The 110,312-nt window shown below is 42.8% G+C and overlaps 1 protein-coding gene across 1 annotated transcript; it reads right to left on the bottom strand.

The window, feature by feature from the left end:
• Nucleotides 1–10,700: 10,700 nt before the first annotated feature.
• CDHR2 (cadherin related family member 2) lies at nucleotides 10,701–93,985 on the bottom strand. The gene is made up of 32 exons (XM_083180135.1): nucleotides 93,965–93,985; nucleotides 88,127–88,196; nucleotides 83,947–84,015; nucleotides 81,594–81,733; nucleotides 80,342–80,395; nucleotides 78,437–78,520; nucleotides 78,153–78,242; nucleotides 72,092–72,229; nucleotides 70,505–70,636; nucleotides 67,840–67,915; nucleotides 67,609–67,730; nucleotides 62,325–62,555; nucleotides 60,242–60,397; nucleotides 59,469–59,633; nucleotides 58,468–58,529; nucleotides 51,029–51,272; nucleotides 50,684–50,923; nucleotides 47,662–47,731; nucleotides 46,324–46,935; nucleotides 43,969–44,040; nucleotides 38,425–38,474; nucleotides 38,025–38,176; nucleotides 37,841–37,943; nucleotides 33,045–33,133; nucleotides 31,339–31,413; nucleotides 29,284–29,361; nucleotides 27,994–28,054; nucleotides 24,742–24,869; nucleotides 19,324–19,434; nucleotides 15,476–15,541; nucleotides 12,571–12,631; nucleotides 10,701–10,931 (listed from the first exon to the last, which is right to left on the bottom strand). The coding sequence occupies exons 1-32, from the start codon at nucleotides 93,983–93,985 to the stop codon at nucleotides 10,812–10,814; spliced, it is 3,942 nt and encodes a 1,313-aa protein (XP_083036261.1). The 3' UTR covers nucleotides 10,701–10,811.
• Nucleotides 93,986–110,312: the final 16,327 nt, after the last annotated feature.

A 110,312-nucleotide genomic window follows, 5' to 3' on the forward strand; every position in this document is an offset into this window, starting at 1 on the left:
ATATATATATAGGTTCAGGACAAAATCACGGCACTCCAGGGAAGTTTTCAAAAGTGTATATTGAAGAAAAACACACCTGTATATATATTTAGGGGTCAGTTTCCCTGGAATTGCGCTTATGATAAGACTAGTAAGCCAACTCGAAGCAAAAGCTTTGAAAGCTAGTCTGCTACCTTCTGTGTTTGTGCATGTGTAAGAAAGAGATGTAGTTTCACTCTCTGCCAGCAGATGCCATTGTTTTGGAGATTCAAGAACATTAGAAATATATAGATGATTTACATTTTTTATATACAAAAAGGGCTTTGGCTGCTAAGACTATGCTAGAGGCATCTTTGTCTTTTTTATCAAAGTAAGTGGTACAGTTAATCATAATTTTAGCATGTCCTAACAGCATATCCTAACGGGGCTAGCACTATTAGTAGCTGCCAATAGCTAGGTGGCACCTAAGACACTGATTTGGTGATGTACTGTTAAAGATCTAGTGTTTTTAGTGCCCCTGTGGGACCACCATATCTAGCACCAGCAGCTGGCAAATGAACCACGGGAGCCTCCTGGATATTCCAGGAGAGTCAGCATTAGATATAGTTGTATTTAAAAAGGCCAGAATTCTTTCTGTACTGATTGGGACTGTTTTGTTCTAACTGGGCTGTAAAGTGGCAAAGTATGCCATGTTCACTACTGATCAGAATAGGGTTCTACACCCCTTATTATTATGAATATTAATTCCAATGTGCTGGTCATAAATCCAATATACAGAGAAATAGAAATGATCATGGGTCGTGTGAGTAGTTGTGCTACCCTTACCTTTTGTTGCTCTAACACCTTGTACTCCATTTTTTTGTATTATTAATAATAATAATAATAATAATAAATATATTATTATTACCGAGTCATCTCTCTGAACATAGCTGCGCCAGGATGTCACAATTGAAAATGTTAGGAATACAGTTTAGGCTGTCCAAACTACTTAAGTTCCCTGAAGGTGGGGAACTAACAACACAAGTGCACAAAACAAAAGTCGAGTGGCGCCAAAATCTCCCTTGGAAAACAACCGGTTATGTTGATAGTCCAGTAATAATAAACAAATGTAGAAAGTCCAAATCTATTTTATTGTGGTCTTTATTCAGATGAAATTCACACAAATAGATGGAAACATAGAAAGGCAATGCGTTTCATCTTATAAACTGCTTTAACTTTTTAACTCTCATTAGTGTGTTGCATTGTTTCAACGGACTATCAACTTAGCAGTTTGTTCTCCAAGGGAGATTTTTGCTGCACTTGTTTTATATATATGTGTGTGTGACAGTGTTTTAGTTAGAATATGTCACAGGTGGGCTACTTAGGGATACGGTCCTGATGCATTTGAGTTAATAGTGATGTTCAAAGGAAATAGCATGTGTATGCTCATACACATCCCCAGATGTTTCTGCAATTACAGGTGTAATTGGATTATAGAGGGATACAAAATCCCTCTATAATACAGCAGCTAAACCAGGGGTGGGCAATTATTTCAGCTGAGGGGGGGGGGGGGGGGGGGGGCGTAATACTTCCAGCAGATATTCGAGTGCTGCACTCCAGAAATAGGTGGTGTGGTCACTGAAAAGGGTGTGTGTCTTTGAATGTATTGTAGCACACCATATACCCCTTTTACACATCATGCAACAGGGACAGACAGCAGGGCAATAAATCCATTATGGAGACAGAGCCCAGCAGAGGGGCAATAGAAGGGATGGGGCCAGGCTACATGACAGGTAATGCTGCTGGCCGCTTACCGTCTCCTTCTTGCCCGGGTTGCTCTGCTTCTCCATCTTGCTGTCTCCCCCAGTGACTGACTGCAGGGCTCCTTGTGATGACGACGATGGCGGCAGCGCTGCCCGATCCCCCTGCCCCCCCAGCCACGCAATAACAGAGCAGAGGGGCACTTTCTTAGTGACATCAGCCGCTGGGCAACGGGGGTGCAGCCAGTGCGCAAGAGTGGACCATCTTGGCTCCTCCCCCATGCCACCCAGCATCTGACATCACATAGGCCCTTATTCTGATCGGTGCGGATATTCCCGCATTCTTACGGTGCGGTCCGCACGCCACGGTGTTTTTCCGCATGCGGCCATCGTCCGTAGAAACGCCCACGTGTCCTCCGCATTCGGACGGACTCACTCTTTAAGAACAGGGCGTGTTTACGGACGACATACAAATCATGCGTGTGCGGGAGAAACACTCCGATTCGTCACGGTATTACAGAGTATTACAGAGTATGCTCGGGAATACCGCATCCGAACGGGAGCCAAGCGGTGCTACCGCACGTAAGCGGAGGATTTCCGCAAAACAACCCACTATGAAGTATCTTCTGCAATACATCACATGACCCACTTATTCAATTACCTACCCTCATAAAAAACAGCTTATTTGGAATTGGAATCAATTAGATTCCAATATATCCTTACAAGCATGCCTAACACATGCATAGCACACATTAACCCTTACAGCAATGTAAGTGCAATGGTTTCTATTAAAGCACTGACAAGCGGCCTATTAGTGAGTAATGAGTAAAGGAGTAGATTCTATTGGGTTCAGGTGTTAATGGTTGTAGTCATTAGGCGTACGTTCGCCTACCGCATGAACGAGTGGTGTCCGCAAAGCAATAGTACACTTGTGGACACCGCACATTTCTGCCCTTTTTTCATCGCGTGCATTCGGAGTGGTTTCCGAATGTACGCCCCCCAACATAAGTGTACTCCCCCGTGTCCGCCCATGTTTCCGCCCCGTTTTGCCCACTTTGAAACTACGCCCATGTGTCATTCCGCATGACGCCCATAATACGCCCCTATTTCCCGACTGATAGCGGCGAACAGTTTTGGACGGGATTTGGCCGAACTGGTACGGAGTCAATGCGTGGCACATGCGCGTAGCGTTCTCCACGCATGCGCAGACGTCATAAAGACGCGATCCGTAAGTACGCGGTAAAGTCCGCATCAATCAGAATAAGGGCCATAGTAACCCTGGCTGCCTCTGTGATGCGGCCAAGATCTTAGCGGGGCCGCGAGTTAGAATTGCATTGCTGTAGCGCCATGTCAAGCAGGTCAATTGTCAAGTGCACAGGTGAAGGGCAACGGGCCAGTCCGGATCGGGTCACGGCCACAAATCAGGCCATAGTTTGCCCACCCCTGAACTAAACCTTTCTCATTTATAAATGCACTGTGATTAACAATCAGTCAATAAAAAACAGTTATCCAGTATTGGCAGCCTCATCACTATGAGTGTAAATGCACAGGCTCTATGGACCGCATGTCATACGGCTACAAGCAGGTCGGTAGTGTCATCACATAGACTGAACTCACAATTATGGGATGAAACCTTTGCTGTCCTCAGTCTACTTATGACTGCCCCTTCCCGTCCCTGCTGTGGAAGCCAGAGTTATTCTAGCTAACATATGGTATGTCTTTTACAATGTCCTTAATAAAGTCACTAGTTTTCTTCTATAACTAGCCATGTGACTTTGATGCCATAGGTTGCAAACTTTTGGCCAGTTCCTGACTAAAGGTGCCCATATACGGTGCGATGATCTCACCCGTTATGGGCTGGATCGCAACGCATGCAATGTGATACGAGGGCAGTAGGAAAAGTTTGTGTAGCACATTTGTATTGCCCTCGGATCGCATTGCACGCAAATCGCATGCAAAACGAATGCGTTGCAATGCGATTCAGCCCATAACCGGTGCAATCATTGCACCGTGTATGGGCACCTTAACAAATGTTTGAAAATCTCCAGTCTGAATGAAAGGAAACCTTTGCTCAGTTTGAGCCGGAAGGTGTAGAGTAAACTGGATATACAGCTTAAGTGATAACTGGACTGAGCAGTACTTTAAGGCAGCAGATGTTGGTATTGCTATAACCACGTGTCAGTGTGACATGTGTAAAATTATAGTTCTACAGTCACAGCCATTTTATGTGACCTGCTAGTAAACCGGAATATACTGTAGATATTAGACTGAAGAGAAATCTGGAAAATAAAACTGTGAAGATAATACATGAGGATTATTCAGCATTCCTGTTTGTGCTGAGGGTAAGCTAATAGTGCCGGCCACTTTGTGTTATATCTCAGGAATCTGGAGAATTTAACAGTACGAGTGATGAACTCTCTGAAAAAGCTGGTACAATCCTTAGTTGTGGAAATGATGTTGTAAATATACTGTAGGTCAGACACAATAGTAGACCTTACTAAGGTGCGATTAAGCACAATATATATATATATATATATATATATATATATATATATATTCCAACCATTACTTAGTGTCCTTTGTAGTGACTTTTCTACCTATTTCCTGTGCGATTCTAATTTTACATGATGCTCGGGATGGTGAGGATCGGGCTGTTCCATCACTGAGCAGAAATTGCTTTTATACTGAGGTCAGTTGTTTCCTGTCTTAATCTTGTACCCCTTTTTTCTAAGTGATAAGACTTGGTACCAGGTACTCTGTCACTAGTGATGGGAGATATAAGAGGACATGTAAAGAGCATGTTAGTAGTAAAAGAACCCTGATATCAGTTACGTAAATAAGATACATCTCAAGATTGAAAATAACTATTATCAGGATCATTGAACCCATTGTACATAGACATGTATCATTGACAAGCTTATTAATCCCCTTTGGTCTTACTGTGACCTCTATGCTTTGCATGTATACCTCTCTGACCACAGGCTCACACTTTGTTGCTTAGGCACATAATAATTTTTTCATAAGAGATGATAGGTTTTTTTATATGGTTTAATCTGAATATTATCAGAGAAAGACAATCAAGAGTAGGGTCACCTGTTTAGGACATGTAACGGTGGTCATACTCTAATGTGCCTCTTACTTCTAACTAACCAGGTAATTCAATGCAAAGGGTGACACATTTAGCTCATAAGACGTTGCAAGTGTCCTTAGAATACAACAGGAGAAGGAACCACCTTTGCCGTCTCCTAGTAATAAGGTTCTGCACTAATGTTAAATGTTTCTTGCTTCTTGGAATCTTAGAAATGTGAAAAAGATTCGTTAGTCACAACATTTAACAACTATTGATTTGCAAAATAATGCATGGTGAGGAAGTCATATCACCTTATTTAATGGGTTATTAGCAAAGCACAACTTTAATGGTTTTGCCATAATCAGTATTGACTGTAGTTTGGTAGAATTGCTCTCTTCAACTAGAGGGCATTTAGAAATAGTGATATAGAAACAGTAAGTGAATGGAATTTGATAGTTTTACCATTAAAGCATAGGAGAAGTGGCAGTAGGACAGTGGTTTCCAACCTCAGGGATAGATTTACTAAGCTCGGTGAAGTGACAAAGTGTCTGGTCTTTATCACCGGCCAATCAGCTCCTACATGTCATTTTTCAAACCAAGCGTGTAACTTCACATTTAGGAGCTGATTGGCCGGAGATAAAAAACCAGATACTTTATCACTTTACCAAGCTTAATAAATCTGCCCCTTAGTTTCCAGAGCTGCACACAGAATCACAAGTGAAATAATTAGCTCCAACTGTGGATCTTTTAAAATGTCCCAGTGATGAGGGCACCTGCCAGGTGACTTTGAAAACGTGAACTGTTGGGTGTACTTGAGGACCGAGGTTGGGAACCACTGTAGTAGGACATGCTGCCATATAACATACTACTTTGACCACTGGTCTACTCCATATTGTAACATTAACTTGTTAGTGTTTGTATATTTCTGTACAGTTTGCCTTAGCCCAAATGACAGATTGGTACCAGCCAGGCAGCTATGTCTCTCTCTCTCTCTCTCTCTCTCTGATGTTCCTTTAGCTTCAGTAGTTGTTTTACATTCCTCTTTCTTTGCTGTTCTAGTTAGGATGTGAAGTTCTATCATGTGCCATAGACTTTTTATTTCAAGTGTGATATGGTGAAATGCTGTACTCTTGTCTTTCTTCCTTCTACTTTTACTATCCCCTTTTGTCCTGAGTAAATGTTATAGAGCTGGACATTGGTTAATAAAATTTTGAAACCACTTGTCTGATTCCTTATTTTCCTCCTGTGCTTGGTGGTGTCTACTATGGTACTTTTTAAGCCTTCTCTTCAGAAGATCCCAATGAAATAGTGGCACACACAATATGGGTATTTCCATACAGCAGCTCTCCTGTAAAGGACCGAATACAAGAGGGCCCAATGCACCTGTAGGTAATCAGTCAGTATATAATATCTTATTATGACACCTCATACGATCATAGTGTACATGCATATTGCTGTCCTGCCTTCATTTCTAAACAAAAAAAGATTACCCTGTTCTACAGTAGCTATCTTGATGTCATTCATATTAAATTAGAAGGTTAATGTGGAGTACACTATTTACTTAATCAGATTTAGCCAAGTCTATTTTTGGACAAAAAAGTATCCATTTTTTTTTTTTTCATTTATCACAGGAATTCTCCCATGGAGAAACAACTACACAGGAAGTAAGCAATTTACATGACACCTTATACAGCAACAAGAGGACAAGCAGTAAAGCCAGACGTACTTACTCCTGAAAATTTTGTTAATTGGGTTTTAATTATTAATATGAATCATAATATTATTATTCATATAGCACATTTCTCCTAATAGGAATCAAAGGTTTATACATTTGCCTTTACAACACAAAATACCAAATAAGCTTAACAAGGTACATGAATGAAATGCTTGAAAAACAGTAAATCTTGAGTCTATTTTTGAAGGATTCTAGAGTGAGGGACTCTTGCACTCTGCGGGAAAGCGAGTTCCATATGGTTGGAGCCGCAAAGCTTAAAGCTCTACTCCTAAATGTATTCAGGGAGATTCTAGATACTGCTTATCTACAGATAGCATGTAATCTAGTGGGACAGTAAAGGCCCCCACACACTAACCAGATTTGGGTCAATTTAATCAGTTCCAGAATGGAATGGGCTGAGAAATCGACCCAAATCGGATCAGTGTGATGTCCCCTCAGGTCCAATGGGGGTCCCGTGCACATCAGACCTGAGTCAGAGGTTTGACTGGCATGCAGGTCCGACCTTGGACCTCCCTAGTGGCGGCGGGTCTGGGGCAATGTTCCCTCTAATTTTACGAAGGCTGTGTGCGGCTAAAGATTTTGGCTTTGCAACTTTGGAAGGAAATTTAAATTTATGTGCGTCACTGTATATAACTGGAAAATGACGTTCAGCATTTGTGTTTACTTTACTTCAAAATGATATTAAACATTTAAACATTCAAAACACAGCACACAATGTAGTTAATGGGTGAAACACACATTAATTGAGTCCACACTGCTGCTTTGTGCGCTCTGTTGTAATGACTGCGCATGCTTGTCGAGGTTGCGCACAGCTTAGAGGGAACACTGGTCTGGGGGGGAATGGGTCGCATGCGATCTACAGTATCACAAGTTATGGACCGCGTGTGATGGATTGCAACCGATCAGATCCTGTAATTTTTCAAACACAGCCTATGACATTGCAGTTAGGAGCAGATTGGCTGGTGGTTTATCACTGTCCATTTTATCACTTTCGAGCTCTGTGCATCTGGTCAATGTCTGCTATATGTGCACCTTACATAGGATATCTGAGTAAAAAATGAGCAAACAAGGGAATATTTTACAGTATGTGTCCTGTTTTTAAAAAAAAAATATACGTATACTGTAATTTTAAATGCTGACACTAGTGGTTTTCTAAATTCTGACAGCCTTTTAAACTGGATATGACAAGCTTAGATGTGATCTGTAATGAGCCTGTAAAGAAGAATATGAAATCTTTAATCAAATCTTATTTGTTTACCTCTTAGCCACTGGCCAAGGTACTTGTGCAATAACCCTAGGGACTTGATGTCCCTGGGGGGGGGGACACTTTTTTTTTGCCCTGGCTCCACTAGCCAACCACACCTTATCATGTTGCATTCCAGCATTCTGTAGGTAACCCTTTTTTGACCATATTTATTTGTGTGGCATATCTTTTTTTCTGGTAAGCTATTTTGTTAATACATTCTTTCTATAGGTTTTATTATGGTTACCAAAAATGCAAACTGTAATAGCCAAAGATTAAATCTACGGGGTTAATTTATGAAGCTCTGATCATGCTTATGCTCATTATTAAAAAGATCAATGATTTTGCTAGCAAAGCATCTTCCTTTTAAATGTGTGGTATAAACATGATCAGAATCCAAGGGTTTTACAGTACAACACTTTATAAATAAACACATAACAGAGTTATAAAATTGAATATAATATAGCAAATTCAGCCAGAACATTACATTTACAAAAACACAAACAAATGTAACCAATCTGGAAGCATCATTTGTAGTGAGATTTGTCTGCAATCATATCATAGTACAGTATAAGTAGGGACCTGGGACAATAGAAATGAAGGAGGTAACTAAAAAGTCCCAAGGACCCCCAAGGTCCCAAGTGGACACAGATAGATACAATTCAATACAAATGTAGAGGCAGTTCTAGTACTAATAAAAGTTTATGGCCGCTTGTTTTTTGTTGTTGCAATCATTACCATAGGCATATATTTGGGTTTCATTATTTAGATAAGTGGAAATGTATTCCTAGTCACCAGATGCAGTATGTTGTTGTACCCATGGGAAGGATGTCTCAGCTTCTAGGCTTATGGAGTAGCTGCTTGTAAGAAGTGGACAGATAGCTAGACAGATACATTACTGAGGCCATCTTATGGGAGAAACCAGAGACAATACTAAGGGTCTTTAGGGTGTGTGGCAATAATAGTGAGAAGAGCAGCTATACTTTATAAGAATTTGTACATTTTGGGGGAGGTTCACCATATGTAGAATAACAATCCCACAACCTCCCCATCACAGGGACCATCACATCCTCTATAATATGGTCAACACTAAAGTTTTGGAGATTTCACGGCGACACCCTGTACCTAACTAAAATTTTATAGATGGATGAAAAATGTTATGGAAAGAGGCCATGGGCGCAAAGCACCAAAATCGTGTCAGGAGCCCGGCACCATGGTGCTTGGGTAGAGAAGAAATAAAGGGACTGAGTGTATACCTGTTTCCAAGATGTATTTTGCATGCTTTTGCACTATGTGTTCTCAAGAACTGAGTGCACCTGTGGAGGTGATGCAGAACTGTACACATTTTAATGAAACCTACACTTATGACCAAAGTCTGGCCTGTAACGTGTCATTATCCCTTATATATAATTGATCGTGAACTGGACACAACCCGGTTAATATTGAACATCTTACAATAGTGTTCATTCTAGCACCCGCCATATTTGAAAACCCATGCAGTTCCTGTTCCCTGCCTGAGGTGTCTCTGTCTGCTGTGGTGTTTCAAGCACAGGTCCGGTTTGCATATCAGTGTTGATATACAGACCACACTGTGTTAGAAGCACTACAGTAGACAGCGACACCCTAGGCAGGGAAGAGGAATTGCATGGGTTTTCAAAGATAGCGAGTGATAGAATGAACACTATTACACGTTCACGCAGTTGTCAATGGAGTTGGCAAATTAAACATTTGTTTGGTAGTTGACCATTAATAATCTGCAGAGATGGTATCTGTTACTAAATACAGGTAAATAGCCCATGTGAAGTACTTTTTTGTTCTGCCATATATGTGTGCTAAACAATCCCCCACAACCACCACCCATATCTGCACCACTCCCGGCGTACTGGAGATAGAAGTACTTTTCATTCTGATCAGATATTTGTTTAGAGGAGAGAAGGGGCATGCAGGTGTGAGGGATGTGCAATATGTTCCAGGATGCATAAAAAGTATTTTATTTACATATACATTACAAATTTTGGGTATTCACCAGACAAAGTCTATGCAAAGTGCATGTGCTCAAACCACATGGTGAAGCTGCTGAACCGGTCCAAAGCAGGTATGTCTTCTACTGGATGAAGGTTTCCACTGCAGCTTCTGGTGACTCAAACTGAACCCCATGCATCTTGTGCTTGATTTGTGGGAACAAGAAGTCGCATTGGACCAGGTCTGTATGGCAGATGACCAAGCTCTCGGGTGTGCTGATGGGCCAAAAAATACAGTTGGCAGATGCACGGTTGTAATTGAGAAGGGCACTAGTAGCACAAATTCTTGGACAGTGCCTGGAAATGGCTTCAATCACTTGCTGCAGACATTGCTTGGTGTAAGAGCCCCAGTGATGGTGCACTTCTGCAACAGTGGTACTGTAGCTACTTGACCACAAAAACAGCCACCATCTAACTGGCCATGCTTTGCTCAAGTCAGAACTTCTGTGGGGGCACCTCCAACTGAGGTACACTGGACCGGTGATGTTGGTCACAATTTAGTTGCAGCTCTCCTTATCTTCCAGGAACCGTCACCTGTGTCAAAATTCTGCAAACTGCTCAAACACAGTGGTTCAGGATGGTGCTTGCTCCCCAAAAGCAGCTTGGGGTCAGTCCTGCTGTTGCAGACCACTTTTGCAGTTTTAGAAGTTCATGGTTCTAAAATGGCCTCTGTTCAGCTCCATAATGATTTTTGTGAAAATAAACATGCCAACTTCTTTTTGTGCAGGGCTGCTTATATGTACACCTCTGTACCTTGACATTTCACAAAAATTTAGCCAGAAATGGTCAGCGTGATGCAGTCCACAATATGTTCTGCATCTTATTCTATGAAATTATATTTATGTTCGTGTTATTGCGTCATTTAATACTTTTAATAATAATTTAGTGTAAATATAATAATATTGTCATATAATTAAAGCACATTTCAAAAATATTTATTACAGTCTTTCCAACAATCATCAGTATAAATGTAAGTGCGGTGTTATTGGCTTTGTAAGGTGGGTTAGTCCACTAGTCTGAGGTGTCATAGGTCTGTGGTGTCCAGAGTGGTATTACTGAAGGACATCATTTGCCTGTCATTAAGAGCAGCTGCCAGTGGTTCTTCCCCAGTTTTGCCATCTTTAGAAGGGGATGTTGCAGTGTTCTGAATAAGAAACAGCAATGTAAGATAATCTATATATAACATATATTCAATGATATTTAGAAAACCAGATTTAAAAAAGAAATCATTTGGAACTGAACTATAAGAAATTAGGTTCTAGATGCTTTTCTTATGTTTCTCTATTGCAATCAAAAATAAAAAACATCCGATGCTATGGCAACACTGCATGTCTTCTATGCACCAGTTTCTTTAAAATTGTCCTCAATAAACCATGACCACAGGAATCAGGAAAATAAAAAAGACATTTAAGAAAACATCTCATACCACACTACAGATACTGGATGGCTGGAAGAAACCAATTAAAAAAATATCTAATAATAACAAAAATGATGATGATGAATATTCAGAATTAATATCACACCAGACAATAGCAAAGACGAGCCAAGAAAGCCTTGCCTTCATACTTTGTGCAGATCAGGGTCCTTACTCTGGTTGACTTGCAGTGCTGAAAATTTCGCACAAACTTGCAAATCCACCAAAGGCCTGTATGGTGTCTCAGACCTGCGAGCGCCCTGTGCAAGGACAAGGCGGGCAGCTGACATCCACTGCTGGCACCCACATCACCGGGCAATTTCCATGGGAACGCACATGAAATGCTGGGCATTCCCATATGCAAATTGCCTGGCTGCTGTGCGGCTGCACATGCGCATAAAAACCTATGGGCAGTTGCAAACAATTGGTGCGCGGGGGACTGATTAAATCTGAATAACCCCTCAGATCTGCTGCAATTGATGATGCAGTAGCGACCCACTTATGTGTAAACATAAATACTCTTGAATCCTATCAGAATTTGTATACATAATATAGGGCTGGTGTAAGGGTGCACTCATGGTTATGACCGCTACTGGGACTCAAAGGGGGGGGGGGGCAACTAATAATTACTGCAGCCTGGGCACGTCGAGCTGTGAAGGTAGATAAATGTCCCCCTCCACAGCATGTGCCAATGCATAGCATAGTATCTTTCAACAATAATTTTTAAGCCGCGTGCCCATCCTTTCTTGAATTTGACCATGCCCCATTTTCCCCAGGCCGACAATTTGTCTTGATGGCCCTGGATGGCTTTGAACCAAACAAGAGATATGTGCTGAACTCTGCAAATCTGCACTTTCAGTTCTATGCGTGAAATAAAGAGCAATTACAGCCGATGTGTTGAACTATGCTCCAGCCACTTTCATTTAGTTGGAACAAGTACTGCAAATTGCTTTGCTAAATCCACCCGGGAAAATGTCAGATGAATTGCTAACATGCTGTGTTTTAAATGCTTCTCTTAATCCTCAGAAGGGTGACCTATGACAAGAATAATCGCCCCTACTTGTTCTCGTACACAGTGCACTAACACAATATACAGTATATAGCAGGTTAGCCTATGATTGGATGGTGAAATCTCATCACAGAACTATCACCCACTGAGACCCTGTCCTGCTTGTGCTGTCCTCTAACCACATCATCTCATGCTTATCTTGCAGGATCATTTTATATATATATTTGTGGATGTTATTAGCAATATGTGTTGAAGTCAGAGGCCATTTTTCTCATTGGCAAGACCTAGGACGACAACATGGTAACACAGGAACGCAAAATGACCACATGGATGAAAATAAACTACCATTCATTAAATCACCTGGTCAATGGAAGTGTCAAGATCCGTCTTAACAAGTATGTTTTCATAATCAGAATTCATGCTGCAAAACAAGTTTAAAAAAAGTTTTAAAATGTCAGCATATGCCAAGGGTCTAAATATTTTATGTTGTCCGGACTGATGTTCAATGTTGTAATTTACAAGGGCTCAGACTGACACTAGCATTAATGATAATCTTGTAAACTAATTACACCCGATCTAGGAGCTGATAAACCTCTCACATTCAATAAAACAATTTGAAAGGCTGGTATCCTAATCGGTGTAATAATTTTGCAGCCATAAAAATGACCTGATATCACGAAAGAGGACCTGCAATCGGGCGATAACACATCAGACCGAAATAAGTTATCTCGACTCTTATGGTGTAAGGCACCCAAAGCGTAATCCCTGATAAGTGCCACATATAGGGGTAATTTGATAGCCCCAAGTGAATTCATTAGGTTCGGTAAATTACCACAGCTAATTGGATATCGTCCTCAGCCCAAAAAAGTCTAAGTGTTAATGACTGAACAGCATAAAGATTCGACTGAAAGACAAGAAAGCACGCCTAATGTAGTATATTCAAGTGAGTACAAGATGTACCATTGAAATTGTATATACTTTAAATAGGTGAAAAAAGCTTCTCAATTAAATTATTTGTTAGAAATGGTAAAGGAATTCTCCTATGCTCCAAACTCAGTATTTACAAAGAGTAGAAATAATACAGTGAAATAAGAGGCCCATCTGCTGCTCCATATAGTGTTGCCTGTATTGACTTTTCTGGATACATTTTTTGTAGAAATCAGTGGTCTTTCTGAGTAGAGCTGTTGCAGCCATCTTCAGATCTGGGGTATCATGAGTAATTCCCCTTTCACATCGCATCTGGGTAATTGCGGGGATGCTGACATGTTGACCCGGGTCAAGGTGCGGTATGAAAGCACCAAAGCTTATATCCCATGTCGACCAACCTGGCAGTTCAACTAGTGTTATAAGAAGGCATAAACCTGGGTCGCCCTCTGTATAATGGGTGACCCAGGTTTAATGTGAAATGGCCCGAGCTAGTTTGGACCCTGGATCGCAATGCTGGATATGAAAGGGGTATATAGGGCAGATTGATCATTGAGGGATATTCTTGTTATCACTTGTTACAAATCATAAATGGTGATGCAGCCAATCAGTTCCCCTCAGTAGAATTTTTTTCTTGGTGGTACTGATAGCCTCTACCAAAAATGGGCGTGGCCATGTGTCACGAGGGGGCGTGGTCACACAAAGCTAGAGGAGTGACTAAATGACAATAGTGGCGTGGCATCAGGAGACAGGGAATGAGAAACAGGGAATGACTGGGGGTGGGTTGGCTCTTGCTTGGGGGAGAGCCGGGCAGCTTGTGCTTACAATTGTGGAGCCTGCTCTTCATGCTGTCGGTGCCGCTGATGCCTGTCAATGTGAAAGGCTAAATCAGCAGTAGCCGGTAGTTGCATACAGCACCAATCATAACGCTGGTTGGGCGGGCTGCGGATGCATTATATTTAGACTTAAAATAAAAATAGAATTGACAGTGGGTCAGGGGGTAAGTGGTACTGCGTACCTGCAACATATTTCTTACAGGTACTCCGTACCACGCCGTACCCCCTTACTTGCAACACTGGTTCCCCTCATTTGTTTGAAAAATGCTAGGAGCTGATTGGCTGGAGCACAATTTATCAATGTTCTTGTTGATAAATATTCCTGTAAGATATGCAAAACTTTATTTAGCCTGTGCAAAGGTTATACAATCAGATTACATGCCAAACATTGTGATTATTTGGAAATGACAAGGGATTTTTTTATTTAATTTGAGGAGTTTGCCGCATACCCATCAGTTATCATGATGCTAGACACAGGGAAGGGACCCAACCAAACAGTTATTCTAGTTTAAAGAATCCTTAGGTGGAAAACACCATTTTACCTATGGTTCTTCTTTAACCCTTTCACTGCAGTGTTGAGATGAACCATTTTGTATCCATGTTTGCATTCATCATATACCAATATCTTTAATTCAAATACAATGTAACCAAAATGTGCAAAAAAGTGTTACTGTAAAAAAAAAAATTAAGAAAGGGAACTAAAAGAAAACTTATATGTCACAGTGTTATGTATGTGCATATGACAAACCCCACACGTTGTCCTCAGTGAAGAGGTTAAGGTAGAAGTAGGGTAACCAACAATAATATTAAACAGAATACTCAATAGCAAAACTTCATTCTTTTAAAAGAATCGCAATGCTAAAAACCTAAACCATATTTGTTGAATGTTATAAGTAGCACAATTAAAGATAACACAGTATGAGTGGTATAAACTCAGAAGAAAAAGTTTTGTTTTTTTAATATCAATCGAGAATGTAGGGCCATGAGGAGATGGGTTACACAGTTTAATCCTGTTGCGTTGCTGTATTTAAATAGTGTTTTGTGTGCTCATTTATGTGATATGTCTTCCATTATACTTATTAATACAGGTTGAGTATCCCGTATCCAAAATGCTCGGGACCTGGAGAATTTTGGATAGCGGATTATTCCGTATTTCGGAATATTTTAATATTTCAATGATGTATTTTGAAGTATCTTGCATTTATGCTGTATAAACACATAAAATAAACACAAATATATTTTATTACCACATAATATACACACAAATATATTTTATTACCACATGAAATGCACACAAAAAAAAATTTTTTTTTCACTTTCTGGAATGTCTGGTTTTCGGAATAATTCGGATAACGGATATTCGGATACGGGATACTCAACCTGTATCATCATAAATAATACTTATGTACTGTTATGTCTATTAGTATGTTTTGATTTTGTACCAAACTGGTATTAACACAACTTTGAAACTGTTATTATTAAAAAAAAATACTATTTATTCTTACCTGGCAGAATCACTACTAGAGCTTAACTCATCAAAGGTCAGATCAATATTCAGCATAGGGTTTGCTCTAGAGTAAAAATGATATTAAAAACGAAATACAAATGGTGATTTTAGTGAAAATAGAGAAATAAGAGCATTTATACTACAGTGTGACAAAAACAGAACAGTAAACAAAAGTAATGGTAACTAAACAAAATTGTGGCAGAAGTAAGCTTTTTTCTAGATGGGCGGGAGGAATATACGAATGATTGGGAAAGAAAAACTATTGATTCACAGAACAATAGATTAAAACCTATTATTATTATTATGTAATAAACACACATTTCTTTCAATTTCATTAGCATTTAAATTATAATGTATAATAAATATTAATGTATCGGACAATGGACCTTTTTTTGGTCCATTCGCAGCCAGCGTTTGTTCGCACAGGGACCGATGTTTGCGCAGACTGTTCACCGGGTGCATGTATTGTTTGTAAAGATATGTATGGGATCAGGAGATGACAGGGAGTCAGCACTCTCTCACATCTCACATTTCTTTTACAACAGTCTTTGTAGTCCGTTATGGATGCTTTCTGGCAGAACTAATAGTTGGACAGCACCCAATTGTGCAAGTTGACCCACTTAGAAAGATGAGAGAGGTCTGTCATTTCCATCATACAGTAGGTACAGTTCATCTGTGAGAGACGGAATGTCCGGCGACAGCCCCATAACATGGATACCTGCTACAGTGAGTGCAAACCTGGTCAAGGACTACAGGAATCATTTGACCTCTATAATTGCCAACCGAGGTTATATTACAAAGTATTGATTGTTAACTTTTTGATTGTTCAAATATTTATTTTCCGCAAGAATATACAAATAAATGGTTTAAAAATCATACAATATGATTTCCTGTGTTACTTTTCCACATTCTGTCTTTCACAGTTGAAGTATAACTATGATGGAAATTACAGACCTCTCATCTTTTTAAGTGGGTCAGCTTGCACAATCGGTTACTGTCCAAATACTTTTGTGCCCCACTGTATGTCTGCAAACACGTTATCTAAGATCGTGATCGTGCATTTTGGACCATACTCAGTGTTGTGGTTTTGCTTTGGTTGATAGTATACATTCGCATCTTTCCTAAATGCATGCGTCTGTTTGCCCTGGCAACTCATTTACATTTAACACATATGGTCCCCTGCACCATGGAGACTGGGACAAGGGTTGACGGAGTGGCTGAAATACAGTAAGGGTGTTGGCATATAATGCACCCAAAAAATGCCATTGACCCAGTAAGGTGGGAGATGACTTTTGGATGCTGGAACCCTGGTGTAAGTTGCAAGCTGATTATGACGATGGCCACTGGCTCTGTCTGATTCATGTAACATCTCACTGCCTAGATGCCAGTCTTTTGTCCCCAAGCCTGTAACACAGGCGTAAAAAACATATGCAGAATACACCAATATCTCACTGCAATAATTCTAATTCATGCACTTATTATCTTCCACATTTATTATTGCAATAGCCGCCTTACTAGTTTTGCTCTAAAAAGAATTTCCCCCTGCAATCCACTTTGAATGCAGTGGCTACACTGATCTCCCCTGCAAAGCATCTCTCTTCCACTGCTCTGCTCAGTCAGCCCCTATATTCATTGCCTGCATTTTACCAAATTCAGTATCAAATACTACTACTTCCACGTGAGGCTACCAACCCTGAAGTAGCGAGAGCAGAAAGCCCAATAGAGATTTTTTTTGCATTCCCCCACTGCCAACCTACCGGCTGCTGGTATATAATGACCATCAGGATCCCGACCATTGGCCAGTCATATCACACCCAACCAAACTACACCAACATGCGGGTGTTAAGATATAAGGTAAACAGTCATTGTCATACTGTTGAGTGTCAGAGAATGTTATACTGTCAAGAATGTCAAAGTGGTCAAAGACATTGAACAGTGTACATGGTCAAAATGTCAACCTGCTTAGCATGTTGACATTTAAAACATGGACACTGCTGAATGTCGACATTACAAAATTTCAAGAAACCTTCCATATTAGCGACAGTTGAATCTCCAGCAGGGTCTTCCGGGTTCCCAATGATCATGTGTCAAGCAGGTATGGTGTAGACCTCTGACGGTGCAGTGGTGTGGGTAAGATTTCTTCCCCTATCCAGAATCACTAACCTTTACCTTCCCCCTATTGCCTAAGTCTGCGGTAGCCAACTCCAGTCCTCGGGAGCTACCAACAGTTAATGTTTTCCAGATCGCCTCACAGTATCACAAGTGAAGTAATTAGCTCCACCTGTGGATCTTTGAAAATGTTTCCATTCGCAGCCTGTGGGGGAACATCAACATCTTTCAATGGTCGCCGACCATCGAAAGATGTGGTGCATTTATCCATATATAAAGTGACTCTCAGGTCACTTATATATGCGCGCACTTTCAGACTGAAATGGGCGGGCAGCTGACATCTGGTGATGTCAGCTGCCCGCCCACGTCACCCGGTGATTACCAAGGGAACGCCCAGCGTTTTTATGGGAACACCCATGAAACAATGGGCATTCCCATAGGCAAGTGCCCCGGCCTGCTGCCCCACACCCCCTCCCACCGCCTGCAATATGTACATGCACCTGGCATATGTCATGTGCAGAAATGCGGATGCACATACGTAAAACATTGAGCTTGCATGCAAATTCGCATACGACGTACGGTCCTGTACTTGCTCCCATTCAGAGTTACAGGATTTTTTGCAGGCTGTACCTTCTCTAAAGGGATGCTCCACAAGTCTAACATTCTATAAATTACTACCAACACATACCTTATGTAATGGTATATGCTGTCCCTATATAAGTAAATGTAAATACAGAATGCGACTGCGATATAATTGTAGGATCACAGTATACTGAAGACTAGTTTTTGCAAGGCATTGGGTGGGATGCTCTTAAAAAGAAATGCAGTAAAAACCTAGTTAGCGGGGCTTTTACTACATTTGCATATGTTCTAATGCCCCTCCGCTAAGTCAGTGCTGCGGAAGGAATTCCCTATAGAAGCATATAGAAGATCCGGAAGTCCAGCACTGGAGCCGCATTGCAATGGGCAACTCTTATCGGAAGAGTTGTCCTTTGCATTAATAATCACATATGTTAGAGCAAATGCGATTATTAAGAATGTGGTACCCGTGGGGGGGAGCGATGTAGGGCAGCGGATGTTAGAACATCCCACCCATTGTGCTGTAGTGATGCGGTCGATATGCCGGTGGTCAGAATCCTGGTGGTCGAAATACCGACGCCGGAATCCCGACCGCCACAATGCCGGCACTTTGTCCCCCTATGGGCGTCCACGGCACCCATAGAGGGAGAATAAAATAGTGTGCCGAGCATAGCGAGGCACTGGGCCCACTGCATGGCAAGTGAAGCGAACCCGCAAGGGGAGCGATCCACGCCCCCCCCCCCCTTGTCGGCATTGCGGCGGTCGGGATTCCGACGTCGGTATTTCGACCACCGAGATTCTGACCGCCGGCATACTAGCTCCAAGCTTTGTGGGTAATTATTATCTCAGTTAGTAACTATTATGTGTATGGATTGTACACTGTGGTTTTTAGTTGGATTTCTGCATGTGCTTCAGATTACCTTTCTCGTTCCCCAGCACATGCAACTTGCATATTATATATCATAGGCATGAGAATGTAAAGCAGTTACATGTCAGAAACAAGACCACAAGGTATTCCAAGGTTAATATGAAGGGAAATTTGTCATTTTGAAAATACTAATCGTGGATTATTGTTTTTATTTTTCTATTTACAGTATGTACTATAAAGAGAAAAAAAAATGTATCTCCACAAATATATTCTTTGCAGCTATGTCTTACCCAAATGCGTTAAACTTATTTGTCCCTGGTATGGCTTCCACGCCGTTTACCTCTCCAGGCAAAGATTTTGCAACCTTTGAAGCTTTGACAGCTCGTAACTTCCTTTGGTGACTGTAATAATAAATATGAATAAGATGTCAGTCTGTAAGTTACATAAAGCCTTTAGGGTACACCTACAACTATTGATCTATATTCACCGCATGTATACCTTCACAGATTACATAGAAAACACTCTGAATTATTCATTCTATCCTCTGGTATTATAAGAAAACATACATAACATAATATAAAGCAGATTGCGAAAAAGACTATTGTGTGGCAATCATAAAAATAATAAACTCTTAATGTAAGGGAAACAGAATAAGGACATGTGCACTATTTGTATAGGGTTACTAAACTACATGAGTAGCACCAAGAGCTTAAGCGACCCGGGTTATTGCCAGGTTGATAATGTATCATACCGGGCCGAGGTGTGGTGTGAAAGCACCAAAACTTATAACCCGATTAGAGAAACCTGGTGATTCGACACGGGTTATAAGAAGGGCTAAGCCCAGGTTGCAGTGGCGAAATAACAAATTTTGCACCCCCTTCCCCCCCCACCCCAGTTAAGACACCCCTGTGGAGCGGGAAGGGGGGTCCGTGTGGTGCGGTTGTACCTGCGGCGCTGTCTAGAAGCCACAGTGAGAGGGGTCCCTGTGGCACTGTGTAGTGAGTTGGCGGGTCCCTGCAGTGTCTTGGAAATAACTAGTGAAGTATATACAATTGCACTTGTTGCACCCATAGGGCATTAGTCGCTTTTAATATTGATGCCTTTGTCATGTCCCACTCCTCCTCCCCAATCGGTCCTATATCCGACTCCCATTTCTCCCTCAGTTCAGACAGCCCATCCTTAAATTTATGCCGGTTAATACACTTATATACCCGAGAGACTAATTTTGTCTTTACACTGGATTTTAATAATTCTTTTATCTGGGATTCTACAAATATTGGGGGAAAGCTGGAGAATTGGACCTCAAGAGCATGTCTCAACTGTAGTAAACGAAAAAAAAGCATGTCGGGGGGTAAATTGAACTCCTCCCTTAATTGAGAAAATGACTTCATCCCATCTAATGTGTACATCTGGCTGAGAGTAGTGAGGCGGGGCTGACATATTCAAAGAAGCCAGATTCGGGGTGTCAATACCCACCAGCCAGTAACCAGGTGCTGCTGTTATGGGGCGGGAAGCTACATATTGCGTGCACTCGTGTGGGGGGTGCCAGCGGTCATTAGAAGGTGCCTGTGCATCCTCGCCCCCCCCCCCCCCCCCGTGCGCACGCCTATGCATACTTCCATGCAAACACAACCATTATGCTCTCATCACATTACACACATATGTCTTCTCATGTATTTCCATACCAGTGTTGTGTTACTGAATATGTGCATGCAATAAACAACATACAATTTGGGTCATTGGTTAATAGGTTTGAGCATGAGTTCCGTGCGGATTCTTGCTGGGCCGTGTTATACACCAGCAGAGGGCGTTTGGTCGGCTGTCCAGCCGTCCGCACGCAGGAAGACTGTGTGAACTTTGTGAGTTCCGTCCGCACACGGTAGCGTACGTGCATTACCATGCCACTCCCCTTTGTGTGTTACTCCATCCAAATGGATGTGGTGGCCTTAGAGGTGTGCCTTCGCTCACTGTGTGGCTGCGCGGTTCGTTCGTTCGCTCGGATACGTGCGAAAGCATATCCGAAGGAATGAACCAGAATTAGGTACTTGTGTATTTTGGCGGCGCCCATCGCATCGTATACCATAACGCATGCGATGGTATGCGATGCGACGCGATGTCGTTAGTTACTGTACGATGGCATACAATTTTGAAATTGTATGCCATTGTACATGGCATACAATGCCATAAGATGCGATGCGATTAAACATTGTATAAGCACCCTAATGGGTGCTTATACTATGTTAAGCACCCTAATGGGTGCATACAATGTTAAATGCACCCCCACGCCACCCCCCCCACTATAAACGTGAACCCGAAGCGTGGCGAGCGCAGCGAGCCCGCGAGGGGTGGCGGTTCGCGTCCTACGACCTTTTCACACCCCCACTATCCACGTCGGCGTGGAGTTGAGAATAGAATAGTGTGGCGAGCGCAGCGAGCCCGTAGCGTGGTGAGCGCAGCGAGCCCCGCGAGGGGACACGGATACCTTTGAAGCCCGCGAAGGGACACATTTACCTGTGAAGGTATCCACGTCCCCTTGCGGGGCTCGCTGCGCTCGCCATGCGGACGTGGATAGTGGGGGTATGAAAAGGTCGGAGGACGCGTACCGCCGCCCCTCGCGGGCTCGCTGCGCTCGCCACGCTTCGGGTTCACGTTTATAGTGGGGGGGTGGCGTGGGGGTGCATTTAACATTGTAAGCACCCATTAGGGTGCTCAAAAGCACCCTTTAGGGTGCTTATATGATTTTTAATCGTATAGGGGGTCAAAATCGCGTCGCATCGCATGCCATCGGGTACATGGCATGCGCTGCGCTCGCCACGCGGACGTGGATAGTGGGGGTATGAAAAGGTCGGAGGACGCGTACCGCCGCCCCTCGCGGGCTCGCTGCGCTCGCCACGCTTCGGGTTCACGTTTATAGTGGGGGGGTGGCGTGGGGGTGCATTTAACATTGTAAGCACCCATTAGGGTGCTCAAAAGCACCCTTTAGGGTGCTTATACGATTTTTAATCGTATAGGGGGTCAAAATCGCGTCGCATCGCATGCCATCGGGTACATGGCATGCGATGCGATACGATACGTTCATCGTACGATGTACATCGGGGGCGCCGCTATAATACACAAGTACCTAAGGTCCTATGTCTGTAAATATAATTTGATGTTACTTTAGAGAAGACACTGTACTTTTTGCTTTGTTCTATTAAATGCTACATGGTGGGGGGGCGTGGCTTGGCTTTGCAAGTAGGAGGACGTGTGCCCAGGGAGCTCCGTTACTATCCTGCCTGAATCTCCTGTCCCTGGGGCCGGTGATCCCTCACCCCTCTACACTCACCCTCCGGGGCATCTCCTGCACACCCTGCGCCGCCAGCTGCTTCTTTGTGTGGCTCCTGCGGGCTGGTGTAGCTGGACGGGCCTTCCGTTTGCTACACTCCCGGGCGCCATCTTGAAATCCTCCCCCCAGTGGCTCCGTCTGGGGCTCTGTCTGACGGCTGCTGCGAGGGTCGCCGGACTTCCTGGGATATCTGCAGCGGCAGCTGCTGAATACCGGAGGGCAATAGCACTGGTGTCCGGCCGCCCCTGAGCACCGGGCGCCATCTTGGATCCTCCCTTCCTTCATCTGCAGCTCTGCTTGGGTCCTGGAGACAGCAGCGGCTTGGGCATTCATTAGAATCTATCTTAGGTGGGGTGAGTTTGGCTGAACAGCCTGTATCCTCTACCTTCTGAACCTGTGTTGCTGCAATTATCAAGCGGCTGGACTGTCAATGAGGTCAATCTGTAAATGAACAGGGCACCATACCCACGAACTCAGATACCAAACTCCTGCTCCAGACTATACTTTACATTGGATGGCCACGATTATTGTTATTATTATTAGCTAATAATATTGTTATTATTATTAGCATTGAGCACTCCTGTTAATAAATCTAATCTGTGACTCTGCAAACTGCAAATTGTGGGGTGTGCTAGTCACCCCTGTTTGTCTGTCTCCGCACCATTGCCCCCTCCATTCCTTGAGTGGAGGATGGAGGACCCTCTTTATCAGATCATCTATGCCATTGAGGCATCTGCAGACAGACTTATTGCTTTACTAATGGAAACCCAAGGGGACACTACCTCTTCCTCCTGTATTCAAGATACATGTGTGGAGATGTCCGCGGTTTACCCTCCTGAGTGCTGCAATGCTGTGACCCTTGCATCTCCTGTGGCTGTGGAGTTGCGGGAAGTTTGCCCTCAGAGATCTGCATGTGCACCCACAGCCCCTTTGAATACCCTCCCTCGAGGTCCTATACTCGTTGATGCTTGCCCAGGAATGCCCTGCCTATACTTAAAGGCCTTTGCTCCACCTGGGAACTGCTGCTCTGTTTTTTGTGGTCGCCATCCTGATGGAGAGGAGCCTACAGCCCCTTTGAATACCCTGCCTCAAGGCCCTATACTCGTTGATGTTTGCCCAGGATTACCCCGCCTATACTTAAAGGACTTTGCTCCACCTGGGCACTGCTGCTTTGTTTTTTGTGGACGCCATCCTGATGGAGAGGAGCCTGTAGACATACCCCCTGCGCACACTGGTCTTGAGGACTGGCCGGACTAATATTCCGCAGTTCATTACTGAAAAGAAAAGGGTTTCCCTTGCTGTCCTTTAACCCGATCATAACCCTTTTTCTTTGCATTATTTTCCATGTATGTGCTGATTTAGCCGTTGCTCTGTAGCCAAGTGTTTCATATAATTTATAGGTAGTGAACTATATCCGTATACTCTGTTGGGGGAGATAACTACCCTGGGATTGAGGCCATGCTGTGCATAGTAACCTGTTTTTCATATACCTCTATTTCTACAATTTGGTTTCAGGTTATATGTTCCTCTTGCCATTATATTGTTTTTGCCACTTCATTCTGTAACTATATCCTGTTCTGTATGCCCCTGGTAATTCTCCTTTTAATATCCTCTATTTGGGTGGGTTGGTATGGGTGGGTGGGGATAGATAGTGGGGTAGATGGGGGGGGGGGTTAGGGTGGGAGTGATAGGTTGGTTTACTGTGGGCTTAGGGTAGCTGCTTTAATCAGCTATAGGCCACCAATTTATTTTCTTCCTTAGTTAATGTTAGTGTAGGTTTAGTGGGGGTAAGGTTATGGGGATAAAGTACACCTAAGTTGGGGGGTGGGTAGTACAGGGTGGGGGGTTTTGTGGGCGGGTTGCTTTGGGCCTTTTCTGGGAGGTTTTTCTTTTCCTTGTTACATTTATGCTACTGGGGATAATAGGTTCTTTAGTCTTGGCAGTGGTGCTTTCGTCAACTGACTATTCCGGGTAACAGACTCACGGATTTTTGGTATTTTGTGGTTTTTAATACATTATGTCCACATGTCTATACCGCTCTACCTTTTTATGCGTTCGACTGCTCGGATGGCACCTCCGGGTAGCTAAATGGTTGTGTACATATCCTAATTATACAGCGGTGACAACCATTCCTGCTCATCCTGCTATTTGAGTGTGTAACATGTGTGTATACTTTTCCATATGCCTGTAAATATCCTACTCTAGCTACCACATACTGTAACCCCTGAATGTACCTACTGTTACGCTGCACCTTTACTGCCTACATAAGTATTGTTTTTGGTCTGTCTTTTTTTCTTTTGAAAATCAATAAAAATCACTTAATTAAATGCTACATGGTGACAGATAAGGTTACAGTGGTAGCACATAGAGACTGTATGAGTACCTCTTGTTCATGCAGAACAGGGAGACAATCAAAATGATGATGAACAGAAGCAGGGCGCCTGCCAAGCCGGCAATAATTCCATAGAGATCTTCATTTGGACTATTTAGCCCTGGCCCATTTGGGTTTGCCTGATGATAACAAAAAAAAAAAAAAAAAACATCTGTTAGATATTCCAGGCATATGAGCCTACTATACAACACACTAGATCAACTATTCTCACTTTAATTAGCTGTCAAAAAGATTAAAAAGTTAAAAAAGTGGGATCCAACAATCATAAATAATTTTTAACCAGGCAGGAAAGATTGTGAAATCCAGGAAATTGAGGCATAAGGTAAAACTAAAACAACTTTATTAGGCCGTATTTTATAGTTCTGTTAAACTGTTCGTTATACTGTAATATTGTTAGGCACCGCGAAGGGTCTCAGCGGACTCCGGGGGCGCCGCTGTCACAGGACAGTGCCGGAGCCGCTGGACGCAGCGGGCGGCGCCATGTTCTCCCGGCTTCTGCCGGACATCAGGGCGGAAGCGTGCGGCTGACGTCACCAGCCGGCGGGGTGCGAGTTTTTGAATAATTAGCCAGCGTCTGCTGGGAATAGATGCCGGTTATAGCTCCTTGTCCTGCCTGTCAGCCTTGGTAGTGTTCCTGGTTCCCTTCATCTCCTGCCTGTTGGTTCCTGCTGTTTGAGTTATCCAGCTTGCTCCAGCGTCACAGATAAGTCAGGGGTTCTCCCTGCAAGTTTACCCTTGTACCTAGCCATATTGTTATTCTTATATTCGACCCCTGTGCATTGTTGCACTCACACTGTGTACATATTTACCAGTGCATTTAGTTTATTCTATGTGTGTCATCTTTAGAGCATTGTTGCTCCCCTGGGGCTTCTGGGGGTTCCCCGGTCCCCGTGTGGGCTTAGGTAGCTTTCCCCTTGCCATCCCTCTGCCTTGGCGGACGCGTTGTATGACGGCGTAACCAGCTCCTTCGAACGCGGCTATTATAGGTGAAGCCTAGCACCGCACGCGTCCGCTAACTGCAGCTAGAGGCAACGGAGTCAGGATGTTGGTTCGGGGATACTCCCGGGGTCCTAACAAATATGTAAAACAGCAATCGAGCTGCAAATGACATCAGCAATAAACAATGTAAACTGGAGAAAAAAAAATTACTTATCTGAGCAAACATTTCCAGAAATAAACTTTCAGTCACCAAAACATGAATTGTAACTATCATAAAGTAGAACACTAAAGCTGGAAACACAGGGCTGCCGCTAAGAATTAGCGGGCACCCCCCCCCCCCCACCCCATTGCTCACCTGGTGGTGCGGCATCACCCTCCTGCATCCCCTCGATCCCACTCGGTGTCTCTTCGGTGCACAGTGCAGCATGCAGAGCACAGAGCCTGGGACACAGAGGGGAGTGCCCGGATGATGCTGATCGGCGCTATGCAGGCTGCCATGTATGGTGTGCATAGCTGGCTGGGGAGCCGATGAGTGGGAGGCAGTGTGCCGGTGGGGTAGTGGCGCTGTGGGCAAAATTAGCTGCCTGGGCCCTTCCAGAGGCCGGGGCCTGAGACAGCTGTACCCACGGCACCCCCCTGTAGGTACACACTAAAAAGTATGCCGTATGTTTATCCAGTTAGATTCCTCAGAGAAGGGAGGTGTGACAGAAGCCAATAAGCTTATATAGGGCAATGGCAATCTGAAGATGACATTGCCCACTGCATCTAAGCCCCGGAATCTATCGCATTGTGGGCTTGGTGCATATGTGAACCATGGCGAAACCTCTGAAAACAGCATTTTAATTTTGTGGTAGGTCTACTGAAATAATTAAATCCTAGCCAAGCAAGGTGTATGTATTAGGGCAGGGGTTCCCAATCTTTTTTGATTCAGGGCACCCTAGAGAATCAGAATTTTTTTCACGGCACCCCTAGGTCCAAAAAAAAACATTTAGGGTTTATATGCGATTCTTAGCGGCAGTTATGTGGTAAAGGGCAGGATTTGTTTCTGTTTGTACACATTCTATCATTGGCAGCCACCAGCACTGGTTTTGCTCATAAATAATTAACCATTAATAATTTGAGTTGGTCCTGCACCACCAAGCCGCGGCACCCCTGCATGTGTCCTGAGGCACACAGTTTGGGAACCACTGTATTAGGGACTGCTTGGAATTATTTTAGCAGCACGAGTCAACTTCAGAACATAACATGGAGGATTTACAGACATAAGCTAGAAGAGAGTACATCTTCATAGAAAGGAGGACTACATAGCGATAGCTTATGACAGAGTGCCACCTACTGTCTCTTCAGCAGACCTTCATAGAAACAATTAAATTGCAGCTGTTGCTATACGCCAGCAGTAAATGCAATTGTTCATGTGTACACCTTTTAATGCTAATGTTTGGGGCACAAACTATGTGAGCCCCAAATTGATCAGTTACATTAATCTATATAATGTCTTCAGTATGTACATGCACAGAAAAAAAATAATAACATAGTTGCCTCCCCTCCTGCATTCTGCAGGAGACTCCCTGAAATAGCAGTAATCACCCTCTCTCCCTCATTAGTCTAGCAATCTCCCTCATTTTCCCTAGCCCACATTACACTGTTACATTTTTGGGTAATAAAGGAATGAGAGATAGATACATTTATGATGAATCATCAGCACCATTTACCAAGTATAGTAGCTCTTACTAACTGCTTTGGGGCTCATCTACATTTGGATAAGTCATTTTAAAAGATTCCGCTCTGATGTAGCAGTACACCCCCCACGCTTCTAGTCTCTTTTCACAATCTCTCCATATATGGAACTAGACACGCCCTTTGGGAGGAGCATGACACGCCCCCTCAATGGGGTACTTTGTAAAATTCTATTACCAACTATATCCTCCCTGAAACCAGTTTTCAAAAGTAGGCAAGTATGAATAATAATTGTATTTTTTATATCATGTTGAACAAATTATTATTTTCCCTGTTCTGGATTTATTTTATTTATACTGATATACTCGGGTTTTCATCCATTATATGTCCATCCACAAGAATGTGTAATAATTAATTGTTTGGGGGAAGGGTCTTTTCCGCCCTCGTATAATCTAAGAAGGCCCCACAGTTGATCCACCTCACAAGATCATTTAAATATCTCAATCTCAAACATGAAATCTAGTTTTGCCAGAGTGAGTCTGGAGTGCTGTCCCAGTCAGTCTCTTCCACCTCCTGCTATTATCCTAATGCATTAATTGTAAAGCTTAATGTTCATTATATACTCACAATGACGTAGAGGCCAAGCCTTAGAAGATTACCCAGAACAGCTTCATTACCCTGTATAATCCTTAGGAAATATAAACATAAATGACTGTGCATTCTGCCATCACTTCTATCATATACTGATACTGTATATAAAGTAAACCTGTAACATGACTATATGAATAATTCTCGTACATGCTTTTATGGTGAGATAACACACCAGCCAATCAGTTGTGTTGGAAATATGACAGTTGGGAGTTGATTGGCGGTTTCTCGTGACCACTTGTAGAAAATCAAATGGGAGCAGAGCACAATACAGTACATTAATAAGTTCTGAGACGTATTATTCTCTTTTTGTGAGTTACACCACATTTATAGGTATTCCTTTAACAATCTTCCTAAACTGCTTTGCAATAAGTAGGCAATTATGATATGTATGCCATTGTGTCATGGGACATGATTCATGGTTGTGTGAATTTGCACAACCACAAGGTACTGTAGTAGCTGTGCATATACTTTTCATTAAAATTCTAATGTACAGTAGCAGAGGGCGTCTGTAGGAGCAAGGGCGGAACTACCATAGGTGCAAGGGGTGCAGCTGCTATGGGGCCCAAAACTGAAGGGGGCCCCTCTTTACTGTATAAGTTATATGTTTTACATACATTTATCACCGTCAGTGGCTAAAATAGGGGGCCCTTACAAACTTTTGCTATGGGGCCTATGAATATCTAGTTACGCCCCTGTGTAGGAGATAGTCACCTCATGTTGCATTAGCGAAGATCCGAGAGCTACATCTGGGGACATAGCCTCAAAATACCATTGGGAACCAAGTGTCGCAATGGTTTTAGGCACCGCCCAGCCTGTGCAAGCTGAGGTTTGTCCTCATAACTGGACACCTAAGCCCAGGAAATCTGCATCCACAGTCCACTACCCAAATGTGCAAGACACATTCTGCAATATACTGTAAAACTAGCAAAGGCTACATTCACAGAGGCCATATACACTGTAACTAACATGATCTATACCTTCCAACTGTCACGATTTTTAACGGGACAGTTCTACTGCCCCACCCATGGGCATCAGTGTCTCGTGGTGGCTGGGAGGGGGCTGTTGGGAGAACACTTGTCACTCGCTGCTCTACTAAACACACCACACTTACAGTATGTTAGGGGTATGCTTGATGTCTTTATTCAGGTAGACTTTCATGACACTAGAATGTAGTTTATATTCAGTGTACTGTATGTACAGCTGCAGAGCGCATGCATACTTTGTACTGTATGTGTATATGTAATGAACACATGAAACACTACTAACCTGTTCAGTTCTTCTGGTGTTATGGCTGTGCCATTAGTGTATGTACAGTACACAGACATGGTACTTCGCTCATTAGCTCTGGCAGGGAGTAAGAAGAGTTTAACAATTGTCTTTTTTCTGTTCAATTATAACATAATTTTGTAGAAGTGATAATTACTAAACCATAACAGACATTATCATATTATCATTTATTCGCATACTTGAAAATCTAAATACTGCACATATGTCAGACAAAAAATTAACCAATGTCTCTCTTGGAATTAAAGTTTCGGTACTTGTGTATTTGCAGGGCGCCCACTAAGCTATTTGCTTAGTGGGCTATTCTGCGTAGTGAGATCGCATCGCATGGCACGTTTTCTTGCCGTGCGATGCGATCTCACTAGTTCATCTATTCACTTCACTCTGGCCGCATGCGATTTTGCATGCGATGCGATTTAGCACAACACCCCCAATATGATTCACCTATCCACGTCACCCCGAAGCGTGGCGAGCGCAACGAGCCCCGCGAGGGGACGCAGAACGCGTCCTCCCGACCTTTTCATGCCCCCGCTATCCATATTGACGTGGAGTTGACTTTATAAAGTGTGGCGAGCCACCGAGCCCGAAGCGTGGCTGGCACAGCAAGCCCTGCGAGGGGACATGGATTACTTTACATGTATTCTGCTCGCCGCACTTCGGGCTCGGTGGATCGCTGCGCTCGCCACACTTTATAAAATCAACTCCACGCCGACGTGGATAGTGGGGGTATGAAACGGTCGGAGGACGCGTAACCGCCTGCACTCGCCAAACCTCAGGGTGAGGTGGATAGTGGGGGTGTGCAAAATAGCATGCGATAAAATCGCATGGGTGCTTTTAAAATGAAGTACCATCACACCTCATCGCATGGGTGCTTATACAATGAAAAATCGCATCGCACCGCAAATGGCATGCGATGTGATCCGCGGGCAGGGGTGCACTAAAAATGAACTAAGGACATGAATAGGCCAAATTTTTTAAGGGAAAGCCATTGGTGATGTAGATATGAGACAATTATGGGCTCTGCATGAGTTGTCTCTAGCAGGTGCCAGGGTTTATGTAATAGGGGGGTATTCAATCCCTGCCGCAATTTCCGACGGGGGAAATAGCGGCGGGTGCCTATTCAATGCTGTCTTGTCCGACAGCATTGAAGAGACAGAACGGGCCCGTCTTTAAAAGCTGTCAGGCCCATGTTGCTGATAACAGCTGTAAGTTGGCACGATCACAGCCGAATCTCGACAATCCAAGGCCGTTTACGCAGACACTCCCCCTTTTCGCAGATCGGTAGGCGGGACATTGAATCCTGCCAGGCGATATGCTGTCGAGCAAAATGAAAAGAGTTATGGCTGTCGGTATGAATCGACAGTCGTGACCCGGGATTGAATACTCCTGATAATCTGTAAAATGCACGATCCTGTGAGATTCCAGTGAGTCTACTCGTATTTTTAAACCAGCAATAATGTAAAGACAAATCAGGTTGGTGTGGCTTTTTTAAATGATTGCCATTTAAAAATACAGTGTGGGGTAGCTACATGGTAATTGTTCATGGCCTGAGTTTGGACACTGTAGAAGGAAAACCTAATTTTGCCATTTGCACGTTATGCTACAGATCAGTGGCGTAAGTTCGTCCCAGTTGCCCGGAGGCAAGATAAATATTGGTCGTCCCCCCCCCCCCCCCCCACACACACACACACACACACACACACACACACACACACACTGCACCTTACATACAGTAAAAATATATGTATGTATGAATGTTATGTATATTATGTTTAAAAATAAAGAAACTGACTTCTATGGTCCTGCTGGGAGGGGGAGTTAGCCACAGAAGTGATATCAATGGCTTTCAATTAACTGATTCAAACTTGCAGGGGAGGAGAGGTGCCCCCTTGGGAGCAGGAGCCCGGCGGCAGATGACTCCATTGCCTCACAGAGTTCTGCCTCTGCTACAGATAAAACCTTAAGACATACAGTATGTTGTCTGATATCATGCAAAAAAACATTAATAAGCATTTAATAAATATTTTATTAACTTACTTTATATTTTTGCTGGATCCCTCAGCTTCAATCCCAGCCACAAACACAGATGCGCTAGTTGCGATGACCAGTTGCCTGTTATATAACAAACAGGAAAAGTATATCCTTGACATTATTAGTAACATGATGTGTGGCGGACAAAACCAGCCTATTTATTACTGTAGTGTTACATGCTATGGTTCTAGTAACACTGCATGTGTCATTAAGTCTTTTCCACCAGCAGATTACCTGAAGTTATTGCCTTGAATATGCCTGCGTGCAGCTTTTACTTAATGCTTTATATTTCTGGTTCTGTGCTATTCAGCCATGTATATATATCTTAATGAAATCTTAGGAAAGAAACTCTGACAGAGGAGAAATATATGACTGAAAAATATTATAGGAAGAGGCCAGAAAAATGCAGCTATTACTGTACAGACAGAAATGTTGCAGAAGAATGCATAGAAAAATCCAACTATCAATGAAAGGCTACCTGCCTGCAGGCAACACGTGCTTAGCATCTATGGGTATAGTAACAAAGACAAGCATTTTAGTATTGCTCTTTGTTTTATTTTTCATCAGCCATTATCTATAATTGTACATAATTATTACTATAACATTATTATGTACCTGTTTTACCAAGTAGGGCAACTTTGCTTTAACTGCAAACAATATAACCATACAGTTAGGGTTGGACTGGCACACAGTATATCTCCCAGCTGTCCCGAATACATTTGGTACAGTCCCACTATATGGACACTGTCCCTTTGTCCAACCTGTTGGGCGCAATGTCACATGGGTGAGGGGGGGGGGGGCAGATTGAGAGAGAGCCTGTGATCACCGATGTGAATGTGCACAACATCTATCAGGGAGGTGAGAGGGGGGCTGCCCAGCGAGAGAGCAAGGCATGCCCCCAAAATGACAATGGCAGGGAGGTTGTGCTACAAGGCCACATCCCTCCACTAAAGGCACCATCCCCTTTTCAGCTGCATCTGTACCTCCAGGGGGCGACACTTAGAGAATGTTGGGAGGTATGCCACAGGGGTACAGGGGAAACCCTTTTTGGGCCCCACACACTCCACTAGGGATCAAATTCCAGATTGTGCAGTTGGAATTTACTTTATGTATGTGATATTGCGCAGGACTATGTTCTACAGTGCATTGCTGTTCTTAATCTGGCACATTATTATGCATTCACTAGCAGTATCTCTCTCTCTCTCATGTTAATGGGCCCAGATGACACTAATGGTTAGTCAAGCCTTTATGCATGGACATCTATCACTGATTTTCCATGGTGGGCTCTTCATGCCACAGTCCAGCACTGCACACAGTATGTCTATAGATCCCCATTATCTAGTGCGAGGTATCCCGCTACCTCACCCAGTAGATGCCGGGTGGCTGGACCACATACTATCCATAGTATTCAGTCCTTTTGCATACAATGTATCATATGCAATCCCATTGATGGCTGCGATATCCAAAAAATAGTCATGGCAGCCATCACGATCTGCGACTCCAAACCAAGAAGCACGGGAACGCACCTGGGATCGGAGTCGGTGGAAAATGGCATGCGATATTGCCAATTTTTTCATCCAACCCCTCAATCATAAGATCGGAATCAGATGAAACGTGGCCATAATACCATTATTGGATGGGGGATTTATGAATGTGACAGAACAGTATACCACCATTATCAGAATGCTGTATATAGAAATGCTGGTTCTTACCCAACGATTGCAGGCACCATTTCCGTCAGTTCATCAACAGACTTTGCGAAATACAGTACTACTCGGTAAGATTCATCTATTGTAAATATCTGTCAATAAGGGATAAAAGAAACACAACAGATATACAAATCATGTGACAATGACCATTATACTCTGTGTGGGTAAAAAAATTAAAATAAATGAATACTGTATAATTTGTAAGGAATTCTAGATTCCTACATTTTCCAGTTTTATCCCTACACCTCTGCCATTATCAGGGTGTAGATGTAATTGCCCTTCCATTGCAGTGTGACTGCAGTGTACAGTGGATACGTTGCCCTCTCATATTGAACCATTCAGCCTGAGCGCCAATATATGTACATGGGAAAATCTGGGAGAGGTACATGCACCCAGTTCTGTAACTAATTCTTTTTTTTTTTTTATAAAGTTGATTTTTATTGACAAAAATAATTGTGGTACAGCGTGGTCATCATATTGCATATTTTGACAATACGGTACTTATGTAATATCTGGGCTCCCGTTTTTCTTATGAGACCGCATCCGCTCGCCACGCTTCGGGCACGGTGGCTCTCTGCGCTCGCCACACTATATAAAATCAACTCCATGCGTAGTTGGATAGTAGGGGTATGAAAAAATGGGGTGCATTTAACATGGGAGCCCAGATAATACATATGTACCGACAATACTTATAATCAGATATTGTAAACGTGATAACATATCAAAACCAATAGTAGCTTGCTCAGGTATTACATCGCTAGGACAAGTAAGTACAGCAATAGAATATATAGGCCCTTATTCTGATCGGTGCGGTAATGTCCGCGTGCGTTCGGCCCGCCGATGTTTTGTGTCTGCGCATGTGCAGAGGCGTCTCTGCGCATGTGCGAGCGGGGCGTACGGCCAAATCCCGCATGATATGTTAACACTCCGAACAGGGGGTGGAGAGGGGCGTGAAGGGCTATTTGGGCTCATTACCATATGCATACGCCCCGCGTTTCATGGGCGTTCCCATGAAAACGCTGGGTGTACGTATGGTAATGCGGCCGTGACGCACGTGTAGGGGGCGGACATATGACATCGCCGGATGTCAGCTGCCCGCCCAGATCCCTGCTTTTGCACGGAAAAATGTCCGTGTGGTCTGAGGTTGCGGGAGCTGGTGGAGCACTCGGTCCTGCATTCGATGGTCTGCGACCATCAAATGATGGGGGAGGTTCCCTGAGATGGAGGAGGCGTATTCCGTGAAAAATACACGTGAGGTCCATTCGGACAGCTTCTTACCGCATACGGACGGAGTTGGCGATCCGTATGGAAGGCGGGGTTTCGCACGCACGGTCCTGGCCGTATATTCGGATCCAGCCGCGCCGATCAGAATAAGGGCCATAGTGAGCAAAGAAAAAGAAATACGTATATCTAAGAGGCATATAAACATATCGTACATGATCGATAGTGGAGTTGATCAAATCCCGTAAGGCAGAGAATTCAGGGCCGGTGGAAGCCATACAGGAGCAGGCAATAATGACCTTAGCCAGAGCACATGCATTTATAACATACAGCAAATCCACCCGGAGTAAAGCCCCTGTATCTTAATGCAAACGTATAACACCTTCAGATAAACAGAATTCAAAAATAATAATAATAATTTAGCATTTAAAAGTTGACACAATGAAACACTAGGTATCCGCATGGCTTACAGACAATGTCTAGGTATATAGACAGTAGGTTGACAACAAAATGTTGATGCACAATGTCGACATTGTCAAAAGGTCCATGTGCACTAGGTCTACACTGACAAATAGGCGACACAAGAAAAAGGTCAATTTGACATTTGCCGACACATGGAAAGAAATTGTAAGGATTTTTCCATTCTTTTGGACTTTCCTGTTTTACCATCCACGTTGACATTGGGCCGGGTGCATTATTTCATCACCCACCCTGCAGTCGCACCCATATGTGCAGCCGCCAAGTGACTCCTGGGTCACGCAGCAGCTGCTAGTGCCGACCACAGGAGGAGAAATCATTCAATGGTAAGTAACCATCAGATCATTTCTCCTCTGTACACATACACATCTATTCGCAGCCCTGCACTTGGGCTTGCATGGTGGAGAAAAACAACAAGGGTGTGGAGCGCTAATGAGCTGATTGGATCAATTGAGTATTACAATGTGATTTATTAATCTAAAAGTATATAGTAAAATATTAAGAAATGTAATATCAACAGTTGTACACCAAATTTTGGCCATAAAATCATACAATATAATTAATAAAGGACAGTTGGAAATTGTATACTTATACATTTAGCGATCCCTCTGGTCTTTATGCTTTTGTAATATTAGGATCTCCTGGTGCAGTCCGTGCTTGATTACATAAGGGAATCCATAAACCTTGCTGGATGAGCTATATTCGCTGGAGGGGGTAGTGTATCCTCAGATTATTAGAGGTATCCTCACAATTATGCGAAAGTCCAATCCAAAAATTAAGCAGGTGGTTGCCAGGTAGAAGCGAATATAGACCAGTATAGCCAGGGGGATCCAATCAGTCCAATATGCAGTTAAAAGGTGGTTAAAACAAGCTGGTGCTCCCCATGGGATACCACCACCTGCTCCCCAAGGGAGCACCAGCTAGTTTTAACCACCGTTTAACTGCATATTGGACTGATTGGACTGGATCCCCCTGGCTATACTGGTCTATATTCGCTTCTACCTGGTAACCAGTCATGACAAATTATAACATTTCAATCTGGGATACCACCACCTGCTTAATTTTTGGATTGGACTTTCACATAGTTGTGAGGATTCCTCTAATAATCTGAGGATACACTACCCCCTCCAGCGAATACAGCTCATCCAGCAAGGTTTATGCACGGACTGCACCAGGAGATCCTATTATTACAAAAGCATAAAGACCAGAGGGATCGCTAAATGTATACGTATACAATTTGCAACTGTCCTTTATGAATTATATTGTATTATTTTATGGTCAAATCTTTCTGTACAACTTTTGATATTAAATTGCTTAATATTTTACTATATACTTTTAGATTAATAAATCATATTATAATACTCAATTGATCCAATCAGCTCATTAGCGCTCCACACCCTTATTGTTTTTTTCCTACTTTAGTAATTGGGGTTTGATAGTAAGTGGGAGCAGCTTGGCTCAACACACATATAGGCACCCATTTTTTTATTTTTTTCGGACACTTCGGGTCCTAAAGAAAGCTCCTTTTTTTTTTCTTGCATGGTGGAAGGTGGGGGGTTCAGTGGTGTTAACCTGCTCGCTAAGCTGCAAAAAGCCTAGCAGTCAGGTCTGAATCTGGCCTTTTGTCTGTGAGGTAATCTTCACAGAAGAATTCTACCAGAAGCAGGGCCGCCGAGAGGGGGAGCGGGTACTAATTACCAAGGCCCGGGCTTGCTGGCCCAGGCCCTGGTCCAAACCCCTCCCCCTTTGTCCCTCCCGTGCAGAAGCAGCACCCATGTACAGCATGTGCTGTGTCTCACTGACAGCGTGAGAGCTCATTGTGAGCCTGCTGTTAGCACAGCACATGCTGTAGGTGTGTGCTGCTGCTGAAGGGGTGGGGGGAAAATAACACTCCCTCCTCGACTTTAGAGGGTTTTTTCACTCGTAATAATTTTTAGGGCGTGGTCTAATCACGGGAGCACACCTCCCGTGATTAGGCCATGCCCCCAATTTTACCGGGGCCTGGCATACCTCTCGGCAGCCCTGAGCAGAAGTATCCTGTCTGTAGAATATTGAGATTGCTATGGCAATATAATTTACTGTCATGCAGTTGGGGGAAAGAATTTGATATTCATTTACAGTAGAGGAAAGACTGATGTTTGTGCTGTGAATGTAGCTTGGCCCATGGAGATGCAATATATTGCTGTAGGTAAGTACTCCTTCCCTTATGGGTTGACCATCGGCAGTATTTTATATATAGATACATAAATAAAGGTAAACAATATACAGTATGTGGACGTGTTCGTATTTAATTCCACTTTTTTGTGGCAAACTACTTTTGCACTTATTAATAACTATTGCCTATTAGATGTATCTCTTATATCAGGAACATTGATTGCTGATATATAGCATGTAGTGGGTTCTGTTACAATGATTGTAATGCAGAGTACTATAGAAAAACATGGAAAAGTGGAGCTACGATAGACTGAGATCAGCCACTGACTAAGAAACGTAGGGCCCAATTCAGTCTTGATCGCATTGCTGTTAACTTGCGGAGCCCAGCAATAAGTTATACACCGACCCACCAGAGTGAAATCCCGCCACATGCAAGCCTGAAAATTGCTTAACACGGCTTGCAAAAATATTGCAGGCCTCCGAACAGCTGCAAATTCATCTGAAGCCACTTACCATCTAATGATTTCTCCACTGTGTGCAGTCTGTGCGGAGCCCAGGACTTACTCAGCAGCTGCAATAGAAGCAGGCAGCTCGGGCCAGAGCGGACGTCACACGCCTTTCCCTCAAAGCCTAGCCATGCCTGTGTTTTCCCTAACACTCCTAGAAAACCGCCTGGTACCACCCCCAAATGCCGGTTTCCTGTCAATCACCTTGTGAAGGCCAGTGATTACAAAAAGTATCAGGACAGCCTTGTGCATGCGTACTATGGGCCGTACTTATGCGCCGTCTATCCATTATCACCTGGCCTGCGAATTTGCAGCTGTGCGATCAGGTCTGAATTAGACCCATGGGCTTTCATACATTAATTCTAAACCTTTTAGAATCTCAGGTAAATGTTAGTGGACAGAACTAAGTCAGCACTCAGGCATAAGTAAGTGGTACCTTACCTTTACAGTTGTAGCAGCATTGAGTGATGGGATTCCTTTGTCTACGGCCATTACATAAACTTGGTAGTGTCCCTTAAATGTCCTATCCAGATTATTGGCAACTCTATAAAACCAACAGATTCCATTGTTCATCATACACAACCCAAGCCAAAATTTGACTAGCTATTACAATGAGAAAACTGACCTGATGGAACCTGTATAGATGTTATTTTCAGGGATAGTGGTAATGCTGAAAATGTTCCCTAGCTGTTGTGTTCGCCCATCGGAGAAGGTGAATTCCACTCTGTCGATTGAGAAGGTGATAATGGCATTATCTCCACTGTCTTTATCCTGGGCCTGGAAAAGAAGAACAACCCTTGTCCAGAACTTTGACAAATGACATTAGATAAACCACCAATGACAGCCCCAGAGGTGGGGTAGAGAGGCACAGGCCAAAATTCTTCCTGTGTTATCATTTGGAAACGATAGTTTATGAAAAAGAAAAATTCTGCAATCACACTTGTGAAAAGGACAATTAATTAAATACAGTAGGAAGGTACACGTTGAAAAAGGCACATATTTAAAGATAAATAACATTAAATTACCTGCACGGAGGCGACTTCAGTATTAAAAACAGCAGTTTCAGGTATAACAACTGTAAAAAGATACATGAGTGAAACATGTACATAGGACACTGTAACTTAACCAATGGTAACAATGTACACAGTAACATATAAACAGTAATTAACAAACATCTACAATAACCAGACACTAAACCAGTCTCTTCCAAAGTAACCAGTCCCCTAGAAACCTTAATAGATTATGTTTTGAGAAGTTCTTTAATAATACAAGAAGGGCTATAATATTTGGCTGGGTCAGTCATGATTCACCTACCTGTTCTCACAGACAGAAATTATTATTTTGTTTCTTACATAGAGCAGCAAATTCCATTTCTATTTACAATTGGAAACACCAGTGATAAAACAAGAATGGGAAATAACAGATGTAGAGGTAGGAAAAGGTAGGAAGTCATAGAGGTAGGAAGGCCCTGCTTGCCTTACACTCTATACCAGGCCTGTCCAACCTGCGGCCCTCCAGTCGTTGTGAAACTACACTTTTAGCCATTATCTTACCATTTTAAAACGGTAATTTGTGCAGAGTGAATTTATCGGTTGTATTGAAATGGTATTTCTAAATGGTAATAAAGCAGGGTCCTACCCGTTTTAGACCCGTTTTTTTTTCATTCTCTGTTTTCTATGGGTTAAAATGGGTTCAGTGTTGTGAAGGAACAAAAACTGCATTGAAATACCATTTAAGGACAAAAACTGCACTGAAATACCGTTTAAAGACATGCGGTGTGAAAGGGGTATTAGCTGGCAGACCCGTTTTTAGAAATGTTTTAAAATACCTGGTCAACGCCAGTTTTGCCGTCTGAAAGCAGCATTACAGTAGTAAATGATCTGGTCAAAGGCCATTACTCGCTTTTTATATTTTCCTTAGAACTCTCTGCTGCATTTTACACTGTTGATCACTCTCTTCTCATACAAACATTACAAACCAAGGTCTTCAGGTTCTTCAAGCCCTTTCCTGGTTCCAATCCCACCTAACTAATCACTCTTCCGGTGTCTGCTTCTCTAAATCCACCTTCGCTACCTCTATCAGTTGAAGGCTCAGTCGTAAGGCCCATGCACACTAAAATTGAGCTGTATGTACAGAAAGCAGAAACCCTCATTAAGAAACCCACAGAAGCGTGCATCATTCATCATTGCGCACACACTGGCCGATATTTTCAATAATATCGCTCAGAAGGGCCAAAATAAGCAATATTGTTCAAAATATTGCCCATTGTGTATGCGCCTTTAAATCTCTACATTTCTCAATCTATACAACATCTCTTGGCTAACTAATTAGCTGTTTTGGATTTTAGTATTGTTTGTACTCAGACCAAGGCCCAATAAAGAGTTTCAGTCGCTCTAGGCTAGAAACCCCCCATCCCCTTCTCCACTACCAATTATTTTGCTCATGTTCCGATAAAAACAGGTCTCGGCCCCAGCTCCATTCATATTGCCACTTGCTGGCAATCCCATCAGGCACTGCTGCTCCCACAGTTCATGGGGGAGATCTCATGAGACCTTGCTTGGCTCCAACTCCAGTGGCACCAGGAAGAACTCCCATCCCAGCACAATCTATTGTGCTGGCACTGTGTCCTCGTCCCCCCAGGACCCAGTGTTCCAGGCTGCAGCCTTATCAGCCGTCTGGTTAATCAGGCCCTGATGATACTCAAATTAACCTATGCACCTAGTCAGCCCACTCGTTAATTGAGCGGCTGGGTTGAGGAAAGGGTGCTGCTCCAGGATACATGCCTACCTTCCCAAGGATCTGAGAAAGACATATGATTTTCGTGAGTCTCCCAGCTGTACGGAAGATTAAGCAACTAGTAGATTACTACATATTCTTTGTAAACTGCTATGTAACATTTTGTATGCTACACAAATAACTGTCAATATTAAACAAATATAAAAAAAAAACTGCTGCTGTTGCTGCAGCTACCACACAGAACAGAGGTACTGTAAGTGGGAGCACTGTGTGTATGAGGGAGAAAAGGAGGCACTTAGGTGAATACAATAAAGGTAAATCATACCTCCCAACTTTATGAATGTTGGGATAGGGACACTCGCGTGGCGAGCGCCCGAAAAGGGGTGTATGTAAATGAGGGTGTGGCTTATGCAAATTAGGCCGTGCCCCCGTTTTCAGCCGTGATTAGACACTGTGCGCATGCGCACAGCGTCTATTCTGTCAGATTGGGGAGGACTCCCAACTGCCCCCCGCAGCGGGACACCGCCGACCGTGGGAGGGACGCGGGAACGTCCCCAAAAATCGGGACGTTCCCGTGTTTAGCGGGACAGTTGGGAGGTATTTTAAATACCTCAAGGCTTAAACAGCAGAAAGTGCTGGCCACAAAACAAGAAAACCAAAACTAAACACAAATCTATTTTCAAAATTACCACTAGGTGGCAGCAATAAATCAGTCTTTCATAATGAGAAAACTGTACACTAAAGGTACCAAAATTGTTGAAAAAAGGAGAGATTAACGAAAAAGTGGAATGGTATCATATATGAAGCAGACTGTCCAGTCACCAAATGATGCGTGGCAAAACAGATTTCAATGAAATAACAAATGGGAAATAAAACACAACACAGACAGACAAGGGGATAGGAAAAAAGAGAACGTGTGATGTGGATTGGAAAGAGGGGGGAGAAATGCTAGATCATTTAGAACACTCAGAAAGATTGCTCAGCACACAGAGATGTATCAGTGCTGTGTGCTGAGCAATCTCTCAGGACCAGTATTCTCCAGTGAGAACACTGTCCTTGACACCGCCAATTATACATTTATCCAAAATGCTGGATATTAATTGCCAGGAGATAGCAAAGCTCAGGGCCGCAAAATGATATCGCCCCTGCACATGGGGCGATGTACAATCAAAATGCCCTTAAAATGCCCGGTGTGTAGGCCCCATAAATTTCCAACTTGTAAATCATATATGAAATACAGAAGTCTAACAGGAATAGAGGCCTTGAGCAATGTTCCCTCTAATTTTATGAAGGCTGTGTGCGGCAAAAGATACTGGTTGTGCAACTTTGGAAAGAAATTAAAAATTTTGTGCGTCACATAACGGTATAAAGATCAGATGTGCAGGGGAGCCAATCCTGACAGATCCTGGCAACCAAGGGCGGGCTTACAGGCTGACTGACAGCCAGCCCAGCAGTGCCATATTGTTCTACACAGTCTCCGGGGCCACCAAAAATGCAAAAAATAATAAATAAAAAATTACTACACTAAAATTAATGTGCGCTCTGTTGTACTGTCTGTGCTCATGCTCGGCGAGTTGTGTGCGCGCTCACACGCGCACAGCTTAGAGGGAACACTGGCCTTGAGTCATAATGGCATAGAGAAAAAAAAAGCAACCAATCTGCTCCTAATTGGCACTTTACATGCTGTATTTGAAAAATGATAGGAGCTGATTGGTTGTTATTTTGTCTCTCCAAGCTTTGATACAGTGGCGGAACTCCCGGAGGCAATGGAGTCATCTCCCGCCTCCCATTCACACCCGATGCGCGACGACCGCGGCACAGCTCCCCCTGTCATCCGGCTGCTGGCTGCTCACTTCACTGCCGAAGTCGCCTGACATCCGCCGCCAGCCTGTGAGTGAGCAAGCCAGCAGCAGTCCCAGTACGAACAGCCGGGAGGGAGACTCACTGAAGAGACGGATCCGCTGTCGCTGGTGAGTGACAGCAGTACCTGAAGAAGAAGCTGGCTAGTAGACGCTGCAGCGGCAGCCTGGCTCTGTGAGGGTAAGAAATGGGTGAGAAAGCCTGGCCAGCACATTGCAGTAGCCAGCACACGTCCGTATAAATATACTGTTGGAAAATAGATTTTATATTTATATTATATATATTTATATATTATATGTTATCTATCTATCTATATTTCTGAACAGAAATATATATTTTATATAAGATTATATAGGGTTGTGTGTGTGTGTGGGGGGCACCAATTAATATCTTGCATCCGGGCACCTAGAACGAACTTACGCCACTGCTTTGATACATATGCCCCTATATTCCTTGTATTTGGCTGACTGGATTCAGCCAGTAAAACCAAGTTGTCATAAATTAGGGAGATGGTTAGATGTTGATAATGAGCTCTCTCCCATAACAATTCATATATCCAATACTAGGAACCAGTCCTTCATAGCTGGAGGGAAAGATGATCTCCACTTAACTGGGATAACCACTTTGGCTGTATTTTCTATATATGTCTCAAGAGCAGGAGTTAAAGTGTGGGTGTTTGTGGGGGGGGGGGGGGGGGGGGACTAGTTTGACCTCTATCACAGCCCTTCACAGTAATTGCAACAGAAAAGGAAATGCGTTCCATCACCTTTCCAGGATCACTTTACACCGTGCTCAAAATAGTTTATAGGCTAGTACACTTATTGGATGGTGTTTTGACTTTTTGGGCTTTGTTTTTGTATTTTGCACATCATTTTATAAACATAAAAAAGCTGTATAAGTAATGCTGCCCTTGGCCACATGTTATGGTGCCTTCCCAGCTGTATACTGTATTTTGCTATTGCAAAGCCAACACGCAAGCTAATTTAGAGTTGCCAAGTGTCTGTATTTTTGGGTATCCATTGAAGCTGGTATCCTGATGGCTGACAGACAATGTCTAGGTTGACATTCAGCAGGTCAACACTGTATGTTTGACATACAAGCAAAAGCTCAATATGACTTTGGTCGACGCAAGAAAAAGGTTGATATAAGTAATTTCAGATTATTTTCTTGTTTTCAACCTATTCATATTTTACCATCCACGTATACTTGGTAAAGTTAGTCCAAAGCATGGCCATACGTTAGCGATGCCAGGGTATATGGTACACTAATTGGAGGTCCCCGTTCTCAACCTTTACAGGTGTCACACTTTTTCCATTGTCTATCTTTTTTTGCATGTCAACCTTTTGGGGTTGGCCTAGAAATTTTTGACATAGACATTGTCCACCTAATATACCACACCTGCTGAAGCAAGATTTACACTGAATGCTAATGCAATATTCCATTTAGCTAATGTGAGGAACTGTGGCGTAAAATGACAGAGATGGGAGTTCTATTGAAGATGGGATGTTGCCCAGAGCAACCAATCAGATTCTACTTATTATTTATGTATCACGTTTTAGAAGATAATAGATAGCAACCAATCAGATTCTATGGGCAACATCCCATCTTCAATAGAAATCCCAACTGTAATGCTAACTGTCATCATTAGTATAAACATTTGCAACAGCCCTATGTTAGGGGCAAAATTTGTATGACCCAAGGTCATCCCAAGCTTAGATATATTGTATGCCCATTACACTCCCAAATGTCATAGTAGTTTTATGTGTTTGTATTGTGGCCACCCAGAATCTCCATGTCCACTAAAGGACAGATCTGGACAATTTCTGTCCAATCTTGGAATAGGACTGACGCATGTGAAAATGCACACATTCACTGCAGGCAAACACTCGCCAATTGCATCAAATATCCCTTTGGCTCAGAACCTACCCTCAGTCACCATTATAAATGCAAAGTTACTCACACATGGCACTTACCAAATGCATTGGTCATCTCTAAGAATTCTGGAGCATTGTCATTGATATCCATGATCACCACACGCAAGGACTCTAATCATAGAGACAAAAAGGTAATATCAATATCAAGAGATACTGTATAAGGCATGGATTTGTTTCTAATCTGTGCAATAGCTGGAATTTGGTGATGGAGAAGTTTTTCTTTTGGAGAAAAGTTCCCGCACCCATGTGTTTTCATGATTGCATGCTGGTGGCTTTATATGAATAACCCCCAGGGGATCAATACCCACCTAATTGTTGCTGTCTCCTTGATACAAACCAGTTAACAAAATCAAGTTATACATTTTTGATATTTGACTACAATATACCGATGTGCCCTCCCTTGCCTATCATTTTTGCTACAAATGGCGTGAGGTGCCTGGCATGACTTAGACACGACGCCATGGGTAATGATTTCCATGCATGAGTTATTTTACCTCAATTTTGCAGCTTACTTCACTAATAATGTACTAAGTGACTAACTGCATACTAAGTACAATACTCAGCAGTAACATAATTGGTACATGACCTCTGTCCTTTGTTTTTTACCCGAATTCCATACTTTTTCCTGAATTTTGCTTCTGAATATGCTCATAAATTACTAAGTATATTGGAATAGGCATAGCTGATTATGACACTTATTTCAACAAAAAGACAAATATTTCAGCTAAGTCGTAGAGTCCTTGATTGGTCATATAGGGTTATTTGGCTAAATTTGAGGATGGTGTATATGTAGTGCAAAATCAGACATCTTCACATTACAGTAAACATAAATGAATACAATTCTAATATACCATTTAGATGCCAACTTGAAATTTAGTAGGGGCATGTATAAAAACAAAGTATCTGGTATAAGTACTGCGATCTGTCCCTTTTATGTGGAGTCTCAATTAGTGATGGCCCTTTGAGAATGTGAAGTTTGAATGCAGAATAAGTAAGAAGACATGTCAATATGGTAATTACTTAGTTTACTTGTTAACTTACAAGTGTTTTTCATTATTTGGGATACAACCACATTACCAGTGATTGCATAAAGTGCATACAACAATGACAAAAAATAATAAATAAATCAGTGAATCAAATAAGCATTAAAAATCAGCACAAAAAAATCTCATTATGGGATCGATGTGATGATTTTAATGCTTATTTGATTTACTGATTTAATTATAATTTTTTGTCATTGTTGTATGCCCGTTATTTGAGTACAGCAGCTAGTCCAATTACAACTGTCTTAGTGCGCAGATAAATTCTCTATTACTAATTTACTATGTATAAAAACAAACACTAAAGAAAAAATTAAACATTTTTTTTTTCTTACATTTTTGATCTTGTGACCATGAAGTTGGCTTCTTTAAACCTAGTCATTTTATATACCAAATTAAAGCTGGTTAAGCTCTGAGCAAAATATTTTTTGCTCAGGTTCAAACCTCTGATTCTCCACATATTTTATGATTGGAAGCCACAAGCACTGAGTTTTTCCTATTAAGGTGCGTACAGACCCATCGATTTGCTTTTGCTTTCGATTTCGAATTCCCTCTCCACCACCTTTTCGATTTTCCATTTGTTTTCACATTCTATCTGCACTTTTGCATTCGATTCGATTTCAATATCGAATCAATTTACATTCAAGGTGCAATGTACACATTCGATTTACTGGATCGAATTTGATATTTCCTTGCCTGCACAGTCTATTTTTCTTTTCGATATAGAGAAAACAGGAGCATGCATCGAATCGAATGCCAGTTGAAAGTGTCCTTAAAACCATTGGATTTCGATTAGGTTTCGATTCTGCTTCTATAAGCAAAATTGAATCAAAAACAGGGGAAAACCGAAGCTTGTGTACACAGCTTTAGACTGACCATAAATAATTAGCATTGGTTCAGGACCACCAATCCAAGGCATCGTGCAAGTGCCTTGAGGAACTCCAGGGTGCCACTGCACACAGTTTGGAAACTACAGTCTTACAGTATAAAATATGTGTGTGGCGTAAAAGGGGTAACTTTACTTAAGTGTGAGTTTTTAGGGGTGAGAGATGTTGTCAATAGCAACAATCAGATTCTACATATCATTTATTCAGCATCTTCTAGAGGATATTAACTAGAATTGATTGGTTGCTATGGGCAACATCCCTTACTCCAAAAAACTGATACTTTAGTAAATTTACCACCACAACTAAATTTTTAATTACTTACATTATGTTGGCAAGGAATGATCAGTATACGCATGCGAATATGTTTTACTACGAGTGTAACAGTTTAAAGGTATACTAGTCTAAGAGTAACATTGTAAATGTAACAATAATTTCATGAAGGTCTACAAAAGATTATATGGTGATACCATTCTTGCTGTATCTGTCCCCAAGAACTGTCAGCTTGTCTTCTACACGTAGTAACATCACCATCAGATCACAGATCTCATAATCAACTTCTTCAGTGTTGTTCAGAAATAACTGCCCATCAGGTGCCAGCCACAGCCAATCATAGCAGATGCTGCCCGCATCCTCCCCATTCTTGAAGCACTGCATAGAGAGTTGTTGGAATTCCAGCAAGTGAACTGTATCAGGGTCAGTTGCTGTCAGTGTTGCAATCTGTTTTGGTCCACCTGTGGTATTCTCAAACACATGGATGTCTACCAGAGATGAAGGATTTATAAATGGTGGCTCATCATTGATATCTATCACTTGTATGAGGACCGTGGCATATGCAGTGTTACTAACTTCCATGACTCCATTGTCCTGAGCTTCTATGATCAGAGTATAACTTGTCAGGAATTCATAATCCAGCTCCACTTCAGGATCTAAAGACAGTTCCCCAAGGTATTGACCTAAGGCCTCTTTCCTTCCACGTATGATAAAATTTCCAGATCCACCTTGAGAAATACGGAAACTAACGCGATTGTTTATTTCAGTCTGGTCATGATCACTGACATTAAGACTCCCAACATAGGCCCCTGGAAGACAAAGTGATAAAGAGAATTTAATGAATGCAATTTTCCCTTACAACTATGGTGGTGAAACTAGAAAAATCTATTTTTTAACACTCAAAACTTGAAACCAACTTTTAAAACCTTCTTTAATCACCTAAATCTATAGGGGGGTTGCTCGTCTGTCTTTCGTATTTTATTTCAGAAAAAATAAATAAAGAACACGCTTCTGAGTGCCCCCTGGGTTTCAGGAAGATTTATGGATTAAAATATTTTTCCCACATTCTATATGAGTTTTGGTGTGATTACAGCCACCATGACCCATCCTGTCGATGTGGATAGTAGGGGTATGAAAAGGTCGGAGAACGCATTCCGCCGCCCCTTGCGGGGCTCGCTGCGCTCGCCACACTTTGGGGTGGTGAGGATAGTGGGGGGGGGGGGTGCCTAAAACCTCATTGTATGTCATACAATGATATAATTGTATAGGTAATGTAATGCCATCGTACACCCTATATATGCGTGAGATGTGATGCGATGCGATCCCCTGGGGCTAAGAGAGCAGTGACTAAATTGCATAGGAAAATCGGATCACATTGCAATGCCCCATGTGATGCGATGCGATTTTCCTACGGTGCCGTACGTAAGAAACTTGGGCGCCGTGATAATACACAAGTACCAAATAAATACATACATAATACACAGTATTACATATGGGACATAGGATTTTTAGTCTGAAATTATTAAAGGCCTTACCTTTTTCACTTTCATTAACAGAAAATGTGTACTCAAATTCAGAGAAAATTGGTTCATTATCATTTAAATCCTGAAACGCAAGAAAACAAATAGAACATATTACTAGTAAATTATTCTGTCACATCTGCTACACAGACATACTGGGCACAATGTAATAGGATGGGATATTTTAGACATGTGCGATTTTTGGGTAAAAACAGCCGAATTCGCACGTTTTTTAAAAATCGCACCTGTAATAGGGTGCGATTTGTGGCAAAAAATAAAAAAAATTCACATTTTGAAGTGGCGATTTTTAGTCACACTTCAATTCGCATCTAGTTGTTTTCACATTGGAAAGCATCTAATTTGCACATGTAATAGGGTGCGATTTTTGGGAAAGGTTACCAAAAATCGCAAAAAAATTAGACCAGGTTCTGGCTGGCGAATTTGACAGAACCATGCACAGATCATTGTGATCTGTGCATGGTTCTGTCCAAAAAAAGGGTTAAACAAAAAAAGGGGAGAAAAAAAGGGTGGGGTCCCCCCTCCTGAGCATAACCAGCCCCGGGCTGAAAGAGCCGGTCCTGGTTCTCAAAATCCGGGGGACAAAATGGTCCTGGTTTCATAAAATTACCGGGACAAACAAGTTGGGGTTCCCTGGAATTTATAAAACCAGCACCAATATCAAGCGCCGGTCCTGGTTCCCAAAATCCGGGGGACAAAATGACTAGGGATCCCCCGTATTATACAAGTCCCCCCAGCCAAAGCATTCACCCCCTGACCGGTCAGCATGGGCAGTGGACATCGAGCTGATGATTGTGTAAAAAATAGAAAAACTATTGTGTATTGCTGTGGAACTATGAGTCCCAGCAAGCCTGCACCACATGCAGGGACTTGGAGAACCACAAGTCCCAGCATGTGGGGCAATAAAGGGCCCGCTGGGACTTGTAGTCCCACAGTAGCACAAATAGTTAAATAAACACACACACACACACACACACTTGCAGTAAAACTTTATTTCACACGGAGCCCATTCATCCATACATACCTATGTTGATAGAAGATCGGTCCCCTTGTCCTGTAGAATCCACTGGGGTACCTGTGGAGAGAAAACATACTCACCAGCCGTCTTCAGCTCTTCTCCAGGAGCCCTGTAGCACTGTAATCACGGTCCTGTCTTCTGTTTACATCTGGGGCTCCACCACCAGACCGAGACTTAGGCCCACCCACCAGCCAATGATGGTCCGGCATGGGGGTTTTCCCGGACCATCATTGGCTGGTGGGCGTTTTCTTCTCCTATTGATAGACTTTAAGGGGGAAATTTACTAAGATGGGCGTTCTATTTCACATGAGCTGTTGCTATGGGCAAACAATTAGAATCTACTTATTTAGCACTTTCTAGAAGATAATAGATAGTATCTGATTGGTTGCTTATACCAACATCCCATCTGAAATAGAACTCCCATCTTAGTAAATTTCCCCCTAAGTGTGGAACATTTGGTACCTGGTGGAAGGGGTCATGTTGGAGAGTCCACTACACCTATGATTTGGGGCACCATCGAGCCCAAATAAGCACCGGCATCAGTGAGCCTGATCAGAAATATTGTCCTGGTGTGTGTATAGATCATTCTTGCCTAATCCCAAGGATTAACTGAGAGCCACCTGAACTAAAGATATTCCTTTAATACAGGCACCTATGATTTACACAGGTTCTGTCGCTGTTTAAAACCAGGGGAATGTGGAAAATTAAAGGGATATTCTGGCAAGTCTATGTATAGATAAAACATATCCTTGAAACTTGTGGCAAGCGTATAATGGGTTGCACTACATAAACAGCTGATTTGTTAGAAATGCCACAGAATGTTTATGGAGGGAAGCAGTGGTGGCTCCTGCTATTGGGCTGCAGGACTGCAGCCCCTCCAGTGAAAACTATGAGGTTTCCAGTGTAAAACAGACACGTGTGGGCGCGTGCTGTCGCGCAAGAGGAAGAAGCTGCTACTGCCCATCATACAGAGGACTGAAACTCCTCCGCCACTTGGGCTGCCAGTATATGGAGCGATGACAACAATAGCTTTCCAGCAGGAAGCCATTCTGTGCACATCACCAGAGCTAGAGTGCTTCCATGGGCTGCTGCCTGTGCAGCCCATCAGAAGCAATTCCTCTGCAGTGAGCATGCCCAGACTTCAGTGAGTCACTCAGTTAAGTTTTTTTTTATAATATTTGAGCCTCTGTGAATAATATTTATTTAAACTATTATTATTGTGTGTAGATCTTTAATAGGAGTATACTTGTCTGTACTTTGATTAATATTACAGTTATTCAAAGTGTGTATTTTGCTCTGTGGGTGGCTGACGTCACAGACTGACTTTTATTTCCAAATCACCTAACAACAAATGGTTTTCACACCTGTTCATAGCCTAAGACTTACTTGATGGCATTGGGGAGATCCTCCCAATTACCAGGCCTGTCTGTGTTTTAGTGCAGTACTCCCCAAAAAAGCAGGGGTGCTGCCCACAAAAGTCGGTGGGCTGTCAATCAGGCTGTGCGCACGCACGGTTCTCTGATAATCATCATGGCTCCTGAGTGTAGCAGTCACAGTAGTGGCCTGCTCTTTGCAATGATTGTTTCAAGGTGTCCTGGACGTGACAAATGCATACCTCCGAACATGACCCATTCCAGGAGGGACAAAATGCTCTGCTCCTGGACTTCCTTGCCAGTGGCAATTGCAGAGGTTGGACTGCACCACTGTCCAAAATTCAAATAGGGGAACCACACCTGCCAGTGATTCCCTGACTGTGGAGTTTGGAGTGGCAGTTGGTGCAGCTCCCCTATCCGAATTTTGGACTGCGTTACAGCCCAGCAGCTCTGCAACTGCCACTGGCATGCAAGTCCAGTAACAGAGCATCTTGTCCCTCCTGGATTGGGTCATGTTGGGAGGTATGCAAATGTGTTATTCACTTAACAATATATAGAAGAAAAGAGCTATAGAACCTTTAATATTATACAGTGCAAAAAGGATAATTAGATCCAGGCCTATTATTACCTCAACATTGATTGTTACAGGAACTGTAGACGATAGAGAAGGAACTCCCAGGTCATATAACTCAACAGTCAGCACAATGCGCCCATTCAATTTTATATCAATAGCTTCCCGATCCAAGGTACCCAGGCTTGTGATAACTCCTGTGGTGACATCAATACTGAAATTCCCATTGAAATCACTTGGTAGAAAAACAAACTCAATCACACTGTTATTAGTGCCTGGTTCATCATTGTCAAAAGCCTGAAAAGTAGAAAATTAAGTTATTCATGTCAGCAGATACTGTATAAAAGAAAGTACAGATGACTTTGAATGACCTGCAACCAGCCATTCACCCTAATTTCTCACCTCAATTGGAATGTAGACAAGATCAGTGTTCTCGCTGACAATGATATTATATGTCCCTGTTGCCATCGGAGGCCAATCATTAATGTCTAATAAAATGATCTCTAGAAGAGTGGTCCCGGTGGCATTCATTCCATCCTGTGCTCTCAGTGTTGCATAATACAAAGCCCGGCGCTCTCGATCAAGTATCTCCCCATTGACCACCGAGATCTCCCCGCTAGAAACATTCACTTGAAAAGAGTCTAGTCTGGAAACATCAAAAAAATCAAGTTACATTATAATGTTGGTAAAAGCAGGGAAGAATAACAGTATCGTGATAAATGACCACGTACTGTATTACATAATTACAACTTATGCAGATATGCATGGAACCCTGCTCTTATTTTATGATAAAAATAAGTAAAGTAACTTCCATTTCTTATTTCTTGTTCAAGGATTATAATTTTCACATATGATTCTTGTTTTCCTACAGAAAAAGGTAAACAATGATTGTATGCAAAGCTGGCTCCAGACATTGTCATTTTTTCTGCAGTGGCCTCATATATTGGCCAAATTGGGATTAACCAGGTTTTGATACTGGATTGAAAATGTGTTCAATTGATAACTGCATTGTTGTGAACATTTAATTTTTATACCCAAATGCATGGGCAGCTTTTCAGCCTTGCAGTCTATATATCCTGGCCCTAACTAATACGCAGGGTCAGGAAGGGGATCATGGGATATTAATCTGGCATTGTATTATGCAAGCACATGCTCAGCCCCTTGCATAAAGGTTCCCTAAAATCATCCGCTGTCTTGTATGCCATCAAGGCCTCTTTCTAATACACAGGGGTTGCTGACTGAATTCCCAATATTTAGTCAAAATGGAACAGTAACTTCTCTCCCCCAGATACAGGGTTTTAATGTCAATGTTCAACCCCAATGTCTGGGAGGAAACTGATGAGTGGAACTTCAACTGTTTACTGGATTGCAGCAGTATAACCACTACATAGTGCATACAAAGAGGATAATCTGGGCACAACTGGTGTATATAAGCAGCTTAATAAAATAAGCGTCCTCACATGAAAGAAGGACACAAAGACAAAGTGTAAAACATAAAGTGGGTCACTCTTATAGCGATAGGACTCCTGATTGTATAGGAGTGAGCGCAAAATAAATAAGAAAGGCCTTGTGCCAAATGTAATAGGGTGTGAGATTCAGAAAGTGGGAGATTATGGGAGAGTTTCCCCAATTTGTTTTAAAGCGGCAATCATTTTCACTTCAAAACCAGGTTGATTTTGCCATGTAATTGATTGCCGCTTTAAAAAAAATGGGAAAACTCTCCCAAAAACTCACACCCTAGTACATGTGGCCCCTTATCTTTAAAATAAGGGCAAATGAGACCAAGTGCTCACACCTACTGCCTAGACCACGGGTGTCAAACATAAGGCCCGCGGGTCAAATCTGGCCCGCCAGACCTCGTCATGTGCGAGGAGATAGCACGCAGGGGCAGTGTGTCCCAGCTCCTGCCTAGGCCACCTCCTCTCACCCACCCCCCACCCCGCTCGCTCGAGCTGCGGGGTTGGTTGCTGGGACTGGGACGTCACGCAGCTGGCGATCCGTGCTGGACTGCTGGTAGTAGCGGTAACCGTGTGTGTGAGGCAGCTGACTGAAATAGGTTAGTAGTGTATAGCTCGGGCTGGTCGCTGTACGTGGGGATCTCTGTCACTGAGGGTGACATTTACACACCAGGCCATGCTCTCCTCTAGTCACTGTGTGTCTATCTTGCTAGCCCACATTAAAATGTCTTTCCCAAAATGGTGTCCCCTCCTCTAGCATCCCTAAGGCAGCTCTGTACCTTCTGTCACTGTCTACCACTGAACCCTGCACCTCAATATAATTAGTACTGGATGTGGAATTAAATTTCTGCAGCATAGCTCTGTGTTTGATGGCCCACCATTTTTGTTATATCGCATTATTGTTATGTGCATGTCCTGTTTCATACTGCTTTAAAGTACACCTTGTACAAGTTTTCTGTCATTTATACTTTTTGGGGGACCGGCCCTTTGAGGGTGACCAAACTGCTGATGTGGCCCCCGATGAATTTGAGTTTGACACCCCTGGCCTAGACCAAATGTACCTGAGAAAGCTATTACATTTTGAGCCTCTAAACACCACCCTGGGGTTACTCTGGTACCCCTGGAGATCCTGGTGTTTTACAGCTGGAAAAACTAATACACTAGTAAAAATACATTTTATACACCCTGTGAGGTTAGCAGGCTGACCGTAAGACTGTAATTATGATATTTTATTATTTGTAGTGAAAAATGTACACTTTAGTCAGTCTGTACCCTGTAGTCCTATGTATGTCTGTATTTCCCAGGACTTTATTCATGTAAGCATTGTACCATTGAGACCATTTGCCCGTGGTTACGTCACTGCCTCCAGGTAATGTTCTTAGTAAACTGTGATGGTATCATGAATAAGGGATTTGTGACTATGAAGTTAATTATGGCAGTCTTCCCAAATGCGTATTACTTAAATATTGTAACTGTGTATGTGGAGACAAATGGTCCGGCTAGAAGCGACCAAATGCTTAGATTAGAATCTGTTCAGTTTGTGTATAGTTTTTGGTTCAGGGATCAAAGGACCTCTTTATAGGCTGTTTAGTAACAGAGACAACAGGTAGTGGCAGAGACATACACTTCCCCCCCAAATAACAAGAAGCTAAAGGCTGGATAACAATAGGGTCACTCTCCAGAGAAGAGATCTGTTTACATGAAGGTGTGAAATCCCTCACATACACAAGCTTCAAAGCCAGATGAAGGGAGTGAGTTAATCAGCCCCTGGACAGGTAATAGGAGACCCTGTTACATTCATGCAACTGCACCCAGCATAGGAAGGGTTAAGAATTCCTGAGGGAGGGGGAGAGGGGTGCCTTTGGGATGTAAGTTGGGGTTTTGCAGGAAGAGAGGAGAGAGAATTGATGGACTGTCCTGGACTAAGAGGTTATGCTCTGTCTAGGTATCGTGTGGACTTATATGCTATCACTGCTGTGGGGATTAAGTGATAGTTTGCCCTGTGGAACTGATCTGGGACTGTGACTATACAAGGACTGTCTGTTTGGGCCTGCTACCTGAATATCTTTCTACTCTGCAATTTACCTTTGCCACTGTTTATTGTCTATTTGTGCGTGCTGTGGAAAATAAACCATTCTTCTGGTTTCATCTGCTCGGTGTCTGAGTGATTGAGGAACTCGTACCTTCGCATTTGGCGGCAGCGACAGTGGGATCATTCAGACACCAACCATCGAGCACAGAAAGCACAGAGGACAGAGGATCAGACCATATGTAAGGAAACGGAAAATGCAATAAGGTGATGTTCAGCAAGTGAGCAGGTGTCATTCCTGTGGAAAGGGAAAATGTTTCCAAGGAAAGAAAATCGATGCCTCAAGACCCCTGGAGCGGAGGAGCTCAGGGACGGAGGTTCTTCAGTGTATCGGCAGGCTGGGAAGCCGGATCTGTTATTTATTGTCAGGAAAATGCAGTATATCTGGAAGTACTGGGAAGACGCTCAGCAGATGGTCAGCGGGTGGAGAGTATCCAGCATACAGGACAAGTTGTGTTACCTGGGGGATGCATTTCTGCACTGTAAAGGTGAGGCCACTTCTTGGAATCTGCTAGGAGAGCCAGAGTTTGTAGAATTTACAGAGGAAGTGATTGCTACAGTTACCCAGATGCTACAAAGAGGACAATATTCTGAGGCTGAAGGACAAGTCCAGAATAAATTGATGCCCCAGATAGAACCAGAGGAAAGGTCTAGAAGGGGGCTACTGCAATCTGGGCAGACAACCGAGGGGTCTGCCACAGAATTAATTGTTACAGCAAGAGAAGGGTCGTTGTCAGGGGGGCCCCTAACTGCCCTTGAAGAAATGAGTATGGAGGAGCTGATAGCAGAATGTCAGCTGCGAGGTATACCCATCCAATCCTGCACTCGCGGGGAAATCCTTCAGCAGATCCTTCGCGATCAGGGAGATCCTACAAAAGCATTTACCGATTATCGGGCATGTATCCTTTATTTCGGTGCACAGCTGAGTGTGTGGGAACAATTGGAGTGTCTGGAGGAGTGCTTTATTGTGGCAGAGGAAGAGGCGATTGATCGCGGGCTCCTGGATACCCCAGCATGGCAAGATCAGTGTCGCAAGGGGCGTGATGAAAGGCACCGCCTGCAACAGCTTCTCCCACAGCCTAGGGGAGAAGCTGCTCAGTGTTCTATACAGGGGAAGGTTATCCCCAAAATGAAGGAAGTGAGGCCTCTGCGCCAGGCACCCCGGGAGGAGCTGCACTACTGCTTCCCTTTTGCTGAGGTGGGAGGTGCAGAATTATTAACCTTCTGCCAGGGGATTTATGAGGACTGCGTCCAGGAGGAGATCACCGTGGTTAGAGGAGTATCCGACAACATCCAGGCCACCAGCACACCAGTCACAGATGACGTCGTGTTTCGGTCTGCCCAGCATACTCAGCTGGGGAAGGAGGCTATCGCGGAGAAGGAGGTGTGCGCAGAAGTAGCTGCAGGTGAGCATCTGGCTTTTAAGGGGACAGAGCTGACACAGCCTGTCCTGCAGCCACCAACGGAATTGTTTGTGATGGAGGGTCCCTCCTCAGCCCTGGACATTGAGACCAAATGCTGGACTGAAATTTGCCATGCCCCTAGTTTGGGTTTGGGGGAGGAAGGACATGACGGGGTGGTGGAAGTGCCAGGGCCAGAGCCCCTATATTGGCCTGCTGTTTGGCCCCTGTTCCGTGGGCAAGAGGGGGAGGTGGAAAGTGGTCCCCGCCCCATTGTGCCCGAGGCAAAAGTATTAGTAGGTTACAATGTTGCAGAGGGGGGGTACCCAGAATCCGAAGAAGAGGAATCGCTACATCCCTTGTTAGTTCCAATGTATGACTTAGACTGTAATCATGCCCTTGCTGGTTCGGCAAACCAGCCGCCTTTTACAAGATGGGTTTGGTATGATGTCACCCTGTGGGACTCCGGTGGTACATCCAAACCCCAGATTCTCGGCTCTGCATCCCGCTATTCCAGGTTGTTATTGGTTCCTGAGCAACTGGGCACAGTGACTAAAGATGTAGGGGGAGGAGTGTGAGGTTAGCAGGCTGACCGTAAGACTGTAATTATGATATTTTATTATTTGTAGTGAAAAATGTACACTTTAGTCAGTCTGTACCCTGTAGTCCTATGTATGTCTGTATTTCCCAGGACTTTATTCATGTAAGCATTGTACCATTGAGACCATTTGCCCGTGGTTACGTCACTGCCTCCAGGTAATGTTCTTAGTAAACTGTGATGGTATCATGAATAAGGGATTTGTGACTATGAAGTTAATTATGGCAGTCTTCCCAAATGCGTATTACTTAAATATTGTAACTGTGTATGTGGAGACAAATGGTCCGGCTAGAAGCGACCAAATGCTTAGATTAGAATCTGTTCAGTTTGTGTATAGTTTTTGGTTCAGGGATCAAAGGACCTCTTTATAGGCTGTTTAGTAACAGAGACAACAGGTAGTGGCAGAGACATACACTTCCCCCCCAAATAACAAGAAGCTAAAGGCTGGATAACAATAGGGTCACTCTCCAGAGAAGAGATCTGTTTACATGAAGGTGTGAAATCCCTCACATACACAAGCTTCAAAGCCAGATGAAGGGAGTGAGTTAATCAGCCCCTGGACAGGTAATAGGAGACCCTGTTACATTCATGCAACTGCACCCAGCATAGGAAGGGTTAAGAATTCCTGAGGGAGGGGGAGAGGGGTGCCTTTGGGATGTAAGTTGGGGTTTTGCAGGAAGAGAGGAGAGAGAATTGATGGACTGTCCTGGACTAAGAGGTTATGCTCTGTCTAGGTATCGTGTGGACTTATATGCTATCACTGCTGTGGGGATTAAGTGATAGTTTGCCCTGTGGAACTGATCTGGGACTGTGACTATACAAGGACTGTCTGTTTGGGCCTGCTACCTGAATATCTTTCTACTCTGCAATTTACCTTTGCCACTGTTTATTGTCTATTTGTGCGTGCTGTGGAAAATAAACCATTCTTCTGGTTTCATCTGCTCGGTGTCTGAGTGATTGAGGAACTCGTACCTTCACACACCCCTAGAGATTTTTTATATTAAATCTTTGCTTGGCCTTTACTTGACTTAGTTTGTAGGATAATTATATATATTTGTTTATATAGTATGTAATTACTGGCAATGACTTCTCTTTATTTGTGTAGTCCATGCAAGGATTAGATTACACACTATTCAATGTGTGTACCCAGGCAGTATTGGCGGCAGCAGGAAACCAGTGGGGTGCCGGCATTGGCAAGTGCATATACACATGCCGATGCCAGCAAGGGAGTGACGGGCAGCTGCAGCATGGCCCTGGTTAACCAGGCCCTCCCTCATCTGAACTTTTCGGATGTGGGAGATCATTAACAATGCGCAGGAGCGCGCATCGTTAATAATGTTCAGTATACACACTAGATGAGAAAGTTAAAGCTGCATCAGTCTGCATGCAGTTTATTTCCCTGCTTTTCACAACAGCCCATACCTGTGCTCACACAGGGGGTCATTTTGATTGGCTGTTAAGTGAGCCTTTTAATGCCACCCACCGGGCGTGCGAATGTCCGCCCCCCCATCACCCAGTGAATATCCCTGTCGATTTGCGAATGGATGTTTCGCAAAACAGGGTAGCGTACGGGGCTGAAATCATTTGATGGTTGGTACCCTGCTTGGCTGACTTAGAATTGCGGCATCTGGGCCTGAGAACTGGGATGGGCGGCTGACGTCTTGTGATGTCAGCTGCCCGCCCGGCAAGCAGACACAGCATTTATTCACTGGAAGACAGGGGGCATGGGCAGCAGCTCATAGAGCTCATACAGTGGTGAAAATCAGGGTGTGGCCTATGATCCAGCAGCTTCCCAAGAGGCTACACCCTAATTGTCACCACTGTATGAGCTCTATGAGTTGCTGCCCATGTTTCGGGTGCTTGCCTTTGGCATGAGCATTTGTCCCTATTCATCATTTTGAAAAGTTGGTAGGTATGTTGTTAGTAGGTGAGAATAAGGGCCCATACACATTATGCAATATTGTACACGGTTGTAACAATTTAGTTTGGTTCAGCACAATATTGTATAATGTGTGCACACGATCTCTGGTAAGATGTCACATCAGATAGTGGGCCTGATTCCGGTCCAAACGGTTCCTGGCGTATTCGCTCCGGGGACTGATGTTTTTGCTCTGTGCATGTGTATATGCTAATATATGGTAAAACATTGCGCACCCGTGCAAATTTGCATGGGTGTGACTGTGCATAGACCAGAATAAGGTCCATAATGTACAGAAAAAATAAAAGTAAAAATAAAAATAAAAAATAAAAATAATAATAATATCTTCGGTCTCCTCATGTCCACTTCATACACTTACATGGTTTGTGGCAATAAAGAATAGGTAATTCTTCCAAAATCTCCAGAGTCAGGGTCAGTAGCCTGGAATACAAAACACAAATGGAATGGTAATTTTGTCATAGTTGGTCTTGGGGCCTAATGTCTGTTTGTACGCAATGACCTTAGCAACTGTGTACACTTATGCAGCAATGGCATAATAATGAGAAACATTGTCCCCCTAAGTGCTGCCGTTTTTTAAACACATTTGCGTATATGTTCTGTCTGTGTGTTTTTATATTTCGCTATCTTAAGATTACTAATAAAAGTTAATTTTTATTTGTTTGAGTCTAAACAGGTGCACCACACCAGGACATACTTTTTTCTTCTTTGCTAGTTGTTCATATTCCTATGTCCAGTGGTAGCACACCCCTGATAAGATCCATTTAGGAATATATCAAGTATATATGTACTGGGGGTCCACCCACTATCCTCAATATTAATGAGGGTCCTGTGCGAATAGCAATCCTCTGTGTGTCTTAAAATTCAGGAAAAACACTGGGAATCAAATCTTTTGGTGGAACAGCGAGAGACATAAACTATATAAGTAAACCAAAAATTTGGGGGACGGTGAACTGGATCTAAGCGCTGTAGGTCTGCAGGTGAATAAGGAACACGTGTGGTAACCCCGTACCACAAAACAAGACTGTCAAAGGGTAATGTGTACTAGACACATAAATTGTGTTCCAGAGATCCTTTGGAACACAATTTATGTGTCTAGTACACATTACCCTTTGACTATATAAGTAAACCATCACTTCAACCTAATTATTTATAAATAAATTCATTGTAAATGAGATTGAGTTGCCTGTGCCAATGTAAAGGGTTATATTGGTGAAGTGGTAACCCAGTATGAATCTCTTTGAGATATTTAATGATATTTACATTTGCTGGACAGTGCGTGTTATTGTCTTGTATTTTAAATTCAGAGTTATTCACACATTCATATCATCATGGTTTACTTTGTCCCTTCTTTTTGCTTACTGTAATGGTTCCAAGGATGGTGCCATTAGGACAGTGCTCCTCAACCTCAAGCACATATGTTGGGTGAAGAAACTCAGGAGAGTGGTCATTTATGTCTATCAAGTTGATGGTCACAGAGGAAAAAGAGCAGCAGTCTTGCAGATAGCCAGTGTCATTGGCCACAACCTATTGATGAAGCATCAGAAAACAATGGTTGGTAGAGTACAGACTTTAGGAATGTAAATAAGAAGTTGTACTGTATAGCAGACTTCTTATGCCATGAATTTATTTGTTTTGTTAATAAAGTTAGTGGGCGGGATGCACTAAGCGAAAAATGCAGTAAAAAAAACCCACTATCTGGGTTTTTACTGCATTTTGATATGAAGGAAATCACACATGCAAGGTTTTAAGCTGTGGGGCATCTTAATGCGACCGAAAGCTGCCCCGCACTGACCCCCGCCGACCCACCCTCACCTGTGCCTGGACCAGTGACCTCCTCCTCCCTGCATTGTACATCCTCTTCCAGGTGCAGGAGCAGCAGCAGCAGCCAGGTAAGGGAGGTAGGGGGAGCCGCTGGAAAACCGCTCACCTTCCGACCGGCTGCTTTACAACGAGCTGCCCATTGCTATACTAATGGCATATGTTAGAGCATATGCGATTAGTATCGTTGCGATAGCCAGCGGAGGGGGGGGGGCGGTAACTGGCAGTGGATGATAGTGCATCCCGTCCTTTATCTTGAATCGATCCTTACATGTAAAGTCACAGCACAAAATTCATGTTAAATCATACTGTACCTCCACATGCATGACATGGACTATCTCATAGTCTATAGCCACAGGGTCCTTGACTAGGATCTGCACCTGACCAGTGTTTATGATTCGTTGTGGGGATACGGAAAAAAATTCAGCATCATTCCCCCTCAGGTACAGGATGAATGTGCCATTTTGACCCTGCATATGAAGAATGGAAAATGATGAACATGAAAAGAGCAGAGCAGCCTACACAAGTACCGATATGCAGGCATTAACTGAGAGATTTTAGTTTATTTAACTGCATAGCTCAGAAAATGCCCCTACAGTGCTGTGTGTGTAGGGGCCATAGCGATGTTGATTTGTGGCCCTGCACTGCGGCATCTCCCGCCAATTAATAATCTGCACGCTAGTTATTAGTCAGTCGGGGCCCTGATACATCACTGAGCACACAGCGCTGTGTGCTGAGCAATCAGAGCTTTCTGGGCGATCTATAATCGCTCAATACATTATCCTACACAGTACACACATCGCTACATGTGTAGACCCCATAAAATTACAAGCAAACACAAGAATATAAGCGCTGTGGGCTTGTTATGCCCCTGACACCATATTATGCCCCACACATTAATGTCCTTTACAAATGATGCCCCACATTTATGCCCCTGTCACCATATTATGTCCCATATATTAACAAATGATGGCACACACTAAGGCTACTATCGACTTTTAAACTACCTGCTGATTGCCACGGGTTAGTGCCTATGGTCAGCTTGGATTCACTACAGCATAATTCCCCCTTCTTCCAGTAAATTAGTGGTCCCAGCACTTTCGGGTACCATTTCTCTGTTACTAGAGGTCCAAGTGGACTGCTAGCATGTCTCATCTGAGGAGGCGGTCATTTTGGGAGGGACATTTTCAGCAAGACGGCCACACCACATTGAATTCTGCTGCAGAGAGTGGCCGCAGCCACCCCTGCAATTGCGCTGCATATATGGACCTAGAATTGGCACAAACAGTACCTTTTTTAATGTGCATGTACTAGTTATAGTAAAACATCTTTGAGCTGGTCCTGGTTGCTAAAATATTACTGGGATCCCTCGTATTTCCAAAACCAGCATTGGGCTCTTGGACCAGTCCTTGCTCCCAAAATATGGGGGACAAAAGGAGTAAGGGTCCTCTGTATTTTTGCAACTAGCACCGAGATCCAACAGCCAGCAGGGTAATGCCACAGCCAGGGAACACTTTTTATACAAGCCCCCCCCGGCCAAAAGCATGACTTGTCAGCCCTAGCTGGGGCTCCATTTACAGAGACATAGGGGTAGATTTATGATGCAGTGATAAGGGAGGAGAAGTGATACAGTGCCTGGTAATTTATCACCGGCCAATCAGCTCCTATTTAAACCCAGCCTGTAACTTGTCAGAAGCTGATTGGCCAGTGATAAAGTACCAGGCACTGTATCACTTCTCCTCTCTTATCACTGCTTCATAAATCTACCCCTTAGTTCCCAGCAGCAGGGATTCCCAAAGACCTGCAGCACTGCAGGAACCAATCCCCAGGTGGTAAGTATGATCAGGGGTGGTGGTGGGGCATTCGTAGCAACATGGAAGGGGTGCTGGCAGCAGTGGCGATGTTGATGATGGCGGCGCAGGTGCAGCACAGCATCAGTTCTGTGTAGACCAATCGCATGGACAGAGCTTTATCAAACTCTCTGGGTCTGATTCAGTAAGGCTTGCTAAGCAGCAGTCAATCGCGTCGCAGAGCAGCAGCCTCGACGACACGTTCGCCAACGGCCCTGCACATGCGCAAATAAACACATGTGCAGAGCCACACCATCAGTCCAATGTCCGAATATCATCCTGAATCAGGCTCTCTGTCCTTGAATGTGATAATTGATACTTTCATGCGATGTAGTCAATTATTGTATTGTGAGTTGGGCAATGTTATCACAGCACATCGACATCCTCAGATGGTCTTAAATCGGCCTCTATATCCTCCGTCTACATTTGTACATGAATCCCGCACAAATGATACTGTACCTGCATGTTTTTGGCGTTTTATGTCTATAAATGACAGATGGTGAACTATTACAAAGAACGGAGGCAGACAGCAAGGAGAGAGGAATACCTTGTCAGGATCATTCGCAGTGATGGTAAGATTTGCCACTGGCACTCGGACAGAGGAATGTTCCTCTATCTCTCCATAGAAACTTTCCACAGGGTTTGCGGTGAAATCACACTCCATCACATCGCAGTCATAAAACTGGGGTTTGTTGTCATTGACATCTAGAATACGGATTGTAACATCTGTGGTGGTTTCTGCAATCTGTCCGTATACATTTAACATAGATTCTCGGGCCTGTGGGAATGAAATAGATTTAATAGATCTAATAAAGAAATAAATATAGTTAACCTATATATTATAAAGGATCAGACACTTATACATCAAGCTCCAAAGATGCATGTACATTTTATAGGTGATAACATAACAGAAAATTAATTTGTTTATTTAAATTGATAAATTCATGTCTACATAATATCACAAAATATACAATCGATAAAATACTGGGCCTAATTCAGACCGATTAGCAAGACTGCAATTTTCGCAGATGGACAAAACCATGCTGCACTTCAGGTGGGGCAGATGTAACATGTGCAGAGAGTTAGATTTGGGTGAGTTATTTTGGTGTACTGCACATGTTACTAGGGGGTGCATCGGCCAGTTTTATTGTTTTGTAAAACGCGTTGTGGGTCTGTATATCTGGGTGTGTTTTGGGTCTGTATTTAAAAAAAACATAAAAAATCATTAAAATCGTGGGGTTTTTGTTTGCTCCTAAGCTATTATTAACCTCAATAACATTAATTTTCACACATTTCCAGTCTATTCTGAACACCTCACACCCCACACTGTTGTTTTAAAGGCCAAAAGATTGCACCAAGGTAGCTGGATAACTATGCTAAGTCATCCAGCTACCTCGGTGCAAGTGGGTGGCCCCAAAGAGCACAGAGGGGCAGATGTATTAAGCTTTAACGTATTTAGCTTTAAATGAGACACCAGGCGAGACAGTTGTAGTCTGTAGGATGGAAAAGGCCATGCCTGGGCAGAAGACCAAAAAATCCACCTGTTTGGTCTGGAATTATTTTTATCCAGATCCAGACAACAATTGTCTCGCCATATGTAGCAGGTTTATAGCATTATGGGGCAGATGTATTAAGCCTTAACAAGAGATAAAACCATGGGTGATAAGGAGAGATAAACGTCCAGCCAATCACCTTCTAACTGTCATGTTACAGGCTGTGTTTGAAAAAAGTCAGTAAGGAGCTGATTGGCTGGATGTTTATCTCTCCTTATCACACTTGAATTTATCTCTTGTTAAGGCTTAATACATCTGCCCCATAATGCTATAAACCTGGATCTGGATAAAAAAAATTCCAGACCAGAGGTGGATTTTTTGGTCTTCTGCCCAGGCATGGCCTTTTCCATCCTACAGACTACAACTGTCTCGCCTGGTGTCTCATTTAGGCAAACCACATCACCATCAGCAGCATTCTTCTCGTCATCTTCCTTCTCCGCCCCAGCTACATTATTATCCTTCTCCTGGTGTACAACATTGACACCTTCAATATTAACTGGACTGCGGGTGATCCTTCCAGCATATGCAGAGGGCAATGCTGCAAATGGTGGAAGGAGCCACCTCTTCTGGTACAGTGATGGGGAGGTCAGGCATCGCAACCACCAACGCCCTTGGACTTTCCTTGGGGATTTGTGATACCATGTCTTTAGAAGGCGCAGCTGAACTCGCTTACGTTTTCTAGCGGGGAGAGGAGGAGGGCTTAGATCGTCATGTGAAGCTGAACCACTAGTCATGAACGTAGGCCAGGGCCTTAGCCATTCCTTGCCACTCCGTGTTGCAAGTAAATGGCATATTGCCAAGCTTACGTTTCTCCTCAAATGATTTACATTTCTTTTTTTCTTCAAGTTGCTGAACTTTGCCATTTTGGATTTTACATGCCCTTTAAAATGACATTGGGCATTGGCCTTGGCAGACGACGTTGATGGAATTTTATGTTCTACAATATCTACAAATCATGACTAGTGGCAGCAGCTTCAGCACTAGGAGGTAGTGGTTTTTGTTCTTTCACTATTTTATACTCCACATTTTTGTTCTCCATTATCTTACTGGAGTTATAATAATATGCGGCACAGGAGAGTGTAACACACACACACACACACACACACACACACAGCAAAGCCTGAAAAAAATTAGAAGGATTAAAATAAGCTTTTTATTTTGGGGTTATTTATTATACAGTATGTGGGCGGCACAGGAGAGTGTACTCGGGCCACACACACACACGGTAAAGCCTGAAAAAAATTAGACGGCTTAAAATAACCCTTTTTTTTTTTTTGTGTGTGTACACTGCACTGTCACTGGACTTATATGGCTGTACCACTGGACTTAACGGCAGTACTACTGGACTAGCAGTACCACTGGACTTAACAGCACCACTGTGTGGACATATACAGCAGCACATGACACTTGCAATGGCAGCAGACAGCACAGTACCACAGGACTGGACTGCACTGGACTGCACAGAACACCACCACTGCCACCAGGTCACCACCCCACGCCAGCTTCCCATAGAGACACAACCTCCCTCAACACTCTCTAATGCTGGAGTGAAGATGGCGGACTTACAGTATATAGAGTTCAGATCTCGCTAGAATCCGATGCCAGGATGATGATGTTTTGCCTCGTTCTGCGTGCTGAGCTTGGTGGGAGTTACCGAACGGCACTCGGATCTCAGTTTAGATCCCTGCTGTTCGGTAGCGTCCGGATTTCAGAATTCCGGATGCGCTCATCTCTACATGTCACGTTTGCCTCACCTACAGTGCAGCATAGTTTTGGCCTTCTGCAAAAATTGCAGCCTTGCTAACAGGTCTGAATCAGGCCCATTGATAAAATGAATGCTGGTATAACATTGCAGAGCAAAATGACTATGTATGTGACCATGTTTGTCTCTTTCTGTATATTTTATCTTGTATATTTCACTGTTGTTTGTCTTCCCCTTTTCCTAATAACCAAATGGAAGAGGACCTTTGATAATAAAATGTATTAAAAACTAAGAAAAAGGGATGAGCGCTATTGTGGAAATGAAGGGTTAGGGTCAGGTCGGGGAAGGTGAGGATGGGTTTAGGGACTAGTGAGGGACTAACGTTAAACTGCGGGACAGGGGAAAGGTAAGGGTTAGGCTGTGGGGATGGGAGGTTAGGTTTAGGCACTTAGAAAGGTTAGGGTTAGGCTGCGGGGATGGGAGGTTAGGTTTAGGCACTTAGAAAGGTTAGGGTTAGGCTGCGGGAATGGGAGGTTAGGTTTAGGCACTTAGAAAGGTTAGGGTTAGGCTGTGTAGAACAGGGTTAGGCACTAGCAGGGGGATAGGGTCAGGGTGTGGGGGGGGCATGGTTAGGCTGCAAGAAGAGAGTGTTAGGGGGCAAAGGGATGGTAAATATACGCATCTGAAGTTGAACCCTATCAGGATTCTCTCCTTCAGTATTCTGAATCATGACTGCCGGTCATCCGTAAGTGCCCCATTTCAATGGCATCCCTACATCATGTTCACCTGGACATGCTATTTGGATATTTTTATAGTCAGGTGCACATCAGGTTAAGTTTTAACCGATTATATATTAGTAATATATTCCATTATGGGCAGTATTCAATGAAAATATTCATGGCGTGCAGCGAATCCTGTTAAGAATTTGCTGCACAGTCGCCGTGTTCCAGAGCCACGCTGTCCCCCTGCTATCCCCCTATTCAACGTCGCAGGGGCTCGCTGCCCCTGGCGGCGAGTGTGAACCCTTGAGGACGGTGGCAGGCAGGGAGATGGAAGTCTCCCTGCCTGCCACAGAACGTATGTGGGGGGTAGGTGGGCTCCCTGGGAGCCAGGCAGCACAGGCTGCCCCCCGGGAGAGCCAGCAGGGGACCAGGTATTCACTGCACCCGATCGTGCATATGTAATGATCGGGTGCAGTGAATATATGATTATCTAATGAGCGGCTCTTGGCTCTCGGCTCCCGGCCCCCTGCTGGCTGCTCCTTGTAAAAAAAAAAATATTTTTTTATTAAATATATATTCATGTGCACATGAATAAAAATAGCATGCCCCTTCTCAGAATAAAATTCCTGATTTTTTGACACCAAATGTAAAACAACAAGTTCACTTTCCACTTCACCATGAAAAGATGGCGATTTGCTACACGGCGACACACGGCGAAAATCACTTAGAAATACGGCGAGAAGTACATATTGAATAGGGTGATTCGCTTTCTGACCCCAAAAATCACCTTCCAACGCGAAAATAGCACAAATTCGCCGTGAAACAGGGCGAATTATCCTCATTTGAATACTGCCCATGTAATTTATGTTTCATGTTTGTTATTTATACACCAATTTTAGTTGTTTACCCCCCTGCATTGTTATTGTCATTATAAAAATACAGGTTGAGTATCCCGTATCCGAGTATCCGTTATCCGAATTATTCCGAAAACCATACATTCCAGAAAGTGAAAAAAAAAAAAATTTTTTTGCTAAAAACTCACTGGGGACATTTGTAACAGCACTACTGGTGACATGATATGTAACTGGCACTATATATGCGCAAGAAAATGATTGCTTGGCATTCAAATTCAATATCTGAGATAGTACACAAATTTTGTTTCATGTTTTGAAACCTTGTTTTTTGAACAAATAAAATATATTTGTGTGTATTTTATGTGGTAATAAAATATATTTGTGTGTATTTTATGTGTTTATACAGCAAACATGCAAGATACTTCAAAATACATAATTGAAATATTAAAATATTCCGAAATACGGAATAATCCGTTATCCAAAATTCTCCTGGTCCCGAGCATTTTGGATACGGGATACTCAACCTGTATTATTTTTTATATATAGCTTATTAATTTAATTGTACATGGTGTGCCTTGTATTATTGTGATCAGTGCGAGATAATATATTCAATTTACACCTGAATAACAACGCGGTGTGTACCACAAGTTTTTTCACCTGGACATGCAGACAAAAGTTGGTGTGGGTAGGGGGCATGGCCTTGCAGCCTGGCCCCCATTTTTTCATCCCTCTGGGTGTCCTGGAGATGCGCTACTGCCTCTAGGACCAGTATGTCTGCAGTGTTGGCTCCTATACCGTGACTGCTCCTGGCTTCTGCCACTGAGGAGGACCTGGTATTTTGAGCTGGGGGATGCACTGGTTCATTGAAATGATCTTTAAAAAAAATTCTAAATATGGTATATGTCTGATTTTTGAACATTGATTTAGTATGTGTTGCCTTAAACCACTTTACATTCAAAGAGAGATATAAGAGAAGTAGTACATCCAAAATGAGACTCACCACTACTTCCAGTATAACCTGCTCATCGTGATCCAAAAGAGCTTCGCGATCTATGTGTCCAGCTACACTTATTTCTCCGGTCTCACTTATGTTAAACAGAGGTAAACCAGGCACAGATGAACCTGCAGATAAACCAACATACAGTGAATATGTTGTACCCTACATTTCTCAATATGTTACAGTCCAAAGTGAATGTTTGATTTATAGACAGAATTTGTATACTTACGGTACCTTTTATTGAATATGAAATGTCATCGTTGATTCCTCTGTCTGGGTCAATAGCCACAACTTTCAAAACAAGTAAACCCTAAATGAAAGTAAAAAGGAAAGTATCACTTCATATTCAATGTAAAGTATATGAAATGGTCGTGACGAATATTTAATTTGCATTTCTTTTATATATCAGCAGCAGTGCTGGATTACCAAAAAGACAGACTACTAAAAAGACAGCCTACGGGCACCGGACCTTTTAGGGTCCCCATGACACAGAAAATATAAATCATATTTTGCCTTATACTTGACCACTGTTTTATATGGGTGTGGTATGGGGGTCCAGTGGTCATTAGACAGAGGTCAGAATCCTGACTGCTGGACTCCAGCAGCAGGCCAAGCGCAAAGAAGCCTCCTGCTCGCCACACTGCAGGTTCGGGAGTTTAGCCTATTTAAACCTCTGGATTAGAATGGAACCACATCACAGACTCGTTGGCCTAAAAGAGCGTGGGACTTTGTTCAAGATCTGGAAAAGACAAGTGACAGCCACAAAGAGAATGCCTGTATTCGGGAGTCAGCCCGGGACACTCCTCTGATCATGCTCACTCTGAACATTTTGCCAGTTCCATCACTGCTTATAACAGCAAGGGCGTAGCGAGAGCGGAAGATAACAGGAAGATTTGTGCACTGCCAGCTCGCCCGTTCCCCTGCATGCTCCTCTGCCCGCTCCCCCACCCACTCCCGGCTTCCCGCTGTGTCTGGAAGACATGCTGCTATTTAAAATTCACGTCTCCCGCTGGACCACTATCCAATAGGCGCTTGTGGTCCAGCAGCCAATCAACTGAACCGCAAGTGCCTACTGGCTAGCGGTCCAGCAAGAGATGTGAATTTTAAATAGCAGCACATCTCCCAGACACAGCAGGGAGCGGGCATGCCCGGCGACAGGGGGGGTGCGCGGATCACCCCACTGCGTTGCCTTCTGGGGGGGTTCAGACTGCACTCTGCATCTGTCAGCTCGGGCAGGGGGGGTGCAGTGCACGGTCGCACACTTCTTTGTCAGCTGGGGGGGTGCCAAAAGCACACTGACCCTGACAGCTATGGCTGGGGGGTGCGCGGCTCCCCGGCATCTGGCTAACTAAGGAGTACTCCCACCCTTCCTCCCTGCTATACACTACTACTCCCACCCTCCCTCCCTGTGCCACACTACTACTCCCACCCTCACTCCACACCACTACTCCCACCCTCCCTGCTCCACACTATCACTCCCACCCTCCCTCCCTGCTCCGCACTATCACTCCCACCCTCCCTCCCTGCTCCGCACTATCACTCCCACCCTCCCTCCCTACTCCGCACTATTACTCCCTCCCTGCTCCACACCACTTCTATGCTTGATGGGGAGGGGGCCCCACAGATATCAGTGTATGGGGCCCCATGATTTCTGTTGCCTAACTGGGATCGGGCGGGAGAGCTGCGGGCAGGGGAGCTAGCGGTGCATTGAATTGAAAATAGCGGCGGGAACTGGGAGCGGGCTGCTGCACAGTTCTGTCCCCCTTGGCAATGAGCAATTTCAGTCCCCCTTGGCATCGAGCATGAAGCCCCTTGGCATCCAGCATGAAGCTCCTGGCATCAAGCAAGTAGGTAAGTGGCACTTGTGTGTCAAATGTGTAATGGGCATTACGGTGTGTTATACAGTATGTAATGGGCATTACGGTGTGTTATATAGTGTGTAATGAGCATTACAGTGTGTTATATAGTATGTAATGGGCATTACGGTGTGCTATACAGTATGTAATGGGCATTATGGTGTATTAAATAGTATGCATTGGGCATCATGTGTGGCCTTATGTGTAATTGGCATTATGGCATGTGGCTTTATGTGTAATTTGCATTACAAAGTTTGCTAAAATGTGCAATGGGCATTACAGTGCGTGGTATAATGTTCCATTCTTGTATATGTAGCTTAGATGCAATGCTCACTTCCGAGCCAGTAACTAAAACGAGAGATACTGTATTGGTACACTATTCCTTCCTGAAACAGCAAATGAGGAGGTGTGCTTAGGATGACTAAATGGGTAAAGGCTATCCCATCTTTATGTTGTGAAATTCTTTTGTAAAGGCACCAAATTTCTAGAAATTTGCTCCTGGCAATTCAGTGTCAAGAAATATTTTTAACATATTTCATAAAGCATACATCCCCCCTCCCCCCCTTCCCCCTCCCACGTTACTTTTGGAATTGACTTCTCCTTAGGGTATTCTGGTTCCAACTTAAGAAATATATCCTGGAACATTTGTTGAATGCACCCCATTCACCAATATGTGGGTGATATTTGGAATCCTGCCGAAGGGTCAGTGAAGGGTTTTAAGAGGCTTTTGCTAATCATAAGTGCTGCAATATCATATTGATACTATGCCTAGTACAATGTATTTATTTCATGACAATCTAGTCCATGTTTTTATTATGGATTGGATTGAGGTCATGTCAGAGAAGGAAACACGCGTATCTCCATTTTTTGTGACCTGGCAGATCTACGTTAAACTTTTGATTCTTGATCGGCATAGGATTCATGAGTGTATGAAGCAAACTCAGTGGTACTGTCCCATTGAAATGTGATCATCAGTTCATTAGATTGTGTATCAGTAAATGAGGTTTGTGCCACTTTGCAGGAAAGAGCATTGGGTTACTTACCAGCGGGCTATTTTCATCAATAGAGGCCACATACGGAGCACCTAGAAATTGTGGATCCATGTCGGGCACATCAATCACATACAAAAGCACATAAGTTGTAGTGTGTTGAACCAATTCAAACTGTCCTTCATCCTATAAAATATTAAAAATAAATAAATCATCAATAGTTGCCATTAAACTGTTTAATTTGTAAAGGTTCTACAATTTTAACTATACTATGATTGTGTGAGCGGACAGAGATAAAACCAACCACCTCCTAACTGCCATGTTACAGGCTTTGTTTGAAAAAGGACATTAGCGGATTTCCTGTTACTTTATCTCTCTCTAAGGCTTAGTACACAGACCCCTATATTGTGTATTCTAACCGTAGCTAAATTATGCTATACACATCCATGTTGTGATTTTGCCAAACAATGCAAGTGCAAACTGCATGTATAAATACTATGTGACTAATTGGGGAAGATGTCTTTTGCCACCATTGCATCTACATCTTTATGATGATGTGCATCTATGCGCCTGAATGTTCAAGGATTTATGGCGGGATGTTCTTACATCCGCAGCCCAGCTCCGCCCCCCTTCGCCGCCCACTACATAATTATCGCATATGCTGTAACATATGCGATAATTGTGGCAAAGGACAGCTCTTGCGTTAAGAGCTGTCCTTTACGGTGAGTCAGCGGGTTCCATCGGGTCCGGCGGCTCCCCCCTCCCTCCCTTACCTGGCGCTGCTGCTGCGCTGGGCTCTTCTCCTCCCTGCACCGGAAGAGGATCATAGTGCAGGGAGGAGGAGGTCACAGGTCCGGGCAGCACAACTCTGTGTTGCCCGAACACAGGTGAGGGGGGGTTGGTGCAGGGCGGTGGTGGGATGGTGCGGGGTGGCGGTGGGTCGCTATAAAAGCCCATAGGCTTCTATGGGGCATTTTTCTGGCGATGCCGTCAGGGTAACTCGGTGGGGGATGCTTAGAGCATCCCAGAATGCGGTAAAAACCCAGATAACAGGGTTTTTATCGCATTTTTAGTTTAGAGAATCTCCGCCAAGGCCTGATTCAGTGATGAATGCAAATGCCGCCATGACTGTAATCGCAAATGCAGCAGATTTACACAAATAATGCTACTAATGCAGCACGTGGATTTGTACAGAGATGCCACTGGCAGTGTCTCTAATCTACCACTTATGTACCAAAGATGCAACATTGGCCATATAACGATCACATCGCACTTTTGGGAAGCACTTTGGTTGCTCAGAATGACCATCTGAACTAAGACCCCAGAGCCAGTACAACTGGAGTAGGCTCTACTATTCGACAGTTTTAGACAGCTACGCAGTTCTCCAGAATCAGTGGGGTGCCCCAGACTATCAGAAAATTAAGCATGACTCTGAGAGGTGCATCTTATTGAACTTAATGCAAACCGCACAAACGCCACCTCCACCTGAGGTTCTGGAAAGCTGGAGTTTTGCCTAGGGTGCCAAAAAACTTTGCGCTGGCCCTGGGTACAACATAGTTGCTGTGGTTGTCTTGGACACACCCAGAAAACTCTCATGACACATCCGCATTTGTCAAACCCTCCCCATGTTTATTAACTTACCGTTGCATTTAGTTTTAATTGGTAAAAGGAGCTCTTGCTGTTGTAGTTCAGAGTACCATTAAGTGTGATGTTACCGACTGTCGGAAGTCCATAGGGTGCGATGTAGAATAGGTTAGTTTCCGTAATACTTGGTATGACCTAGAAGTTCAAGGGCATAATGTGATAATGTGCTTACTGCAGAAGATAAGTGGAAAGATATCAAAAATAATATCAGCATATTGTGTGACTGAGATGGACACATCTGTGGCTGCTTTTCCCTTTGTCCTTAATTAACCTACCACCAGCAATGTCCATCTGTTCTACATCTGTTTCATGTGTAGTTTTAATAAAACCACCATAATAACACCATAAAACAGATGCGCCTATCTGGCCAATCAGACAGTTCTAATAAAGAAACATAAGCCTAATTCTTAAGATTTGGGTGGTGTGTACTTCAAACTGATATCTATATTGCAGTGTAAAAATAAAACAGCCAGTATTTACCCTGCACAGAAACAAAATAACTTACCCAGATCTAATGGTGTGTACACACGGTACAATCCAGCATGAGATTTTGACTATATAGTCAAAATCGCATAGGGATCGCATGCAGATCGCACAGGTTTTTTACCTTGTGATCCCGATGCGCGCTCCCGGGACGGCACAAATCGAATCCCAGATCAACAGGGCAGCAATACCTATATAGTGGAAATTTGGAGGGTTGCCACAAAAAACAGGAGAATCCCGGAAATCTGTGGCAACCCTAATCCCGATGATGGGATCCCGACTGCTGGTGCTCCAACAGGGGGGAGAGCGCAAAGAAGCCACCACGGGTTCTGTTCTCCCTCTATGGGGGTCGTGGGTCCCCACAAGGGAGAATAGCCCCCTTGACGAAGCTCCAGCAGTCGGGATCCCGACGTCGTGATGCTGACTGTCGGAATCCCCACCGTTGCAGTGTCAATCGGCACCCTCCATTTCCACACAGAATCCATCTACTTAATCTTTTTTATTATTTTTCCTATCTTCGGATAGTTTCCAAAAATCTGAAAAAAATTTTAAAAGATTGAATCCACATATCCACAACTTTTTCTGCGGAAATGACCGCTAAAATTTAGCGTCCGTTTCCGCAAAAGCAGATTTGGCTTTTCAAATAGCCAGATCTGCAGATGTGAATCCCGTCCATTTCCCTAACACAAACGTCCGAGATTGAATACTCAAAGCACATTATTTCTGAAAATTGGAAATAATGGAAAACATTGAATACCCCCCTTAGTAAATATACCAAAATATGCTTCTTCTTTTTTTCATTTGCTCAGATCTTGTCACTAATGGATATATTTATTAATGGCCTCACTGGTGGTTTTGCTGCTTTTGGATTTAATAAATCTCAAGCTGACTGGAAACTGCCCAGAAACCACATTTTATAATAGATATAAACAATGAATGACCATTGATGTTTTTTCTATTACAGGAATGGAAACCGCATTTTTACTAAGTGGTGGGTTTCAAATCAGCAGCAACAGCCAAAACTGCCAAATAAATGACTGTTTTGACTGAAAGTACAGGGCTCTTCTCATTTAATTTGGTGCAGTAGGTACAGGGATACTTTATAAACAATTAAATGAATAATACATCTGGCATTTGGTTTAATACTGTGTCTAATGAAAAATATAGTAGATTATATTTTCACTACCAGACTAAACCCATGCCAAACTGATGTTTAGGAAATGTAGGCCCTTCACTGGGATATAATAGCCTCTGAATTTATTAAAATGGAAGATTTCTGGTATATTCAAATGAGCAGGGCATATACTGTATATACTCTTGGAAAATGCATCTGACATTCGCCATTTTAAAACATGTGTTGAAATAAATGTGTTCCTTTACCCAATAGGCACAGGCTATTCAGAATTAGCTCTACTCCTCAATGCTAAATAGTTTATTTAATTCCAGAAATAAAACAACCGAAAACTATGCCAAGACCAGCCCACAATTAAATCCTATATTAAGTATACTAATACTATACCAGTGACTAAGGGCCAAATGTATTAAGCTTTAAAAAGTGATAAAGTGGAAAAAATTTAATACTGTAGCAGAGGGATCAAGACTTGTATTGGGAGACTTCAATATGATAAGAGACCCAAGATTAGACAAATCAGATGTTGGAAAATTGAAGTCCTCCTGAGAGATCAAGAAAAAAGCCGAAGACTTCAATGAGGCTCTGCATAAGGCCAAAATGTATGATACCTGGCGAGTTCAAAATCCGACCGCCAGAGACTATACCTTTTTCTCAAATGCCCGTAAAACGTACTCAAGAATAGATTTTGTGTTTGCAGATAGGCTTACCCTTCAGGATATAAAAAAAGCAGATATTTTGCCCGCTACCTGCTCGGACCATGCACCCCTAGCGGTTAGCTGGCAACAAAATATCTTTAATATGACCCCTAGAATCTGGCGATGTCCAAATGCACTTTTTTCTTCACTGGAAACTAAGAATTTGCTAAGGGAAGCAATAGACAAATTTTGTTCTATAATAACGCACAGCAGACCAACGCAACCAATTTATGGTGCGCACTTAAAGCAGTTATCCGGGGTAAAATCATCCAGATTAGTTCTAGATTAAAAAAACAGGAATTACAACTTGTTACAGAATTAGAAGATAGAATTAAAGTACTTGAAAAGAACAAAAAAACTTACCCCACCAATGAACAATACTAAAAGACCTACGGAAGGCTAGGGACGAACTAGAAGTAGTAAATATGAAACAAATAAACCGCCAACTTGATAGAATTAAACAAAAATACTACAGTGAAGCCAATAAAGCCACGAGCTTCATGGCCAAAAAAATTAAAGGAGCTAGAATTAAAAATGCTGTAAAAGCGCTTTATAATCATAGAGGCGAGAAAATAACTAACCCTGCCGACATGCCGAATGTCTTTTCAAATTAACTGGGGAAATTATATAACCTAGCTACAGATGAAGATACCCCCCAACCTACCCTTTGTGATATTGACCAGTTTTGGGCCAAAATAAACTTACCTAAACTAACCGAACAACAGAGAGAAATTTTAAATACCCCTTGGTCCCTACAAGAGGTCATAGAGGCAATTAAGACCTTGAAACCAAACAAGACCCCGGGCCCAGATGGTTTCATAAATAACTTTTTCATAACCTATCAGAAAGAAATTGCACCAGTCCTATCCAGACATTTCTGGAGGGAAATAAATTAGGCAGATTCCCAGAAGAGATGATTGAAGCCCGAGTTGTTATGATAGGGAAGGAAGGAAATGACCTGACAACCCCCTCAAACTATAGGCCAATCGCCTTACTTAATACGGATATTAAAATATACGCCAAATTGATTGTCAACAGACTTTCACAAACTCTAAGAGATCTAGTACATATAGACCAGGCCGGCTTTGTCAAAAATAGACAAGGCCCACACAATGTTTACAGAGCAATCCACATAATGGAATATGCGGCAAGAAGTGAGTCCAGCTAGTGGCCCTATTGCTAGATGGAGAAAAAGCATTTTATCGTTTGCAATAGATCTTTCTGGAATGGGTCCTCCAGAAATATGGACTGGAGGGCAATTTCCTCAAAGCCATCCTTATTCTGTATACTATCCCATCTGCAACTGTGTATTGCAATGGGTTTATGTCAGATACATTGATCTCAAATGGGACGAGACAAGGATGTCCATTGTCTCCCATAATATATGTATTGGCAATAGAGCCACTGGCGGAACTAATCAGACAATCCCAAGAGGTTTCTGGCCCAATAGTGGATAACTCTCAGCATAAAGCTCTACTCTATGCAGATGGTATTCTTCTCTTTATTAAAAACCTTAGGGAATCTCTCCCAGCACTACTAGATATCATAGAAGAATTTGTGAAAGTCTCATATTATAAACTAAATACAAATAAATCTGAAGCTCTTCCACTGAATGTAGACCCAACTGAACTAAATTATCTGAAAGAACGATACAAATTTAAATGGAAAAAAAATGCCCTGCAATATTTAGGGATACAACTGGTATCCAAGGAAGAGAATATAATAGAATTTAATTATGCCCCCCTCCTACAGCAATTAAACACAAAAATGAATAAATGGATGAACATAGAGGCATCCCTATTAGGCAGAGTAACGATATTAAAAATGTTTATCTTACCAAAGATCTTATACCTCTTTCGTGCTATCCCAAAATATTGCCCAAATATTGGATTATGAGATTTAACTTCCTATTTAACAAATATGTATGGAGAAATAAGCGAGCGAAAATTGCAAAGGAATATCTTATGATCCCCAAAGACAGAGGGGGATTAGCCCTCCCAAATTTGGAACTATACCAATCTGCAGCACTATTAGACCAAATTAAGAACTGGAGTTGTCCCATGAAGAACAATGGTTGGATAAACCCAGAGGTAAATAACATAATAGAAATTTCCCCTCAAAATGTAATATGGTTCCCCCCCCAAATTCATAAAGAATTGTAAAGGACTAGCAGACTCTACCAAAGTGATCCTCCACAAATGGCATAGTCTTTTGGGAAGGATGAAGCTGTTGGGCGCGCCCATAGCGTATCTTCCTCTAAACACTTTAACGAAAATAATACCAAATTTAAGTCTAGAATGTTGGGGAAACCATGCAATAAAAACGCTAGAGGATATATATGAAAACAGACAATTAATGTCTTTTAACCAGATAAAAAAAAATTTGGACTTCACAACTCCAAATTTTATAAATACCTGCAGATCAGACACTGGCTCCAATCCAACATATTTGAAACAACAGGCCTAAAAACACTCCCGAAAGAGTGGTTAAGCCAGGTTTCTGGATTAAAAAAGAAGGGAGGAATAACCTTTTGGTATAAAAGACTCCAACAAGAGAGAAAAGGACAAGAAACTAAAACAAGGTGGCAGTTGAAGTGGGAAAGGGAGCTTAACTTCTCCTGGGACGATGCACAATGGGCACAATTGTTCATGTCAGTGAACCAGATGTCTAATTCTACATTACAGATTGATAAATTCTTTAAAATACTCTATCAGACCTATTATACTCCGGCAAAGATTAATAGTTTTTTCCCAGATCAATCAGACATATGTTGGAGATGTGAAAAAAGAGGGGACATAAAACACATATTTTGGTCCTGTGAGAAGCTAAGAAATTTTTGGGTGGAGATCAAAAGTTTTATTCTGCAGAGTGTGGGCTCGGCAGTGCAGCTATCTTCACAGATGATCCTACTGCATATACTTCCACCAAACCTGAACAGCACACAAAAATACCTTTTAAATCAAATAATTTGTGCAATAAGAGCAACAACTGCACAACTATGGAAACAAGAACAAGCCCCCACTCTGCAGTAAGTAATAGGTAAAATAGAGTATAATTATAAGATGGAAAAATTGAGGAAGAAGTATAATGATAGAAGGGTTAAATCCTGGAGGGACAGGGAAAAGTCTAGAGAAGATCTGTAATCATACAGATCTTAGTATGACCAGTAAGTCAAAACAAAATGAAGACAGTATGGAATAATCAGATTTAGAAACTCTCTTGTCAATTATGTCATTTGTATGTAAAGTATTGTAGTGTGTATATTCTTTTTTTTTTTTTGTGGTGTCTTTGTATAAAATGTACGGACTTTGTTGTCCTTGTTTTTTATATGTCAAAAATTTGCAAATAAATATTTTTTTTTTTTTTAAAGTGATAAAGTGGAGAGTGATAAACAACCAGCCAATCTGTCTCTAATTGTCATTTTTTAAACACAGTGTAATGTAGCAGTTAGGAGCTGATTGGTTGGTTGTTTATCACTCTCCACTGTATCACTTTTTGAAGCTTGATACATCAGGCTCTGAATAACACACATCCGGATGGATGGAAAATTGCACATTATGTACCAGAGAAAACAGGTCTTTGGCTGTCACAATGACGGCAAGTTTACCCTACCAACAGTAACAACAATTAAGCCTAAATAAGTCGAAATAGCATTATTTGTGTATGAGATACACCCAATTATAAAAGTTATTTTTAGAATGAGTTTGATGATCTACAAATAAGAAATTGCTAGCAATTAAATTTTTACCTCCTCAATTTTGATTGTGACCTGAGTCAATCTGTTTGCGTCATAATCTTCTGCAGTGACCTGGATGATTACAGATCCCAGTGTCTCGTTCTAGAATAAAAAATAAAAATAATGATTCTGTTTTATCATTTGTTCATTGTATGAGTATCAGTGGTCTGTATTTTATAAAGTTATTCAATTAACCTCTATCCATATGTGATGAAAGCAAATGTCTTATTCAACATATACTTTAAAATATGAGCACTAATTACCAATAAATTATAACACTGCATACAGTACAGTACCTCAAGGACTTTGGCTTCATAAGGGGTATTGTAAAATATAGGTGCATTGTCATTGCAATCCACTACGATTACAAATGTTCTGTGCTGAATCTAAAGAGAGAAGATGACATAACGGTAATGTAGTAATGTAGTGCAGATAAAGGAAGATGTTTGCAACACATGAAACTATCTAATCCCGTCATGCTATATAGCAACGAATAGAAAGCAAGATATAATAATTAGGTTTAATCTAGCAATTCAATTTACATGGACATGGACCAGTGAGTCTGTGACAAAGTGATTTCAATGGCAGGAATTAACAATTAATTTACTTTATTATGTTTTACCCCAAAAAGTGCAGGTAATCTATTACACATTTCCTAAAAACTCTGCTCTTAATCAACATTGTATGTATTGTATGAAACGATGGCCTTTCCCAGCAGTACTACTGGCTGCAGGTTGACTTTCAGGGCACCCTGCTGCGGGCACCGCACTGGTGGCCCTATGCCATATCCGACGTCACAGCTCACACACACCTCCCATGGCCCCGAATGTATTAGCCAGCAATTTCAGACAGAGGGACAGATTCTCTAAGCTTCAAAAGTGATAAAAGGGCGAGTGATAAACAGCCAGCCAATCAGCTCCTGCCTGACATTATTTAAACACAGTCTGTGACATGGCAGGTAGGATCTGATTGGCTGGCGGTTTATCACTCTCCAATTTATCACTTTTGAAGCTTAGAGAATCTGGCCCTAAGCGCCAAGCTGCTGGTGATACATATTCAGGTTAAAATCCAACATTTATACTCATATGATGGAGTAGTATGGGCCATATTTAGCATGAATTGCTAAACTGAGATTTTGCAAATCGATCGATTATGGTATGACAGCGGATGGACAGCATTTGCATCGCACATGCGCAGGCCCAGATAGCATTGATGTTGCAGGGTAGCTGCAGATTAATTGACATAAAGCTAGCATTTAGAGGTGGAAAAATTGCATTTTCTGGGTGTGTTCATGAAAAAGCCCAGGTGTCTTTTTTGGTGGGTCTCTGATGTCCTTTTCCAGCCTGATTCTTGGGCAGATTATTGGCAGCCCTAGACTGGCGCAGATGGAAAAATAGATCTGCGAACACGAACACATTGCTATTTGCGATGCATTAGCAATTTTGCAAGGGGTATCTTTTCTTTCTATTTGGGTGGCAACTTTCTGCGTGTAGACCACTGCGACGTCTCTAATTAATGATCCATGTGGAATTAGGCCCTTTATACCATATAATTGTCTTATTACATTATCTCCTAATGTGTTCCAGCTGTTAAGCTGTCATATCACACTATGCACATTATGTTCTTATTGCCTTGGAATATCAAACAACAAGGGATGTCACTAATGACCCATGGAAGCATACATCGTTACCAGTTTAGGCATGAGTTTTAAATCTGCAAAAATCGCATATTGCGGCGGGATGTTTTGGGGGCATTGCCGGGCGCAGTCCAGACAGCGCAGGCTTGTATGGACTGGGAGGATCAACACATAAGCCTCTGTGACCCAAAAAATGGCCACGCAGGCAGATGACTACCCTTAATGTGTGAGAGCTTTGCTGTAGAATAGCAATGCAAACACAAAAGTTTATGTTTGCATCATGGGGAGGGACCCGGCATGCTAGATGGCCTTGTCTGTTGTAAGCGCCCCACCCCCAGGCTATCGACAGTAGTTCTCAGCGCACACACTGGTTGATAAATACGAAAACGTTGTTATGAATGGATCTCTATTGTGCATATTACTTAAAGTCTCATCTAGTGTGTATGCACTTTTCATTTTAGAACCCACGCTCCTGGGCGCAGGCTCAATTTTTGTTGTTTATAAATATATGATGATAAAATAAATACTAATGGCCATAACTGCTGTTTTCCTGGTGAGTACTTACTGTAGGTAGAAATCCATCAGTTACAGTCATAATAATTTCATGAGTCGTTTTGGTCTGGAAGAAAAAAAACAGGACCCTTTAAACGACCAAAGCAACACATCTCCTGACATTAAGGGCCAAATATAATAGGGTGTTAAAATCAGAAAGTGAGAGATTTCCAATTTTTTTTTAAAGCGGCAATCATTTACACTGCAAAACCATGAGGATTTTGCCATGTAACTGATTGCCACTTTTAAAAAATGGGAAGACTCTCCCCATATCACTCAGTTTCTGAAACTCTCACCCTATTACATTTGGCTCTACATCTTTGTTACCTATCACACACCACTGAGCATCATTGGTCACCTATGTCCTCAGCAGTAAGAATACCCAGTAGGAAAAGTAAGGAGCATTACTAACAGTATTTAATGCAAATGTAAAGTTTTTTTTTTATTATTAAATTACTTACTAAGTTCATTATTGTGCAATACACATTTGTGATATTTCTGTAAAATCATCTGTGTGGAAATCACCCCAGGACCCTGGACAGCTGCAGAGGAATACCTCCCAGAGTATGGAAGCTATTATAAAACATGTATCAAATAAAACATAAGGTGGGTACCGGTATCTATGCACAGTGCAGGGAGGGCCGGGGGGCAGACCATCATCTTGGAGACACATTAACGTGAAAGGGGGTACCATGAGTATCTGTCCCTTTAATCCAAGGCTCTGCACCCTCTAGATTTGTGACCCTGCATCTGAAAAGGGTCCAGAGGGTAAAAGCCAGAGCCTCAAGGCACTGCCATTCACGCCCCTGTGTCTCTGGGATGCTGGGCTACCCCCAAGGTCTCCCTTAACTGTGAATATATTCTGGTAACCACCTAATGTTTGCATTCATTATAGAAACACCTATGGACACAGGCTACAAATGCATTTTTGTAAACATACTGTACATGAGATTCTCAGCTGCTAAATGGGGTTTTGGGGTGGTTACTGAGTTGCAACAATGTGAGCATATGTAAAAGGAAAGCGGTTTCTGTATTTATAATGAAAACATTAATTCTGTATGACCAATCTTCACCATTACAGTCCAGATTTTAAGGATGTCCAAAGTGTTCAATCAATTTGGAGTTACTAATTAAGTCACCTGTGCTCCAGCATGGATTCTTAAAATGTGGACTGTAATGGCGGAGTTTGGAAAAAGCCACTGTATGAGGATTTCTGACAATTTTTTTAATTTTTATATTTTTAACCAGATATTTTGGCATCCTACCTCATAATCCAATCGGAGAGCAAGCGTGACTTCACCACTTCTTGGATCACAAGTGAAGTAGTAGTAATCTGGTCCAGTTAAACCATAAATGAGAATATCACCATCCTCATCTGTAGCATTAATCCTGAAGACGATTGTCCCTGTTTCACAAGAGAAACCATGCAACTGTTCAAAATCTATTAGAAACTTTGACTTTTCTTTTTTTTTTATTCTATTCCTCATTGATTTTCTTTATTTATTCATTATTGGATGGTAAAGATATATATATATATATATATATATATATATTTTTTTATATTTATTTATATGTTTTCCAAAGTATACAAGTGTTTCTATTTTATTACGATATTTTCATTGGTATTGCGTTTTATAAAAGAAATATACCATCAAAAGAACATGTATGTATTTTGCCATACACTTCAATTGGAAATCTACTATCATTCGTAGGGCTGAATTTGGCTAGTAATTTAGCCGAAAATACACCTGTCCTCTTCTCCTTTTGGCACCCCTCTGCAAACTATGGGCCTTATTCTAGTTCACTCTTAGAGGCAAATTCCTTCTTAGCTGGACAAAACCATGTGCACTGCAGGGGGGCAGATGTAACATGTGCAGAGAGATTTAGCTTTCTGCACACCGGGGACAGCACCAGGCTTCAGCCTGGTCAGGTAAGTCCTGGAGGGGGGGGCCTTTATTGGGGGGTCCCCACTCCCCCAGGGCCCCTGGCCAGGCTGACCAGTCAGGGGGTTAATGCTTTGGCCGGGGGGACTTGTATAAAAAGTCCCCCCCCCCCCCCGGCTGTGGCATTACCCTGCTGGCTGGTTTGGCCTGGGGCTGGTTCTTAAAATACGGGGGACCCCTACTCATTTTGTCCCCCGTATTTTGGGAACCAGCCCCGGACCTGGAGCCTGGGGCTGGTTGTTAAAAATCGGGGAACACCTATTTGTCGGGTTCCCTGATTTTTAATTACCGGCCCGGCTCTGTCAGCCTGGCCCTGGTTACGGCTGTGGGGGGGACCCCACGCTGTTTTTTTTTTATTTATTTATTTTACAATTTTTTAATCACTAAAGCCTGCACGGATCTGACTGATCCGTGCAGGCTTCTGCCAAATACGACAGGAAAATAAAGTGTATTTTCCTGCCGTATATCCGTGGCAGTTTTACACTATTTAGCCGTATTTTTAATACGGCTGCTTAGTAAATCAGGAACCACCATTCTTTTGAATGGTGATTCCTGTCGTATTCCATCGATGGTGTAGACATTCGTATTTGTAAATACAAATACGAATGTCCCATCAATATGAATACGAATATTTGTATTTTTGGCATAGTAAATGCCAAAAATACGAATACACTCCAAAAAATTGTATATTCCTAGGTAAATACGATTTTTTTCTACGAAATCATATTAGTAAATTTCCCCCAAAGGGTCTTCTTTTCAGCTGTAGGCATCATGAGATATGGGTGCCTGCTTCCTTGTGATATTGCAGAGAAGTGGGACCCAATATTTAAAGAACACAAAAAGTATTTTAGTACATCTGCCCCACTGAGCGGTAGTCATGCCCCCAGTGGCCAAACAGGGCATAGCCCCACGGTTGCAGATATTCCTGAGAAGCCACACACCCTTTTTCCCGGCTGGGCCGCATGCCGGAGTCCTGAGCCCCACCATCAAAAAGTTGGGAGGTATGTGATGATGACATTTTCCTGGAGGTTTCTACTGAACTGGCTGCAAGGTGTGAGACCACCCTGTATCCATTATAGATATGCCACTGTGTCAGTTGTTTAACCTTAAGGGCCTCCCACACTGGGCAATTTACCTGCAATTTGGGTTCTTTTTCTGTGATTGCAGCAATCAATCACAGGAAAAGAATCCAAATTGCAGGTGACTGACAGCGGGTCCAATGCAATGCACAGTCCCGTGTGCATTTCACCTGACCCACTGAGTTGCCCCTGCTGCAGCTGTTGCTTCTGAGCCGGGCCGGCTTGGCAGGAATTGCATGCGATATAAGGACCGAGCAGCTCAAGGGAGCACTGCGGGCAACTTCTCCCAGGGGAGGGAAGTCACCACAGTGTATGGGAGCCTTAAGTTACATGCACATGGGGGGAGGGTTATTTAAGAAAATAGAAGTTCTATTAAAGGTGTGATGTTTCCCATAGCAACAACCCATCTTCAATAGAACTCCCATGTTATGAATAAACCCCGGGGTGAATGAGTAGTGACTTCCTGCGCATGCATACTTGACTCTGTGATCAGCAGCACTACAGGGAGCAATACCAGCCAATGAGCATCCAGAAATCTTAATCAGGTCCCGGCAATAATCTCTTTCAGTAGATGCATTATGCAGAATTACACTCACCAACTTCTGTGTCTTCAGGTATAGATATGTGAGTTACAGGCTCAATAGAGGGCAGTTTGTTTGCAGAGACTGAAAAACAAGTTTACATATGTAAGTTACATTCATAAGGAACACAATTAGACAATCTTACAGAATGTAGAATGATACATATATTAATAAATGATCTTACTAAGGCCACTAATATGTTATCAAGGGGGTTATTCTGGTTGATTCATTCGGATGCAAACTCACATCCTTGCGAGTCAACCAGAACCCGCCCTGCGAATGGTGGTACACCGGCCCACCATTTGCATGGTGCGTATGTTCGCATGAAATGCAAATAGATGATTTACATATACATCCATTCGCATGCCAGTGGCAACCTCCCATATCTTTCGATGGAAAGATGTGGTGCGCACACGCATATATAAAGTGACTCTCAGGTCACTTTAATATGCGTGTACGCCCTTCAATGGGCGATTACCATGGGAATGCCCAGCGGTTTCATAGGAACGCCAATGAAATGCTGGACTTTCCCATGAGCTAATACCCCTAACTGTCTGGTTAAATTTGCACCAGATCACCTGGATGGCCTTGCAGCACACATCTGAAGACGCACCATGATTTTCTCCACTCTCAGGAGATTCTCCACAAAGTACAAGAGCAATAGTCAACCCTCCCCATTTCACAGCTACCCAGGTAAATTTTGCGGGCACATCGCTGGTCTGGAACTGGCATGTGAGGCAGCCTACAGTATCCAGTGTATAAAAAGCCCAATTTTCAGGGCTGTTACCACTCCCCTAGACTCCCGTACTTACTCCAATGCACTGCAGAAGATTTTGGATTACATTTGGAAACCCCCTTCTAAAAATCCTGTGTTTGCAAATGAGGCTCCCATTGAAAATAGGCCCCACCGGACCTGAAACAAGCCACCCCAAGCTCCGACCACCCCACTGAAAACTCTGCTGGTTCAGCCACGATTGTGTCTGAGGCTCCGCCCCTGGACTCGGCCAAAGCCTAGTAAATGCACGGTGCCTCATCTTGCAATGTAACTCCGCCCACTACCATCGGCAGGGTCTGCTGGTAAATGGTCCACTCCAGAGCTTCCAAGCTAAGGAGAACCCTGATCAGTGCAGGACCTTCTCAGCAGTGTGTGCTGTGCTCCGATTGGCTGAGTGACACATCTCACCCAATCACGCCAATCAGAGCACATACTCCCCACTGCGACCACACAGATTGATTGCCCAGGCTGCAGGCAGGACTCAGGAGACCTCTGGATGAAATATAAACAGGCAGAACTTCAACCTGCAAGGTGCTTATGCGTATCTCTATCATGTGGATGTAGCAGCCCCCTCCTGTAACCAGCTCCCTGCCAACTGCCTTTTCAACAGTATGTATATGTATACACTACATTATGTACACAATATATGTATGTTAGAGATGTCTATCTACACATCTCTCATTGATGGCATTTAGCAGGAACCATCGATGGTTAGAAAACATTTTACCATTGATGGTTCCTACTATCAAATTGCTGAGCAAGCGCAGAAGAAGCTTTGAGGGTCATACTCAGGGTTGCACAAAGTTTCCTCTGTTCATGCTGGCTGCTGGGTGTTCATTTATTGCGGCATTGCTTGGTTGACATGCTGGCGCTTACGCAACAGCAGCTGCAGGCAGCACTACAGCGGTGATGGCGACCTGGAGCAGTTGGTTGAAGTTATTGCAAGTCACTAAGAGGGACCTAAGACTTCGAGATTAGAAGCCTACCCCCACTTCTAAGTGCCTAACCCTCCCTCCCCACAGCCAAACTATAACCTACCCCACAGCTGAACCCTAAATCCCCCCTAGTGCCTAAGGTAGATCGATGTCAGGATTCTCACACTGGTCATCTGTCACCTGTCACAATAGGCCTGTCATAAATTTCAGCTCCATGCCCATGTGGACCTAAATCTGGTGCTGACTGCATGCAGTATACCAGGGGTGTACACATGGAGCGATCCATGCTTTGTTTCTTAGCAATCTATTCAGATCACTTAGAAATATCCCTCATATTGCCCCGTGTGTATGCCAACATTTCATCTTGTTGCAGCACTGTATCCAGACAGATTGACTATTCTGCTACTATTCTGACTATTGACTAAGCCACACATAAAGAGGCATCATATTAGCGGTGGTTCCTTACCGCTGCTAATAGGTTCATCTGTGGCTATGCTATTAGCTCCGATGACAGCGTCAATTAGCCCATAGCCCTGCTATCCACTGTTATATTATGCCCCATTACAGCAGGGACCATTTTTGGACAATAAAAACAGAAGTTAGTTGTATATGGCAATAAAAACCATCAAACATTGGGGCAAGGGTGATAAAGAGAGATAAATGTCCAGTCAATCAGCTCCTTACTGACTTTTCAAACCCAGCCTGTGCCATGGCAGTTAGCAGGTGATTGGCTGGAGCCAATCAGCTCCTACCTGCCATGTCACAGAATGTGTTTGAAAAATGTCAGACAGGAGCTGATTGGCTAGGAAAAAAGACCACCCTAGGGCGGTCTCCCCTTGGAGTCTTGTATCCATTTAGGATTGCATGAAAAGCTGTGATCTCCGTTGGGAGGGGTGGGTGGAACTTTCTCCACTTTAAGGAATCACGATGTCTGTGGAAAGCGATGTATATTTGTCCCAAATAAGCAATTCTCCAAGAGGTGAGGAGATAAAGACGGCTGGTTGGATCCAAAAGATGCACAGTGCAGCGATGGCAATGAGGGGCCTTGAGAGTAGCAGCTCCAACGCTTTTCACTGCCTCTAGGGGCAGCTTTTTCAAGGATATTGGCTGATTGGCTGGCTGTTTATCACTCACAGGGGTAGATTTATGAAGCAGTGATAAGGGAGGAGAAGTGATAAAGTGCCTGGTACTTTATCTCTGGCCAATCAGCTTCTGACTGTTAAGTTACAGGCTGGGTTTAAATAGGTGCTGATTGGCCGGTGATAAATTACAAGGCACTGTATCACTTCTCCTCCCTTATCACCGCTTCATAAATCTACCCCTCTATTTGATCATTTTTGAAGCTTAGAGAATCTGGCCCCTTATCACACTTGCATTTATCTCTTGTTAAGGCTTAATACATCTGCCCCATTAATTGCAATATCTGAAAAGACATAGATGCTAAAAGGATAGAGCCCTGGGTGGTATGAGCTCCCATTTGTTACACTTTTAATAGGCTTTTATTCCAAGGGGACCAATTCTACATCTAGAATTGGAAATTTATATGCAAGTGGAGAACTGATTTCAAGTAAACAATTATGTTAGGCACAATTTTGGTGTATTATACTATCAGTAGATTACCTGGAGGTTACCAGATTGGGATGCAGACAGCACAATGCAGGACATACAAATGGCTGGACAGACAGTACAATGCAAGACATAAAAATGACAGGACAGCCAGCACAATGCAGAACATACAGATAGTGGGACAGACAGCACAATACAGGACATACAGATGGTGGGTCAGACCGCACAATGCAGGACAGACAGCACAATTCAGGACATACTGTACAAATGACTGGACAGACAGCACAATGAGGACATACAGATGGTGGAACAGACAGCACAATGCAAGACATTCAAAGAGCAGGACAGACAGCACAATGCAAGACATACAGATAGCAGGACAGACAGCACAATGCAGCACATACAAATTCCGGGACAGACAGCACAATGCAGCACATACAAAGAGCAGGACAGACAGCACAATGCAAGACATACAAATTCCGGGACAGAAAGCACAATGCAGCACATACAAATGGTGGGACAGACTGCACAATGCAAGACATACATAGAGCAGGACAGACAGCACAATGCAGGACATACAGATACCAGGATAGACAGGACAATGCATCTCATACAAATGGCGGAACAGACAGTACAATGCAGGACATACACAGAGCAGGACAGACAACACAATGCAGGACATACAGATGAAAATACAGACAGCACAATGCAGGACATACAAAAGGAACAGAGAGACACACCACAATATAGGAAATACAATTGGACTGGGAGGTGGGGCAGCACAATGCAGGACATACTGTACAGATGGGGTATGGGTTGTTAGGTCGACCATGTATGCATCTAATAAAGTATTCCTTGTTTTGGTTGAGAGATATTTTATGTGCTTTTAAAAAAATGTGAAATATAAATACAATGTCACCTTGAACTCCACCATATGAAAAAAATGGCATCAAGAACAGGAACCAGAACATTCTTCCAGCATGTGAAGTCTGTAAACACAGAGGATAAAATATTACTTATTTTTTGTACTTCGTAATATTGCATTTGTGAGAAGGCCAGTGCAGGACGAAATCTCAAACATAAAATATATTTTAGAATAGAAAATAACACCCCACAGCCCCATAAACAATATGCAATATTTTAAACAATATTGCTCATTTTCCCCTTGTCACATCCACCATTGCGTTTACCCAAAACCCCTGTGCTGTACTCAGCCCTAGGCTCTCTAGCCGCACTTATAAAACCATGGCGCTCACCTCTGTTTATGCCCCTGGCTCCGGTGGGGTACATGTGGCCGCATTGTCATTGCGTGGTGACACTGGTGCTATGTGCTCCGCTTCTATGCAGGGTATGAGTGGCGTGCCGCCATGTTTGTTTGTGCCTGGTTAGCTCTCTGACTGAATGCCGGCGTAGCGCAGCTGCGTACATCCAGGCCGGCTGTAATCTGTCGCCCTCACTGGCGGGCGCCATCTTGTTGGTTGCCTCTGCCTCTCCTGTGTGGCTCCGCCTCCCCAGTCAGATTGCCTGACCAATCACCGCCCAGTCCACCTGTTAAGTACTGACTGACCAGGCTAGTCCGGCAGTCAGTACAATGATCTCGATCATCATTGCTCCCGCCTGGCTCTGTAGCTTTCCACTACCATCCTGAGCGTCTCCACTGAAGATCCCCTGCTGGTTGTCTACTACTTCACGTGCCAAAGGACTCACTGCCGCCAAAGAGGACCTGCCAAGGTTAGCCCTCTCAAGGGGCCTCGCCTTGTCTTTATTCCGACGGTTACTTCCACGGTCACCTCTGTCTGCAGCCACGACCATACTCAGCAAGGACAAGTCTTCTTCATTTATTCCAATCATCCAATTCCTCATACAATCATCCAATCCTCATACAATCCTCATCCAATTCGTTATCCAACCATCCAATCTTCATCCAATCATTCAATCCTCATCCAATCATCCAATTCTTTATCCAATCATCCAATCCTCATCAAATCATCCAATTCTTCATCCAACCATCCAATCTTCATCCAATCATCCGATCCTCATCCAATCATCCAATTCTTTATTCAATCATCCAATTGTCATCCAGCCATCCTATCTTTATTCAATCATCCAATCTTCAACCAATTCTTCATTCTTCAAAACCGATTCTTCATTTACTACAATTCTTCAAACAATATTGCAATATTCTTTCAAGTCCAAGCATCAACATCTTCTACAATAATATATTGGACTATTGACTTTTACTTTCATATCTGCCATATATATTTCATGCCATCAGTATCATTGTCTTGCAATATCTTTATTAAATCTATTTCATTTTACATTACTTGTTTCACTCCATTCTGTTGTGGATGCAACCCCCATACGTTAAAGCACCCAGCCTACGTTACTCTGAAGCTGGTGCTTCTAAAAACATGACACCCCTTCTGAGCAATATTATTTAAAATATTGCTTAGTGTGTATGCTAAATATCACCATACATGCACGCTCTTTAACATTGCCTGTACAGATGAGGGAGAGCATTATTAATGAGGGCAGAGAGAGAGAGAGAGACAGAGAGACAAAGAGACAGAGACTAGCATAGATTATATTGTAGATAGATAGATAGATAGATAGATAGATAGATAGATAGATAGATAGATAGATAGATAGATAGATACTTGAAGCAGTATGCACACCAAAGTCACTCAACCACAAAGTGCTGGAGCCACTTAAATACAAAAGTTTAAGAAAAAAATTAGAAGCCAGCACATCCAAAAATAGGCAAAATTATTTTATAGTGAAAAAATCATTTTCATCAAAAGAGCATTTCCATCAGAGAAGCAGATGGTGGACACACCAAAGGAAAAACACAAATTCCGTGTACAAAGGAGTTACCACATCCATCAAGAATATACATGGTGGTTCGATGTTTTATTACCGTCCTCAGGAGCATAAGTTACTTTTTCACTATAAAATAATTTTGTCTATTTTTGGATGTGCTGGCTTCTAATTTATATATATATATAGAGAGAGAGAGAGAGTGAGTTGGCACCCCTATTTTTGATCACCACAATTAGATCAATGAAGCCTTAGGTCATTTCACTCTAGCATACAGTAAAAAATCCATATCATTTCATATGTTTATTAAAAAGTCTTTTTCCACACAGTGGTAGCAGTTATTCCAGATCTTTTTTAAATTTTATTGAGACATCTCAGACACTTGGAAACAGTAGAAGTTACCCAATGCGTTTCGCCCCTTAACGAGACTTCATCGGGGGTTAACTAAAAAGTTAATAACATACAATTGTAAACATTAAAATTGTTACCAAAATAGAATTGAGTGTTTCTTAAAAAAATCATTTTAAAATTGGACTTAATTATAAGCTAGTACAATACTTGTTCGGCTACATAATTCATGATTTTATTAACAAGATACATAGAAAGACTTCAAGCAAGAAGATGAGAACAGGTGAACAGAAGTGGAATGGCAACCAAATAATATATCATTTGAGATGACATATAATTATTCAATGGATTACATACCGGCAATCATCTCAAATGATATATTATTTGGTTGCCATTCGACTTCTGTTCACCTGTTCTCATCCTCTGTTCACTATATATATATATATATATATATATATATATATATATATATATATATATATATATACTAATTTATTTTTTAAAACCTCCCCAGTCATGTAAAACTGTTGTATGCAGGGGAGCCAGGTTATCTTACTCTGGATCCCAGCAGTGGGTTCACATTTAAAAGCAGTGTGCTACTGCATTGTGCTGTGTCCCTTCTGTACTAGCTAAGTCTTAATAAATGCATTTCTCAGAGGAGGTGTGGCCATGCTGAGCCTACCTGAACATCTCGGGACCGCAGCAACCTTCCAGTAATACATCGATAAAGAGAGAGAGAGACGGCTAGTACAGAAGAGACAGGGTCTGAATTCAGCTTCTTTCCCCATGAGCAGGCATGGCGATGCCTACTCAAGGTGGGCAACTGACACACGATGTCACATGACGTCAGCATCCGCCCTCAATTCGGTCGATTGCGGACTTACTTTTCAGAGTGAAGGCTGACCATCGAATGATTTCTCATCCGTTTGGCCGCATGAGAGGGGATGTGTTCACATACACATCCTCTTGCATGCTAGCAAGGGGATTTAAAAAAAATGTCATTGTGGTGTGTGTGGTGTGCTGCACTGCAATTCAAAACACCATATACTACTGTCAGTTCCGTGTGTGATTGTTCTGCCTCCATGGTCCACGCAGTGTTATACAAGCCCCGTCCATAAAAAAAAATACAATATAAAAATACATTTTGCTGTTGTTTATTTTTTTGGCGTATACTGCACCCCAATAGTATACACCATAAGTTCCGTGTGTGATTGTTCTGCCTCCACAGTAAAAATCCAAATCTATTTTTCTGTTCTTTATTCATTGTTTGTGTGTACTGCACCCATAGTATACTGTCAGAAGTTCCATGTGTGATTGTTCGGCCTCCACGCAGCGTTATACAAGCTGCGCATTAAAAAAATAAAAATAAAGGTACTTGTTTAGTTTCATGGCAGCAGATAAAGCGCATGCGATTTGCATCCGATTTGATGTGCAATGCGATTTAGTACCTATTCATAACCCCACTATCCACTATGGCATGGAGTTAAATTTATATAGTGTGGCGAGCGCAGCGAGCCACCAAGCCCAAAGTGTGGTGAGCGTATCGAGACCCACAAGGGGACGCGGATTACTTTACATGTATTCCGTGGTGAGCGCATCCCCTTGCAGGGCTCGCTACGCTCGACACGCTTCGGGCTCGGTGGCTCGCTATGCTCGCATGCGATATCTGCCGCCGTGAAACTAAACAAGTACCAAAATAAAAATAAACTATTTTGCTCTTTTTTATTGTTTGTGTGTACTGCACCCCAATACACCATACTGATACTGTCAGAAGTTCCATGTGTTAATAACCAGTCAGCTTGCTGCAGACCTTGGCCTAAATTGAATGAAAATAACATTGGGGGTTATTCTAGTTCACTCTTTCTGACAAATTCCTTCTTAGATGGACAAAACCATGTGCACTGCAGGGGGGGCAGATGTAAAATGTGCAGAGAGTATTTGATTTGGGTTAGTTATTTTGTTTCTGTGCAGGGTAAATACTGGCTGCTTTATTTTTACACTGCAATATAGATCTCACTTTGAAGTAAAACCCCACCCAAATCTAATTCTCTCTGCACATGTCACATCTGCTCCACCTGCAGTGCACATGGTTTTGTCCATCTAAGAAGGATTTTGTTAGAAAAAGTGAACTAGAATAACCCCCATTGTGAGCTGTAAAGTGGTCAAAATTGTCTCGAAAGGGCTGGAAATTAATGTTATTGAGTTTAATATTACTTTATGGACAAAAAACACAAATATTATGCGATTTGGGTGTTTTTATTTACTATTTAAAAAAAAAATCCAAATCCAAAGCCTTTCACTGCTGTTTGCCAAAGCCAAAGCCAAATCCCGGTGACGAATCCAAATCCAAATCTTCGGCTCATCTCTAGTTATGATAGAGAATGATCTTTATAATGTGCTGAATATTAAAGTGTTGTTTCAGAGAAATGCTTGAAATGGAAATGTGTGCTTTTCAAACAGAAAAGTATTGAAAGAAAATATTGTGGCAACAAACAGTTAAAAGCTGAGTGAACTGAAATACCTCATGGACATGAAAAAAGTATTGAAAGACAAATTTAGAAAAGTTTTTAAAAGGAAAACAGTATGTAGTATAGGGACAAATGCACTAAGCGTCAAAACTTTTAAAATGGAGAGTGATAATCAACCAACCAATCAGCACAGTCTGTGTCATGGCAGGTAGAAGCTGATTGGTTGGCTGTTTATCACTCGACATTTTCTCACTTTGAAGCTTAGCGCATCTGGCCTTTTAGGGAGGGTGTGTGATGCTGGGTTGCCTACTTTTAAGTCTCTACTTCGGGAGAAGCCCGGAGAGGAGAATGTCAGCAGCACTTCGGGGGCTGGGGCTTGAAGTAGACGTCATCAAGCCCCACCCCACAGTACTGCAAATCCCACAATTCGGAGGTATTCGGGGAGGGGGTGAGGATAAATGATGGGATTTGCATCTTTAGCCCCCCCTACCCCCAGAAGCCGCAAATCGTGGGAAATGAACGCTGCCGCAGGGCAGATGCGGGGGTCCCGTCGGTATACAGGAGTTTTTCCCACCTCACTGGGGGGCCGGGAGGGGGACCTGATTTTTGGGAATCTCCCGGCCATTCCGGGAGGGTAGGCAACCCTGGTGTGATGTCAAATCCAATCTCGATCAGCCTGTTTCTTTCACACCCTTGGGGAAGGGTCAGGGTTATGCACAGGCTGCGAAGTCTCAGGAAAAATCATTTGATGGTTGTCATGGGTTTTAGAAACACTTTCCTACCTCACAAGTGTCTCTCCAGGCTTGCTCTGTGCTGCACACCAAGGAAGGTGAATCCTAATACACATGCTGTTAACCATCCTGTGTCTGGTCTGCGCGTCATACTGTAGCGCTCTCTCCTGACTCTGCTGTGACTGTCTCACCCTGTGATACTAAATTCGGTCACATAATAATTTCCAACCAATCACAGCCTTCCTGTTGTGACATCATAGACTCTAGCCAATCCCCGTGCTACTCTCCCTATAAGTATAGCGGGTTGAGCCAAAAATAGTAAACCATCGATCGTCAACAACAACTCTCATTATCTATAGTTCATTGCCTGTCTGTGTCTTCCAAGATACTTACCTCTTCTTCTTCTTCATCCATCGATGATCATCATCGGACATCAGTGGTGACATCCTTCAGCTACTAATGATTCCTTCTCCTACCGGTACCACTCCTGTAATAGACTCTACTTGGGTAAAACCGAGTCCAAAGACTCCTACAGTTATTACTGTTTCCTATTACTCCACTCAGGCCATCCCGAGTCCAAAGACTCTTCAGTTTTTATTGTTTCCTATCCTTGAAGTCTAAGACTCCTCACAGTAATTACCATTGTCTAAATTACTGTTCAATAAACTTGATTTTATTCCTGTTTCCTCCATCACTGGTCACGCCTTCGGGCTCTGGACTCTGTACCCACACAAGAGGGTATCCACATATGTGGACAAAGCTCCTAATGTAATGCAATGTAAACTGTTATATGACTGACAGTTATGGTTAATCCCTTTGAGAAGTGTGAAACATTTTGCTCCAGAAATTTGTGGTGGTTTCACATGAAATGGGTACATTAACAGAAACCGGAGTTATCAAAACAACTACTAACTGGAGTATATGCAGGTTTCTGGAGGGACGCATCTGGTTGCAGTTTTGAGACTTTATTGTAGGTTGCACAAAGTTCCCCTTAACTTTCTCATTAAATATTGAACCAATTCCGTGACTGTTTTAGCCATATAGCCAATAGGTCTACAACCACAAAAAAGAGAGAGTGTCGGTCGCACTGGGAGTGTAAAGGCCCATACACACTGGGCGACTTTGAGCTGAAAGTCGCTCAAAATAGCAGGTTTGAGCGGCTTTCAGCGCAAACCCGCCCAGTGTGTATAGCCCGGCGGTGATTGGTGAGCGCTGCTGCGCACTCCCACAACATCTTCAGGATGGCATTGCATAGCGCTCCGCTATGCAACTCTGTCCTCCCCCCCTCCGTCGGCGCCGGGCAGGGGGAAAGCCGCTCAGTGTGTATGCACTGAGTGGCATTCCCCACAGCGATGAATGCTATCATCGCTGTCCATACACGCTGGGCATAGACGCCCAGTGTTTATGGACCTTAAGGTTAATCAAAAGTATTCAGTATACCTCCGTTCTATTGTGCGGACTTGAGTCATAATACTTTTTGACGTGTGCTACCACTAGACAATAGGCGTATTAGTTTATTGAGAGAGAAAATAATGTCTGTGTTTGGTGCACTTAGAGGGTCAATTTAATAATAAAATGTAACTTTTATTAGTATGCTTGATAAAATTCTGCGAAAATATGAAAACAAACAGGATATATATAGAAACGTGCAGAGTGTTTAAAAAGGATATAACAATCCTGACGTGGCGAGGTTCCAGTGTCTATTGGCTTATTATACACAGTTGAATGAAAGTTGCTTTCAATTATAGCAGGGTCTGGTAATGAACAGTGATATTGTTACACTTATTTCACACGATACTGTTAAGTACAATGTATCTTTAGGGAGGGCTCTACTGAATGGTGATCAGTAGCTATGCTACAATTAATGGTAGTTGAACTATGGCCCTTATTCTAGTTCACTCTTTCTGACAAAATCCTTCTTAGATGGCCAAAACCATGTGCACTGCAGGTGGGGCAGATGTAAAATGTGCAGATAGAATTACATTTGGGTGAGTTATTTTGTTTCTGTGCAGGGTAAACACTGGCTGCTTTATTTTTACACTGCAATATAGATCTCACTTTGAAGTAAAACCCCACCCAAATCTAATTCTCACTTCACAAGTCACATCTGCCCCACCTGCAGTGCACATGGTTTTGTCCATCTAAGAAGGATTTTGTCAGAAAGGGTGAACTAGAATAAGGCCCTATGTCCCTTACAGACAGCCTCCAATAAGATGTAATATGATAAAAGGCAAATGCAATTAATGGCACACAGTCACATACAGAGAGGCTATGTGTGGGCAGCGTCCTGTCCGCTCATGCCACTCTGTCAGCACTGGTGGAATAATTATAATCAGAGGAATTGTCAGGCTTGGACATGCTAGAATCCCTCTGCGGGTCACGGATGGCGGGGGTAGGCAGACGTGAGGTTCCTCAGACTTGTGGAATAAGTGTAACAATATCACTGTTCATTACCAGACCCTGCTATAATTGAACACATGTTTCATTCAACTGTGTATAATAACGCAATAGACACTGTAACCTCGCCACATCAAGATTGTTATATCTTTTTTAATCACTCAGGGGAAGATTTATTAAGCTCGGAAGGGAGACCAGCGCTGGATCCTGGATCGGTGAGTATGTGGGTGTAAAAGTGAGGTGTGTGTGTTTGTGTGTAATAAAGTTTTACTTCTCTGTGTGTGTGTTTTTTTTAACATTCTTTTTACAGGTGGACTACAAGTCCCAGCGGGTCCATTAATGCCCCGCATGCTGGGACTTGTGGTTCTCCAAGTCCCAGCATGCGGGGGAGGTCTGCTGGCACTTGTAGTTCTTCTGTATCAAGCAATGTTATGTATGGAAGATTTAACACTATCAGGCCGGCGTCCACTGGCCACGGACGCCGGTGACAGCCCCGGGCTTTAGCCCTGGACGGGTGAAGCCTGGGGGGGGGACCCCTTTATGGGGGGGTCCCCACTCCTCCAGGTACCCCGTCCAAGGCTGACCAGCCACGGTGCTCATGTTTCGGCCGGGGGACCTTATATAAAAAGTGTCCCCCGGCTGTGGCATGACACCGAGGGCTGTTGGAGCCCGGTGCTGGTTTTAAAATATGGGGGACCCCCAGATTTTTTGTCCCCCGTATTTTTGGAACCAGGACCGGTCCAAGAGTCCGGGGCTGGTTTCAGAAATACGGGGGACCTCTATGCTTTTTGTCCCCCGTATTTTTGGAACCAGCCCCAGCTCAATGAGCCCGGGGCTGGTTATGCTCAGGAGGGGGGACCCCACGCCAATTTTTTTTTTTTTTGATGAACAAAAAATCGCACATTTCCTTAAATTCGCACATTTTTATGCCTAAAATTCGCACATTTTCATGCCTAAAATTCGCACATTATCGCACCTAATCGCACTTTTCATTCCGGAATTCGCACCTCATTAAATATGCGAATTCGCGGCAAAAATGCAATATTAAAAAAGTGCGATAATGGGCGATTTTGAAAGTGCGAAAAAATCTCATCCCATAGAATGTCACCCTATATATTTACACATGATACATTGTATATACTTTCCATTCATAATACTGTAGCTTGTGCAGCCTAAACTGGAAGCTAGTGAAATGCGCATCTATAACACAAATCACATTCGATTTGTTATAAGGATGAGATAAAGTGGAGAACAGTAGATAAAACACAGATCCATCTCTGATAACTCTTTGCTGCTTAAACTGGATTCCATCAACAGACCTTTGGAGTGAGTTCATTATAAGGTATAAATATACTATAATACACAAAAATACTTATAGTGAAGGGTCCACTTGGAGAATGCAGTGGTGGGGCCCATGCCTAGAAAACTGATTACAGTATAAAACTATTTTACAGTAAATACTAGTAAACAGAGTCTCTGATCCTTTTACTAGTAATGTTGGAAAGTCAGAAAAAAAACAAGGGTACTTGTGTAGTTTCACGGCGCCACTGCCCCCAGATCGCATCTTATGCGAATTGCAATTTGCATACAATTTGCATGAGATGCGAGTTAGCACATCCCCACTATCCACGTCCAGCCGAAGTGTGGCGAGCCCCACGAGGGAATGCGGTACACGTCCTCTTGACCCGTTCATATCCCACTATCCACATTGGTGTGGATTTGATTCTATAAAGTATGGCAAGCGCAGCGAGCCACGGAGCTCGAAGCACAGCGAGCACAGCGCCCCCCGTGAGAAGAAGCGGAAAATGAGCCTGAAGTGTGGCGAGCTGACACGGATTATTTGATGTGTATTCCGCATACCCACGCGTTTTATGCGCTCGCCACACTTTATAAAATCAACTCCACGCTGACATGGATAGTGGGGGTATGAACAGGTCGGGAGGACACGTACCGCGCCCCATCACGAGGAAGCTTGCCATGCTTTGGGCTGACGTGGATAGTGGGGATGTGCTCAATGGCATTGCATGCAAATCGTATGCAAATTGCATGCAATTTGCATGTGATGCGATCCGGGGGCAGTGGCACTGTGAAACTACACAAGTACCAAAACAATTATTAAATAGCCAAAAACATAATCAAATCATTAAGCAACAACAGGCCTTATGAAAACAGATAATCAGAACAGGTCACATCTTCCTTTTATGGGTAACTAAAATGGCATGTTTTCCACAAGCAATATTTCCTTAATAAATGCTGTCAATTTGTATTCACAAAGCAGAATATGAAGGGCAAACTGGATGGGCCAAGTGGTTCTTATCTTCCTTCAAATTCTTTGTTCCTATGTAAGTTTCATTAACATTTTTAAAAAGTAAATCTTGATTTCTAACAGTATTTTTGATGAATTCTAACATGTACGTGTAAGTATATAGCAACAAATATACCTTTAACGACCTAAGATTAGAATATTTCCAGGAAGTATTATTATATTACCATGATTTTATGATATACGCACATTTATAATACTATCTGACAATCATTATACAGTTACGTATGCATAAAATGTTGCCGCACAATATTTGTTACACAAGTAATTGTGATGACGTACTTCTGAAACTGTCAAAAATAAAAAAATAACTGCTGCATAGTTTAATAACAAAACAGCCAAAACCTTTACAAATCTCACTGTCCTCTAATAGTCATTAAAGGATTGTGCGTTTAATGTAACATTGTAAGCTACAGATATAAGCAAGGTGCTAAATTCAAGATACAGAGAAAACATGGTTGTTTTATCTATCTAATAGGTTGACCAACACGGACCCAACATACAGTGTATGTTTTCCAGGTCTCTTCACAGAATCAAAAGTGAAATAATTAACTCCACCTGTGCAAATTTTACAATCTGTCAGTTAGTAATGAATACACCTGTGCACCTCGAAAACGTGAACTGTTTGAGGACCAAGTTTGAGAACCTATGATCTATCAGGAAGACATCAACAAAGATATTGGCAAAGTGAATAAGACAAAAAAATTGAATACAAGTTATACAATCAAACAATTACAGCAAAGTAAAATAAAAAGTATCAAGTGTAATGTACTGTAGACTTTCAATAAGAGGTTATTTCAAGTTTGAAAAGAAAGCCAAATTATATTAAACATTTGCATGTTATCAGCATAGTATTTACACACAGAATGACTCCTGTTGTGCTTTAAAAAAGTACATAATTAAATGAAAAACCCATTTGTGTATGAAATGAAAAAAGCTCATACCTGGTTCTCTAAGTTGTTTCTCTTCCTATGTCTGGGTAAGCAAGACTAAGCTATTCATATGAACCTTTGTATCCTGCTCACTTCTTCATCTCATCAGGCATATATCAATCATTAACTGTAGGTAATAAGCAAGAACAATTACCATCCCCACCCTCTTATATGGAAAACTCCTCATTTAGATTGTAGGTTCCTACAGTTCATGAAACAAGGCGCCAAGGAGGAACAGTAGTAAAATTAATACATCTGCTACCTGTGATGGTAACTATAATGATGATTACTGTTTATCACTTTTATTTTTACTTAAGTGTTTTAAAACACACTTTTACATACTGATCAATATGTATATAGACATTGTTTAAATGTCCTAGAAAAATATAGGAAGTAAGAATATCTTTGTTTTATGTTAAATTTTCTACACTTCCATAACCACCATATAGTTACTAACATCATAGCTCCTCTATTTCAGTAATATTTTCTGTTATATGAATTAAATCTAAATTAGGTTGTAATAATAAGGGGCGTGGTCAAATGTATCTCAACCCTCAGACACTGACACAATGACAAACAGTAAGATGTTGACACATTTCTGAGAAAATTCACAAAACTTTCTGGTCCATCACCAGAGTCCCAACTTTGGTTATACTGAATACGGACTTAGGGCCTAATTCAGTACCGCTCGCTAAGCAGCAGTCCTTTGCTGCTTTGATAACGAATGCCTGCCCCTCTCACCTCCAAATCCCCTCATTAACATGCAAGGAGATTTAGGCGAACACATCCCCTCACATGTGGCCGAAGGGGAGAGAAATCATTCAATGGTTGCCAACCATCAGTCTAACTGACTTTCATTTCTGTCGGAGTCTGCCGAAGAGGAAGCAAGCGTGCATGTGCATGTCCACCCCCGACAGGCATCGTCCCGCGTGCATACCCAGGGAAACACTCAGCGTTTTCATGGGGACACCTATAAAGCACTGCTCCCCTGCTCCAGCCCTGTTTCAGCCCCCAGCCCTCCCTACCCACAACGAAGACTGGGCAAGTGTGCGCATCGGATCAGATACTGTAGATCATACATGCAGCACATATGATCTATAGATTACAGGGCCCTCTTAGCTGCCTGTTGTTACCCAGTTTGTTTTATCTCTGTTTACAATTGTAAAGCGCAATGGAATCTGCTGCGCTATATATGACACTGTAAATATACACCCACAACACGGGTGTTTTTTAGCACCTGAGATGTATCGTATCCGATTCCCCTGAAGAGAAAACAGGTCTGACTTGTCCGAGGTGCCTTTACCAGTCCTGCCAGTCATCAGCACAGATGGGTCTCTCTGGATAACTTTATTGCATGATTATCGGAGTCAGGGGTCTGAATTGTTTATAAGGATCCTCAACCTGACATAGGTTTCTGGACCATGACCCTGTTTCTTTCCTCAGTGAGCAAGGAGACTAGTGCAAGCTCTTTTTGAAAGGCTTTCAAATGGAACTTTCACATTTCCCATTGCAGCCATCAAGGCCTTCCTCCACTTCTCTGGTGCCTTAATTCTTCTTTTTGGTAGGTATTTCTCCTACTGCCCCGTCAAAAAGAGAGTCTGTCCCCTTCTTCTTTCCAATTTCTCCTACTTACACTACTCCTTCTTTGATATGTATTCAGTGCTCACTTTCCAATGGAGTCTACTCCATGTATGCTGAGTAAAATAAAGGCCCGTACACAATGGGCGACTTTGAGCTGAAAGTTGCTCAAAACAGCAGGTTGCTCAAAACAGCCCATCCTCTCTGCAACATCGTCGGGAAAGCCGTTCATCTGCTGGTTATGTTCTCCAGCAGATGAGCGGCTTTCAGGACGGCTTTGCATAGCGCTGCACTATGCAACGCCGTCCTCCCCCCTCCATCGGCGCCGGGCAGGGGGAAAGCCGCTCAGTGTGTATGCACTGAGCGGCTTTCCCCGCACATCATCGCTGTCCATACACGCTGGGCATAATCGCCCAGTGTGTGTGGACCTTAAGTAGGAGCAAGAGGATAGAGATGATTGGATAAGCTTGAATCTTAACGTTTTAAAGTTAATCAAATTCAAAATAAATTGTAACTCGCAGTAAGAGACTCTGAAGATGGCAAATTCTCAAGGGATGGCTCCAGAGATGACATATAAGAAAATGGATTTTCTTGATTGGGCTCCTCCAGAGCCGGATTCTCCTCCAACCTGGGGCTTTTGATTTAAAAAAGATTTTCTATACGTATTATGCAGTCAATGATGAACTTTTGAGACATTTCATACTATACGGGCAGGTTAATTGGCTCCCAACAAAATTAACCCTAGAATGTCTGTGTGTGCGTGTACATGTGGTTGGGATTATAGATTGTAAGATTCACTGGGGCAGGGACTGATGTGAATGTTCAAATATTCTCTTATAGCTGCCTACCTTCACCAGGAGACTCCCTGAAATAACAGCAATCTCCCTCTCTCCCTCATTAGTCTAGAAATCTCCCTCATTTCACCTAGCCCACATTACACTGTTACATTTTTGAGGAAAAAAGGAATGAGAGATAGATACATTTACATTAACTCATCAGCACCATTTCCCAGCACTTTACCAAGTATAGTAACTCTTACTAACTGCTCTTGGGCTCATCTACAGTTGGATATAAGTCATTTAAAAAGACTCCTCTCAGATGTAGCAGTACACACCCACGCTTCTAGGTGCCACGTTCACAATCTCTCCATATATGGAACTAGACACGCCCTTTGGGTGGAACATGACACGCCCCCTCAATAGGGCGCTGTGCAAAATTCTACTACCGAGGACATTCTCCTTGAAACTAGATTTCAAAGTAGGCAAGTATAATTCTCTGTAAAGTGCTGCGGAATATGTGTGCGCTATATAAGAAACTGTTAATAAATAAATAAAAGATTTAGGGCGCACTTATCTATAACTTTAAGTTTCACATTTTTCAAGACTTTGTCTCTCCAAACAATGGGCCTTATTTTGGTTCATTCTTTCTGACAAAATCCTTCTTAGATGGCCAAAACCATGTGCACTGCAGGGGGGGCAGATGTAACATGTGCAGAGAGAATTAGATTTGGGTGAGTAATTTTGTTTCTGTGCAGGGAAAATACTGACTGCTTTATTTTTACACTGCAATATAGATCTCACTTTAAAGTAAAACCCCACCCAAATCAAATTCTCTCTGCACATGTTACATCTGCCCACCTGCAGTGCACATGGTTTTGCCCATCTAAGAAGGATTTTGTCAGAAAGAATGAACCAAAATAAGGCCCAATGAGACAAAACAATGAGACAATGGCCCTTATTCTGATCGGTGCGGATTTCTCCGCTTGCGTACGTCCCGCCGATGGTGATCGTCTGCGCATGTGCAGAGGTCACTCTGCGCATGTGCAGGCGATTTCGCCGCACGTATTCTTGACACGCCGCACAGGGGGCGTAGAGGGGCGTGAGGGGCTACTTAGCCTCATTACCCTATGCATACGCCCCGCGTTTCATGGGCATTCCCATGCAAACGCGGGGCGTATGCATGGTAATGAGGCCGTGACGCGTGTGTAGGGGGCGGGCATCTGACTTCGCCGGATGTCAGCTGCCCGCCCCCATACATGATTTCACACGGACAAGTGTCCGTGTGGTCTTGTTTGGCGGGACCTGGTGGAGCGTGCGGCCCTGCATTCGATGTTCGGCGACCATCGAATGCAGGGGCTGCTCCCAAGACGGAGGAGGCGTATCCCCGTCCAATTTCATGCGGATCGCCACATATCCGCGTACGGACGGAGGTGGCGATCTGTATGGAAGGCGGGGATTCGCCTGCACGGTCGCGGCCGCATATTCCTGATCGGGCCGCACCGATCAGAATAAGGCCCAATATTATTTAGGAGTTTTTCTAAAGACTTTTGATACCTGCTTTTCAGACATGTTCTGACAGGTGAGATAGCTCAAACTGCATACTGTTTTCAGATATCTTGCCGATCCAAACTATATAATAATGTAAAAATAAAATCATTAAAGAAAAATATCCAGTGTTCCCCCTTATGATTCCTGGTTATGTATGAGTAGTACATGACGTACTTTTGACAATTGAAATAAATTACAAGGAAGGAGTGGCTGCTGTCTAGAGTCTAATATTAAAATGAACTTAGAATTGCTATAAAATCATATTCAAAGGTTTCAGTTTTCTCTACAGTTTTAGTTCTAGCTCTTTACTGCCCTCTGGTGGTTTCTGATCAGAACAAGTTAGGTCCGAAAACGTAACTTCTATATCACAGTTTATCAAACTCTCTTACCTCCACACACAGTTCATATTTTCCCGGTCACCTGTGGATTTTTAAAAATGTGACAGCTAGTGATGTGAGCGGTGTGCAAGAAGTTTCTGGATGTGCAGTGAATAGGCAGAGTAGACAGAGGGGGTTACTCTGATTAATTTGGTCAACTGCGCGTTTGCACAGGGGATCGATGTTTTGCTAGTGCATTTTTGAGCATGTGCATACGCTGGGTGCGAGCAGGCATAATGAACTGCTTGTTCGCCGCCCCGTTCGCAGCCACCAGTGCGGGCAGGGGGCATGGGGTGGCGGTGAGGGGACGTGCCCATGGGAACGCCCAGCATTTCATGGGTGTTGCCATGAAAATGCTGGGCGTTCCCATGGAAATAAGGCAGTGACGCGGATGCCGGGGGCGGACAGCTGTCATCACCGGATGGCAGCTGCCCGCTACAGGGGACACGCAAACTAAGGCACCTGAGAGTGCCTTTGTTTTGCGTGTATGCTTCAAATCATACAATAGTCAGCGATATTAGCACCATGGTGTGCGGGTTCGAGGCCCGCATTTTACTACCTGATATAAAGGGTGGAAGGCAGAAGGCAGGCGATGCCACATTGTAAAGAAAAAAGGGATTTTCGCTGCGCTCTAATTAGCTGCTCGATAGGAGGGGTTAAACAGTATAGTGGGTTAAATCAAGCGCTTGTAATTAATGACTGTGCATGCCGGAAAATTGAGATGAAAAATAAATAAAATATAAATAATAAATGAAAAAATACAAAATAATAAAAATAAAAGAAGATAAAAAGGCAATAAAATATGCAATAAACAAGTATTTGCTTTAAATGTTTACAGCTCCTTCTGGAGCTATTGGAGTTTTTTCCTGGGTGTTTTGGAACGTGGAGCGCACTTAGATGGAATTGCGGGGTGGATAGCCCGGAGTTTGCCGTAGGTAATGTTCGGGAGAGTTTGGTAGCCCTAACTGTCCCTAGTCTTACCTCTCCTTTAGGTGTTTCCAAGGTATCAGGGTTTTCTCCGTCCCCGTCTTCTTGCGCTGTCAGCGCGGCTGTTAATCCGAAACCGGAAGTCGCAGACCATGCTTCCGGTAGCGGCGAGTGTGCTCTTCTCCCGTGTCCCTCTCTCCAACGCGTTTCAAGGCGTTAGCCTCTTTGTCAAGGATGGTGGCTGATTGCTTGGGCCCCTGGTTTTATAGCTGTGTAGCTTTGAAAAAAAACTTTTTTCGTTTTTGTCTTAAAAAAACTTTATTTATCAAAAACGGAAGTCAGTCTCATTTTTGGCGGCATGCACATGGTATGGAAAAAATAAGGCTTTTAGTAAGGTTATGTTAGGGACGATATCTATATGAACAATTTGTTTGGGTAAGATATATATATATATATATTAAAATTAACAGAAAGGGTGGGTCTATATAAGTGTTTATTGAAATTGATGAAAAAGAAGGAATTTATTTAAAAAATCATTTTTAAGAAATCATTTTCTGTATTTTATAAAAAATCATTTTTATTGATTATTTCAAAAAGCTTGCAAACTCGAAGTCTATATTGAGTCCTTCCGGTTTTAGTGTTTGCAACTCATATATCCACTTCGATTCACGTTTTTTTAAATTTTCTGAGGGATCACCTCCTCTCCAATTCGGTGTTACTTTTTCAATGACATTGATTTTTAACAGGCTTGGGTCTCTGTTGTGGAGTTCTAGAAAATGCTGGGAGAGACTGTGTGTCTGGAGACCTTTTTTTATATTATTTATGTGTTCTCCTATTCTTGTTTTCAGACTCCTTTTTGTTTGACCTACATATTGTAGGCCACACGGACACTCTAGTAAATAGATGACTCCTTTAGTGTCACATGTTATGAAATTCTTCTGTTGAAATTCTTTTTGGTTTTTATTTGATTTGAATGATACAATAGGTTTTGTTTTCTTCTTTTTTGTGGTTTTGCAATTAGTACAATTTAAACAAGGGAAGAATCCTTTCATGGTTGATCCATTCTCTTCTTTCTCTAGAGGTAGGTAGCTGTGTGTGAGGTGCTGTTTCATGGTTTTTGCTCTTCTATAGATTATTTTTGGTTTCTGGTCTATGATGTCTTTCAGTTCTGAGTCCAATTTGAGAATATGCCAATGTTTGGTAAGGATTTGTTCTATTTCTTTGTGATTGGAGCTGTATTGTGTAATATATGTGACTAACCTTACTAAAAGCCTTATTTTTTCCATACCATGTGCATGCCGCCAAAAATGAGACTGACTTCCGTTTTTGATAAATAAAGTTTTTTTAAGACAAAAAAGAAAAAAGTTTTTTTCAAAGCTACAACGCTATAAAACCAGGGGCTCAAGCAATCAGCCACCATCCTTGACAAAGAGGCTAACGCCTTGAAACGCGTTGGAGAGAGGGACACAGGAGAAGCGCACACTCGCCGCTACCGGAAGCATGGACTGCGACTTCCGATGCCACATTGTCACTGCGGCTGCTTCATTAGCCTCTAGTAAACCCTGAGCTATGGGAGTAGCTGTGTGCAGAGGAGGGAAGAGATGCTGCTGCCTGGAACCTGTCCTTTAACTGCTCCATAGAGGGGAGGGAGGAGATTCCACTACCCAGAGCCTGCCTGGAGACAACATACCTGGTGCAGTTGAGCAACTCCCCCATCCCAGTCTTTCTGTGGCCCCCACTCCAGCCCGCCCATTGGTCTATTCTCCCATATGGTCCTCTGTCCATCCGTCTATGCTCACTGTCCACCTGTCCTCCCATATGGTTCTCTGTCTGTCTATATCTCCTTCCCTCTGTACCCCCATATAGTGCTCTGTCTGTCAGTCCATGCTCCCCTCCCCCCGTTTATCTATCAGTCTGTGCTTCCATATGGTGCTCTGTCCATCCTTCTATGCCCCCCCCCGTCTGTATTTCAGTCTGCCCCCCCCCCCCCATATGGTGCTCTGTCCTATCTGTCTATACCCAACATCTGCCTGTCCCCCATATTGTGCGCTGTCCATCTGTCTATGCCCTCCCTCGTCTATGTGTCCCCGATATGATGCTCTGTCCATCTGTTTAGGCCACCCATCCGTCCACCTGTCAGTCTGTCCCATCTTTCTATGCCCCTATATGAGGATTGTGTCTGTCCATCTGTCCATATGCTGCTCTGGCTGGCTAGCTGTCACCTCATTCATGACCTTATGTGGTGCGCTGTCCATCTGTCTGTATGTACTTGTCCCCCTGCCGGCCAATCCCTGCCCTGTCTGTCATCTGACAGATGCTTGGTCATTGAGTCTGTTCACCTGGAGTGCCCTCCACCACCTAACCATTCCGCCATAAGTAAATATAGTGTTAAACATTTTCCAGTTTCTCAATTAACCACATTAACAAATAAATGGATTCAATAAAATTTGCTATAAGCAGAACTGTTATGTGAATTATTGAATAAATAATGATTTTTTTTGCATGGTTATGTTTGAACACACGAGGAACAGTTGTGACAGACGATTGTATAAGTGGACATCTTTTATGAAAACTGAAATACAAGTTACAGATTGGGGATTTACCACTAAAAGCACTAGCATCTCCATGCAGCTGGTTATCTACGTTTACATCTCATATGGAATTTAACGAAAATGATGACCACTGACTATTTATTTTATTTTAAATTTATTTAAAGTTTCTTATATAGCTCAGCAGATTCTGTTGCACTTTACAAATGTAGACAGTGATAGAACAAACTGGGTAACAGACATGGAGGTAGGAGGGCCCTGCTGCAAGTGTCAGCATCTGGGGTCATTTGTATTCCCGGCTGTGACTGTAGTGGTTCAGTGGAGGGCGCTGGAGGCAGGAACTTGGGTTTACTGGGTAACTGGAATACATGCACAGGACTGCACAGTGAGCTGGACACAAGGGCACAGCTGGGACAGGGTATTGACTAATACCAGGAGCAGAGGCTAGGTGGGGAGTTGACGTGACTCTGATCAGAGGCGCGGAGTCTAACCCCACCGATGGTGTTCACCAGGGACCCCTGTAAGGGAGTATGGACTTTGCTGCACCGGTGGGCAGGTCGTGGCCCTAACCAACTGTGCCACTACTGAGGGGTTTTACTTCAAAGTGAGATCTATATTGCAGTGTAAAATTAAAGCAGCCAGTATTTACCCTGCACAGAAACAAAATAATCCAACCAGATCTAATTCTCTCTGTACAAGTTACATCTGCCCCACCTGTAGTGCACATGGTTTTCTCCATTTGAGAAGGAATTTGCTTTAGTGAGTGAACCAGAATAAGGGCACATGTGCATTAGGGGATCACTTGGGAATGTTGACATAGTATATATCAGCACTAAGCTGAAGCATTATGAAACTTGCAGAGATTGCCAGAATGGGGGTTTTCTTTCCCCTTCACCAGCGGCCAAGATTTTAATACATCTCTGCATTATTGCTTCCTGATTTGATAAATAGTAAAGGAGCAGCTTAAGTGGCATGATACAGGCCTTATTAATACAACTCTCATATAGTTATATAGCTTATATATATATATATATATATATATATATATATATATATATATATATATATATATATATATATAAGTAATTGTTTCTGATTCAGTACACTTTTTATTTTGCATCAGTTTTGTATTTCTATTTTGTAATCATTTTGATTTTGATTATTATATTATTCAGAAAGAATTGTACCTTTTGGGGGAAATTTACTAAAGGAAATTTGTAAAAAAATAGGTGTATTTGTATCCAGAAATTCATATTCGTATTGATAGCACATCAATATGACTACGAATTGCTGTATTTTCGGGATAGTAAACGTCAAAAATAAGTGTATTTCTGGATACAAATACACCTATTTTTTTTGACAAAGTTCCTTTAGTAAATTTCCCCCGTTATGTCTTCTTTGCTCCAAACAAATATATAGGAGGATATCCAATTTTCCCTGGAGCCGTTTGAGCTATTAAAATTGCGATTTATGACCAATGGTCATTATCGTGGTATCCAATTAAAAGACCGTATTTAATGGCCCAATAGGGAACTTTAATGCACTTTTCACCTGCCAGCTGATGCAGGTAAAGTTAATTCAAAGTTAGATCAACAGAATCTGATTGGCTCAATCTTTGTGAACATCCTAAACCAGCTGCATATTTTTAAAACACAGTGGAGCCATTCAATGTGCGGTGTGACTAGTGGAGGAACTGCTAACCCATACTTGCTGACATTCTAGTTGACCTCTCCTAGGTTGGGGGCAATGGACAATGAGAATGTGAGGGATCTGCCTACTTTCCTGGGCAGTGGTGTAAGTTTGTTCCAGTTGCCCAGAAGAAAGATACATATTGGTGCCCCCCCCACACACACACACACACACACACACACACACACACACACACACACACACACAAACCACAACCCTATATAACCCTATATAAAATATATATTTCTGTTCAGAAATTTAGATCGGTAGATAGAGACACACCACACCAGGGCCAAGGTAACTTGGCGATGTTGCTCGATGTGTGGGCTTGGCATAAAATGCTGCATTTTCTACAAATCGGGGGGCGTGAAACATGCCCCTGATCCGGGCACCGTGGCACTAAGCTACACCACTGAATATGCTTGGCGTTACTCTTGACTGGCCCTGTGTCCGCCCACATCCGCCCCTCCCTCCCTGCAGCAAACGGCACAGCGATCCCTACCCACAGTGAACAGCCTAGCGAGTGTGTAATCCACTGAGGCTGTTCACTTCAGGGTTTGCACATGCAAAAAAAGATCTATTCTTGTTTCTTTACAATGTCCTACAAAGCTAACTTTGGAAAAATCGAAGATTTATCCAGTAGCCTCGGCCTCGGGCTCTGCAAATAAAGCTGCCACCATCAAGTGTGATTGGCACTTCTGAAGCAATGAAAAGCTGAGCTTTTCATCACTTGCCCAGAATGAGGATGGCTTTATTTGTCACAGACCTGCAACATCACCAGCTCCCATCTTTGTTCATGTGCATTAGGGGGTCACCTGGGAATGCTGACATAGTATATATCAGCACTAAGCTGAAGCATTATGGAACTTGCAGAGATTGCCAGAATGGGGCGTTTTCTTTCCCCTTCTCCAGCGGCCAAGATTTTATTACATCTCCGCATTATTGCTTCCTGATTTGATAAATAGTAAAGGAGCAGCTTAAGTGCCTTATTAATACATCTCTCCTTTAGTTATATAGTCAATATATAAGTTCGTTTTTCTGTTTTAATACACTTTTTATTTTGCATTACTTTTGTATTTGAATGTGTATTTTGTTATACTTTTGACTATTATATTATTCAGAAAGGATTGTTCCTTTTATGTTTTATTTGCTCCGAAAAAAATATATGGGGGGATATCAAATTATCCCTGAAGCAGTTTGAGCTTTTAAAAACAGCTCGATATTGCGATTGATGACCAATGGTCTTTATCGTGGTATCCAATTAAAAGGCTGTTTTTAATGGCCCAAAACAGCCAACAGCAGAACTGTGATCGTGTAGAAACACATGGCACCAGTAATAAGTCCCTGACCCCATGTGTCATGGGTCTGCAGCTGCTATTCATGGATTATGCTTTGTATGCCTGAGGCTCGCAAAGCATAGTCCTCAATAAGTGTGGGTATCAGGACTAACTGCATAGCCCCGGGCCATGGTGAATTAGCACATGAGACACGTAGTTGCTGTTGTTGGCACTGTCACCCTAAAATGTGCCAGTAACTGCAAAAATATTTCCACTTTACTTTGCAAGGGTGCTTTGAATGTTTTTGATGGCATGCAAGAGCACTCAAACTGTGGATGTATTTTGGAAAATGCGACCGCAGTCTG

The sequence above is a fragment of the Crinia signifera genome, chromosome 4 (assembly GCF_055691185.1).
Source record: "Crinia signifera chromosome 4, ASM5569118v1, whole genome shotgun sequence".
Lineage (NCBI taxonomy): Eukaryota > Metazoa > Chordata > Amphibia > Anura > Myobatrachidae > Crinia > Crinia signifera.

Bases quoted from the DNA above. Each gene is read 5' to 3' on its own strand.
- CDHR2 (XM_083180135.1), bottom strand. From the start codon at position 93,985: ATGGATGAAGAAGAAGAAGAG. The intron at 46,936-47,661 runs GTAAGGCCTTTA...TTTGTCTTCCAG, and splicing joins TGTTAATGAAAGTGAAAAAG to GGGCCTATGTTGGGAGTCTT. The intron at 44,041-46,323 runs GTATCACCATAT...CTCTATGATTAG, and splicing joins GGACAGATACAGCAAGAATG to AGTCCTTGCGTGTGGTGATC.